General features: G+C 50.3%; 3 protein-coding genes across 5 annotated transcripts; 2 read left to right on the top strand and 1 right to left on the bottom strand.

Moving 5' to 3' along the window:
- Nucleotides 1-34,342: 34,342 nt before the first annotated feature.
- CCN5 (cellular communication network factor 5) lies at nt 34,343-47,323 on the top strand. Of its 2 annotated transcripts, none has more exons than XM_055342781.1 (5): nt 34,343-34,648; nt 34,809-34,901; nt 38,904-39,120; nt 44,270-44,524; nt 46,299-47,323. In XM_055342781.1, the coding sequence occupies exons 2-5, from the start codon at nt 34,842-34,844 to the stop codon at nt 46,517-46,519; spliced, it is 753 nt and encodes a 250-aa protein (XP_055198756.1). In that variant the 5' UTR covers nt 34,343-34,648; nt 34,809-34,841; the 3' UTR covers nt 46,520-47,323. The 2 variants fall into 2 exon arrangements, with proteins under 2 accessions (XP_055198756.1, XP_055198765.1); XM_055342790.1 differs by having other exon boundaries at nt 34,787-34,901.
- Nucleotides 47,324-66,233: 18,910 nt separating this feature from the next.
- Nucleotides 66,234-71,161, top strand: KCNK15 (potassium two pore domain channel subfamily K member 15). The gene is made up of 2 exons (XM_055307647.1): nt 66,234-66,516; nt 70,449-71,161. Exons 1-2 carry the CDS (start codon nt 66,234-66,236, stop codon nt 71,159-71,161), a joined length of 996 nt encoding a protein of 331 aa, XP_055163622.1.
- Nucleotides 71,162-72,796: 1,635 nt separating this feature from the next.
- RIMS4 (regulating synaptic membrane exocytosis 4) lies at nt 72,797-135,542 on the bottom strand. Of its 2 annotated transcripts, none has more exons than XM_055306554.1 (6): nt 135,280-135,542; nt 94,860-95,001; nt 80,335-80,447; nt 79,948-80,049; nt 79,207-79,346; nt 72,797-76,562 (listed from the first exon to the last, which is right to left on the bottom strand). In XM_055306554.1, exons 1-6 carry the CDS (start codon nt 135,374-135,376, stop codon nt 76,344-76,346), a joined length of 813 nt encoding a protein of 270 aa, XP_055162529.1. In that variant the 5' UTR covers nt 135,377-135,542; the 3' UTR covers nt 72,797-76,343. The 2 variants fall into 2 exon arrangements, with proteins under 2 accessions (XP_055162529.1, XP_055162539.1); XM_055306564.1 differs by having other exon boundaries at nt 94,860-94,998.
- Nucleotides 135,543-142,721: the final 7,179 nt, after the last annotated feature.

Below are 142,721 nucleotides of genomic sequence, written 5' to 3'. Positions count from 1 at the left end.
CATACATAGATGATGATGATGGATAGCCAACAAGAGTTGAGTGCTTAGCTGTATATAGGCTCTGTGCTGGGTGTCGTCTATGCTTCATCATTAAAGCAATCCTACAAAATAGGTACAATTATGAAGCCCACTTCACATACAAGGAAACCAAGGTTCAAAGAGACTAAATGAGCAGCCGAGATTACAGAGCATATAGGTGGTATAATCAGACTCTGTGATTTTAGAGCTCATGCTTTGAACCACCACATTAAATGAGTGGAATTAGGAGGCTCCAGTCTGTGCAGATGAGAATTCTCCTTCAAGACTGTCACATTGGGGCACCTGGGTGGCTCAGTCGGTTAAGCATCTGCCTTCAGCTCAGGTCATAATCTTGAGGTCCTGGGATCCAGCCCTGCATCGGGCTCCCTGCTCAACCGGGGTCTGCTTCTTCCTCTCCCTCTGCCCCTTCACTGACTCGTGCCCTCTCTCTCTCTCTCTCTCTCTCTCTAACAAATAAACAAAATCTTAAGAAAAAAAGACTGTAACATAGACATCCTAAATTTCTAGTGTGACTGACCTGTCCAGTGGATTGTGGGTAGACTTGCCTTATAATTGTATGAGCCAAGCCTTAAAACCAATCTCCCTCTTCCACCTTCCTCTCTCTATATATACACACCCACATAATCGCACACATAGACACACACCCACATGCACACATACACACACATACCTTCTATTGGTCCTGTCTCCACACCTCCAGGCTGTATGTGTCTTAACAGGCACCTAAGATCATCAGGCCCTATCAGCATACTATTATCAATAAACTGGACCAATGTGATCCTTGTGGGATGGCGAGATGATCATGCAGAGCTGGAGAACTGACCTGTTGAAGGAAGGTGGTGACGGTGAGCTACTGTCCCTGCCAGGAACATCAAACTGATGTAGGAAAAACATTGGGGTTCAGAGCTGATGGCTAAGAAAGATTTCTTGAGCTGTTTTCAGTGCAAACAGGTGGTTTTATTAGAGCACAGGGACGGGACCCATGGGCAGAGAGAGCTGCACCGGTCATGAGGAGTGGCCCATTATGTACTCTCAAGTTGGGAGCAGGTAAGGGATAGAGTAAGTCTCTAAGGAATTTTGGAAGCCAGGTTTCCAGGACTTTGAGGGGCTTAGCTATCGTTAGGGAAATGTCATTTATTACTGTCTAAAAAACATGAGTCCTGAGACCCTTCAGATACATATCAGTGGGTCAAATGCTTGGGGGATGATTGCTAACGGGTATCTTGGGGAGTTTAGAGATAAAGGAAGCAAAGGATTAACTTCGAGGCAGCTGAGTCCCCAGGGGAAGGTTACTCTGCCTGTTTCAAGGACTTGTCAATGGTCTGTACAAAGTAAGGAAATTTAATTTTTTAATTTTTTCTTTGGCCTTTGCTTCTCACATCAAAAGTACTCTGGTGTGGGAGTATTATTCTGCTAACCACGGGACATGGGGCAAGCATGAGACTCACTTCCCTTCTCTGGGTCTCCGTTTTCTCTGTTAGAATGAGAGAGCTGGGTTAGATGACCTTCCAAGACCTTGTGATTCCTTCTAATCCTGAACTGCTGTGAATGACCAGACTGCTCTGTCCTGCCGGCTGTGGGATCTTGACAGCCCGTCAACTTCTCTGAGGTTTTCTTCCATGAGAGATCCAGCCGGTAACCTACCTCTTAGTCTGCTGTGCAGCTAAACTGCAGCAGAGAGGCGGCGTAAGCACTGTGATTAAGGGCACTGGCGGGGGATCCCCGGGTGGCTCAGCGGTTTAGCACCTGCCTTCAGCCCGGGGCGTGATCCTGGAGTCCCGGGATCGAGTCCCACATCAGGCTCCCTGCATGGAGCCTGCTTCTTCTCTATGTCTCTGCCCCTCTCTCTCATGAATAAATAAATAAAATTTTTTTTAAAAAAAATAAGGGCACTGGCGCTAGCAGGTGGCTGGACTTTGAGTCTGAGATCCACCACCACTTGGCTTTGGGGATACCTTGACCAATTCACTTCACCTCCCTCAGTCTGTGTCCTCATCTGCTAAATGAAGACCAATGTCCCTACCTTGAAGGACTTCGCCAAACTAGATCCTGATTATTAAGTGCCTATCCCATCTTAGCTACCTGAGGAGTTTCTAGACCTCCTTTCTCCCTGAATCCATATGGTCACAATCTTTCAAAGCTTCGTGTCTTCACATATCAAGTGGGAATAAGGAACCCTACCCGGTACAGAGCTAGTAACCTCACCATATTGCTTTAATTTCCTGAAAGTTACCCACTAGACAAACAGGAATGAAAGGATTCTGTAGGGCAGCCAGTGAGTCTAGGGGAAGGACACACACTCCATTCTCTTAAGCACTGATCAGGGGGTCATGGTGGTAGGGGCAAAAGAACAGAGGGGAGCCCCCAAAAACTGATTATCTGGGGCCTCTGGCACCCTGTTGTTTCCTGGGGTCCCTTCTGGGAGGAGAGAATTTAAGTTTGTGGCAAAGGGAGACTCACTATAGGAAAGGCGCTGGGGCTGGTAGTGCCCTGCAGCTTGCCCCAGGCCCTCCTGGCTCAGGAAGGGGAGGGAGATCCACTCAGCAGACACCCGACCCCATGGACACCCCTCCCAGCCTCAGCTAGGACCTGTCAGAGGCCAGGCTGCAGCTGGTGGTGATGAGCTCAGAGCAGGGTCTGCGGAACCTACCCAGGTGCAGCCTAGGGCCAAGTGGGACGAGCCTGGTTGTGTTCCTTCCTTCCCTGCCCTACCCCTCCTGATGGTCAGGGAGCTAAGCACCACCCTCAGCCCATTATAACAACAACCATTCGCACCTGCTCTGCCCTGCATGCTGCCCCAAACAGGCACCGCCCTGACCCCATGGGATCCTCTAATGGCCTGCAAGGGAGGAGACTGGCAGATGGCCACCTTCATTTTATAGTCGGGGAGAACAAGGCCCAGAGCAGGGCCAGTTTATATATTTGCCTTGTCCAGCAGACCAATAGCAACTTGAGGAGAAGGACTACATCTCCATCACTGGGTCATTCATCCCAGGCAGATGAAACAGCAGATGCAAAGGTCCTGAGGCAAGAATGCACCTGATATGTTGGAGAACTATCTTGGCCAGTGAGCAGAGTAGTGAGAAGAGCCACAAATGAGTGGAAGAAGTGGGCCTTAGCCAGATCACATGAGGCCTTGCAGACCATGAAAACAAGTTCTGGCTTTTATTCTAGTTGCCGAGGAACTCACTGGAAGGTGCCCACTCTGAGAGTAGATACTGAGAAGACAATAGCCAGGAAGGCAATAAATAGCCTCCTGTTCCGGCCTCCAATGTAGGAGGCAGACAGTCCTCGAGAGGGTGACCGCACTCCGAGGGGGGCTCACAGGGGCTGCGGGAGCACAGAGGGGGTGCTGCCCCAGCCAGGGAGCCGGGGAGTACTTTCTGGGGGCAGTTTCTGCTGAGACTCAGGGCTGAACCAGAGTCAGCCAGCTGGAAAGAGAATTACAGGGAGGGACCAGAAGTGGCACTGCAGGCAGAGGGAGGAGCAAGTGCCAAGGACACCCACCCAACACTCCAAGCCTGAAGAAGAGAGGAAGCAGGGAGGAGGACTAGGGGGTGGGGGTGAGGGTGAGGACCTTAAGGAGTTTAGTGTGGCTAGCCGGTAAGAAGCAGCCAGGGGCTGTCTGGGGGGCCGCAGGGACGGAGCCGGCAGCTGGCAGGGGGCTGCTTCTCTCACTGTACTGTGAACCGTTCTCTATGCCCATCAGCTTTTTCCTGCCGGGGCTCTAAGGGCTGCCTCTGATCCTTCCTCTGCACGTCCTGTTGCATAGTAACCAGTCCTTAAATGCTGGGCATTTGGGTTCTTTCTAGTTTTCTCCTGTTATAAACAATGCTGGGGGAAAAAATAAATAAATAAAAACACCAATGCTGAAATGGGGTGCCTGGGTGGCTCAGTCAGGTGGCCAACTCTTGGTTTCAGCTCAGGGCATGATCTCAGGGTCCTGGGATGGAGCTCAGTGGGGAGTCTGTGTGAGGATTCTCTCTCACTCCCCCTGCTCCCTTGCACACACGCATGCTCTCTCAAATAAATCTTAAAAAAAAATGCTGTGATGAACATCTTGTCCATATATTTTAGGGCACATGTATAATTATCTCCATACAGTAAAGATGGGAAGTCTTGGGGGCTGCCCAGTAGACTGGTTTGAGCTGGATCTGTTTGCCAAACCAGTCTCGGGGTTTCTCGGGCAGCACTTTGATGGGTGTCTGCTTGAAGGGCCCTGGACAGGGAGATGCTTCGAGAAGACTTGAGAGAGTGATAAAGAGCCCTGACCATGACTGACCACTCACTGCCCAGGCCAGATAAAAGGCAGGAAGGAGCCCCCGATCCTGGCCCCACATTTCCTGCTGCTGTACGTTTGTCTGTCCAGCTGGCCTGGTGCACCAGCTCCTGGCCTCTCCCAAGGAGGCAACAAAAGTACTCCAGGTGCAGGTCTTAAAAGTTGGGGTACCAGATGTGGGGTTCACACCCTTCACTCTTCAGGGAAAAGCTTGGAGGTCCTGGGTTCCCTCATTTGTAAGTCTACCCACCAGGAGTAAGGTTTGTGGTGAGACTGTGTCTTAGCCTCTCCTACCTGCTCCGATGCGGGTTCTCCTTCGCCCGATGTGTAGGAGACCTTCAGCGAATTGTTCTGTATGTAGCTGTAGACCCAGCGTCCACGGGAGGAAGAGAGTTCAGAATCTTCTACGTTGCCATCTCGAACCAGAACTACAACAAAAGTACTTCACACTGAGCACGCATCTGGGTTCAAATTACGGTCATACCACTAATGAGCTGAGTGACCCTAGACCAATTACTCAAACTCTCTGAACCTCAGTGTCCTCATCTGTATAATAGAGAAAATAACCTAACAGGGTTGTCCTGGAAGTTAAGTGCCATGAACAAGTACCTGGCTCTCAGTGAATGACAACGTATATTCCCATTGTCATCTTGGATCTCCAGCCTTTTTGAAAAACCTGCAACAGTTCTATAGAGAGAAAATTCACATGCCTTACAATGTACTCATTTAAAGTGTGCTGTTCAATGGTTTTTCACATATTTATTGTAATCACTTTTGGAACTTTTTCATCATCTCCCCGGGAAAAATTTTACCCATTGGTAGTCATCCCTAGGCTCCTGCCCATCTCTCTCCCCGAGCAGCCCTAGGCAATCCTAGTTTACTTTCTGTTTTTATGTATTTGCCTATTCCAGACATTTCAAATAAATGGAACCATACAAAGGGAATCTTAAAAAGTCTATTGTGCCTGGCTTCTTTTACTTAACATGATGTTTCCATGGTTCATCTATGTTGTAGCATGAATCCATACTTCATTCCTTGGTATTGTTGGACAATATTCCGTTGTATGAATAATGCTGCTGTGAACATTTATGCATGGACATGTTTTCATTTCTCTTGGGTATAGGCCTAAGAGTAGGAATTGCTGGGCCATATGATAACTCTATTTTTAACCTTTTGGGGGAACTGCCAGACTATTTTCCAAAGCAGCTGCATCATCTCACATTCCCACCAGCAGTGCATGAAGGCTGAAATTTCTCCGTATCCTTACCAGCACTTGTTATTGTCTTTTTTATTATAGCCATCCTAGCAGGTGTGTAGTGGGATCTCATTGGGGTTTGGGTGTGCATTTCCCTGATGGCTCATGTCTCCATCTTTTTCAATGGAATCTGCTTTGTTTCTAGAGACGGATAAATCCTGGGACACCTCTTTCCCAATATGGAAACACTAACTTTTCCCCAAAAAGGAAAAAGAATCTTATATGGAAAAAGTATCCATTATTACTTCATAACATACTTTAATCTGGCTCTTCCATAAATGGATATTTCCCTGTTTGGGCACAGTGGATAGTTTCCAATTTTCTTCTGTTATCTCCAATAGTAATAAAGACTGGTTGTCACATGGGAAATGTTCATGATAAGTAAACAAAAGCAGAATAATAAAATACTCAATTTAGTCATCTTATCTTAGCTGAAAACAATGTATGTTTGTTAATTCATCCAAATGTGTTTTGACCAACATGCTGAGTTCCAAGCCCTGAGCCAGCTGACTGATGGACAAAGCCCAGAAAGGAGCAGTAAAGATGCGGATACTACTTGTGTGGGGGTGGCGGGGCCCTGAGTAATACATTCCCCACACTTCCCCACCTCTTTTTCCAAACTCTCTTGGCTGTTGTTATGGTCCCCTTGTAATGAGAAAACTGAGGGAAAGAAGAAAAAATTACTGATCTGGGAGTAATATTTCTTGAGCCAGATATCCTGCAAAGCTATTGTTTTACGGACTCTCCATGCAACTTGGGAGGTTGATAATACAGTAGCTATTATTATGACACCATGTGTCTGGTGCTGTTCTACCAATGAGATGACATGTTACACAGGTAATTGTCCCCATGTTATACAGGAGGAAGCCAAGGCAAGGCAAGGAGGTGCCCTTCCGCTTTGGTGGTCTGTCTTTCCACATTACCCACACATGTGCAGAGCGGCACACAAACTCATGCTCACACTCAGATCTGCATCAGCATCCTTGGACACACCCAGGAGCGTATGTGCCACACCCAGACTCACATGCGTGCTCTCCTGCAGGACTGCTCATATCCGCAGGCATGCGCAGGGCACGTGCATCCATGTGAGCTCCATGCACATATATATCCATGTGCATAGAGGCTGTATACATTTGGACTCACATCTAAGAGTGGGAAAATGGATACAGATAAAGCAGCCAAAGTCCAACTCCTGCCTCCTCCCTGCACCCTCAAAGCACCTTCTGGTGCTGGTGGGTGTGTACAGCACAGCACTGGGTGAGGTGTAGACAGATGTCTATAGGCTCAAAGAGCAGAGATGACTTTGCACTAGAAACCAAGGGTCACCCACTAACTTCTAGATGAGACTACAGCAACTAGAAGGCCTTATCTGCTGGGGGGCTGCAGGGCCTGACCTGAGAGCCCGCATACAGTGTGCCCAGCCCTGTACCAGGAGCTCCAAGGACTGCACAAAAGAAGGCATGATCCAGTTCCTCTGGGGGTGCCCAAGGGATCGAGAAGACAAGATTCACACCCAGGGGTGGCTTCACATAGTGGTCAATGGCAAGCATTCTAGTGACAGACTGCCTGGCTTAGAAATCTTGATTCTATCATTTACTCGCTGTGTGACCTGGGCAACTTAGTTAACTGATGGGTGCCTCAGTCTTCCCATCTATAAAATGGGGGAAATTCTAATGCTTACCCCTTAGGATTGTTGCCTAACAAGTACTACATAAGTACATATTTGCAAAATAAGCCGTTTGGGGCAAAGGGGGTTTAGGGATGAAGGACAGGCACTGAGTAGAATTCCTCAGGATCCTGGCCCTGGGTCCTACTGGCTGGGTAACCATGGACAAGTCACACAACCTCTCTGAACTTTAGTTTCTCATTTGTAAACGTTGCACAAATCGTTTTTGATCACTAAACAAATATTTATTGAGGCCCTACTATGTGCCACACCCAGGGCTAGGCACAGAGAATATAGAAGTGAGCAAGCCAGACTGTCCCTGCCTGCAGGGAGCCTTCGGAGTTGGAGGGAGGATAAAGTAAAAACATCCAGTGCATAGTAGGTGCCCACTATCCCTTCTTTTCTCCCTTGTCTACCATCGTGAAGACAATGCATCAACAGTGTAGAGAGTTTGGAGAATACAGAGGGCGGGGGGACCTATCACCCAGAATCTATTCACCCCCAACAAAACTACTAATTTCATTTTTTGCTAATCAAGCCAGTACACGGCTTGCCTCATACTGAGACACTTTAAAAACCATTTGGATTAATCAATCCATTGCATTTGTGATCAGCAGAAAACAGTTAATTCCTCTGCAGCATATTTGATGGAAAGAAACTCAAGCAATCATGGCCAGCCCTCGGCACACAGACGCCTTTCCCTTCTTGGGACCTGTAACATTTCCATCTCATGGAAAATGAAATTGAGGTTTAGGTCAAGTCACTTGCCAAGTGTCACACAGTCAGAAATGTGAAGAGCCAGCTTCAGAAGCTAGAGATCTTTGGCCTACATTGTCTCGGGCTGTGGGATGCAGCCAGGGATGGACAGTAGGGCTTTGGTCGTGGTGAGCGGGCTGCCTTTCCACTTGCTGAAGTTCGGGGTTTGGAGAGTCTTTGTGGGCCAGACCTAAGAACACAGGATAATTGTCAGGGTCTTAAATGGTCTTGGGGGTCTCTTCTGAGCTCAGAAACCTCTCCCTCTTACCTGTTTGGGAGCTTAGGGGCCTGCTTAGCCAGGGTCCAGGACTGGACACGTTTGTGATATCTGGTTCCCTCTAGTGGGCAAAGAGCACAAACCTCTGGATCCCCCGGGGACCTGGGATCTGCTTCCACCTTCACCCTCCAGCCCCAGCCTTGCCGGGTGGAAGTCAGCTACCCTTGCTTCTGCTAATGGTGGTTGGCACACAAGTGCTTACCGTGCGCAGGCACTCTGACACCTAATCTCATGTAATTCCTGCAATAACTCTCTCAAAGTAGGAATCATTACTACCAATCATAAATATTCTGAGACTTGGGAAAATGACTTACAAGGGCACATAGCTGGTAGGCGGCAGAGTCAGGAGGTGAGCCCTTGGCACTCATAGGAGAGAGCATCATCAAGGAAGTCCTTCTTCTTCTTCTTCTTCTTCTTCTTCTTCTTCTTCTTCTTCTTTTCTTCTTCTTTTTAGATCATTTATTTATTTGAGAGAGAGAGAGCACAGGAGCAAGGGGGAGGAGCAGAAGGAGAGGAAGAAGCAGATACCCTGCTGAGCAGAGAGCCCCACAAGGGGCTCTATCCAGGACCCCGAGATCATGACCTGAGCTGAAGGCAGATGCTCAACAGACTGAGCCACCTAGGTGCCCCCAAGGAAGTCTTCCTGCACCGGGCAACAGCCCTGTGTGGTTGCACACGAAGTGTGTGTGTGTGTGTGTGTGTGTGTGTGTGGTGGGGGGAATTCACACTCCCCCACAAGGCCTTTGTGGGGAAAGGTGGGAGCCCAGGTGAGGCATGGGGTCATAGAAGTGTGAAGGTCCCAGGCATGGTGGCTTGTCACCCCTGCCGTGAAGTGAGGTGGCCATTCCTCAGGACAGGAAATAGAAGTGGTTGGCTGGGCAGTGGTGCACCTGTGGACAGCCAGCTGCTCCTCTGTCTCCTTTACTAGCCTCTACGCCACCCTTTTCTCCTTCCTCCAGGAGTAAAAATCAACAGTCCCCCAACACCCCACAGCTACCTTTAACTTAGCACATGCTGTGCACCACACCCCCCCCCCCCCCCCCCCCGTGAAGCTCCTTCATGCCCCATCACTTGATTATTCCTCCAGGAAACCCGGGATCAGAGGAATGGCTGATCATTTCCATTTTACGCATAGAGGGTAGAGATCCCAGAGAGCTGATTGCTGACCAGGTCACACAGCAGTAAATGGTTAGAAGTGAGATCAAACCAGGCTCCAGGGGCCCGTCCTCCTCTCCTGGCCCAAGCTGCGGCGACGAAACTCAGTGCTGCCAGCAGAGGGAGGCATGCCCTCAAACACAAGCCCCACTTCCCAGAATCCTGGCCAACAGAATTCTCCAGGCAGCAGCAGCCCCACTGCAGCCACTCCTGATTCTGGAACACCTGGTTCAGGTGGGGCCCAGGGAGCACAGGGATGTGTTGGAGGAATAGCAAACAGCCCTCAAACGAGGCCGGCCCAAGGTTCACAGAAAAGGAAACACAATGGCTTTTAACGTATAAAAAGATTGAGCTCACTTCTTATCACTGAAACCTGAGTTAAGTCTGAGTTAAATCCACAGCAAGCAGGCCCTTCTGATCTATCAAGTTGGCAGTTGTGCAACTTGGCGCATGGCCAAACACGTCCTCACACTTTGCCGATGGGATTTATTTATTTATTTATATTTTTATTTTTTTATTTTTATTTATTTATTTATTTTTTGCCGATGGGATTTAAACTTGGTTTTACACGTTACAGTAGGTGACTTGATAGATCTATCAAAACTGCAAATTTGCGTGCATCCGAACAGGAATGCATGATACATGGCTACGCGGACTTGTACTCGACCTGTGTTATTCAGTATGTGGCCACCGGCCACACTGAGGTCTCAGTGTGTTGAGTCTGGATTGAGATGTGCTGTAAGTATAAAAATACCCACCAGATGTTGTTAGTGTGAAAAGGCAAAATAACTCTTTCATAGCTTTTTTTATATTGATGCTGTATTGAAATGATATTTTTGATAGGTTGGGTTAAATGATTTTTCAAGTTAATTATACTTGGTTCTTTTTTTTTCTTATGCTTTTTACTTTTAAAATGTGTCCGCTAGAAAATTTTAAGTTACACAGGTGGTCTACATTTGTGGCTCGATTTTTTTTGTAGTGAAATACACATAACATCAAAGTTCTCATTGAAACCATTTCTAACAGTACAGCTTAGTGGCATCAAGCACATTCACACTTTTGTGCAACCGTTACCACCATCCACGTCCAGAACTTTTTCATCATCCTGGGCAGAAACTCTGTCCTGTCCCATTAAACAACAACTCCCCATTCCCTCCTCCTCCCAGGCCCCAGAAGCCACCTTTCTGGTCTCTGCCTCTGTAAATCTGACTGCTCTCGGTGAGTGAAACATGCAGTATTTGTCTTTTTTTTTTTTTTTTTTTGTATTTGTCCTTTTGAGTCATTTCACCCAGCATAATGTCTTCATGGTTCATGGTGCAGCAGGTGTCAGAATTTCCTTCTAAGGCAGAGCGATATTCCATTGTATTTATGTACCACATTTTTTAAAAAGAGATTTTGTTTATTCATGAAAGACACAAAGAGAGAGGCAGAGACATAGGCAGAGGGAGAAGCAGGCTCCCTGCAGAGAGCCCGATGTGGGACTCGATCCCAGGACCCTGGGATCACAACCTGAGCCAAAGGCTGACACTCAACCACTGAGCCACCCAGGTGCCCTACATACCACATTTTATCTATTCATCAGCTGATGGACCTTTGGGTTGCTTCCACCTTTTGGCTGTTGTCAATAATGCTGTGATGAAAGTTTATGTACAAATATCTAGTTGAGCCCCTGTTTTCAATTCCTTTTTTCTAAAGACTATTTATTTATTTATTTATCTTTCCAACAAAGAGAGAGTGAGCACAAGCAGGTAGAGTGGAGGGAGAGGGAGAAGCAGGCTCCCTGCTGAGCAGAGAGCCCGACTCGGGGCTCAATCCCAGGACCCTGGGATCATGACCTGAGCCAAAGGCAGGGGGCCAACCGACTGAGCCACCCAGGCGTCCCACCTGTTTTCAATTCTTGAGTGTATATTGTAGGATATGTTACTGAACAGCACTAGACTAATAATTTCCATAGCAGCACTGTTTGAAATGTCCCCAAACTGGGAACAGCCCAAATGCCCATCAATGGCAGGATGGATAAATAAATTTTGGTATATTCACACGGAGCAGTGCAGTAAGAACGAATGACTAAGTGCCTGCCACAGCATGGACGAAGCGGACACACAATGCAGTACGTGTGGTGTGAGTCCACTTACATAAAGTTTAAGTGAGGCAGAGCTAACCCTGTGATGTTAGAGGTCAGGGTGACAGCTCCTCTTTGTGGGCCACGAGGGGGCTTCTGAGGGGCTGGTGGGGTTCTGCTAATCAGGCACAGGCGGCAGGAGTGCAACTGCTTTGTGAAAATTCACCAAGCTAAACAGTTAGGATTGGTGCTCAGTTTTGTGTATACGTTAGGCTTCCATAAGAAGTTCCAAAAAGGGGCCCCTGGGTGGCTCAGTGGTTGAGTGTCTGCCTTTGGCTCAGGTCATGATCCCGGGGTCCTGGGATGGAGTCCCACGTCGGGCTCCCTGCATGGAGTCTGCTTCTTCCTCTGCCTGTGTCTCTGCCTCTCTCTGTGCCTGTCGTGAGTAAATAAATAAAATCTTAAAAAAAAAAAAAAAAGCTCCAAAAAAATGCACAAGCCCTTTGATCCAGCGATTCTAGTTTTAGGACTTAAACTACAGATATATTTTCACATGTGTGAAATAAAGCATGTACGAGGTTTTCCACCGCAGTTTCTTATCATAGCAAACAATTAGAGACATACCAACTCACACCGCTAGGATGGCTACTGTCAACGAAAATACCAAGTACTGGCGAGGATGTGGAGAAATGGGAACGTTTGTAGCTGCTGTGGAAAACAGAATGGCAGTTCCTCAAAAAATTAAAAATAGAATCACCATGTATCATTCAGCAATTCCACTTCTGGTGACTCCCCAAAAGAATTGGAAGCAGAGTCTTAAGCAGATATCTGTACATCCATGTGCTTTCTTTTCCTACTTTCTTTTCCTCCTTTCTTTCTTATTTTTAAAGATTTTATTTATTTATTCATGACAGACACACACACACACAGAGAGGCAGAGACACAGGCAGAGGGAGAAGCAGGCTCCATGCAGGGAGCCCGACATGGGACTCGATCCCAGGTCTCCAGGATCACACCCTGGGCTGAAAGCGGCGCTAAACCTCTGGGCCACCCGGGCTGCCCAACATCCATGTTCTTAACAGCATTACTCCTAGGTGCCACATAGACACAGCCAGGTGTTCGTTCATGGATAGATGAACAACATGTTTATATAATAACAGAATACTATTCAGCCGTACAAAAGAAGAAAATTCTGACACAGGCTGCAACGTGGATGGAGCTTGAGTTCACATTGTGCTCAATGAAATGAGCCAGTCACAGGAGGACAGATGATCCCACTAGAAGAGTCCCCCCCGAGTGATGAAAGTCATGGGGACAGCAAGCAGAAGAGTGGGTGCCAGGGCCTGGGGGAGGCAGGGGAGCAAGTTGTTTAAATGCTACAGCTTCAGTTTTACCAGATGAGAAGAGTTCTGGGGATGGTGGTGGGGATGGTGGCACAGCAACGTGAATATACTCAGTACCACGGAACTGTACACTTAAAATGGTTGAAACGGCAAATTTTATATTATGCATGCATATTTTACCACAATTAAAATTTCTAAAAAGGGAGGTGTCTATAAGAAAAGGTGAGAAAATTATTTAAGATACAGCGGATCATAAAAGTCAAGGGGGAACAGAGTGTAAGGAATGTTTGCATTTGTTTAAATATATCAAAATGTTAAACAGAAGACACAGTGACAGGATAGAAGTGACCTTCCAGACTAGGTTACCATGTACAAAGGAGTCACAAAGGAAGAGGCCAGGGATACATCACCCCAGTCTTCACCCCTCATCGCTTAGAGAAAGAGGGAGGAGACTGTACAGGAGGAGGGGCAGCTCCAGCCTGAGGGACCCCCCCCCAAACCCTGAGATGGCCAAACAGAGATGGCACGGGGTGGCCCAGGTGGCTCAGTGGTTTAGCGCTGCCTTCAACCCAGGGTGTGATCCTGGAGACCCGGGATCAAGTCCCATGTCAGGCTTCCTGCATGGAGCCTGCTTCTCCCTCTGCCTGTGTCTCTGTCTCTTTCTCTCTCTGTATCTCTCATGAATAAATAAATGAAATCTTAAAAAAAAAAAAAAAAAAAAAAACATAGATGGCACATCCAGACGTTGGCCCCAGGGACCTGGGAGGGTTTCTGGAACAGATGGGGCTGGGGTAGGGGTTGCCGGCAGGAGTCATCTTGGGTCCTGTTCCAAGAAGTCGGAGATGGATGTGGGATTCCTAGCGCTGAGCATGGAGTGGCAAGTGACCCCAGGGGAAAGATGCATCCACCAAGGTCAAGGATGAGAGGAGCCTTCAGCAATGGCCAAATTCATGGAGCCCACACCACCTCCTATGATGGGAAAGGCAGCTTGAAATGTCTGCTGGTTAGAGCGTTTGGAAGTCAGCCAGGCCAGCGGAGGCTCTGGTAAGACCTTCCCTCTCCCGGTTCCACCTCTGCGCAGCCCCCTCGGCCCCACCCACAGGGGAGGAGATGAGGAATGGAGAAGGAGCTCCCCACCCTGCCCTCTGCCTGCCCCCCTGCAGGGAAGAAGCAGGGGAGAAGCTCTAATCCTAAATCGAATTGGAAGTTCCCCTGAGTATCTTGACTTGACATTGAAAATTTGAGTGCAGACCATGTTTGCATCTGAAAATGATAGTAGAACTGTTACCTAAGAGCTGTCGAGATAACATGGCTCCATTCCATGTGCTCTCGGATTCTCCAGGGGGCTGGCAGAGGAAGGAGAGGAAGCAGAGAGAGGAGAGAGAGAGAGAGAGAGAGAGAGGAGCTGGAAGGTCTCTTAAGGCCACGCCCAGGACTAGCACAGAGTTTCTTCTGCTATGTTCTATTGACCAAAGAGAGACTCAAGGCCAACCCATATATGAGGGGATAAAGAATCCACCTTTTAAACAGAGGAACTAGGTCAAAGTCACATTGTAAAGGGGTGTGGGAACAGTGAGGAATGAAGAATTGGGTCCACTTTCATGACCAGTCTACCAAAAAGGCCTTGTGTCCCTTGCAAGGGAGGCTGGGAAATGTAGGCCAGCTGCATGTCCAGAAAGAAGAGGACGAGGGTTACCTGTCTCTGCCACACCTGCCCCCTCTCTTGCTGGTGCACATTTAGGCACAAGCCTCCTGTGCTCTCAGCCCAGCCAGGTGGCTTAGCAGGAGTCTCTCTTCTCAGGGATTGAGGTCCAGACTCCCCATCTGTGCCACCACTCACTTCTGCTCCCAGGAACTCCATTTTCTCATCTGTAAAACAGGAATATAACAATAATAATTGCCTCCCCTTGACGTGGTGGTGATGAAAGCACTCTTCAGTTCAGGAAAGCCTCAGATTTTGCAAAGAACTAGATGACACTGTGCCGTCAAAAACATTAGGTAACTAGAGGACACAAGAAATCAAGACATATGTGCAGACCTGGGGAGATGTGTTAACAGGGGCCAGGGAAGCAATCAGAAGGGCTGTTGCAGGAGAGGTTGAGATTCCTGCAGCCAAACCTTGACAGGTGATGAGCAGAATCGGAATACAGCCAGGAGACAGGGAAAGGCATGGCCGGGAGCAGGAACAGCACATGTGAAGGTTTGGAGGCCAGAACACGCGTGGTGTGTTAAAAGGTCCCATGCCCTACTATTTAAAACAGAAATTCCCAAAGGGTGGGATGGATGCTGGCTGCCCTAGGGGCTGACGCATGCTTATGTGCTTGTTCCTTGGCAAGATGGGTTTGAAAAAGGGGGGGAAGAAGAATGAGAGATTGAAAACAGATTATTGGGGAGAAAAGTACTTCAGGCTCGAGACAACTGTCTCTGCAGTCTCTGGCTCCTGTCCCACCCATTCTCCAGCCCTGACGCAAGGCTGGCTGGAAGAAGGTGTTTCTCCTGGGATTGTTCAAGCTGAGGGCCTAGCTGGCAGGAGACTAAAGCCTACCCCATTCCTGCCTGGATGCCAAACTCTGCTTAATATACCCACGGCCTGACAGCATGCGTTAAGCCATGTGAAATGCTCCTCAAGATACATTCTGTTATTGCCCCCATTTCCCAGATGAACAAACTGAGGCTTAGAGAGGTTAACTGGCTTAGCCACAACCACATAGCCAGCCAAGGGTGAGTCTGACCAATTCCATTGCCTATCCTGGGCCTGGAGTCCAGACAGAGCAGGGAATGTTTAGAACAGCAAGGAAGAGTGTTCCAGGGGGCACAAGGTTTAGTGTGTGAGGTGGTGTGGTGCAGTGAGTAAGTGTTTGAGTAAGTGTTTGACTCAAAAGTCAGACTTGGGGGCTGTTTGTTACAGCAGCGTGACCTAGCCTATCCTGACTGGTACAAGTCATGATAAACTAAGTTACATGTCCTTAGAAAGGTTAGGACTTCCCATCTTCCTCTCAGAAGCAGCATATTTTCAAAAACTGTAATTTTAAAATATTTTCAAAGAGATTTGTTTATTCATTAGAGAGAGGGGGGAGGGGCAGAGGGAGAAGGAGACCAGCAGACTCCCCACAGAGCAGAGAGCCTATTCTGGGGCTCAATCCCACAACCCCAAAATCATGACTTGAGCTGAAATCAAGAGTCAGACACTCAACTGACGGAGTCAACCAGATGCCCTAAAAACTGTAACTTCTAAATTTCGACAAACGACAGGTAACATAAGGTCTTCCATCTTAATATTGGAACAGTTCCGAGGCGTTAGGTGCATTCCCACGGTTAGGCTCCCATCGCCACCATCCGTCCCCAGAGCTCCTTTCACGCCGTGACGCTCAGACTCTGTTCCCATCTAACGCGGCCTTCTCCTGCCCCTGCCCCGGGCCACCACCCGTGTACTTTCTGCCTCTGAATCTGACGGCTCTAGGTGCCTCGGGTACGTGGACTCACGCGCTACCGGGCCTTACGTGGCTGGCTTCCTTCACTCAGCATAACGTCCTCGAGGCCCATCCACGTCGTAGCCTGGGTCAGAATGTCCTTCCTTTTTAAGGCTGAACACTATCCCATTGCATGTGTAGACCCCATCCTGCTTGTTCATTCATCCGTCCATGGGCACCTGGGCTGCTACCACCTTTTGGCCGATGGGAATAACGCTACAAATGTGGGTGCACAGGTATTTGGAGCAGCATTTTTAAGCAAGGTTGTTGGGGTTGTACCTGCACTGACCAAGAAGCCAGGAGACTCCAGGACTCTGGACTCCACCACGAACTTGCTGTGTCGCTTTGGACACATTACTTCGTGCATCTGATTCAAACTTTCCTCACTTCGCTGCCTACCTCCCGGTAGCGTGCTGAGACCCACGAGACTGTGGAGTGTGGACGCTTTCTGTGAAGAGAAGCCACGAGGGACTGTTATTGCTATTACTCAGTGGGGGTGAGGGCAATGATTTCCCAAAGGCATGAGTCACTAATGGTGGAATTCCAGGCATCAGGAGATGCAGTTCTGGGCAGCAGAGCCCAGATTCCGCACAGAGCAGGGATCCTGACCCTGCGAGGGAGCCACACCCTCTCTCCTTGGCCACTGGCTGTTGTGAGGAAGGAGTCGGTGAATGGCGTAACATATGGTCTCTAGGGTAGAGCCTGCAGTCTCATCGCCTCACAATTGTTAAGGAGGCTCAGAAAGGGTGATACACTTGCCCAGGGCCACACAGCCAGTGAGTAGCAGAAGCCAAACTAGAACTCGAAGCTCCAGACTCCCAGCCCTGCACCACACTGCCTCCCATGTGGTTCTGGTTCTAGGAAGAGCAGTTGGGGCAGGGGGCAGGGAGTAACCAAAAGGCCTCAAGGGGGAAGTAGAACTTTGTTCTCTGGTATCTCATGGAGATTGACCTGAGAAACTTCCATCCTACAGCCCTCTCTGTACTTTGCAAAATCCTGAGACCACTAGTGATACAATATTTGCTACTATTAACTGAACCCTTCCTAAGTCCCAGGCTTAGAGCTGAGCATGTCACATGCCCGGTCCCCTTTCATCCCTCCCTTAAGCTAGGAACCAGCGTTTTACCATTTGAAAGCCCCCAAACCTTAATTCAACGGCATCCCCAAGGTCATAAAATGGGAAGAGGCCAGAGCTGGCTTTGAACCCAGGGCAGGGTGCCTGTGGACTCTGTGTACCAAAGTGCCCTGATTGATGGCTTCAGCTGAATTTGGTTACAGCTGTGAGGTAGAGGTGGTGGGGGCAGAGTGGAGGGGCTGACTGTACCCATTGTTTAAGTGGGAAAACTGAGGCTTAGAGCAGATTAGTGGCACGTGGGCAAGAGATGGAATCAGGGCTAGGCCTGGGCAGACTTGAGTCCAGCATGTCTGCTCCGGGCAAGAGAAAGCTCTTCCAGGAGGGCACCGGCCCCTTTCAGACCTCAGCAGGATGGGGAAGGGGTAGTGATGGAACCCACGTGTGGTCCCCTCCACCCAGCTATAACCGCGGCTGCCAGCACTTGAGGAGTGCTAGCTGGCCTCGTGGTCTTGAGCTTGACACATCTTCACCCATGTTGAAGGCATCCACTTTCCTCCTCTGCTTTGCAGATGAAAACATTCAGATTCAGGAGGGGGAGCTCACTTGTCGAGCTGACCAGGCTAGAAAGTTGTGGAATTGAGATGCTAAAGTCTGGCCTCTTCATCCACCATGCAAGTTCCCCTCCCCTTGGGAGGCGACAGCAGCGGCGAGCCCTGCCCAGCCCACCACAACTGAGGCTCATGAGATTCCATTTGCCAAGGGTCCCCAAACACACGGTTCTCAGAAACCCACATTCCTCAAGTGGAGCCACCCCCACCTAGGTTCTCTGCGGTCCACAAGATCATCCACAGGGTGTGGGCCAGAGGGCTGAGCCAACAGAGGGGCTGGTGACCCCACAGACGGCTGCTCAGCCTGGACAGATTTGGCAGCTCGCTACAGAAGCCTTCCCCTTCCTGTATGTGCTCCTGTTAGCAGAGGCCTGGGAGGGAGGCAGCATCTCCTGGGCCTCATCCTTCTGGGGTGCTCAATCCAGCTCCAGCCTAGAACCCATTGCCCACTCTCTCTCCGGCCTCCAAACTTCTCTCTAGAGCTTGCCTTTGTTCTAGTATGGGGTGGGCAGTGTGTTCGAGAAATCTCTTCCCCAGCCCCAGGGGCTGAGCCATTCACAGTTCTCCAGTCCCCTTGGCTGGCTTTCAGGGATGGGCATGTGTATTGGCTGGGTTAAGTCACGTTAGCAGCCGTAACAGATACCTCCAAGATTTCAGTGGCTTTCTGCCACACAAGTCTGATTTTTTTTCTCACGTGCCGGGATAAGGAGTCTTGGCAGGAGGACTGTGCTCTGTGCGGCCATTCAGGGCCTGAGACTCTTCCTGTCTTGTGACTCGGCCTTCCTCATCCTCAGAGTCCTCTCCATTCAACGGGCAGATGGGGAAAGACACCAAGGACCCTAGGCCAGACCTAAAAAGGATGCATTTATTTTTGCTCATATCCCGTTGGTCAGCCTCAGTCACACGGCCACACCTAACTGCAAAAGAGGCTGGGAACTGTAGCCTTTCTGTGCACCCAGAAGGAAGATGGCTATTGGTGAATGCTCGTGGCTTCCAGGGTGGGTGACTCAGCTCTCACCAAGGAGACACAAAGTCTGCTGGGAGGGCTCTGAGGAGGGCTTGCCTTGTGTATGAGAAGCTACAGAGGGAGCAGTTCCTCTGTTCTTTCCCTTCAGGTGGTTGTGTGAGGATATGATGTCTGAAACTTTGGCAGCCACGGTGAGACCATGAGGCGCTGAAGCCAGCACACTGAGGATGCTGGAGCTGCCGTATGCATCCTGGGTGCCATCACTGAGCCTCTGAACTAACCACTCCCGGCACTACCCAACCTGCGGATTTCTTGACCACAAAGGTCCTTACTGTTGAAGTCAGGAGTATCAGGAGATTCTATTACTTGCAGCCTAAAACCCCCTAACTGACCGATACTCGGTAGTGAATGCCGAAAACCCTTAAGCCAATGCACGTGGTATTGTGCTTATTTTGGGGGAAGAGGTGGGGAGGGTATAGCAGTTCAAACACAAAATGAGCATCTACCACATGCCAGGCCCTTGACATACATAGTGTGTATGTGGGGGCAAGCTGCCTGGATTCAAATCTTGGTTCCATCACCTCACCAGCCCATGACCTTGGACAAGTCACTCAATCCAACTTCTCTGTGCCACAGTCTCTCCATTACTAACATTGGGGTGCTTATCAATACTCCACCTATTCAGTGGAAGATTAAATGTCCGATTCAGGTAAAGAGTTTAGCACGTTATCAGTGAATGTGAGCTACAAAATCCTGACCAAACCCTGGGAGGTGTGAGGAATATCAACCCCATTGGAGGGAAGGGGAATCTGAAGTTCACGGAAATGAAGCCCAAGGGCATACAGATACAAAGAGGCAGAACCTGGATTGGAACCCAGGCCTAGTTGAGCACCTACTACGTGCTGGGTGTTGTGGCAGGTGTTTAGTTATGTTCTCCCATTGGATGTGCACGGCAGTCCTGCATGGGAGGTGGCGCTCTGGTTGCTGTGCCTGTTCCTGCTGAACAGAGGGGAAAACTGTGGCTCAGGGAGGTGAGGAAACTGGCCTACAGGTAGGCTCATGATGTCAGCACTTGAACCTAGGCCTGGGTCCAAGGCTTTATGCTTTCTGCTATTTAGAAGCCTTCCTCACAGGGACCCGCAGACTATGACAGCGGAGCCTCAGACATCGGAGGAATAATACAACTGGCCCCCAGGGCTGTTCAGGTTCTCCTGGACTCGTTCCCTAGCGCTGGCTGCCAGTTCAGCCTGTCTCCAAGGTTGTCCTGGTGATGGCTGCGCACTTTTGCTCTGCCAGGAAAATAACCAGGACCTGGAGTGGAAGAGCCTGAGAGAGGGAAAGTTGACTCATTTTATAAAGCAGAGCTTTTTTTTTGTTTGTTTGGGTTTTTTTTAAAGATTTTTATTTATTCATGAGAGAGAGAGAGAGAGAGAGAGAGAGAGAGAGGCAGAGACAGAGGCAGGAGAAGCAGGCTCCATGCAGGGAGCCCAACATGGGACTCGATCCCGTGACTCCAGGATCAGGCCCTGGGCTGAAGGCAGGGGCTAAACCGCTGAGCCACCCAGGGATCCCCTAAAGCAGAGCTTTTTAGGCTGATCCAGAACCGAGCAGGCTGTCTTGAGATGCGATGAGCTCCCCTGTCCTGGGAGAGTACGAGCAAAGCCCGGTGCCCCGTCTTCTTCTTCTGTGAAGAAGGTTACAGAAGTAACTCCCCCTTGGAAAATGATACTGGATTCAAAGAGCTTTTTGGTTTTGAAAATCTGTGATTGTAAGGTTCTCAGCCTCCGGTCTAGGATTGCACAATACTCAACATCTAGGAGTCTGGGATTGTAGGCATTGTTCCCACTCCGTGGTTTTTGCTCCCCTCTTGGTGATTGGACTGTGGAACACCTACTGACTCAGGGAAGGGATATTTCAGTGAAAGCAGAGAGTCACTTTTTAGGTTTCAAAAGCCCCCCTTTCTCCCCAGAAGACCATTCCTGAAGGGACTGGGGGCAGAGTGAAGACATCATGAGTCACAGGAAGGCATGCTTCGCTGCTTTCTCTGTCCCTCCACTCTACAACCTTTGGGACAGTGGCTGTTCCGTCGCTCCGGATCCTGGGGTGAGGGGACATGAAGCCGGGCTGCAGAGGCCTGAGAGGCCACGCAGCATGAGTAACTGAGAAACGAGACTCGGGGGTGGTTGTTACTGCACCATGACCTAGCTGACCCTGACGGATACACACCTCCCCCCCCACCACACCCCCTGCTTCTCCTCCTTCCAAATAAGAAAGCTGGGAAGGGAGCCAGAGAAGCTCTGAGTGAACATTTTTTTTTGAATTGTGTGGGTCAACATGACCCCAGACGGCTCTGAGGAATCCAAAAGTAGAGAGAGGAAGGCATCGAAAGATGAAACGGTCATGTGGTGTGTCTAAGCCTCGGGAGCCCGAGACGCCCTCACACCAAGACACAGCCTCAGGGAAAATGCTCACACACACGTGTGCAAATGCATACCTGTGTGTGTGTGTGTGTGTGTGTGTGTGTGTGTGTGTGTGAGAGAGAGAGAGAGAGAGAGAGAGAGAGAGAGAGAAAGAAATTGATCAGGATTGATTTTCTGCCATGTGTGAAGAGGGAGATCACAACAAAAATGCCAAATAGAGGGACGCCTGGGTGACTCAGCAGTTGAGCGTCTGCCTTCAGCTCAGGGCGTGATCCCAGGGTTCCGGGATCGAGTCCTACTTCGGGCTCCCCTGCAGGGAGCCCGTTTTCCCTCTGCCTGTGTCTCTGCCTCTCTGTGTCTCTCATGAATAAATAAAATCTTTAAAAATAAATGCCAAATAGATTACATATCCTGCTCACCTGAATTTTGAACTGAGATTTGCAGCTGCTACACGTAATTCTAAGATTTCACAATCCCCAGAGTCTTGGGTTCTGGGCTTTTCCCACGACTCTTTCCTTGAGTGGAAAGAAGATTGTACGTGGACGTGGCAGCACCATGGTCTGGGAACCAGAACTGAGCTCTATGCCCAAATGTCACCTGCCCAGGGATGCCCCCCGCCCCCAGGCCACACGAACCAAAATGTGACTCCTACCATCTGGGCATTCTCCATCCCTTTTGTTTTTCTCCAAAGTCCTTAGTATCAACTGATATACTTCATATTTCACTTATTCCTTTATTGTCTGTTTCCCCCACTTGATCATAAGTTTCAGAAGGGCGGAGATTCCTTTCTTCTTCCCTCCTTCCTCCTTTCCTTCCTTCTGTTCTTTTTCTATCTCACTTATTTTTCTTTCTATTAATAAAATATTTCAAACATACAGAAAAGCATAGAAAACATATAATGAACACCCATTTGCTATTTGCCCGTCCCCTAGATTTTATTACTGTTAATATTTTACCATATTTGCTTCATTTTGGGGGGGTACCAGCATTTTCTTTTCTTTTTTATTCTTTTCTTTTAAAAGATTTTTTAAAATTTATTTGACACAGAGAGAGAGAGAGAGAGAGAGAGAGAGAGCACAAGCAGGAGGAGCGGTAGGCAGAGGGAAAGGAAGAAGCAGGCTCCCCACTGAGCAGAGAGCCAGAAGCGGGGCTTGATCCCAGAGCTGGGATCATGACCTGGGCTGAAGGCAGATGCTTCAACAACTGAGCCACCCAGGCACCACCCACTCCGCTTTTTTTAAAGCAGCATTTTCTAAAGTAAATAATATTCATCATGTTATTTCCTTTTTAAAAGCTTAAAGGCAGAGAGTTTTGTCTCTTCTAGTCATTGCTTTATTATTCACTGCCTGGAGGTTGGTAGGCCTTCAATAAAACAGCTGTTGAGTGACTGGATCTCATTTAATTAATCCTCATGCAAGAAGGGATTATTATCATACCCATTTCTGGAAGAGGAAACAGGCACAGAGAGGTAAAGTAAGGTGCCCAAGGCCACACAGCTAGAAGGCAGTGAAAGGGGCCCTTGAGCTCAGGCAGGCTGAGTCCAGAGCCCAGGCATTTCCTGCACTAGAGCTCTCTAGGTGGCTTCTACTGGGATGTTCCTTCATCCTCTCTGTCCACCTGTCCCATCTAACCACCATCCACAGAGGACACCAAGAGGAGGGAGAGGGGTTCACAGGCCAGCCAGAAGCCCCTCATCCCCATCTGGGCACCTGGGTGTTCTCCATAAAAGCGGGGGCCTTCTCTCTTGCCCAGGGGTGGAGACAGAAGGCCCCCTCCCAGATGAGTGACCTTTGGGGTTTGTTATTAGTAGAGATTCTTTCTGGGGAACGTGATGGCTGATGCTGGGAGCCTGGGTCCCCAGACTTAACCCACAGGAATGTGGGGAGGAATCTCCAGGCCTCTGCCCTGCAGGCCAGCTCTCTGAGCCGCCTTGGGCCAGCCAGAGGAGGGCGGTTCTAGGCAGCTCTCCCGGTTGCTGGGCCTTCTGGGGAGGTGGATGGGGACCTTTTATTCCTAGGCTGGGAGGCAGCTCCCCAGAGTAAAAAGAGGTCTAGGCTTCAAAATCTAAGAATCTGGAGATCTGCTTCTTCCTAGTGCCTCTTCCATGTGACACTGCACAGGTGCCCCACCTGGTGAAGGCTCGGCTTTCACATCTATCAAATGGGGATAATTATCATCCCAACTCACAGCAGATCTGGGACTAGGATGAGGCAAGGTGGGTGCCCAGGACACATGTAAGGAGGCGTTGGCTCTCAGGCAAGAGAGTCCTACACCCCTTAAACTAGGCCTGTCATCTGACTGCCAACTCTCGTCCTAGCCCTTCCTCTCAGAGCTGTCTTGGGAAAGAAATGGGATTCTGTGCAGAGCACATTAACACAGGGCCTAGCACACGCCTCAGGCTTGCTCTTTGGGAAATGCTGCTGCTTGTTTGTTATTCTTACTGTTCTTCAGAAGGAGGCTGGGCCCTTTCCCAGGCCCGGCCCTGTTTCCCGGCTCTCTCACTGGCCTGCGTCTCCGTCCACCTGGGCATACTGCACGGTTTGCACAACTTAATGGTCTCTTTCTCTCGGTATTTAATTCCTGCCAGTCTCATGACTTTCCTTGTCCTGTAGCTCCTGCTCCACGATAATTGTTAATATTTCCCAGGTGCTTTGCATATGCTGGGCCCTGTGCTAAGCGTGTATATGCCACCTCTCTCCTAATCTTTACTGTGACCCTGTGACTAGGAACCATGATATGGCCATTTTACAAACAAGGGAGCCAAGGCACTAGAACATGAAGTAACTTGTCCTGTAATGGGCCGTGAGGGAGGGCTAGAGCTCGGGGTAGGCCCAGGTGGTCTAATGGAAAACCCTGTGTGTTGGAGCCCAGACATGGTTCCTTTGGTCTTCTACCAGCCTGGCCCACGAGGTATAGGCACATGACTCAAGCCAGGGGCCCCCATGCCCACTGGGGGAGACTGACCTCCTAGAGCTAAGTCAGGCACCAGGTGCTTAGGGGACAGGGGGATGGCCCAGATGCCCTCGGAGGATTTCCAGGCCACAGCAGGTGGTCTCTGAGTTCTTCCCCAACTAGACAGCAGCTTCTGCCTTCAGGCTGCCATGGTAATGACCCTGAGCTCATATTTATAGAACATTCACCCTGAACCAGTGCAGTGCTCCATTCCCCATATTCAAGACCCCCATCAAGCCTCACAACATTCCTCTCATTCATGACTGTCCATGTTATGAATGAAAGAGACCTCAAGGCAGATGGCTGGGGACAGAGCCCAAGTATATGGCAGGTCCAAGATCTGAACTCCCATTCAGCCACTGAATGCCAAGTGGGCTGGGGGCTGAAGGCTTGGCTGCTGAGGGCCTTGTGGGCACTTGCCCCCAGTCAACTGCTACCTTCTGTGCCTCTTCCTGCTGCTGGCAGCCACTGCGGGCAACGTGGGGTTAACCTTCAAAGTAGGTCATTGCTGGGGCTCTGGCTGAGGCTGGGCTGGGGACAGAGGATGCAGTTTCTGGGCTGCAAGGAGTCCCAGTTCGGCCACTCCCTGCCCCAGGCCCTGGGCCCCAAATGCACGTACACATGGCTCCAGATCAAGTGGAACATAGGGCAGGTAAGCTTTGATCTGGGGGAGACAGCTTATCACCAGGAACAATGCTGAGGTTTGTCACTTGTACAAACCTCAGCCAACTCCTAACTCTTTCATTTGTAATTCATCTTTGATCCTGGTCACCAGAGTGGTCATACGTCAGGCACATGCAAACTCTGCTCGGGACTGTCCAGGGGTTCATACCCCACAGGACAGTTTAGATCTTTCCCTGGCATTCCAGGCTGTTTGCAGACATCCCTCACTCCTGCCCCCTGGTGCTACCATCACTCACACACCTCAGCCCCATACACCACAGTCTTTGCTAGTCCACAAACAGCCCGTGCTGCAGAGACTAGTAGTACAGTGACTTGACCCTGCCTCTTTCTCTCTCCACAGGCGAGTCCCTCTGCCTAGAGTGTCCTCCCTCCCCCTAGATCCTCAGGCCGGGCTAAACACAGCCCTGAACTCCCAGGCCTGAGGGCTGCTGTGCAATTTAATCCCACACTGACGATGGGGATCTTAGTGGTTAGAAACACAGGCTCCGAACTTCGGCGTGGGTTCAGGCCTGGCTTTGCCACTTACCAGCTGTGGGACCTTGGGCTGGCCTCTCTGAACCTCAGTTTGCTTCTCTGAACACAGAAAGAATGACACAAGCAACTCCATCTGGGTGCTGAGGATCTGGAAGGATGTCATGCAGGCGAAGTGCTGGGCTAAGTGCCTGTAGCCTCTCAGGGCTCAGAAAGGATTAGGTGTCCTTCTACTCCTTCTGCAGCCAGGTTTACACACCGAGTGGGTGCTGGTCTCCATGCTGGGTGCTGGGATAGAGCGGTGACTGTACTCATGCGGCCCCTGCTCCCACAGAGACACCGGACAGATGTTCACCAGTTCATTTCCATTGTGACAACGGTAGTTGAATGTATCACCCTAGACCTACTAACCCCCCAAACGCTCACCTTGATCAGATGTATCTCCATAACTGCAGCTCCTCAGTCACAGTGTGGAAGTTGAAAAGATTTCTTTTTTTTAAGATTTTATTTATTTATTCATGAGAGAAAGAGAGAGAGAGAGAGACAGAGACACAGGCAGAGGGAGAAGAAGGCTCCATGCAGGGAGCCCGACGTGGGACTCGATCCCGGGTCTCCAGGATCACGCCCTGGGCCGAAGGCAGCGCTAAACCGCTGAGCCACGTGGGCTGCCGGAAAAGATTTCCATAATAAACATCGCACTCGAGATGCGATAGCAACTGGTGTGGCGCACTCTGCACATATGAGATCATTTAATTGTATCAACATCTCCATGAAGTGTGTACTATTATCATTGCCCACACTTTGTAGATGGGGAAACTGAGGCACAGAAAAGTTGAGGAAGCTGTCCAGAGTGATATAGCCAGTGAGGGGCAAGGTCAAGATTCGAACCCAGGCAGCCTCACTCTAGAGCCCCCTGGGTGCTTACATGCTTCTTTTAAATTGAGGCCATTTTCTAGGGGTGTCCAGAAAGGGCCTGGTCCCCTGACCCAGCTCAGGAAGCTGGACCAGGAGGCCTGAAGACCTCCCCCATCTCTGCCACCCCCTGTTCCCTGGGGGGGGGGGGGCTCTTCAGCACTCCACTTCCCAGGTGGGCCAGGAGGACAAGGCCTCAGCTCAGCCTTTCATGTCCTCTGCCAAGCTGGCACTTTGAGGCCTGGGGGTGCCTCAGGGGATCCCAGCCCAGCAGCTGCGCTGGCCTCAGGGCCAGTGTTTCCGTAAACACTCCAGTGAGCCAGCCCCACGTGGCCATCCGTGGGCTGCCGGCCCTGGGGGCCGAGGTTTGGCTGACCCTGTGAGGTTTCCTCCAGCATGGCCACTTCCACCCCTCCGCCTGGCTGGGCTTCCAGTAATGAAGTGTTTTCTCCAGGGCTGGTTGGGCTGGATGGCTGGGCCACCGGGGGCCCTGCTGCCCCACTTCCTGCACTGGGATCCTGGACGCTGGCCTGGATGCCCCTCGCTGCAGCCCTGGGCAGCCTGCATGTCCACCCCCGTGCCCGAGGGTGAAATTACCTCTGAGGGGGCAGGTCTTGGGATCCTGAGAGATGGGGCTGCACCCAGAGGGAGGTTGTGGCTGGTCCTTTCTGAGGGGTTGCAGGGTTAGAGAAACAGCCTCTCCTGGACACAGAGCCAGGCAGCTTGGAGGTGGAAGGGCAAGTCTCAGCTATGACTCCGGCCTGCTCCCCACCCAAAGCCAAGGGCTACGAGGGGTCATGGGGTGGGCTGAGACTGGGGAGGATGGGCTGGGATGAGTTATCCCCTGAGTGCAGCTAGCCCCCAGCCCTTTAATCCTCATGACAACTCTGCTTGGAAACTAAGGCCCAGAGACATGGAGTGACTTGCCCAAAGTCACACAGCAAATGACAGAGCCAGGTTGTGACTGGGTCTCTCCCTTCCTTCTGAATCACTTCTATCTTATTATCTGAATCCCAAATAGTAGAACCTGGGAGGTGCTTCTGGGTCATCTTTTAGAGGCAGTGTGGCACAGTGGTAGGGCCCTGGGGGCTGCTGGGGGGTAGAGAGGACCCAGAGCCCCAGATGAGGGCCCCCACCCTCTGCTTCATGCCAAACCATTTAAACCACTTTCCTTAGGCCTGTTTTAAATATTAGAGTTTTGTATGGGAGTTTGTTCTGAATAGGGGTCGGCTGTCTTGAGAAGGGGGCTCTGGGGTGACAAGGAGCCAAGAGTGGGGCTCCCCTTCCTCTACCTGGGGACCCTGGGGCCCAAACTGATGACTGGCTTATGACTCACTCCCTTCTTAGCACACCCTTCTGTCCCATGACTGAGAGCCCCAAGGAGGACCTCTAACCAGGGTCCTCCTAACCAATGCCCTCCCCACCCCCAACACACATAGGGACTGGGAACAATTAACTCCGGCCTCAGGCCAGGCCAGATGTTCACATGGGTATTGATTTTGCTAACCACATGTGACTCAAGGGCTCCCTCAGCCCTGGAAGGCTCCCAAGACGCCACAGAGGGTCCCCCTGTCATGTCAGGGTGGGGGATGTGAGGCCCAGAGAGGGCAGTTGACTTCCTTAAGTTTACTCAGGGCTAGAGAGGAGGAAGGAAGCTGGCATTCTGATGCCTGACCCAGAGCCTTCCTACATCTCTGATAGTCCCTGGATGTCCCAAGGCCTCTGTCCCTATTCTTACCCCCAGCCACAAATGTCCTCCCCAGCAGACACAGGGCCCTCCGTGACCAGGCCTTTCTAGCTTTATCTCAATCTGCCACCCACTTGGCTCTGCAGGCTTTATCCAGACTCAGCTCCTCACAGCTCCACAAACAGCTCCTGCTTTCATGGGTCCTCCCAGGCTTTTGTTCTCACACCCTCTGTTATAATGGCCTTTTTGCCCGGACATTCCTACTTCTGCTTCAAGACTTGGCTCAGATGTCACCTCCTCCAGTAAGGCTTCCAAAGCCACCCTTCCCACCTCCCAGACTGGGTTCGATCCTCTCCTCTCAGTGCTTTTCCACCTACTGTGCTCTCATCACCCCCACTTGTCTCTCTCTGCCCTTTTAATCAGTGAGCTCACAGGGCAGAAACCTTATTTTAATTCTTTATATACTAGTAGGGCATTACCCACTGCATTCAGTGTTTGTTGAGTTGAATGCATGGGTGGATGGATATACAAATGGTTGGATGGATGGAAGGATAGATGGATGGAAGGATGGATGGATGGATTTTTTTTTTTTTAGGTTTCTCAATCCCCTTTATTTTCAGAAAATTTGACAATTTAAAATACACTTGGATCAATAGCTGAATGGATGAATGGACAAACGAACCAATGGATCAACAGATGGACTGATGAACAGATGAATGGATTAGGTATGGATATGGAATGTAATGGCACCTGTGGGATTCAGACTGTGAGAGCTAAGTCCCTAGAGACTGGATATCCCCATGGATAACTTAATCCATTATCTGCCTCCTCCAAGACATGTCTAGCCAAGAGCAAGGCTACCTCTGCCCTGGCACCCAGTCCTCGTGAGCAACAACTTGTTCCAGCTCAACGAGGTCTCCTGAACTCTGGTAATTAGTCAGACATTAGTTGAATGAACCACCTTTGCCTCCTGATGTTCTAGAACTCTGTATTCCTGAGGCCCCCCCCCTCCAAACTTCCCTCTGGATCAGAGCTGCCACTCCCTGCTTCCAGGCATAGAAATAGATTCCTAGAGCCAAGAGGCCCTAGAAAATATGGAGCTTACCCCTTTTCCATTTAACAGATGAGGAAACTGAGGCCCAAGCAAGGCCAAGGAACTTACCCAAGAATGTACAGTAATAGAGCTAGGATTAGAGCTTCGGTCCCCCAATTCATGCATGCATGCATGCATGCATGCAACAAATACGTATCTCTAGCACCTCACATGTGCCAGGTTCAGCGCCTTCTCCTTGGCATACTAAGTCTGCAAATAAACCCCGGTGCCAATTTCCAAAGCCCTTTCCATGTCCCATCATGACTTCCTCCCCAGCAGGCTTATCAATGCTTCACCAGCTGCACCCTTGGCACAGCCCCTGTGCCAGCTCCCCCCGCCCCCAAGCAAGTGAGGACCAGTTCATTGCCAGGCCCTCCAGTTCACACTGTGATGTGAAGCCGTGCGCAGCGGCGGTCACATGCGTGTGCTGAGAGCTCCACATTCCAACCCCCCCTTGGGGGAGGACCGCGTCAGCCCCTGCACGCAGACCCTTGCCAGCGCAGACTGAAGCCAAGTGTTAAACGGTTCAAGCCCCAGAGCTGTCCCGGGGCAGGGGGAAGGAGCTCATCGTGGCACCTGAGATCTCACGGTCAGGAGCAGACCTCTGACCCCTGGCCACACTGGGGAATGTGTGGGAGAGGAGGCCGCGGAGAGGCGCCTGGGGGCCGGGCATCTGCGGACCAGCGCTTGGGGGCAGGCGGTACTTGCACCAGCTCCTCCCAACAAGGTCATGGGCGAGGGCGGCGTGGAGGCGGCGGTCTTGGACGGATGAAGCTCGTGTTCCGGGGCAGGAGCCCAGACCTGGGCGAGCCGTGGCCATTCACTGGGCCCCTCCTGATGGAGGTGACCTCGCTGGAGACAGGGAAGGACTCAGGATTTGAGGGCCCAAATGAGGTTCAGCTGCACAGTAACTTCTGGACACAAATCAATGAACTAGAGAACAAAAGAAGAATGTGAAAGAGCAGAACTAAAAGCTGCTCCTAGGATAAAATGAACACAACGCAGGCTCGTTCTGGCCGATGAAACACCAGGAGTGCGGAGCACCCTCTGGTCCAAGGCAGCGAGGCCCCAGGGTGCCTTCTCCGAGGTGACCTGGGGCGATTCCCAAACTGGAACATGCACACGCAGAACACCTGGGGGTCTCATTAAAATGCAGATTCTGATTCTGGGCGGGGCTGGGATTCCACACTTGGGAACAAGCTACCTGGGCGATGCTGACATCCCAGCAGGCAGGTAGGGAGGGGGGAGCCAGAGGATCAGCCCCAAGACTGAGGAGACCTGCCTGACTCCATTGGACCATTCGGGAGCAAAGATAAACCTCCGTTGGGTTACGCCACTGAGATTTGGGGATGTGTGACCTCGGCATAGCCTAATGCACCCTGATTAACGCAGTAGGTTGGGGGATTATCATGTAGTCAGGCAACCACTGAGCTGCTGCCAGGAGCTCACTGTGTGCCCCACGTGCCTCCCTCTTCAGGAGGCACTCACTGTCCGGGTGGTGCAGTGCCAGGGGGCACCTGAGAGGAACAGCCCTTACATTTTGCTCCCTTGGGGCATCGAGGAGCCCCTCTTACCACATCCTAATCCAGGCACTGTGAGTCCTGGGGCGAGCCAGGATTTGAACCCAAGATGTTTTGATTTATGAACCTGTGTTTCCTTCCAGAAATGCAAAGGGCAGCAAGGCTCATTTTGGGGTCTTATTTGTGGGGAAGGCTATAGCAGCAAGCCGAGAGACGCACGGGTCCCCTGGACTGTCACAGCCCTCTAGCACCAAACTTGGCAGTTTGGGGGACCTGACCCACGTGTAACCAGTCAGCAAAGTGGCAGTTCCCACCGCAGGCTTTCAACACTCTGAACTGTGCATGGAAGGCTCATCTCTGACACTTCCATCACCAAACGCCCCGATGCCAGGCCGCGTGCTTCCAGAACTGGCCGGGCCCCAGGGCCTCCCACTGTCCACACGCTGCCATCCTCGGTTATGAGAGAGAACAAGTTCCAAGCAAACAGCCATACTCTGACTCAGAGAGGCCCTGGTGGGTGTGGGGGGGAGGATGGTGGTGGCAGCACTTCCACTCATCCCTTGTCACCTCCCTGGCCCACGCTGGCTCATGCCTTCTTCACTCCCCTGGGAGCCCACTGCAGCCTCACATCCTGGCTGTCGGCGGAGGCCCTCCCTCAGATGCTGCCCTGAGCTGTGCGCCTATCCCGGCTCCTCCCCACACCTAAATTCTCCTGCCTTGCCTTCTTGCCTCAGACAGAGAAGTGGCTCCACACTGTCCCTTCCAGGAAAAATTGATCAGCGGTGATAGAAGTCAGAATAGTGAGTAGCTGGAAAGGGCATGAGGAACCTTCTGGAAATGTATTGTGCCTTGGGTGGTGGTTACAAGGGTGTGCACATATGTAAAGAGTTGTCAAGATGGGGGCATCTGGGTGCTCAGTGGTTAAGTGTCTGGCTTTGGCTCAGGTCGTGATCCTGGGGTCTTGGGATTGAGTCCTGCATCGGGCTCCCCACAGGGAGCCTGCTTCTCCCTCTGCCTGTGTCTCTGCCTCTGTCTCTGTATCTCTCATGAATAAATAAATAAAATCCTTAAAAAAAAAAAAGAGTTGTTGAGATATATACTTCACAGTACACATTACCCCTCAATCTAAAAAATATATACCACTGAGAGCTCTATTAGCAGTAGCCAAAATAAGTAACAAAACCACAAGATAAGGTTTTGGAGTCCAGTGGACCTGCACTGAAAACCTGGCTCTATTTTCTGGCTGTGTAACCTTAGACAAATTACTTAACCTCTCTGAACCTCCCCTTTCTTATTGAGGCAAAGACTGTGAGGATTAGAAACACCACATTTTATAAAAACAAAAACAAAAACAAAAACAAAAAAACCCTTAGCCTAAGGCTGGCTTCCTCTGTGTGCCATTTATGTAATCACTTTAATTGTTCTTAAAACCAGTGGTCCTAGCAAGGACAGGGCACGGGAGTGGTCTTCCCTGGGTGCAGGCAACAAGAGGGGTACATTGTCTGCAGAGAATTTAAAGATAAAATGAAACTTATGAGAAGTCAGTATATAAATAGAAATACAAATCATGTCAGTATTGGGGCGCCTGGGTGGCTCAGTCGGCTGAGCCTCTCACTCTTGGTTTCAGCTCAGGTCATGATCTCAGGGTCTTGAGACTGAGCCCCAAGTCTGGCTCACACTCAGCTCAGAGACGCGGAAGACTCTCTCCCTCTCCGTTGCCCCTCCCCCTGCTCTCTCTTTCTAAGATAAATACATCTTTTAAAAAATAAATAAACCATGTCGTATGTAAATATAAATCATGTCAGTCATAAAATACTTCGTCCTGAAAACATTTTTTTGGTCCAAGTTCTAAACAATTGATGTGGTAACTGTTGAATTTTACTCATATGTATGTAAGCTTCAAATTTAGCACATTTTAATTCCTTATTCTTTTATTTTTTCTTTTAGAGAGAGAAAGAGAGCAAGAGAAAGCTCTCTCTTCCACAGGGGATGGGCAGAGGCAGAGGGAGAGAGAGAATCTCAAGCAGACTCCATGCGGGGCCCAATTTCACAACCCCTGAGATCATGACCTTAGCTGAAATAAAGAGTGGGGCGCTTAACCGACTGAGCCAGCCAGGCACCCCCTAATTTCTTACCCTTTAATAAACCTATCCTACATGGAAGTGAACTTGGAGGTCTCTAGGAAGACAGCTGCAGAGCGCACATGAACTCAGGAACGTGTGACCAGAAGCAGAAGCTCTTGATGGTTCAGAATCCTGCACAGCCCTGTCTCCAACCCTGGGGGTGCGATTCTGTACCCCAACAGTAGATCCAAAGCAAAAACAGTCACAGAGTGATGGTGAAGACGAAGATATAGGTATTTCAATTCTCTCGTTCTATGTGAGTTCTTGGAGTTTGGGCTTGTGCTTAAAATTAAAAATAGTGAAACAGTGTGACTGCGAAGGGGGGCTGTTTTTGTTTGGTGAGTGCAAACTTCAGTTCATACGTGAAAAGTATTTGTCTCATCTCGTGGTTATTACTGAAAATAATCCTGTTGTGCGCAGGAGCGGGGTGCTCAGCAACGATCCGCTCTGGGTGTTTGGCACCCTAGGCACACCTTGGACTAAAACATAAGCATGTAGAGATGAACGCACACTGCATCTCCTTCCCTCCAGGCCTGGGGACACCCCCACCCCGACCCTGCCCTCCTCTTCCTCCAGCCAGAACCACCGAGCCTAGTGTGCATTTCCACCTTCCTCCATCCCATCCCCTCCTCCCCTGGGGACTGCAGTCGGGAGGGAGTCTCCCCCTCAGTCACTCAGTCTGACCCTAAAGCAGGTCGCTCTTCTTCCTCATCCCTGGCCCATTCTAGAACCCAGGGCCCTCACTTGGAGGTCTGGAGTACTGGTGGAGACCATGGGGGTCCAAGCCTTCCCAACCCAACTCTTGACACCACCTGCTTAGTGTCTTTACCAAATTCTGTAGTCCAAGGCCTTGTCTTCACATCCCTCACCCCCAGTGGCTGGACTGTTGGAGGTGCCCCCAGAAATTGATGGTTTGAATTTGGGTGTCCTGCTCCCCCCCCCCCCCCCGCCGTGTACACCACCACTCCCCACCTCCCTCAGCTCCGGCCACACTTTAGCTCCCAGAATAGGCACATTATCATGCTCACCCCCGCCTCTAGACGTTTGTAAGCACTGTTCCCTCTGCCTGCCACATTCTGCCTTCTGTTACCCTCTTTCTGTGGTTCTCTGTAAAGGCACCTCCTCCAGGAAGCCGTCCCTCACCTTCGGTCTGGACAACGACCCCTCCTCAATATGCCAGGAAGTCCACCTGTCTTCGCACTGCCATCTCCCACTCTGGGTTTTGTCCAAAGTCACTGTTGTGTTTCCAGCTCTCACAGACGGGGGCCTCGGAGTTGGTTGAATGAAACGAAATGGTTTTGGTCTTTCCAGATCACCTGGCAGGGCCCAGCAAGTGCCAGCACACAGTAGGTCCAACCTGCACGGGCCCATCACCATGGGCCACCTTCCAGAGCCCAGGGAAGCAGGCCGGAGGGAGGCCCCTTGTTGCCAAAAGCAAACAGGCCGCCCAGGGAAGTTTTGCTCTGGGTCACACCCGCCTCTGGGTGGCTGCCAATCTTCCTGCCAGAAACCACAGGCCCAGCCGAAACTGCCCAGAGTCCGGGCCACGGGGCTTCGGAGGACGTGGGTCAGCGCTGCACACGGGCTATTTGCTGAGCTCTTCCTGGGTCCGCAGCCCCCCAGGGCTCGGGCAGGGGTCTGGGGGCAGAGCCACAGCAGCAGCAGCAGCTCCGAAGGCCCCCTTGGGCTGGGAGGAGCTAGAGAGGCCCCTGCCAGCCTGTCACAGGCTCTTGGCACTGGCTCTGGCTTTCACACACGCAAACACAGACACACGCACACGCACACACTCACACTGGCAGGCACCCGCTTGGTGGCCTCCACGTCTCATCTTCAGGTAAATGGGCTCATCAGTGGGAGCATGAGGATGGAGAGAAGAGAAGGAATGTAGAGACCAGTGTGTGTGTGTGTGTGTGTGTGTGTGTGTGTGTGTGTGCGCTCCTGGGAGTGACCTCACAGCCTCCGGAACATAAAGACTTACAGGTCCTGCCTCCCAGGCTCAAAGCTGGCTCCGTGGGGGACACAGTGACATGAGAGGCACACCACAGACCCTCCTTCTGGCCTTCTCCCTCCTCTGCCTCCTCTCAAAGGTAAGGGCGCCCCGGGCCCCAGGACGTCCTGCTGACTTCCTTGGTGTGGTGGGGGAGGTGTGAAATCCCGGCCAAGGATCCCCTGGGGGAATTCCTGCAGGTCCCTCAAGGTGGGCACAGCCCAGCTTCCCCCCCTGGTACCCAGACACTTGCCTCTGGCCAGCTCTGCTATGTGACCCCAGGCAAGTCCCTCCTCCTCTCTAAGCCTCACCTGCTTCCTCAGCTAAAGGGGCATAATGATCACGAGGCACTTTGGCAATTCAGCGGAAGTACTCGGTGCAGGACCTGGGACATGGCAGGTGTTCAAAGAAGAGGGCCATGGCTATTAGCAGTCCCCAGGGCCCTTCTAAGCTGCCGTGGGCGTCCTCACTATAAATGGGGAGACACAACATACAACCTGCTTTGCCTAACTCAGAGCCAGGACTTGAAGGGATGTTGGTGTCTCACTGATTGTAAAGTTCATACTGCAAGGGCATTAATGCTGTTGGCAGTGAGTGACCTGCAGACCCTGGCTGAAGGGGTACAGGGAGTCACCTCATGGAATAATGATCTCCTCTTATGGAACATTTTCCAAAAGGTTTGTGAAATAGCTACCTTGCCTAACATATCCAATGACCTCCTAAGGAATTATTATTCCCTGTTTTTGGTCAAGCAGGGCTCAGAGAGGGCAAGCAACTTGCCTAAAATCACACAGCAAAGAAACATCAGAGTAACAGAGGAGGTGGAGCCCAGGATCGGCTTGGGGTGGTGTGTGGTGGGGGAAGGGACCCTTCTATTTGCACCTCTCCTGCCCCTGCCTCTTCCCCTACCTGGACCAAGGCCACAACTGCTGAGCCCTGTCATTCCCTCAGCAAATGCTGCGTTCCTGATGCCACGGAGATCGGCCCCACCACAAGCCATGATCTCACTGTAGGTTCACACTCCCTTGAGGAGCACGGCCGGAGCTTTCTCTTGTGAGGTCCTGAGCAGTAGTGGGGGCAAGGCTGAGAACCTTGCTGGCAACCTGACCCCACTGTTTCTTCTCCTGAAGGGGCTGAGCAAAACGTGATGCCTGAGCAGGTGGCTTGGGGAGTTGGAGCAGGGGATTTGGGGTTCCCAGGCCCAGGCTTAAATGAAAGACCAAAATGAAGCCATCCTGGACCCACTGTCCACCCCTCCCTTCTTCCCCGTCCCAGGGAGCCAGGCAGCATCATGCACAGAACTCAGGGACTTAGTCATCGTGAAGGTGGAAAGCCACAACAATCCTCAGAGAGAGGACTCCAAGTCTTCCAGCAGGCTGTGGGCTCCTGGGCTCGGGCCTGTGAACAGACGCAGGTGGCAGAGACCTGGAAACGGACAAAGTCACAGTGACCAAAAGCTAGCCAGGAGCTCATTTAATCCCTGTCACAATTATAAGACAGGTGATCTCCACCCCATTTTACCGAGAAGGAAGTGGCTCCCTCCCCACGAGGCAGTTAAGCCTTATATTGAAGGTCACACAGCTCATCAGTGATACGACTTGGATTTCAACCCTTCCCTAGAATATTCCATGTCCAGGGCTCTTCCCTGTGGTGGCTGCAGCAAAGGTCTGGGGAAACCACATGTATCGGGTGATTAGGAAGGGCCTGGAGATCGAGGGAGTCCAGAGAGGGCCTCTCTCTCCTTGGCTGTGCTCCCTCGACCTGTCTCTGTCCCTCCTGAACAAATCAGTAAACTGAGGCAGAGGCGAAGCTGGCAACAGAGCTGCCCAGGGACAAGAAGTAGGTGTGGTAATAAAAGCCTGGTCCTTGGATTCATATGAATCTGGATTCTGGTTCTGACTCTACCTTATATCGGTGATGTCACTACACTGTTTTGAGCATCTGTTTCCTTGTCTTTACAGTGGGCACAAAGCTGGTACCTCCTCTTACAGGGTTAGACAACATGTTACAGCTCACGGCTTGCCCGCGGTAAATGTTAGCCACAATCATCAATATTATTAGTGGCCCCTCCTGGGTATCAGGACCTGCACACCTGGCCTCAGCCACGCTCGCCCTGTAGAGAGCCCAGAGTGGGAACCTGGGTACAAAGCAGAAAGCCTGTGGCCTGGCACCCCTGCTTTCAGGTGGGAGGGACCCGAGAGCCAATTCTGGTCAGAGTTGCTATTTCTCACTAACCAAGGGAACCCAACCTCTGGTTTGAAAGGGAACCCCAGTGGCTCAGTGGTCGAGCATCTGCCTTTGGCTCAGGTTGTGATCCGGGGTCCTGGGATTGAGTCTCTATCAGGCTACCCATAGGGAGCCTGCTTCTCCCTCTGCCTATATCTCTGCCTCTCTCTCTCTGTGTCTCTCATGAATAAATAAATACAATCTTAAAAAAGAAAAGGAACCCCAAAGTCCAGCCGATTGCTCCTTAGGTTCATTCCATGAGAACCATTTCTGGATTTATTAAAGTACAGAATTAGGTTCCTATAGAGAGGCCCAAGATGCCACTGTAGACTTTCAGGCGACGCTGCTGCTGGTGGTCCAGACCAGGCTTTGAGGGGCAAGGCTAGGCCATCTTCTCTAGAATCTCTTCAGTATCACCCAGTCTCTAGCTTGGAACTCCTGCAGAGATGGCAACTCGTTCTCCTGTGAGGCTCCAGGCACCGAGCACCCACTTGCCTCATTGCCAGTGTTGTCTTAGGCGGGAGCCCCCTTCCCTCCAGGGCTGGTCGGCCAGTTTGGGGCGGCCCCTGGTGGCCAGGGTGCAAGCTGCAGGCCACTTAATGCAGGTTTGCAGGACTGGGGGGTCTTAGGGATGGGACAAAGTGGGGACCAGGGCGAAGGACTCATTGCCTGCTTTGGGGCCAGATACAAGTTAGGAGGTTATGTATTCCATTTTTGTAAACTTTAAGTCTTCCATTCTCCAAATAAAACCCTCTCTGGTCCTCCAAGGATCCTACTGACCTAAAGGTTGGTCTGTCACTGAAGGGGCCACTGGGAGCATCTTGAGTGATGTCTGCCTCTGGGTCCCCACCTTCAAATCAAATGGACATATGGGGAGACCATGGCATCTGGTTTCTGGTTTGGTTGTTTCTCTGTCCTGAGTGGGGAGGAGCGACCAGGATAGTTGGGTCAATGCCTTGACCCTGTCCCTGGGAAGGGTCCCTGGCTCAGGCTTTTCTTTATTCCAGGATCCTTAAGGAGGTTCCCAGCTCTGCAGCTAACACACTGTGACTTTTGGCAAGACCTTTTCTCTCTCTGGAGCTCAGTTTCCCCCACCTCACCCTGGCAGGGGAACGGGGGTTAGTACTGGAGCAGACGTGCTCCAAACCTAGCTGAGCACCAGAAGTCCCTGGACAGCCCGATAAAAATACAGATTCCAGGGCCCTGTCTCTGGAAGTCCTATTTGGCAAATCCCAGGGGAGGCTCGGGGATCGGCATTTTACCAAGTCTCCTGGCTGATTTGATATGTATCCAGAAATATGTTCTGGATTATTCCAAAGTCCAAAAACATCTATGATACTATTTGATTGATTCAGCTGTCAAGATAACTATTCGCAGTCTACATGCCAGAAAATGTACCGTACCTTGTCATTATAATCCTTGCTTTTGTTGCTTTTGCCTTTCTGTAAGCTTCTAGAGGGCAGGGCCTAATCATTCGTCGTAATTTCCAGTGGTGATCATCATAGCTAAATGCACTGAACATCTACGGCATCTAGGCTGTGTGCTCAGGATTTAATACGTACCATTTTATGTACTCCTGGAAACAATCCTGAGTTAAATATTACTTTTGCTCCCTTTTTACAGATGAAGAAACTGAGGCTTGGAGAGCTTAAGCAACTTGCCCAAGGTCACTCAGCTAATAAGGAGCAGAGTTAGGATGGGCTCTCTAGTCCAAAGTCCTTGCTCCTGACCACAATGCCACACTGCCTCTTAGGGAGGAGAGTCACCAGATGGCCAGGGTTCAAGGCCAGGTCTGTGTGACCCTGGGGCCCAAGTGTGGACCGCTCACTGACCACCTTGAATGACCATGGCTGAGTGACATGCTCTGTCTCTGCAGGTGTGTGCTCAGCTGTGCCCAATGCCGTGTGCCTGCCCCTGGCCACCACCCCGATGTCCACCGGGGGTGCCCCTGGTGCTGGATGGCTGTAGCTGCTGCCGGGTGTGTGCGCGGCGGCTGGGGGAGCCCTGTGACCACCTCCACGTCTGCGACCCCAGCCAGGGTCTGGTTTGCCAGCCCAGGGCGGGCCCTGGTGGCCGAGGGGCCGTGTGCCTCTGTAAGCAGGTTTGCGGGACTCACGTGGGTATGTTTGGGAGGGTCAAGGCTGAGGGGTCCCAAGCTGAAGAGGAGCTCTTCTCTCTCTACCTCCTCACTTCAGGTACACCAGCCCAGCTGTTCCAGCCAAACCTGGGGATCCTGGTTTCCCTAGGCCCTCCCTCTGCTCCTCCCCTTTGACCACACCCACCACCTGAATGGATATCCCCCCTCCATTCCTACCTGCCCAAATCACAACCAACCATCAAAGCCAAGCTCAAACACTCCTCCCCTGAGAAGTCCTCCCAGATTCTTCAAACCAGGAATCACTATCCTTTCTCAGGGCCTTCACAACACTTCTGAGAAGATAAAAAATGCCATCATTTATTTAGGACACAGAGTATTATGTGTCAGGCAGTACTGAAACTTACCGCATGATCCTCCCATAAATCACATAATCCTCACAGTGATCCTATGAGGTTTGTCCTTTCAGACTCATTTTGTAGGTGAGTAAACTGAGGCTCAGTAATATTAACTGGCACAGCTTGGGACCAGATCACACAGTTTCTGAAGCAACATTTCATTCTGTCTTCTTCCTGGATCGGGAGCCCCTGGACCATAGTTTGAATCCTGGGTTTGCCATTTACTAATGACCTTGAGCGTGTGACATCTCCCACCATTCCAAGCTTTGGTGCCCTCTGATGCCTTAGATCAGAGTTTTTTAACTTTGCCGTTTGGCTCAGATACTTCTTTGCTATAATTCTTCATGGCGGTGTGTGTGTGGGGAGATGCTGTCCTGTACATGGTAAGACATTCAGCAGCATCCCTGGTCTCTGCTCACTGGATGCCAGTAGCCTGTCCCCCACCTTCAAGTCGTGACAATCTGTTTTAGACATCGCCAAATGTCCCCTGGGGTACAAAATCATCTCCAATAGAGAACCACTTCTTTAGAGAAACAGAAAAACATGAGGGCGTTTTTTTTTTTTTTCAATAAGTCTTGTAGAGCAATCTACCTCTATCATCTATTTGCATGCATCACTTTAAAAAATGAACAAGAGAGAGAAGGGCTCATGAGTCACTGATAATGAGTCCACTTATAGAAAAAAACAAGGTTGGAAAAAACCCAACAAGACTAATAGACATGAAGTTATCAATACTAAATCCTTGTTAAATGCTTTTTTTTTTAAGATCAAGGGAGTATAATCATGAGAAAATAGTGCTTTGTTTTATGAACTCAGATGATTGCTAATAAAAATGTAGCTAAAGGAAAAATGAGATAAGTAACACTCAGCTTACCAGGCTGTTGTTTTAATTAGCCAGGACACATGTAAAGCGTTTGGCAGAGCTTCACTTATTGAACACTTGCATAGCATTTACTGTGTGCCAGGCTCTAAGGGTTTCACAAATACCACCTCATTTAATCTCACAACAACCATATGAGGTTGGTACCAATGTCATCTGCATTTTATAAATGGTAGAGAGAGAGAGAGAGAGAGAGAGGAGAGGGGAGAAGGGAGGAGAGGAGAGGAGAGGAGAGGAGAGGAGAGGAGAGGAGAGTGGCACACAGAGGGGTTAGGCAACTTGCCCAAGGTCACACAGCTTATAAGTAGCTGAGCTGGGATTTGAACTCAGGGAGCTGGCTTCACAATCTTCATTTCCATCATTCTACTGCCTGACACTCAGCATTTGATTAGTACATATTGGCTGCTGTTGCCCCTGAGTCTAATAAGGGGCTTTCCTTATTCCACCTTGATCCAGACTTCAAACAGCGGGAGGTAAAAAATGTACTTTGCTTCTTCCTACAACTCCCAGCCCTGGTCAGGCAGCGTAGTGGGTGCTTATGAACCAAATCTGGAGGCTGATGAACCCCACAGGTGAGCCCGCACAGAGGCAGAGTCTAGGTCTTGGCTCTGGAGGGAATACGCTGTCCCAAACGCTCCTCTCAATTCCTAGTTGGACGGACCTCTGACAGCAGACTCCAAGCTGTGCCTGTCCACTGTCAGCTCCCGATACCCCCACCCCCCGATACTCCACCCCAAGCGTGCAGCCTCCCCAGCTCAGCCCAGGGCATCTCCACCCTTCCTGGCGCTTGACGTCTCACGTTTTGCACACCCCACATACGGCCCACCAGCAAAGTCTTCACGATATTCTAAAACCTGACATTCTGGTCCCTTCTCAATCCATCCGCTGCTACCAGCCTGGTCTGACCCTCATCCTCACGTGCTGGGTGTTGCAGCAGCCCCGTAATGGCCTCCCTGCCTCTGTCCTTGCCCCCTACTCTGTTCCCAACACTGCACCCCAGGGCCCCTTTCAATACACATCAGATCCCATCCCTCCTTGTCCTCAAGGTCTCCAACAGCTTCCCACAACCTCGGAGTAAAAGCCAGTCCTCTCAGTGGCTACAAGGCCGCACGGGGTCCTGCTCCTGTTTTCTCTCTGACCCCATCCAACTCCCTTCCTCCTTCCTACTCAATGCTTCGACCACACTGGCTTATTTCTTTCCTTAAATACCCCAGCGGGGGTGGGGTGGAGTGGGGTGTCCCACCTCAGGGCCTTTGCACTGGCTCTTTGCTCTACCAGCATTCTTTCCCCCAAATATCTACATGGCAAGGTCCTGCATCTTCTTCCCACCAAACTCAAATACCACCTTCCCCCAACCACCATATTCAACACCTCTCTCCTGAACCTTGCCCTCCATTATTCTTCTCGCTGTAATCACCACTGGACATCACAGACTCCTTATTTCCACTAGAGCAGAAGCTCCAAAGAGGGCAGGATTTATGTCTGTTTTAGTCACTGTTGTATCCCAAGTCCCTGGAACAGTGCCTGGTGCCCAGTAGGCACCCAGTAAATAACAGCTGGCTGAATGATTGATAGAAGCAGCTCTGGAGAGGCTAGCAGTAACAGGCACCACTCAGCACATCCTGTGGGCAACCCCTTGACACATGTGATTTCATTTTACCCTTAATGAGGTAGGTCTTACTATTAAACCAATTTTGCAGATAAGGGAACTGGGGTTCAGAGGGGTGAAGTCACCTGCCTAAAGTCACATGGTATGCAAGTGACTAAAGGTAAAAAAAAAAATCCTGTTATTCCTTTTCCTGTTAGGGACTCTCGGAGGGAAAGAGGGATGCAGAAATCACCAGATGAGAGGACTGGGCTCTGAAGTTGAGGGAAGTTGCTGGACAAGGGGGCATTGGAAGGGCCTGGAAGGAGAAGTAGAGTTTTGGCAACTATATGTGTACATGGTGCTGATAGGGAGGTGGACTGAAGAGTATGTTTGAAGGAGCCTCCTGGCATTTGGGACCATGTACAAACATGTGCACAGACCCCAGGATGGGGAGTGGCTGCCCAGGAATCATTAGTCTCACCCCCAGCCAGCTTCGAGCTGGAGGACCAGGAGAGGTGCCAGGAAACCTTGATAAAATTATCACCCCTCCAGCTGCCTTTCCCAAATAATCCCTCTGTTTACCAGGTCATCCCAGAGACCAGGAGGCCCCAGGGCTATGGCACCAGGAGTCTGGTGGGGGACCCCTAGGGATTAAGGTTTCCAGGAAACCAGCAGCACATGATCCAGGCAAAAATGTCAGGGATTTGGAGCCAAAGGGCTGTAGCCTGGAAGAAAGAGGGAGACAGTTGTCACTGGTCCCTGGAACAACCACCACTCACTCCTATTAACTGAGCATCCACTATGTTCCAGGCTTAGGTGAAATGCTTTAAGTACACTAGTTCATTTAATCTTCTGGTGGCCCTGAGAGCAGGGTACAGCAGCTCAGAGAGATGCAGTAACTTGGCCCAGGTCCCACAGTTAGCAATTGGGTACAGAGGCTGGCACCCACATCTGTGCAGTTCCCAAATTCCTGCATGGGCCTACTGGAATTTTTTCTTTGAAGACCTGGGAAAACCTGCCTTCCAGTAAATCCTTCCTCAGACCCCACTGAACTGCCACCCACGTCTCCAGGACCTCCAGATTCCTCCTTGCAGTGCACTTTCCCAGCAGCTCACTTGTGCCTCTCCACAGTATTTCATTCTGTTTTGGAGATGGTGGCTTTCACATCTGTCACCTGCCTGGCCCTCCATCTCTTAGGACAAGGGTTGTGTCTTCGTCCTGTCTAGGAACCCAGTGGTTGGCACACAGGAGGGGCACTGTACATATCTCCAGAGCAATAAGAAATCAGAACTCTTTTATTAGTGTCTCTCATGTGCTGGGCCTGGCACGAGGCATTCATTCGAAGGGCATTTGCTGAGGGTCTGTGGGTCCCCACCATGCTCTGAGCCAGTACAGGGCAGAGTGGGGGGAGGGAGCCAGTATGAACACTCTCAGCCCTCGCCCCCCAAGGAGTGCTTGTCCAGTGGAGGAAGTGGGAATAATGCCCCTATCTTGAAAGGTGCATTTGAAGTGCGTTTCTTGAGCACCTACCATATGCCTCGCACCATGCTAGACGTTCTGTACATATGATCTCATGTACCTGAAGGTGCTGAGCTGTTCTCATCATTGCCATTGTTAAGGTGACTCAGAGAAGGTAAGTGACTTATCCGAAGTCACAAAGCCAGCAAGGTAAGCCCTGGCCAGACAGTGATGACCACAACATAGCAGATGCACACTGTAGGCTTGTTGCATGTACTCTCAGTGTGTATTTAAGTTATATATTATTAATATATAGTAATTAATTATGTTAATAGTAACAACAGAACAGCTGGGATCTATTGGAGGTTTCTTTTATGTTGGATTCATTACATAAATCATTTCATTTAGTCTCTACCACAACCCTGTGAAATAAGTGCAGTTAGAACTCATTTTGCAGACAAGGAAACTGAGGCAAGAAGTGAAGTCGCTTAGCCAAGCTCCATAGCTAATAAAAAGCAGGAAAAAAAATTAAAAAAAAAAAAAAAAAAAAAAAAAAGCAGAGCAGGGACTCCAACCAAGCCAATGGTCCCACAACCCCTGTATTGGGATGCGGTATGTCACTGTCTTCCCTCGAGCGCCAGGGCAGGTTGGCAGTAGGGATGGGGTGTGCATTGCAGGCTGGAGCCCCTCTGCAGTGCTCAGACACCTGTAAGGGCCCTGGTCTCCCGGCAGGTCTGGGCCAGCTCTGCAGAGAGAGGCTAGCACGGTCTTGCTCAGGGAAAAGTTGGGGGTCACAGACGGGGGTCCGGTTTCTCCTCCGCAGGGGGAGATGATGAAGGGAGCTGTGAGGTGAACGGCCGCGTGTACCGGGACGGGGAGACCTTCCAGCCCCACTGCAGGATCCGCTGCCACTGTGAGGACGGCGGCTTCACCTGTGTGCCGCTGTGCAGGGAGGACGTCCGGCTGCCCAGCTGGGACTGCCCGCATCCCCGGAGGGTTGAGGTCCCCGGCAGGTGCTGCCCTGAGTGGGTGTGCGACCGGGGAGGGGAGCTGGGGACCCAGCCCCTCCCAGCCCAAGGTGAGTGCGGGCCGGCCCAGGCCAGGGGCGGGGCCACCTGGGGGCAAGGCCACCTGGGGGCGGGGCCACCTGGGGCGGGGCGGGGGCGGGGCTTCGTGCGACACACCTGGACCTGTCAAAGCGCAGGTTTCCCTGACAGCAGCTGGGAGGGGCTGGTGGCTGAGGAGACAGGGAAAGCCCAGTGGGGAGTCACAAGACCTCTTTCAAACTGACAAAACGAGAAGGATATAATTTTAAATCATAAATAATGGAAAACAAAAATTGGTGGCAGAGCGGGGAAGGGAAAGGAGGACTGGGATACTTGAACGCTCGCATTTCATAACAGAGGTATATTATTATGAAGTATGCTATTAATCTATTTCTAATATATCGACATGTCTTAATAATATATTTACATAAATATTATATAATATTGTTAATATGTCATTCTTTGGGCTTATCCAAAGAGGAATTTAAAACTGAACCAGGTGAGGTGGTTGTCTCTAGGATGTGGGCTTAGAGGTGGGTAGAGGCGGGCAGAGGCGGAAGAAAGACAGCTCATGCTGTAAACTCTTTAGTTTTAGAGATTTTGTTACTGTTACATCACTGGGGTATTGTTATTATACGAATGTGATCTTTTAAAAGAAAGGCATCTGAAAAGAAGGCATTGGTCCGTTAATGATGGTGCCACATGAGAGTAGAGCATCGTGGGTTCAGCATGAAGTCTGCCTGGGTTCTAAGCCCAGCCTCACTATTTCCTAGATGTGTGACTCTGAGAAAGTTGCTCGCCTTCTCTGTGCCTCAGTTCCTCCCACTGTAAGATGAGAGTAAGGGCATCCACCTTGCAGAGCTGCTGTGAGGACCAGATGAGTAAACACAAGAAAAGCAGTCACGGCAGTGGCTTGCACGCAGCACTCCATCCATGGTGGCTGTCATTATCCCTATGATGGAATGGGACATATCCACTTAAATACAGAGGAGAATGCCAGTGAGTTCATCTTATGTATAAAAAAGCAGGATAGGACACTGCAGTTGCAATTTGATTTCCATTATGCGTGTACGTATGTGTGCATGCCCACTGCACACAGGGGCATACCACGCAGCCTTTATCAACCTCAGCATGAGTGACGGTTGAGCTGGGTGATGCTCTGTAGTGTGAGAGCTGTCCTGGGCACTGGAGGATATTTAGCAGCATCCCTGCTGGGTTCCAGTACCCCCACTCCCAGTCATGACCACCAGAATGCCTCTAGACATTGCCAAATGTTCCTGGGGGGAGGGACAAAGTCACCCCCAGTTGAGAACCGTTTGGTTGATAAGGACCAGAAGAGAGGACACCAAAATATTAACAGAGCATACTAAGATGTGAAGAGGAGGGAAAGCTAGATCGTGAACCCCTCCTCTTGTTCCAGGTACAGGCTTAGAAAGTCTAGCATCTTTGCCACTGGGTCACAGCATCACTCTACACTGGCCACGACCTCCTTCCTGGAAGATGCCATGGGGTGCAGAAATGAGAAACCCACCATTACTGGGGTCATCATGATGGTCATCATGGCCAACACCATGAGAGTTGCCTAGTAACCAACACAAATGAGGTGCTTTGGGTAGCAGCACCATTCTAAGTATGTCCCCTCCATTATTTTATTCAGCCCTGACATCAACCATTAGAAAATTTACATAGGAAGAAACTGAGGTCCAGAGAGGATAAGCAACATGACAAAGATGGCACCACCAGCAGCTGGCTTGATTTGGCTGCCAAGTCCTGACCTCACAGTGCTGACCTCCCTTTCTTCCCCAGGACCCCAGTTTTCTGGCCTTGCCGCTCCCCCACCTCCTGGAGTCCCCTGCCCAGAATGGAGCACAGCCTGGGGCCCCTGTTCAACCACCTGCGGGCTGGGCGTGGCCACTCGGGTATCCAACCAGAACCTCCTCTGCAGACTGGAGACCCAGCGCCGCCTGTGCCTGCCCAGGCCCTGTCCACCTGCAAGGGGGCGCAGCCCACGGAACAGTACCTTTTAGAGCAGGGCTGGGAATAGGGAGGCTCAGTGCCCACCCTCCCCAGCAGGCAACCCCGTGCTTGGGCCCTGAGCAGACGGCAGATGGCCCCTCCCCACGCCCTTGGCTGGGGCAACGGTATCCTGGCCCCGGAAGACAAGAATGTTCACAAGCCGTCTGGTCCATCTGGACCCTGACATAGAGTCGGGATGTATGCCCCAGTCCCCCTTCCTCTACCTCACAGCCTAGGGGCTGGCCAAGGTGTCCCGGGTCTTCTGGTTCATTCCTGGCCTCCACACAGCCTTTATCAAACATGCGCATGGGCAAGCTTTCCAGCAGTTAGGGCAACCAGCTGTCCTTTAATCAGTAGGCCAAGGCAGGTGCTGGGCTGGACTGGCTGTCTTTCTGGGGGTGTGGTGAAGAGGGGCACACAGATATTCTGAATCTCCTGCTCCCTTTCCTGGAGTGATGAAAGAACATCCCCGAATATGTGCCTATACCAGAGCCTGTAGGTCTGGCTTATGCTGTAGAAAGCCCTCCCGATCCTGGGCAGAATTCAGAGGCTGCATTCTTTGCGAAAATCACGAGGTGAAATCACAGTTTTGAAGAAAGTCAGAAAACAAGCCTGAGAGTGATTTGTTAAACCCAGCTTGTATTAATAAGAATGAACCTTTCTCAAGCACCTGCCATGTGCCAGGCACTGAGCTAGACACTTTATATATAGGTTGGTGCTTTGCGACATTTAAGACCAGAGGAAAGTAGGGGAGAATTAAGGATAACCCCTGGGGACTGGGGAACGTGGCTCAAAATAAACCAACCCAAGTGTGACATTCTGTCTGAAGTCTCATGTTTTATTATTTTTTTTAAACCCTACACATAAATTTTCCATCCTCCTCTGTGATCTACACGTGTGTGTTTAAAAATAACAACTGTGTTCCCATCAGACTCCAACCAGGAAATTAGAGAACATGCTCCATATTTAAACAGGGATTTCTTCTTACTAAACTAATGTTATTGAGGCATGGTTTACGCGCAGTGAAACACGTGGGCCTTAATATACTGCTTACCCAGTCTTTGCAAACATGCACACCTGTGTAATCAACACCTCAATCAAGGTACAGAACATTTCCAGAATCTCAGGAGGTTTCCTGTGGCCCCTTCCTGGTCATCCCCTCCACCCCTGAAGGCAACCACTGTTCTGAGTTTTACCACCATAGATGACGGGATAGCTGCCAGTTCTCGAACCTCACCTCAGTAGAATCATGCAGTAGGTATTCGCCTATGAATAGCTTCTTTCACTCGGTACCACCTGTCGGGATGGAGGGTTTGAGGGAGAGCCCAGAAGCTGGGGCCCGCCAGGGCAAGATGGCATCAGAGCAGGGCTGTCTGCTGGGAGCAGATTCAGCTTTGTAGACCTAACAAAATGCCGATAGAAATGGGGAGGTAGACCTGGCTTCCCCCAGTTTCTGGTAGTTCCTCCTATTGGTCAAACCCACTGGGAAGGTGAGAGATGAGGGAGCCCAGGAGCTTGGGGCCCTGAGATAGGAAGCAGATCAGGGGAAGGGGTGACCCCAGCTCACAGGATGCACATGACCTGCCCCTCAGAACACCTGCCTCCAGCACTTTGCTCCAGTATCACCTCCTCCAAAAACCCCAGATAGAGAATCACCGGCAGCAGCTGAGCCACCCAATCTTCACAAACAGAAGTAACCTCAGTTCACAGAGGAGGAGACTGCTTGGAAAGGGGACATGTCCAAAAGCTGGTCTGCAGCTGCGGGGAGGTGTTAGCTCATGCCAAGCTTACCTGATTCAAACCTGGGTTGATGGTCTCTCCCAGGTTGAGGGTTTCAGTAAATCAGGCTCCCCAAGGGTAAACTCTGAACACATTGCTGGAAAAAAGTTCAGGTAATGTCTCTAGAGACGGTGACAATGAGGATTGCATTGATGGTGACAATGACTGTTACAACAGACTTGCATTGAATGATTCCTGCATGTGGGGCCTTTGCTGCCAAGGGCTTTACCCACCATTGCATGTTTCTCTTGGGACATCCCTAAAGGAAAGTGTGACTGATGTTCTCATTCTAGGGATGGGTAAACTAAGACTCAGAGCAATGAATGAGTTGTCCTAGGGGTGTGGTGCTGGACCCCTGGGCTGGCTGGCTGCAAGGCCTGTCACCTCACTACCAAGTAGCTAGGAACAGAGCCGCACAGAGTGGGCTCAGCCACCTGCCCCATCTTTGCTCTGGTGTCTCCTAGTGTGATCTTAGGCAGGGTACGTAATTTCATTGTGCTGCAGTGTCCCTTCCTTTAAAAAGGGGATAATGGCAGTACTCTGCACAGAGGGTTGTTATTATATGATTTAAATAACAGTTTTAGCTATCATTCCCATGACCTCTTAGTCCTTTAGTCTTTTCATCTGTAAAATGGGTATAAATAGCAATGCTAACCCTATAGGATCACCATGTTGAGTGAGTTCCCATCACCTAGGGGTGTTGTATTAGGTCAGTAATTCCTCTGTGTTCACTTGAAATACAATCTATTATTATTATCCTAGCCTCCAAGATTCTTTGCAAGTCAGAGAGTGATATGAGGCAAAGGCTGAGAATTTTCTTGTTTGTAAAGAAAAGCAGGTGATGTGAGGGCAAAGGCTATAGGTGAAAATCAGACTAACCCCCATTGAAACTCACAGCTAGAGGTGCTGGGCCCAGGCATCCTAGTTATATATATAATATATATTTTATATTTTACATATATAGTTTAAATATTTTATATTTAAGTAATATATTTATATTATAAATATATATAAAAATAATGTATTTCTTACATCTATCTTACATATATTATTTTATATATATTTATTTTAAAGATTTTATTTTTAAGTAATCTCTACACCCAATATGGGGCTTGAACTCACAACCCCAAAATCAAGTGTCACACGCTCCACCAACTGAGCCAGCCAGGAGCACCCAACCCCTCGTTATATTTATATTTGTAGTATCCACGTTGTTTCAAGTAACAATAGTGCATGCATTCCTTCTCAGCATTGTGTGGTATTCAATTGTATGAATATACTACATTTCATTTATGCATTCTATACTTATGGGTAGTTTCCAGTCTGCAGCTTTTATGAAGAGGGTATTGTGAACATTCTAGGCCATGTCTTCTGGTGGACAATGGTAAACATTTCTGTTGGATAAACATCTAGGAGTGGAATTGTTAGGGTCTGCACTCTTTATCCTGGGTCAGATATCTCCCAGTATGTGAGGTATCTAGACAATAGGTGTAAGGAGGTCGTCTCTATACAATAGGTGCTCAATAAAGACTTATTGCATAAATAATAAAAGAGCTAACATATTGAGCTCTAACCACATACAAGACTCTGTTCCAAGCATCTTCCATGTAATCACTCACTCGACCCCATAATAACCATTTGAAGTATAACTATGCCCATTTCCCAGACAGAGAAACTGAGATATGGCAAATTAAGGAAATAGCCTAAGTTCACAGAGTTCCCAGTTGGCAGAACCAGGATTCAAACCCAGAGAGTCCTGCTTGAGGGCCCATGCCCTTGGCCACCAGGCTCCCCTGCGTGTGGTCGCTGCAGCATTCAGGGGTAGGGCATGACAGCCTGGACAGGTGGCTGTGGGAACGGGAAAGAGGGAACGGATGGGGGAATCAACATAGCCCAATGTTGCCTGTGAGATCTGGTTTGAAGGATGAATGCGAAGAGCAGGAGAACTACCCAACACATCCCTGGGCTTTGTGCTGAAGGATGGCAGGATGGACGGGCCACACGGGCAGAAACCAGGGAGAGTGGGGGAGCCCCTACAGGTGGGAGGGGGTGTCCTCGTTGTTTTGAGTTTGAGGAGGCAGTAGTCACTCAGGACAGTGTGGCTGGAGGCAGCTAGAGATCAAAGATGGGTTGAGTAGACATGAACAGACTGACAAGACTTCAGGTTGGGAATAAGAGTTGCTCGCACAGAGAGGAGTAGATCATCAGATTGCCCTGGCCATTTAGTCATGGAAACACAGACAAGTCCGTGTGTATGCTGGTGTGTATAACCTCTCCTCACCCCTGTCCTCTCCACTGCTCCCCCCGCTGGGGTCCATCACCGTCTCTGCCGTGATGACTTCAGCAGCCTCCTCTTGCTCTCCTGGCTTCCACCCTGGTCCTTACAGTGTGGATCCTGTTAAAACCAAGCCAGACCATGTCACACAACCTACAGGGTCCTGCACTGTGTCCCAGTCACCTCTCTGCCCTCACCCCCTTGCTCATGCTCCTCTGTCCTCCCGGCTGTTTCTTGAACATGTCAGACACACTTCCTCCTCAGGACCTTTGCACTGGCTGTTCCTGCTGCCTGACATCACCTTCCCCCAGGTACCCCCCAATGACTAATCCCCTTTCTCTCTTTCTTGTGTGACTCATAAGTTAACACTCCACTGAGAACCCACTGAGAACCCCTCTTCCATTCCCCGATACATGTAGCACACATCATGGTGTGACATACTACCTGACTTGTTTGTCACGTTTATTATTTGTTGCCTGACTCTACAGTTGCTGGCTGGGACTTCTTATTTTCTGCCTTGCTCCCTGATGGATTCCCAGGACCTAAAAACATACCCAGGACAGAACCTGGCTTGGTCCTTACTGAATGAATGAAATAATATATTTTCCTTTTGAAAAAGGGATTTAATGGGGCTAAGAAAAGTAAATACATCGTTGTCAAATGGGAATGGCTGCCCAGTTGACAGTGATTGCCCAGTGGCCATGTCTGGGTGGATTAGGGCTCCCGCCCATCCCCACCCAATATTCAACCTCAATAGTTCTCAAAGTGGTGTCCCCAGACCAGAAACATCAGCCTCACCTGGGAACTGATTAGAAATGCAAATATCTCGTATTCCATTCCAGACTCACGGAAACTCTTGGGATGGGGCCAGAAGTCTGTTTTAGTAAGTCCTCCACCTCATTAGAATCGTGTAAGATTATTAGAGTGGGTAATAGCTCGCCAGGAGAATGGAAGACGGTAGTGCGCTGCTGCCCCCTTGCGGCACTGGCGTGCACGAACGGCCCGGATTCCTCCCTACTTGAGTCAGTCCTGCGGTTTGGTTTTCTTTACTGCAAAGACTTCACAGATGCCCAGACTGCACAGGTGCCCGTGAGGACACCTGCACTGCCCTGGGGGAGAGCTTTCCATCTGTCCCCAGGACGACTCCTCTGGTCCCTCTGCCCACAGCCCAGTCCCTCCGCCCAGGGCTAGACTCTGCAGCCAGAGGCTCTTTCTGGAGCACAGTTAGGGTTATGCCACAGCTTCAACCCCTCCAAGGCTCAGAGCTGCCCTCTGGGATGGGTCCAGACTCCTTCCATGACTCACGGGCCCTGTTAGGTCTTCCAGCTTCCTCTGTGCCCCACCACACTGGATGGTTGGGGCTCCCCACTCCGGCCCAGGGGCACTCCTTTCCTCAGGTCTAACCTGGGCTGATCCCCAATTGTTCTCCATATAGTCCTGGTTATCATGTCTACCTGAAGTCAACCCTTCCCTTGTGCGCTGGCTCCCACCTCTCTTGCCTCCTCAGGTGATGCGGCCCTGCCAGATGCCCTTTCCACGCCCCTGTCTTCCATTTCTCCCTCTCTTCCAGATGATTCCCATCAACATACACACATGTTGGCTACTCCGCTAACAAGAGGTAGGGATGTTCTCTTCAATGGGCAACTCCAGCAGCCTCATTGGGGGTGCCATGTGCTCTCAGAAAGTCCACCTGCCTCTTGATGGACGAAGTCTGGTCTAGGGTCAGCCAATCCTCAGCAAGAGGCTTGTGATGTAGCCGATTCTCAAGAACTCTTCTGCTATGATTGATTATAACACCAGAGGGAACCAAGGGCAGAAGCCCAGGCCTCTTGGACACCCTCAGGTGAGCCAATGAGCATAGCTGTAAGTGGCCCCATAATACTGATCTGGTTCTTACCCGTGGCCCATTCACTGCCTCCTGGCCCCTCACTACCGGCTTTCACTAAAGTGTTCTGAATCTCACGGCTGGGCTGGGTCTTTTCATCCACTCTCGGTGGGGTGGGCAACATGAACACGAGCTGCTTCTCCGCAGCCCTGAAGCCAGCAGGCAGTTGGCTGACTTTGACTTTCACCATCTTCTCCCCTCAAAGACCAGACCTCCATGTCCAGATAACCCTCCTGCATCCCCAGTCCCAAGACAACTCCTTCATATGCTGTCGCCCTCCTGTCCTCTCATGGCACCTGCTCTGCATCCAGCCCTCATCCCATCAAAGCCCAAGGTTTCGGAACCAGATGCACGGTGTCACCACCTACTCCAGATGGCCAGTTCAGGGTCCTAATGGGAAGGCCTCCCTGGGACCTTTCACTCACCAGATTTCTCAGCTATCTGAATTCCATCTCCAAAAGAAATCTACATTTATTTTACAATTTTAGGTCAACAGTCATATTTGTAACGTTCCCTTAATCACTGTAGTGTACATATGGGTCTTCATCACATTACTACTTCTACCCTGATGTATGTCTTTAAGGAAAACCAGATTCCAATACTAAATAGGCCCCAAATTGGGAGCATTCTTCCTGGGCAAGGAATATTTTAACATTGACAATGTTTAGATTTACTGGCATGTGGTGATGATAAAAAGCAGATCAAATTTAGCCAGTTTAAAAATTTTTTTAAAAGATTTATTTATTTATTTATTTATTTATTTATTTATTTATTTGGGGGGGGGGGGGGGCAGAGACACAGGCAGAAGGAGAAGCAGGCTCCATGCCGGGAGCCCAACGCGGGCCTTGATCCCGGGACTCCAGGATCGTGCCCTAGGCCAAAGGCAGGCACTAAAACGTTGAGCCACCCAGGGATCCCCAGTTTTAAAAATCTTTAAAGACAGGGATGCCAGTGTGGTCGGTTGAGTGCCTTCAGCTCGGGTCATGATACTGGGTCCCGGGATCCAGCCCCACATGGGGCTCTCTGCTCGGCAGGCAGCCTGCTTCTCCCTCTCCCTCTGCTGCTCCCCCTGCTTGTGCACTCTCTCTCTCTGGCAAATAAATAAATGAAAAATCTTTTTTAAAAGTCTTAAAGACAATGTACCCCTTTGTCACCCGCATCTTGGGGGAGCAGACCACTTCACCACTACGACCTCCCCTTGGCCTACCATGGCTTACTAGCTAAACCACAAAGTCTATTCCTCAGTTACATAACATTCCTAACAGGTGGTTCCGGTTGGTGGTCTCCTCCACAAAACGATTAAGAGACTCAGGCTCCTTCTATCTTATGGCTCCACCCCGTCCCCACCTTCTCTGCATCCAGAATGGCACGAACAGGTCAGGTAGGCAGTTCGGCCATTCTATGCAAAACCTCAAGACTGTTTCTGTAACAATTGGGATAGTGTTACCATCATTTTGACTCAAGTAGCCAAACTATTACAGGGTAAGCCTTTGATTGCCAGAGGCTAGGTCTGCCATCGTGAGAAGAGACTGAGAAATAAAATCACACAGAGCCAAGTAATTAAGAGAAACAGATGCCAGACAATAGGTTTTGAACTGCTGGATCCAGCCATGCCTGAAGTTATATATCTCTAAATGTTTCGGTTATGTGAACCACTAAATTCCATTTATATTTAAACAAGCCTGAGTTGGGTTTCTATCACTTGAGCTAAAAGAGTCTTGACAAATATAATCGTATATGGCAGTGTAATTACCGGTCTATTCTTGGCTTTTCTGTTGGGCTTTGCTCCCTAGAAGCCAAGTGGATTTCTGATTCATCCTTGTGTCCCTGAAGCCAGCACAGGACCTGGCACACTGTAGGTATTTACCACATGCTTGCTGAATGGTGACAGAGTTGGGTTCCAGCCTCAATTCTGCCTCTGGTTTGTGACCTTGAGCATCTGATTTTCCTTTCTGAGCCTTGCTTCCAACTGCAGTGGAGATGGTCATCTCTGATCTGCCTCGCTTGAGGGCTGTGGTGAGGACAAGTCCAGGCTTATGAAAGTGCTTGGCAAACGAAAGTTCTACATACATGGGAGCTATAATTATATTTTCAAGGATATACATTTTGTCCTAATTTCACCAGTTCTGTGTTCTTGGGACACAAAGCAGACGGCATGTTGGAAGAACAGAAGGAAGATCCGAGAAGAGCAGCCTCAGCTGCCCTCGGCACCACCTCCCTGCAAAATCAGGTTTCACGCACCTGCAGATGAGACAAAAGATGGGCCCCTGGTGCCCAGCACCCGTCTGCCACAGAAATCCCGAGATGAGGGGTCCCAGTGCCTCCTTACATTTGAGTCCTTGTAAGTGACATGATAATGGGGCAGAGGCTGGCTTCTCGTTCCCCAAACTCTCTTTTCCTCCTGGGCACCCAGAGAGACACAGCATTTTCTGCCCAGGTAACTGAGGTCTGGCCAGGGGGGATATGATTCTAGATCTGAACCATAAACCCCCTGTACAATCCACCACACTTGTCTGCTGGTCCTGTGTAGAGGACCCAGCGGGGGACTTCAAAGCTCTAGAACATGCATCTTAACTGTTCTTTATGAGGCAAGGTCTCATCGGGCAGCTGGTTGTTGGGCGAACGCGATCAAAAAGACTAGACTGCAGATTGACCCCTGAGCTGGCCCCGACACTCAGAGGCTCCCCACCCCCTCCCCTGTCCTTGGAACAGGGGTTCCACTTGCCTTTCCTGCTCCCAGAGACCACTCCAAGGACACAGCCTTGAGATGGTGATGCAGCATTGAAAACACCTGCACAGCATACGTGACTAAGCCCAGGTAGGGCTTCTTTACAAGCTTTTAGAATTTGGCAGGCAGGTGCACGGAGCCACTGGTCTTGCTTGCTGCTGCCCGAGACAAGCCTCGTATGCGAATTCCCTCCACCATTATTAAAACTTCCACCTACCAACCTGGAGCAGCCTGCCCCTCCCTTTGGTCTCTCCCTGCCTGCATATATGGGGGCTAGCTTCAGTCTACACCCGGGAAGCTCCCAAGAGGGTTGTGCGCCTATGCTGGCAAAATCTATGATCTCCTTCTCATGCTAGTAATATTAAATGCATAAAACAAAACATATGGGATTACAAGGGAAACAAATGATCAAAATATCATCACTAAAACAAAAAGGTATGTGAGGCAATTACATATGTGCCTCTTTTTTTAACCCAGTAAACAAGATTGAGTCTGGTTACCATAATTTCAGTGGTGAATAAGGAGGATACGGAGTACTTTGAGATGTCTGCAATAACTGCAGCGTGCTATGAAAATACCCATGATTTCTATGGGCAACAGGTAGGCACAGCTAATACTACTTTAAATTCCATGCACAGACCCCTCGTCTCTGGGATAAGAGTCTCTGTGTTAGGACACGATAGGACAAGAAGAAGCCTGGGTCCTTGGGTGACCTCATAGAACAGAGGCCCCTGCCAATATATTCAACCCAGAAGAAAAGACTATTTTCCCCCAGGAACATTGAGACTCTGGGGCCAGGCTTGATTTACTGCACCAGCTGGGTGAACCGCAACAAGTCATCCAACCTCTCTGAACTCAACATCCCCATAAAGAAACTGTAGGCCCCAACCCCAGTCTTACAGGGTGCCCATGAGGACAGGGGACAATGGCTCTAGATGCTTGCAAGCTCTATGTAAAGTGTATCTGAGGTCTTCAGGCATCAGCTCTTGAACTGGGACTAAAAATAAGGACAACACAGTGGAATCTCCTTGAGTGAAATGGACACCATCTGTAGGAACGTCTTTTTAACCTGAACTGATGACCTTCCTAATTGGGGGGGGGGGCATGAAATTCATTCTAAGAGGATGATGATTATAAACAATCCTTGTGAATGTGCCCCATTGTTCTTACTCTGCAAATGGAGTTGGGAGTCTTACTGGGACTCCCACATATTTTATGAAATTTGGTAGTTTATGAAGAGCAAAAGGCAGGAGACCACAAAAATAGCCATTCATAGTATCACCCCAAACTAATAAAGCTGAGAGAGGATCTGATCCCTGGCCTGGCAGAGGTTTGAATGACGTTAATACTTAACATGTCCCGAGGGTTCCAATGTGTCTCAAACTGATCTAACTACTTGGCCTGTATCATTGGTTTATCGAGTGATCTGAATTTATGAAAGACACGCAGAAATGGGTTTAGTTTCCCTTCAACCATGGTCTTTCAACACATTCAGTCAAACTTCTTGCCTGTGCCTCTCGGTCCAGCATGAACGCTTCTGCTGAATCAGCACTGACCCTACACCTCAAGAATGCATATTCTTTAACCTAACAAATTGTTAAGTAGCCTAACAAGGTGCACCTTGTCACACTATGCGGTATGTACTCTTGTTGCTGGCATCTTACAGCTACTGAGGCCCAGAGAGGTGAGGTAACTTGCCCCAGGTCACACAGCTAGTAAGTCATAGACACAGGATTCAAACCCAGGCTATCTGGCTCTGGAATCTTGCCCTTAAGCTCTGCATTATAGTTCTCTGCAGCACTGAGAGCAGTGGGAGAGTTCCTTTCACACCTTTCTCACCCCCCCCCACTCCTTCTGAGTTCTAGCTTCTCCTGTTTATGAGGCCTGAAGGGAGCACAGTGGAGGGAAGGGGATGAAAATATAGCTAGTTTTGCCTCAGGTCCTCTCACGGGGATGGATTCCTTCTGTGCGGCAAGTGTCCAAAGGGTGGTATCCCTGGGCCACATGAGGAGCTTATTCTGGGGCCTCGTAGTGGTCTCCTATCTGTTGAGGGAGATCTGAGACCCCTTGACCTCTCTCAAACTCTGCCCCCAGAAGTACACTTCCCAGCCTCTTTCTGCCAGAGTCCTCTTTCCTGGAAAGCAAAAACAATCATCCCTTTTGGGCAGGATACTGAGCAGATGGCCCAGCACCTACTCAGCTCATGGGAAGCTCGCCCATCTTTGCGATGGCCAAATGGTTGGGTATGCAGGATGCCCCCCCCCACTCCCCACCACCCTGCCATCTCTCTTGAACCACTTTCTCCAGGCTCACACAGATACTGTGAGCAGATGTGCAAGCCTGCCTGATAAATGGTCAGAAAATCAGGTACCATTCACCACTTCTGGCAAGAACCCAAAATCTACCAGCAGAATCTGTCAGGACAAGGGGAACACCCCTTTCTCCTTTCCCCCAAGAAAATGGAAAAAGAAAAGGTATGTCGTTTCTCCCTGCTCTAGAAAATCATTCTCAAATTTGAATCTTCTACTTATGGAGGCCGAGGGGGCAGGGATGCAGGAGGAGAAAAGCTCGTAGGACATCCCTAAAAAGGACCTACAGACATGTGTCTTGTGGCTTTCTGGAATATGGGGGCATTTAGCACCTTGTGGTTTTAACTGGAAAGATGAGGCAACAGGAAAAGTTTCCTTTAAGATTCTGTTACATGTATGTCATCAAATTTCATCCTCACAACAGCCCTATATGGCAAGTTTATTGATTAGGGTAACGGTAGTTGCTATAACAAGCAAACCCCAAAATTCAGCTTCTTAACACAACAGAAGTTTCTTTCTTACTCACATAATATTCCAAGGCAGGTGTTCCTGTTGGAGTTCCCTCGTGTGGTGAGCCAAGTGGCTCACAGGTTATGGCTCCGGGCTGGGGGGCCTTCTGCTGCTAGATGGCAGGCAGGGATGGAGAAGCTCACCTGCTTCCTGAAGGCCCCGCCTGGAGATGACACTCACCACTCCCATTCATGTTCCATTGACTAGTTATGGGGTCAGGCTAGGCTGCAAAGGAGGCTGGGAAGTGTAGTCTCTGTCTGGGTAGGTGTCTTCCAGAGACAACATCGCACTAGCCTTTATAGTGTGACACGGAAGCTTGCTCTTTCTTTTTCTTTCTTTCTTTCTTTCTTTCTTTCTTTCTTTCTTTCTTTCTTTCTTTCTTTCTTTCTTTCTTTCTTTCTTTCTTTCTTTCTTTCTTTCTTTTTCTTTCTTTTTTAATTTTTATTTATTTATGATAGTCACAGAGAGAGAGAGAGAGAGAGAGAGAGAGAGGCAGAGACACAGGCAGAGGGAGAAGCAGGCTCCATGCACCGGGAGCCTGACGTGGGATTTGATCCCAGGTCTCCAGGATCACACCCTGGGCCAAAGGCGGGTGCCAAACCGCTGCGCCACCCAGGGATCCATCTTTCTTTCTTTTCTTTCTTTCTTTTCTTTCTTAAAGATTTTATTTATTCATTCACTTAAGATTTTATTTATTTTTCAAGATTTTTTATTGAGAGAGAGCATGAGCACAAGAGAGGAGAGGGAGAGGGAGAAGTAGACTCCCTGCTGGCAGGGAGCCACCTTGGGGCTCAGTCCCAGGACCTGGAGATCACAACCTGAGCTGAAAGCAGATGCTTAACTATCTGAGCCCCCCAGGTCCCCATAAAGAAGCTTTCTTTACCAAGGTCTGTTTAATCAGGCTAACAAGTGCTCTGCATTCTTTCCAAACACAACACTCCTGCCCCAGCATAATAATGAATGCTTACGGCTGGTGGGCCACACCAGGCACTCTGGCACTCTTGCCTCTCTCTGTTCCCTCCCGCAGAATAATGTTATAGATCGAAAGTTTGTGTACTCCTCACCCCCAAATTCATGTGTTGAAGTCCTAACCCTCAATGATGGTATCAGGAGGTAAGGTCAAGAGAGGGTGGAGCCCTTATGAATGGGATTAGTGCCCTTATAGGAAGACATATGAGAGGGCTTGCTTTCTCTGTCACCCAGGAAGAGGGCTTTCACCAAGAACCCGGCCATGCTGGCACCCTGATCTCAGACTTCCAGCCTCCATCACTGTGAGAAACAAGCCACTTAATCTATGGTATTCTGTTATAGCAGCCTGAGCGAAGACAAGTGGCACATTTGCCAAGAATCTGTTGGGTTTGCTCCCAAACCAATTTGCACCGGCCACACTTGTTATTGTAACGATATTCCACAGGCTGGTGAAATATGAGTGCAAAAAGGAAGAGATTTGTTTTTATGAAATTCGCTAGAGATGAGTTGCTAAAAAATACTGTTGATTTAGGCATGGAAGAAACAATGACAAGACAGCCAGAAAAAAAACTGCCACAAGAATCTAGAGAGATTCTGCACTCAAGCTGCTGCACAAGGTCTTCAAATCCTGTTCCGCTTGAAAGAAACCCAAATCGGAAACCAGAAGGCAGATTCTGTAGCTTATGTGAGGAGGACAGGGTGAAAAGCCAATTAATAGCTCCACACTCAAAGATAAGAATGGCAAATGTTCAAGGTGTATGTCATTTAGAATAATTCCACGCTTTCATTCACTAACCCTGGGCCCCACTGAGCTGGGTGTGTAGGCTTCCACAGGATTATGAGCCTCATCTTATAGGTGAATAAACTGAGGCCCAGCGTGATGGCAGCTAAATGATGGAGCCAAGATTCGAAAGCAGCCAGTCCGGTTGCAAAGTCTGTGCTGACTCCCTGTACCAGTGATGTCCAATGGAAGTTTCCATGACGATGGAGATGTTCTAACCTGTGCCTGACCCTGGCATGTGTGGCTAATGAGCAGGTGAAATAGGCTGGTGTGACTGAAGAACTGAATTTTAAAACTGAATTGAATTTTAATTAATTTTTTAAAAGATTTCATTTATTCATGAAAGACACAGAGAGGCAGAGACACAGGCAGAGGGAGAAGCGAGCTTCCTGTGGGAAGCCCGATGCAGAACTTGATCCTAGGACCCCAGGATCATGACCTGATCCGAAGGCAGATGCTCAACCACTGAGCCACTCAGGTGCCCCAAATTTTAATTAATTTAAAGACAAATGGCCACCCACACAGGGCTAGTGGTTACAGAGCACAGAGCAGCTCTGTGCTACACTAACTTTAAGACCAGGCTTAAAGACCTGAGCATCGCAGGCTTTTTTAGGGTCTTTGCTTTGACCCTTTCCAGACAATGATATCTTCTCAAATCAAACCCTGCCCTCTTTGATTCAGATGTCTCTTGATCCCAATCCATTATGGTGACTGGGGGATGGGGGGACACTAGCAGGAAGAGAAGGGACAAGTCTATCAGCCATGGCTGAACCCCAAATGCCACGTGGCTATGACCACTATCCTGTGCTGACACTCCACCACGCTCCTCAGGGCAGGGAAGCATTGCCTTTAGGAGCAAGAGCTTGCCTGCAGGACAGGAGCGCTCCTTCCCTCCTTGGCTGTGTGATTTCCTCGTCACTGCAGCCCTTGGAGCCTTGGCTTCCTCCCCTGGGAGGTGGGATGAAAAGTGCCCAGCGTAAGGGTGACATGAAGCGACATCTGTTGAGCCCCTATATCCCCACTTGGATTACTGGTCACTGACCAGTAAATGTCCTTCCAATTCACTCCAACCTTCAGGGTAACCCTCCTGCTCAGAGCAAAGATAGAGTGGAACCAACCAAAGGAGGTAGGGATGGAGAGAGAGAAATGGTTCTTTAAAAAAAAAACAATTTTATTGTGAAAATTCTTAATCATACATGAAAGGACACAGAATGGTTTAACAACTCCCCATACTCCTATCAGTTCATTTTAAAAATTATTAACCAGAGTAAAGGTTTCAGTTTTTATTTTTTAAAAAGATTTGTATTTATTTATTCATGAGAGAGAGGAAGAGGGAGAGGCAGGCTCCCTGCAGGGAGCCCAACGTGGGACTCGATCCCAGGACCCTAGTATCACGACCCTAGCCGAAGGCAAACACTCAACCGCTGAGCCACCTGGATGTCCCCAGAGTAAAGGTTTTAGTATCTCCATTAACCCAAAGATAACCATCCTTCGGAAAGTGAAGAACTCCCAGAGGCTCCAACTGAATGGCCACAAACTCATGTTGGGAATCCTTTGGGCGGCTCTGGTGGGTCCCAATAGTCAGAGACAGGTTCATGCTCAGACAGCTATGGCTTATCCCCCAAATAGTATCTGCATCAGCCTGGGAACAATGGTGCCCCCCCACACTGGGAAGGGCTATGGTGTTTCCCTGCTCCTAGCTTCCATTTTTCTGGGTCCCTCAAACCATACAGTTTGTCTTCCAGTGCCTGGAAGATTCTGCAAGAACCTCACATCCTACCTATAATGTTCTTTAAATTAGCAAGAGGCAGCTTTTTATTTCTTGCAGCCCAGATTCCTTAAATGATACTCAGGCTGCAGAAAGGTTACAGCTGTCATCTTCAAGGAGCTGGTACCTGAAGCCAAAATAATCCATTCTTTTAGGACAGAGACGGGAGAGAGATCTTATCAGGAAAAACACCTGGGCTCTCTGGGCTTCTGGAAAATTACTGAACTATATTTTAACTCTAAAAAAATCAATCCTTTCAGATCCCAGGAGGCCTGAGGAATAAGCAGTGCGGAAAAGGAAAAGAAAAAATTAATTTGGCATAAGGGGTACTAGCATTTGCTAGGCACCTACTCTGTGCTGAGTGCTCCTTCACACTTTCATCTAATCTTCACAGAAGTACTGGGAGTCCGATACCTTCATGCCCATGTCACAGATGAGGAAACTGAGGCTCGATGGCGAAGTCGCTTGTCCAAGAGTGCAAGGCTCACTGAGTGAGGTCTGGCTCACTCAAAATTCATGTTCTTTCTTACCTTCTGCCCCACCCTGCACCACCTTACGTGACAGCCACTTGTCACCCTCCCAGCCTGCATTTTCTCTTGGACACGGGAATGGCAAGGCCTGCCTGGCTCACAAAGCGCTCAGAAGGTTCTAGACTCATAAGGGATGTGGAATGCTTTGAAAGGCACCCAGGATCCAGCTGGGGGCTGGGACACCTTCCTCGTTGTCCTCAAAGAGGATCCTGGAAGAGGATCCAAGGCCTTGTGGAGGGGCTACGCATATGGCTCTGGCATGAAGGGACAGAGGAAAATCACTGGGTCCCCTGAGGTCCCCAAAGGAGGGAAGAGGGGGGAGGCCGAGGGAGAGGCAGCTGAAGGGGGTGCCTCGGAGTGCTGCTGTTTTGGGTGACTGCTCAGCTGACGGTTTTGCAAGCTGAGAAATACACATACACAAACTCTGACCTCCTCTGGCTTAAAATAGAGCTGCTGAACCCAAAACGCCAAGCACAGGGCAGAGTCACCTGCCTGGCAGGGCCAGACAGCTCCCCCAGGGCCCCAGCTCCCCCAGCCCCAGCAGGCACACCTGACAAAGCACCGCTCAGCTGTGTGTCACAGGGGCCTCACAATGGTGGGGGTGGCCAGCGAGCCAGGGCTTCTCAGCTCCATCCTAGAGATGAGGAAGCTGGAGCCTGGAGGGGCTGTGGGAGGGTGATGGAGACGGGGGCATGATGCCTGACGAAGCCGTGGGGTATAGTGGAAGGATCATGACCTTAGGGACCACACAGCCCCGAGTTCAAGTCCTGGCTCAGCCACTGCCTGGCTGTGAGGACCTGGCAGGCGGGGTGTCTTCTCTTCTGTGCCTTGGTTCTCCGCACTGGAAAGCGAGCGCTCCGTTAGTCATGTCTGTGAATATGCCTAGCACAGACATGTGCTTCCAGAAAAAGAATTCTTGACATCTGCAGGCAGGCAGGCAGGCAGTTGTACAGAGGGAGCAAACGAGGCTACTGCTAGCGGGCACCTGGGAAGTGACACACATTATCTTTCATGATCCTCCCCGTGGTCTTGTGAGGTGGGCATTATTATCACCTGGGTTTCTCCGAGGGGGAAACCAAGTCCAGAGAGATGTCCTCCCCACATTCACCCACCTAGACAGGAGAGGAGCTAGAATATGAGCCCAGGCCTCGTTGACTCCAGCTTGTCAGTGGCCAAGACTCGTTAACTGTCCCCGGAAAGCTCTTTTCAGAAAATCATGGTACTCCCCCCGCCCCCGACCCTGCCGAAGCTGTGGCCCAGGCTCCTCCTGGGCAGGAACCAGAAAAGAAAATTTGCTGATGCCACTATTGCAAATGAGGCTTTCTGAGCCACTGAGATGCAGTCTGGCTTCCCACGGGAAAAAGGGGTGCGAGGCCCCCGATTCAGCCCCAGAACTGAGTTCCAGAGCCCACGCTATAATGTCTCTGCGGGCCCGGGGCGTTCACTCGCTTGTGATATTTGAAACGGTGGCTAACACTTCTAGATGAGTCCTCAGGGCCAGATGCTACTTTTAGCGCTTCCTGCCTATGGGCTCCTCCGTCCTCACAACCACTGAAGTCATTCCCGGCTGCTGCTCAAAGAAACGATGGCAAATGTAGCGGCTTGAACAACACAAGTGTGCATCTCCCACTCCCGTAGGATGGAGGGCTACACAGGTGGCACTGGCCTGAAACTGAGGTGTCGGTGGGACTGCATTCCCTTCTGGAGGCTCTAGGGAGGCATCGCCTTGCCTTTTCCAGATTCTAGAAGTCACCTGCTCTCCTTGGCTTGTGGCCCCTTTGTCTCCATCTTCAAAGCCAGCAACGTCGGGCCAAATCCTTCTCATTATCTCTTTGGTTGTCCCTCTTCTGCCTCGGTGTCCACGTATAAGGACCCTTGTGATGCCCCCTGGCCCACCCAGATAGTCCAGGATAACTTCCTGTCACCAGGTCAGCTGATTAGCAACCTCCACTCCACCTGCAACCCTCATCTCTGCTGTGCATCCTAACCTATTTATAGGTTCCAGGGAAAGAACGTGGGCATCTTTGCAGGGGTGGTGCACAGCACCTTATGAAACAAGAACTTTGCTAACCCTGTTTTACCAGGGGATGAGGGGGAACTGAGACATCCCAAGTTTGTACGGCGGTAAGCAGCAGAGGTGGGATATGAACCCAGGCAGTCATGGTGCAGAGTCCCTGCTCTCAACTTCTCCAGGCTGCTGCTGGTCATCTGTCCACAGTCACCGGGTGTGTGCTGTGCCAGATCTGGGTGCTGGGGACAGAGAGGTGACCAGGGGAGGCTCCCTGTCCTCAGGAGGAACACAGGTATGGGATGTGAGGATCACAATGCAGTGGGATGAAGGCAAGATGGCAGGAGCTCAGAGGCCTCTGGCAGCACAGAGGACGGCCACCTGCGGAGGGGCCAGGGAAGGACGCATCCAATAAACTGGGAGCTAAAGGATGTAGCCATGCCTACAGCGTAAGGAGACTGTCATGATAAAATGCAGTGATACTTGCAAAGTGCTTCATCCTGGCAGGCATTCAATAAATGTGGGCTGGTGAGTGTGATGGGAAGGGGACTGTTCTAAGCAAAGCAATTTTGTGCAAGGAGCTGATAGTTCAGTGTGGCTGAAGCAAAGCAAAACAAAACAAAACAAAATCACAAAGGGACTGTAGGGAGAGAGGCTGGAGTAGGGATCCGGGGAGAGGGGACGCGTGCCAAGGCTGCAGCAGAGTCCAGGCCACGTAGATGCTCTGGACACCTGCAGGAGAGGCTGCCCAGGGCTTGCCCAGAATCCCCACAAAGACCCACCCTGGACTCCGAAATGAGTCTCACCTCAGTGCAGGGCAGCAGGAGTGGATTTCTTGGGGAGTGAGGTCGATGGAAGGCTTCCCAAGCACCCAGCTGTTCAGGCCAAAGACCCGGGCATCATCTCGAGTCCCCCTTTGCCCTCCAGATCAGGCCCATCAGCAGGGGCTCCTGCTCCATGCATGCATCAGGGTAACACCAGCTCGGGTAACGGACTGCCCCCATAGCCTCGGGGCTCCACACAACAGGAGCTCAGAATCGGTGCTCCTGGTCATTCGGGCACCCGGGCTCCTTCCACCTGTGGCTGTGCCCTCTCCTAAAGACTCCTCCTCTCTGCATTCAGTCTGCAGGTGGGGGAGAAAGAGGTAGAGCATGGCAAGGGGAGGGCCAGGCCTGGAAGTTGACATAGGTCACTTGCGCCCACATGCTGTTGGCAACAATAACAAGTGTAAGGGAGGCTGAGACATGTGGCTGGGCGTGTGTGCCCAGCTCCAGCTCCCTACCCCATCTCAGATCCATGGGCTTCTCCGCACCTCCGTCCCTGCCACCCACCACCACCACCATGCACGTGGACGACGAGAGTCTCCTAAATAGCCTCACTCTTAGCCACCACCCCTTTCCCACAGGACAGCCAGGATGCTCTCAAAAAAAAAAAAAAAAAAGTCAATCTGATCACTGGCATGTGTTTTCTGGATACAGCCTTTCTGGTCTAAGGGACTATAAGACCCTGTGTGAAGTTGCCACCCTACTGTCCTTCTGCTCCCTGCTGCTCCAGCCCCAGCAGGCCAATTCCCCAGCCACGCTGGTTCTCTGCTTATGGGACTTGCACCTGCTGCCTGGACCCTCCCTCCCCAGTCACTCCTCAGGGACACCTTTCCCACCACCTCCGCCAGCGTGCCCCCCCCCCCCAGGAACGGTTTCCCTTCTGTCTCCCACCTGTCTCCTACTGTGTGTCTGTTAGACAACCCTCCTTTCTAGGATACCAGCTCTGCGGACCCCAAGAAGCTTGTTTGCCCCAGTCGGTGCTCAGTAAAGTTTTGTCGGATGATTGAACAAATGAATGACTGGCCCAAGGTCCCAGGACCATAGTGGTGGGGACCGGACACCTGCAGACCCGGGCTTTGGGCGCTCGCCCCAACTGTGGCTGCGGGCAGACACCTGCGCCCCCGAGCAGGTGTTGGGAGGGGCCTGGGGGGGGCAGGAGGAGCCCGCTCGGCCCTCCTCGCCACCCCGCTCCCCGAGGCCCCGCCTCCACCCCCCACCCCCGCGTCCGGCCGCCCGCAGCCCGCTCCGGCCGCGCGCGCGGGGCGGGGGCGGGGGCGGGGGCGGGGGGCGAGGGGCGGAGCGCGGGGCGGCCGTCGGGGCGCATGGCCCGGCCCGGGGCGCGGGGCCCGCGGCGCCGCCATGAGGAAGCAGAGCGTGCGCTCGGCCGCGCTGGTCCTGTGCATCCTGTCCTACCTGCTGGTGGGCGCCGCGGTCTTCGACGCGCTCGAGTCCGAGGCGGAGCGCGGCCGGCAGCGGCTGCTGGCCCAGAAGCGCGGCGAGCTGCGGAGGAAGTACGGCTTCTCGGCCGAGGACGACCGCGAGCTGGAGCGCCTGGCGCGGCAGGCCGAGCCGCACCGCGCCGGCCGCCAGTGGAAGTTCGCCGGCTCCTTCTACTTCGCCATCACCGTCATCACCACCATCGGTGAGCGGCCCCGCGCGGCCCCGCGACGCCCCGGGCGCGAAGCCCCCTGCCCTGCCCTGCCCCGGCCCGGCCCGGCCCGGCTGGGGGCTTTGGGCCGGTCCTCCGCCCGCCCTCCGCCGAGGGGGCCGGCGGCGCACGCGGGCGGGCCGGGAGGAGTCGGGGGCCCAGGCTGGCGCGGAGGTGGCACGCGGGGGTGCTGCGGCCCCCTCCGGGGGGGACCGTGGAGCGGGCGGCGCGCAGGGGCCGCAGGTGGAGGCTTCCCGGCCCGGCCGCCCCGCCCTCGCCGCGTGACCTCAGGCGACTTGCTTAACCTCCTGAGCCTCACTTTTCCCCTCTGTAAAATGGAGCTTGCGGATAGGCCTGATTGCCAAGGGGCTAACGGCTGCAGAAAGTTTTAGCGCAGGGTCTGACACATAGAAAGCACTGAAAAGGAGAGACTGATTTTTGTATTGTAATTATGCTGCTACTCCATGAGAACGGGATCCAGTCTGTCTTAGTCACTGCAGTGTACCCAGCCTAGCGCATAGTAGACACTCAATAAATATTTGTGGAAGGGATGACTGATTATCACAAGCTTTGGACCTCACCCTCGGGGATCCAGAGCAGTTTCTCTGCAGCATCTGGACCGCCAGCCGTTGCCATGACTACCGTCTGGCTGGTACCTGCTGAGCTGAAGCCTGGGGAAGCAGGAATGGAGAGGAGCAGGCTCTGCAGGGCTCCAGGCCGGGTGTCAGCTGCTTCCCGGGTCCCAGCTGTGGATGTCTAGGCACACACACCACCACCACCCCGGCCGGCCCTGCCCCAGGGCTTGGATCACCACTCTGAGCATTGGAGAAAGTTTTTTTCATAATGCCCCAGCAAGTGAGCATGAGCTGTGGGTTAAGAACCTGGCAATTACATAGCCCAGACTTCTGTTCTCATCTCTGTCACCTCCTGTCTTCTCTGGCAATTGGATGTACCTCTCTGAGTCCTAGTTTTCTCGACTGCAAATGCAGTTCTTGCTACCTCCCTGGGTGGTTGCCAGGTTTAAATGAGGTCAAGTGTGTAAAATGCTTGGCACGGTGCCTGAGGCTAATTGGGCACTATTAATTAGTAATAATAACAATTCATTGTTTGCCAGCTATGGGCCCAGCTCCCATTTAGCCCTTTATGCCTCCTGTCAACATGGGCACCTCTGCTTCCCTACCTGGGCTCAGCCCTAGACACTCCCTGTTGCCATGCCAGCGGGTGGGACCCCATCCACCTCTTTTCTGCCCACCCCCACACTATCCGGAGGCCTTTGGTCTTCTCTGCTGGCAGCTCCTCTCTGGCATTTGGGAGCCTGGGGAAAGGGACCCAGTGGAAACAACCGGAGTATTGCCTTTTCTGGCCACCTGGGGGCGCCAGCTCGTGCCGTGTGATAGGGCTGCATAAGCCAGCCTTGCAGAGAGCTGGTCGCCAGAACTCAGGAGCTAGAGTTCTGTGTGGATGAGAGAGGCGCTGAGCAGCTGTGGAGGAGAGTGGTTAATGGCTCAGGCCTTGGGATCTTGGGGCAGCTCCTCGCTCTGAGCCTTGGTTCCTCCTCTGCAAAATGGGGATCATAATATCATCTCCTACAGTTATTGGGGGGGGGGTTACAATAATCTCTGTAGAGTACCTAGCATGCTTAGTTATTACCATCATTCGCTTCACTCTGTCAAAGCCTGACATAGCCCCAAACAGCTGGAAACAGCACTGCCCGGCACCTGACTGCCAAAGAGGCTCCTCTGTCTCACACTCAGCACTCCCTTCGGTTAGATTTGATTACTGATGAGGAGGAGGAGGATTAATTATTAAACTTTCATTGAACCCTTAGTCTGTGTCCAGCTCTGTTCAGGACGCTGGTGACTAGGGACACAGGGAAGTGATTGGCATGGTCTCTGGCCTCAAGGACCTCACAGTCTAGTGGTGGATGGAGCTCCCCCAATAACAGATGGAGACAAACTGACATGAGGAGGCATGGGTCTTTAAAACATGTACTGTGTTGATATTTTGAATAAATTATACATGCACACAGCACACACTCCACGGGCTACAGAAGAGGGGAGAATGAAAAGGGAGTCTCCCTCTCACCCGGTCCCTCAACCCATAAATTCCTTTCCCTGGATTAAATGTAGTCATCAGTTTTTTGTGCATCCTTCCGGATATATTCTCTGCCCATGTATTCCTTTAAAACACTTCCATTATATAGACATTAGGTTGTACCCACTGTTTTTTGTCTCTCGCTTTTTTTCACTTGATATTTTTTGGTGATTTAAAAAAAAAATCCCTAAAAAGCTGTGTCACCTTGGGGTGCCTGGATGGCTCAGTCAATTAAGTGTTGGACTCTTGATCTCAGCTCAGATCTTGATCTCAGGGTCATGAGTTTGAACCCTGTGTTCCAGCCTACTTAAAAAAAGAAAAAAAAAAAAGCTGTGTCATCTTTTCCGTGGCTGTAGAATGGGGGTTCTCGACCTTGGCACTATTGACGTATTGGACTGGGTAACTCTGTTGCAGGGCTGGCCTGTGCATCATGGGATGTTTAGCAGCATCCTTGGTCTCTCTGCCCACTAGAAGGCAATAGCACACAGCCACCACCTCCCAGTTGTGACAACCAGAAGTGTCTCTAGCCACTGGCAAATGTCCCCCTGGAGGACAAAATTACCTCTGGTTGGAGCCACTGCTATGGAGGGCTCTGTCATTCAGTGGGCACCATGATTTATTGCACCAGACCCTTCTTGATGGACTCTTGGGTTGTTTTCACCATAAGCAGCGATGCTTCAGTGACGACCCACATGCCTACCACACTTTGCACACGTGTGTCTTGGAGGACTCACTTGCTAACTGTGGAACTGCACGACCCAAGGGTTTGTACATTTACACTTTCGCAGATGGTGCCCATTTGCTAGAGGAGGCGTATTCTCTTGGGCAAAGGCTCACCTGAGTTTCCTGGGTTATGGACTCCTTTGAGAAAGCCACGAAAGTTTTCACTGCTCTTGCCAGGAATGCTCATTCCCTGCTGATGGCACAGTGGTCCAGGATTCAAGGAAGCCCACTCCTGTGTAGGTCTCCTGTGACAGTGAAGAATTGCTATACCAGACTGAAGAAATGCTTAGTGAGGGATGTGGGAAGAAGTGGGCTAGGGGGAGTGGGGAAAAGGGATCCAGGAGAGGGAAGAATCATGAGAAGAGGCATGTGGAGGTGGGGTGTGCTGGTTGGGGAAGCAACACGGGGTGAGGCTGGACAGGTTGGGGGGTGGGAGTCAGACTTCTCATGAGAACTGGTGGGTGCTTTACCCTGTGGGTACTGGGGCATCATGGAAGATTTTGCTTTTTAAATCAGGGCATCATTTACACACAGTGAAACGCACCATTTTCCAGTGTAGCAGCCTCCTGCAGAGTCTTGACAAATGAGGGCCTGTCAGGCAACTGCAGCCACCACCAAGACCTAGTAGGCTTCCATCACCCCCGAATTTGCCTTGCCTCTTTCTGGTTAACCCCTCCTCCATCCACAAGGACTGGCAACCACAGATCTGCCCTCTGTCCCCACAGTTTTGCCAGAATGTTTCCAGAATGTCATTTCCACGGAACGGTGCAGTATGTAGTCTTTTGAGCTTGGCTGACGCAGCTGAGATCCACCCTTTGCTGGGCAGGTAACCCTCTTGGTGCCTTTCTGTGCCTGAACAGATGCACTGGGTGGACGTTCCGCAGGTTCTTTGCCCGTTCCCCGCCGCACACCCCCCCCCCCCGACCGAGGGAGGGACGGTGGGTTGTTGACAGGTTGGGGCGATTAGGGGTAGCGCGCGAGGTCTCAGAGGCGGGGAGTGACCTAGTTCGAAGCAGCAGCTTCGGGGAGGCCGCGCCGGGGAGGGGCGGGGCGGGGGCGGGGCAGGGCGGCCGCGGCGGGCGCTCACCGCTCCCCTCCTCTCCCTCCAGGGTACGGCCACGCCGCGCCGGGCACGGACTCGGGCAAGGTCTTCTGCATGTTCTATGCGCTCCTGGGCATCCCCCTGACGCTGGTCACCTTCCAGAGCCTGGGCGAGCGCCTGAACGCGCTGGTGCGGCGCCTCCTGCTGGCGGCCAAGCGCTGCCTGGGCCTGCGGCGGCCGCGCGTGTCCCCCGAGAACATGGTGGTGGCGGGGCTGCTGGGGTGCGCCGCCACCCTGGCCCTCGGGGCCGCCGCCTTCGCGCACTTCGAGGGCTGGACCTTCTTCCACGCCTACTACTACTGCTTCATCACGCTCACCACCATCGGCTTCGGCGACTTCGTGGCGCTGCAGAGCGACGAGGCGCTGCAGAGGAAGCCGCCCTACGTGGCCTTCAGCTTCCTCTACATCCTCCTGGGGCTCACGGTCATCGGCGCCTTCCTCAACCTCGTGGTCCTGCGCTTCCTGGCGGCCAGCGCCGAGGCGCCCGAGCGCGCCGCCCGCCGCCCCGGCCCGCTCCGCGCGGGGGCGCCCGAGAGCCGCGGCCGCTCCCCGCCCCGCCGCCCCCGGGCCCGCGCCCGCGGCTCCGCCTCGGTCTCCTCCCGCGCGCAGCGGCCGCAGCCGGGGGCCCGCGACAACCTGGGCTTCTCGCCTCCCTCGAGCCCCGGGGCCGTGGGCGGCGGCGCGGCGGGCAGGCCCCCGGCCCGGCGGAAGTCCATCTGACGGGCGGCGCGGCCCCGGGGCCACCGGGCAGCACCGCGCCCCCCGGGACTTGGGCGGGGTGAGCGGCGCGGCCAGCCCCCCCTCCCCCAAATTAGAGTAAAGCCGCAGCGCAAGCGGTGCGAATCCCCGGGGGTCCCCGCGGTTTGGGGAAGGCGGGGCCGCATCGCCTCCCAGGACAGGCTGCCTGCCCGCGCAGCTGGCCGCTCTCCTGTGGTGAGAAGAGGCAGGTTCTCCGTGGTGCGGGGAGACGGGCGGCTTCGACGCGGGCCCCGCCCGAGCAGGTGAGGCCACGCTCACCCCAGGAGGAGCCTGAGAGGTGCCGGACCTCGGACCTCGGGAAGCGTGTCCTGCCCAGTGCGGAGGGGTGGGCAGATCTGCACTGCTTAAAGCCTCTCTCGTCGGCCCCCGGCCCCCGAGCGAATGGAGCACGCACCCCCCTCCTCGGGGCCCCCTCCCCCACAGCCTGATACTCTGTCCTTGGCCAGTGCCGCCTCGCCTCACGGTGAGAGCGGGCCTTGCTGACACCCGCATCCCTGGGGCATCCCTGGGGCATCCCTGGGGCACCGGACGCAGCAGCATCCCCTGGGAGGAGCCCTCGTCTGGCGGCAACTGCGAGGTCTGGGTCCTGCCAACTGCCCACCGTGTGACCTTGGGGACTGTCATCCCCGACCTGGGCCGCGGGTCACCTGGAATCCGGCTCCCCACCCCGCTGCATCTCTGGAAGGGTCACGTGCCCTGCCCCTACGACGCCCAGGGTGGCCATGCTGGCTTCCTGTAGCGCTCTGCTCCTCCAAACACCAACTCCCCTTGGCTTCCCGGACAGAACTCTCCATACAAAGCAGAGCCAGCCAGGTTAGAAAAGCCAAAAACTTTTAATTTTCAACATGAGCTACATGGTCATGAACACAATGCAACATGGCCCACTCCAACCCAGGCCTCCCCCCGCCCCAGGGAAACCCTCCCTCCCTCCCTCCCTCCCCAAAGTCCCGAGCAGCTCCTGCTCCCGGAGAGGGAGTGAGGGAAAAAAATGGGTGGATGGAAAGGCCCCCAGCCCATGGACCCGGGGTCTGGCCTCCCTGCTGCTCATTCAGGAGGCAGCCAGGGAGTGAAGGGGTTCCAGATGTCAAGCCCGAGGCCCCGGGTTCGAGTCTCCACTTCGCCCTCACAGAATCTAGGAGTACAGTGGACACGGCCCGCCTCCCCCCACAGGGTTGGTGAGTCACATGAGCTCATGGACATGGCGGCTTTCCATCCACTCTTAGGTGCTGCTGTACAGACAAGGGGCCCTCCCAGAGAGCCAAGGGAATCATTACAGGGGAATGTGGGGGGGCTTGCTCCCCTGGGCCTGGCACAGTGCTGCTGCTCAATAAATAAATGCAGGTGGCCTTGCCTGACGCAACAGCTGTGCTCCAAGGTGGGGGTGGGGGGGCTCGGCGCCGCCTCTGGACACAGGTGCCCAGGAGCTCCTGGTTTAAGGAACTGGATGGTGAATCAGCTTGTAAAGTGCGTAACCACCCCTTAGACTACCTGCCTCACCTCCTCACATCACTCTGAACTGCTGCAGAACTGAGTTCTAGTCCCGGCTCCACCATGAACCCACAGTGGGACCTTTGAAGGTACCTTCCCCCCCAGGGCCTCAGCTCCCTCCTCTTTACAGTGGAGCTCCTAATACTGATCCCCTCTACTGCCAGGGGCTCTACTGAGGCTGTACGTGACAGTGACGTAAAAGCACTACGTCTGGAAGGCCAGATCTTGTTACAGCTAAAGGTCTTGTGAGGCTTTCCCTAAGAGGAGCTGTGCCACGGCCACCTCATTCCCACACAGCCCTAGACGGGAAGGGGGTGCTTCTCATCTCCCTCACGTTGGTCCTATGGGGTTATGACCCCCTCAGTGGGAGCCCCTACCTGGACACTGAGACCTGAACCAAACCCTGTGCACCCTCAGTCAGCTGGGCCAGGCCTCAAGAGAGCAAAGTCTCTCTGGCAATTCTCTCCCCCAGACCTGGGCCCACAGAGATGGAATCACACAGGCTGGGGGCCCCACAGCTTAAAGACCACAAGTACCTATCATGGCAGGTGTGCCCGGGCAGTGGCTTCCTGTCCCAGGAAGGAGGGAAGCAGGACAGAGCCCCTGTCTTGTCTGTGGCTCCTCTGCTGAAGGGTCTTGGGCAAGTCACTTCCTGACTCTGGGCTTTAACTGCCTCACCTCTCAGATGGGCTACAATTTGCCCTGCCCATCTTTTCTGGGCCACTGGAAATCTCTAGAGAGAGAAGGGAGGAGGAAGTATCGTGGGAAATGCAGCCCCACTGGTCCTGCTCTGGCTCAGCCTCAGCCTCAGGTGGGGGGAGGCCCAGGCTGGGGGTGCCACTGAACTCACAGGCGACCCCAGAGGCAGGCCTCGGTCCTCATCTATAAAATGGACTTCGTGAATGGTCCCCGAGGCCCTTCCCCACGTGTACAGAAAGCAGATTGTGGCAAAGGGAAATGGAGGCTTCCTCCCACAGTAGCCTGTGACCTTTGGCCCAGCGATTGAAAAAAAAGAATCAGCCCCTAGTGACCCCAACTCCTGGCTCCCAGCTCTCCACAATTCCACTTCTCAGCTACTCTCCAGATGGAGTACGAGCTGGCAAAAGATCAGACAGCAGTAGAGACAGGCTGGGTTTGAAGGTTCCCCAAAGCTAATGCTGAGAACTGCCACCCCCTCCCCCAAACCCCCATCTCTTGGTGAGGACAGACAGTGGTTCCCACACCAAATGGTCAGAGCCCCTTGGAAGCAGGGCATGTGCTCACAATGATGATACAAAGAAACAGGGCTCTAGCCCCCACCCCACCCCACCAGGAGGTGAACTGAGATTTCACAGAACAAACAAGAAAGTCATTGAGGGGGGCCCTCGGTGACCACCCCCAGGATGTTATTGCTTTGGAGCGCGCTCTCTCTCTTTATAAAGGCTGTGCAGACCCTAGAGGGTAGGCTTGGGCGGGAGTGGGGGGCGCGGGGGCACCGAGGCCTCTCTCCCTCTGTGTGGGACAGCCAGGGTCTGCCCCCCGTCTTTGAAAAGCTACCCCTGAACCACCAGAGCAGGGACGGCTGGAGAGAGAAGGCGCTCTCCTGGCTCAAAATATTCCGAATGATGAGTAATAAACGAACAGCAGAGAAATCACACTGGTTAAAAAAAAAAAAACAAACAGGGGAGGGGCTGATTCTGGGCCTCAGATCTGAGGCCATCCAGAGCCCTGCTGCCTCCTGCCCCAGCCTCGGGATTCCACCCAGCACAATCCCAGGAAGCTTGAGCATCTCCGTCTCCCCTTCCCAGTGCAGCATGGGAAGCTCCATGGAGGCGGTATAACATCCAGAACTTTAAAGGCTCCCCAGGGCTTAGACAGGCGGAGGGAGGAGAAGGGAGAGAAAGGGAGGGAGGTGGAGAGGGAGGAAGGGGTCCCAGGTGGAAGAAATTGCCTGGTCGATAGCCCGCAGTGAGACCAAGGACCAGGCGGGGCTGAACACTGCTGGGCATCCCCAGTGGAAGATGACGTCATCCCGTGGAGCCCAGGCCTCTCCACCAAGGCCCACAACCCTCCGGGGTCCTTCACAAATAAAACCAGTACCAAAGATAATGCATCAGAACATCTGAGTATAAGGGGCAGCTCCAGCTACAACCCTGGGGTAGGGGGTGTTGGGGAGGGAAGAGGAAGGGCTGGCCTCCCATGAACCAGGCTCCAGGCCCAGACCCAGACTAGTGAGGAGACAGCCGTCTCCTGGAATGTTCTGGTGCCTCCTCTCCACCCCTGTCCTGGAACTCTGCAAGGACTATATGCAAGCTAAGAGCAGGCCCCAGGGCCTGGAACACTAACTCTACCCAGCTAAACTGGACTACGCCCTACACAGCAGGGACTGGGTAACGAGGGGTGGTGGGCTGCTGGGTGCCTCCCAGGGGAGGTGGCAGAAATGTGCTTCTATAAAGAGGGGCCAACCTGTGTCCTCCCAGCATGCAAAAGGGCTTCCAGAGGCCTCGGGGAGGGCCGGACCAGGAAGGCAGCTACCCGGGCCCACTTGAGAAGGAATCTCCTGATTCTTACACTCATGAGCCAAGGTAGTTGAGGCCGGGGCAGCGGGTTCTGCCCTTAGTACAGGATGGTTTGTTTAAAAAGACTAAAATAGGGAAGCTCTGTTGCCTCCCCAAACCCCTAGCCTGGAGGCAGAGGGGTAGACAAGAAGACCTTTGACCTCATCCAACGAGGAGGGCTTCTCCTATTTGGGAAACCCTTGCCTTGGCACCACCAGTCAGTCCCAATCCCAACTTTACTCAGGCTCCCTCTCCAGTCCGGCGTCCCCAAAATTCAGAGACGGTGAGTGCTCCAGACTTGGGGTTCTCGAAAGTCAGGGTCCCGCAGTTCTTCCACCAAAACACAGACGACCCAGTTCTTCCCAGTCCACTGTTTCCAAACTAGCTTGTTGCAGTCCCATGGAGCATGGCACCCTGGGGGGGCTCTGTGCCAGGCCCAGGGCACTGCCTCCTTTCCTTTGGTCCCTGCTGGACCCCCAAATTCCTAGAGCCACCGGAAGAGGGGCAGGCAGGAAGGGACAGACACGGACTCAGACACGCTGCGGCAAAGCTCCTTCCACAGGCAGGCGGAGGGAGGCCGAGCTCCTCTTCAAGCGGGAGGCTCTAGACCTCCCCGGAGCTGGCTCCGGATCCTTGCAGAGCTGCCCCATCGGCTCTGGGGCAGGAGTAGCTGCCTGAACCCGGTACCGCAGGAAAGACACTTGCTGGTAATTGGCACCATGGAGATGGCCGCTGGGTTCTGGACTTGGCTCCGGGCAGCGAGCTTCCGAGGAGGCAAAAAGGGGGAGCAGTCGGACAGTGTCTGGGACGGGAAGATGGTCTGCGCTGCCGCCTCAAATCTTTTCCTTTCTCCGGATTGCAGCCACGTCCACCAGGTCGAGAACTGGCCAAGTCAAAAGTGCAGCCAATCCCGTTGGGAGAGGGAAGGTCTCAGGGGGTAGGAGGCAGAGAGGGGGTGAGGAGGGGCCCTGGGGGGGCAGGTTTCCCCATTCTGCTTCCCCGCTATGGGGGAGAACCCCATCCTCCTCTGTTCAATGTGCCCCTGGGCCTGGGGTCCCAGGTTGGGGCTGGGCATTCTCCAGGTCTTGTTGGGGAGCCCCCCCCGCCCCACCCCGGCCCTAAGATCGCTCGCCACAGGGCCCCACGGTGCTCTCGAGGGACAACTGGGACGCCTGCCTGAGCAGGGGGCCCGCGGCGGGGTCCACCATGGAGGAGGTGGGGAAGAGCTTGTACCAGCCCACGGCTAGGGTGGTCAAGTCCAGCTCCTCCAGCAGCACTCGAGCCACACCCATGAACTGCTTCCGCTCCATCCGCCCGTAGTTTCCCCATACGATCACCTGGGGGGCAAGAGACGCTGCGCTTCAAATCCTGCCAGTGTTGCTCACAGGTCACCCCCGCACCTACTCCATCTCTGAGTCCCATGGATGCTACTGCCTTAGAATGCCCCAGGCCTAACTGCACTTCCCTGGCTCTGGTGCCACCATTATCGCTCGCCTGGACCACTGGCTTCCTGCCTCCCAGCTAGCCCTCTCCATTCCACCCTCCACATCCTCCGTCTCTGAAGCCAAGCCTGGATGGCTGACCCTACATTGTGAGTCCCCTGCCTGGTCTGCCCCCCTCCAACCCCCACCTGGCCCCCTGCTTCCAGATCCTGGGAAACCCTCCACGTGAAACAAGTTTTAAAAGTGGCTGGTAGAGGTGCAGGTGCTAACTCCCTTCCTTTTCCCAACTGACTCCTCTACAGTGCCTTCCCTGCACTGTGGTCAGTACTCTCTCAGCATAGCCAGTTGGGTGATTCCAGTGGCTGCAGGACCCTCACGTGCTTGCTCTTCTGTATCTCCAGTTCTAACTCTTTCCCCTCCATGAAGGTGGGCTGGCTCGATCATTCCGTAGACCTTGGCGGTTTTCATGCACAGCTTCTGGGGTCAGACACATGTAGTAGGTTCAAATCCCAGTCCTGGCTGGGTGGTTTGGGCAAGTCATCTAACCTCATGGGGTCTCAGAGTTCTTGTTTCTAAAGGAAATTATCCCCAGTTTACCTCGTGCAGAAGGATCAGAGGGATGGATATAAAAGCTCACTGTAAACTCTCGGCTGCTCCTCAAGCATAGAGTAAGATGAAAACGGTCTGAGCCTATGCTACTGTGACGTGCTTTGTGGCGGCAACTAATCCAAAGCTACACTGGTTTCAAAGTCAATCTTCCCAACAACCCTACAAAATGCTCCCATTTTAGTTGTTCAGACCGAGTCTCGGAGAAGTTAAATCATTTACCAAAGGGGGCTCACCTGACCAATCTTCAGTGCTCCTTGGGTAGCTGTTCAGAGGTCTACCTCTAATGCACGGATGGATTCATTTTAAACTGGGGTTATGAGCTGAACTGTATTTTCCCCCAACTTGATGTTGAAGCCCTAGCCCCCAGAATGTACCTGTATTTGGAGTCAGAGCCTAAGATTCAAATGAGACCATTAGGGTGACCCTAATCCAATCCAGCTGGAGTTCTAAGAGAAGGTTAGGACACATGGAGAGACACCAAGGATGCATGTGTGCACAGCAGAAAGACCATACGAGGACACACAGTGGGAAGGTGGCCGTTTGCAAGCCAAGGAGCAAAGTCTCAGAAGAAACTGAATACCCTGATCTTGGGCTTCCAGCCTCCACAATCGTGACAGATAAATATCTGTTGTGCAAGCCACCCAATCTGTGGTACTTTGTTACGGCAGCCCTAGCAAACTAATACAACTGGTGATCAGATCTCGTGTCTGGTGCTGGTGAGTCTGTCCTGCTCTGACATTCAGAGAGCTCAGTTAGCAACGACCCCTTCCCTATTTCTGCTTCCCCACCCTCTCCACATCCTGGACAGACCATTCTCTGGAGCTTCCCCAAAGATGCTCATGCCAGAGGCCAGAATGCATGACCTTCATCTAGTAGACGAGACCTGCCCCCTAGATGGTCGTCTGGTGGGTTACACTGTGTCTGCATGCCTCCAGGCTAGAAGACTTTTCCCAAACTTTTTTTGACAGGGATATACAGTAAGACACTTAGAGCGAGGCGCATACGTGGGATTCCCGATTAAGGCAAGTGCCTCTCACCAAATACGGCTTGCCTTACTAAGAATGATAAATGTTTTCTTTCCTATTCCATTTCATTAAACAAGCTAACAAACAAATTTGCTAAGAGGTGCTAACCTTATTTCACAGCTCACTAATGGGTCTTAACCCTCAGGTTGAAAAATCCTGCCCTGGACAGGCTCTGGGCTTCCAGGTTTGGCAAAAAGTCCCACTGTCTTGGCAACTTGTAACACTTTGGGCCTGTCCTCATTTGCTTTTCCTGTCCTGGTTAGAAGCAAGAAATTGAGGCACCAGCTAGAGGTGCCCGAGTAGCAGCTCTGCGATGACGGGCATGCGGTTCCCGCAGGCATCTGACCTGGGCCCTGCCGACGCCCACGATGGGCAGCTATTTCCAGCTCCATGTCTGAGTCACCCTTAGGACCCTCCTAATGGCCAGGGGGACAAATGCTTCTCTAGCTCCTCCACACCTCCCAGTCGATTATCTCTGTGCTCCAGGCTCAGCCCCGGGCTTCCAGAGGCTGTTAATAATAACAAGAACAATGGGACAGCCATTTGAAGAATGTTTCCAATGGGCCAAACATATTTTTCTTGCATAATGCATACATTTCGTTGTCACAATAATGTTCTCTGGAGGGTCTCCATCTTACAGATGAAGCATCCCCATCTTATATAGATGAAGCAGCCAAGGCTCAAAAAAGAACTGGTGCCAAGCAGTACCCTTGGAGCTCAGATCAACCACAGAGCTCTACTTCCTCCAGGGGAAGCTCTCCAGAGACTTTCTCTCTTCCCAGGAGTGCCCTCCTCTCCCTCTGGAACTAGACACACAGACACATAGACACACAGACACACACAGACACACACAGACACACACACACACACACACACACACACACACACACACCAGCGCCCCTCACCTGCAGGACTTTGCCCTGGGGACTCTCAGGAAACAGCAGCACCTGGTTATACAGCGGGTCCAGCGACTTGCGAGCAACTTTGGTCTTCTTCTTGGCAATGCAGACGCCGTTCTCCAGCAGGTAGGCCTTGATATAGGCCGCTGAGGACAGGCCAGCGGGGAGAATTCCAATAGGGCCCTCAGACGGTGGGTAAATGGCTGCCCACCCACTGCTGGGGGCCAGCTGTCCCCCTGGGGTTTGAGGAGACAGCCACAGAGGTGGGTGTGGTGGTAGATGTGGATGATGGGGTGCAGCCAGGGTTGCGCAAGGCCTCCTTTACCCCCTTGGGGGGGTGGTCCTGCCTGCTTCCTCCCTGCCTTTGCTCACTGTGTACTTCCTGTTTCCTCTCTGCCCCTGATTTGTTCACCCCTTCCCCTGCTTACACATTCATCACTGACACATTCACTAGGCCTGGGTGTGAATGTGTAAGCACCTAGGTAAAGGGGTATAGCTATAAACAGGAAAGATGGTCCCTGTCCTCCAGAAGCTCAAACCAGTGGAAGACCAACAAGGTTAACTGAGAATCTCAAATGCGTCCCCAGAACAAACCCTAAACCACTAGCTCATGTGAGTCACTAGAGTTGGGACAAAGGGATCCCCCGTAGGCGGGCCTCATTTTCTCTTTTCTAGACCCAGATACCCATCAGGACCTCCTCCCTGACCTCCACCCCTGCCCTGCGGAAGCAAGGGTAGTCCCCACACCTGGCAGTGTCTTGGAGCCTGGCTTGGCCGTAAGCCCCCGAGCCTGGATGATGTCCACTTCAAGCTGGCCATTCCGCTCCTGCAAGCCGATCTCCACGTCTCCTGCAAGACACCCAAGCAAAGGGACGGGGAAGTGGCTTAGAAGCTTGCCCAAGGGCTCAGCTCCTCCTCTCTACTTACAGATGAAACCCCCTTCCCCTGCTTCAGCTCCAAACAAGACCAGAAACAACTCCAACACAAGTCCCTGGGCTCTGCTGAGGGGTTGGCAGGTATGGACAAGGCTCTAAGCTGGGTGCTCAGTGGACTGCCAAGATTGAGAGGGCAAGGCGAAAGCTGCAAGGCTTGTGCCGCCCCCCCCCCACCTCGAACAGCCCTTGGGGCACTTACCCATTGGCGTGGTGGCCAGGGTCTGGCGGCCCACAAACTGCGCTGGCCCCATGCTGCCCAGGAAGTCACTGAACTGCGCGTCTGATGCCAGGCAAACTCCCCCATAGTTAAGGCTGCAAGAAGAAAGGATGAGACCAAACCAAATGTTCCAAGGCATGGACTGAGGACTCTGAGGACTCAGAGCACCTCTCGGTCCCTGGGAATTCTGTCCACATCCATCACCCGGCCTCAGGCAGACTGGTGTGCTGTCTCTCCCTCCTCCCTTCTATGTTCATGGCCTTAAAAATCTCCACTTCAGCTCCAAAATTCCAGGGCTTATTAGCTTTTGTGTCCTGTACCATCCCCTCGCCTCTCCTCACCAAGCCTCAGCTTCCACCTCCATGAAATGGGTAGGATACCTGCTGTTCTAGGCGATTGTAAGAAACATGGGAGGTGATGCTTGTCAGTGCCTGGCTCCTGTGATTCTAGGGCCACGACACTGTGTGGTCCAGAGACCAGCAGCATCGCCCAGGAGCAAATTAGGAATAAAACTGTACCCCCACTCTACCCCTACTGCTGAATCAGTCAGCCTTTAATTTTTTATTTATTTTTAATTTTTTAAAGATTTTATTTGAGCGAGGGAGAGAGCACAAGCAGGGGAAGTGACAGAGGGAGAGGGAGAAGCAGGCTTCCCACAGAGCAGGGAACCAGATGTGGGGCTTGATCCCAGGACCTCAGGATCATGACCTGAGCTGAAGGCAGATGCCCACCAACCGAGCCACCCAGGTGCCCCTCATGTAGAGTCTGCCTTTTAACAAGAGCCCCAACAGACTTGCTTACATCTGACAATTTGAGAGGCAAAAGACCAGTGGCTCAGCCTCAGAGGTCTCCTTTTGTTGCTGCTACAGGGCTGCCCAAAGTCTACTGCCCACCCCACCCCCCCAAAAAAAAAAAACAAAGTCCTCTGCCCCTTCTGTTGGGAAGGAGACCTCGAATCTCCCCCTCTCCAAGACACTGATTCCCATGGAGCAGAGCAGACCAGGTTCCTTAGTCTGTGTATGAAGTCAGCCTGGCCAATCAGCCCAATCCTTCTCTTGGCTGAACTGGCTCAGAGACCTGCAGGTGGCCCAGTTCAGCCCACAGGAATCTAGTTAGGAAGCTTTGTTTTAACTGCGGGGAGTAAGAAGCTCTCTTTTTCCAGCAGACATGAACCTCAGAGAGAAGACTGGAGCCAACTTGCTGCCATCTGGGAATCCATGAAGGAAGCCATCAGACAGGTGGCACTGCATGAGCTCCTGGATCAAGTTCTGCCTGAAGCAAGATACTTCATATCTCTCTCTCTCTCTCTCTCTCTCTCTTTTTTGGTTACATAAGTCAATAACAACTATTATTATTATAAACTATTATTTTCCTTAAGCTGATTTTAGTTTTCTCTCTCATCTCTGAAATGGGAATGTTCCCATTTCCTGGGTCTGTAGTATTAAATGAGATGAGGCACTGAATACCATGCTTGAGGTGCCCTGCTATCTTTAGGAACAAAACATTGGCAGCCGACTTCCTCATCTGACCCTCATTCCAAACCCAGGAGGTTGGGTCTTCATATTTATCACCACTATTGAGATGAGGAAGCCCGGGTCCTGCTCCACCTAAAGCCACAGAGTTCACAGGGCAGTTAGCACTTGAATACGACACTTCCAATGCCAATCTCTTTCCACCTGGGCAGGTCCCAAGAACAAAAGTGAACTTTTAAAAGAAATTATTTTATTTATATATTTGAGAAAGAGAGAGAGATTGAGGGAGAACATGAGCTGGGGGGGGGGAGGGAGAAGCAGACACCTCACTGAGCAGAGAGCCCGACTCAATGATCGACCTCACGACTCCAGGATCATGACCCTAGCCAAAGGCAGACAACTAACCGACTGAACCACCCAGGTGCCTCCAATAGCGGACTATTAACAAGTGTCTACTGTGTGCAAGGTTTCTTAGCAGCAACCAGGGAGGTCTCTGAGCAGGAGGAGGAAACCGCCTTGGGGCCTTGAGGGCACAGCATGCTTGGTTCACTGCCTGAGGGCACCCCACTACCACCACCACCACCACAACCACCAAAGCTCCCCTCTTGGGAAACCTGCTGGGATCTCAGCCTTGAAGGGGCAGGAAGAGCTTCCAAGGAAGGTGCCCCGTCCTGCTTCTAAGTCACTCCACTAGCCTGCCTTTCCAGAGTGACAAGACCCTGCACGCCGAGAACCTATCATTTTGTCAGGGAAATGTGTGGCTCTGGGAGAAATGAGTGAAAAGGACAATATAACAAGACACACCCAGTCCCCTCCCCACCTCCCACTTTGGGTTGGGTACTGCAGTACCAAGGGCTTACTATGTGCTAGCACCCTTCCAGGCTCTGGGGCTTATTTAAGTCCTGTCCTCATGGGCCGTATCTTCTTTTTTTTTTTTTTTTTTTTTAGATTTTATTTATTTATTCATGAGAGACACAGAGAGAGAGACAAAGAGAGGCAGAGAGAGAAGCAGGTGCCATGCAGGGAGCCTGACGTGGGACTCGATCCCAGGTCTCCAGGAACCCTGGGCTGAAGGCGGTGCTAAACCGCTGAGCCACCAGGACTGCCCCTAGGCCGTATCTTCTGGTGTGACTCCTGATGTTGGGTTCTAGTGAAGCAGGCATGATTTTATTTACCTAACATCAAGGACACTCGGGTTCAGCAAAGGAAAGCCACTTGCCTAAGATCACACAGGGAGACAGCGGGAGAGGTAAGATTTGAACCTAGGTCTGCCTGAAAGAGGCACTTTTTAGGTGGCTGCCACAGCCTACAATAATTGCCCCTTGTCCAGGACTGGTCCCAGTATGTGAAGTGGGCTTCTGGAGGCCTGGTACACTTTTCTGGTGAATACTGTGCTCATCTCTTCCTCCTGGAGAGACAGCTCAACCTGTCTCCCAGCCTTGTAACCAAGTGTGGCCAATGTGAGCTGAAGGCATACAGGCCCCTTCCAGGTCTAACCTATACAAATCTCCATACTGTCTGTTTTATGTCAATCTCAGCCTATGGACAGTAATGCCAAAGGCTAGAAATGCCTGGGGCTTTCACCTGGGCCTCAGTGCTTGCCATAGACATCTCCCCTCTCCAAACCAATGTTACCACAGGACCAACCCTTGTGGTTCTTATGATGATTGCAAGATACCTTTCAGCAACAATCATCAGGAAACTGAAAAAATAAAGGCTTATTACCTACAAGACCTGAAAATCGCACAGCACACATGTGGCTACATAACGAGGTTGTGGGCAGTGGGGCTCGAGACCACACAAACCAGGAGTTCAGCTTTTATTGGGGTCAAGGGTTAGGCCTAGAAGTTCAGGCTCACTCTTTATTGGTGAATTTAAAACATAGGAGTGGGAATTTAAAACACAGGAAGAGAAAAGACCAGTGGCCCAAATGGCCAGTTATCGAAATCAACCAAGATTTCTAAATCAAAAGAGCCTCAATTGTGGGGGAGGTGGCCTGGCTCTGTGTGGCTGACAAATTTGTTTGCCTCTTTGAAATGAATGCTTCAGCAATCAAAGCTTAAGTCAGGCACTGCATTACAGAAAAAAAACAAAACAAAAAAACCCCTGCAAAACCTCAACTCTCAGGGCTCACAGGACACCATCTCACACCCAATAAAATGGCTACTATCAAAAACAAAATAAAATTAAGAAAACAAAAAAAACAAGTGTTGGCAAGGATGTGGAGAAATTGGAATCCTTTGCACTGTTGGTGGGAATGTAAAATGGTACAGCCGCTATGTAAAACAGTACGGCAGTTCCTCAAAAAATTAAAAATAGAATTACCATATGATCCAGCAATTCCACTTCTGGGTGCATGCCAAAAAAATTGAAAGCAGGGTTTCTGAGACACAGTTGTACACCCATGTTCATAGAAGCATCATTTGCGATAGCCAGAAGGTGGAGACAACCCAAGTGTCCATCAGTGAAGGGATGGTTTATACATACAATGGAATATTATTCAGCCTGAACAAGGAAAAAAGTTGTGATATATTTTACAACAGGGATGAACCCTGAAGATGTTATGCTAAGCAAAATAAGCCAGTCACAAAAGGATAAATACAATGTGATTCCACTTATATGAGGTATTCGAGTAGTCAAATTCAGAGACAGAAGGATGGTTGCCAGTGTCTTGCTGGGGGAGAATGAAGAATTAATGTTTTATGGGGACAGAGTTCACTTTAACAAGATGAAGAATTCTGGAGGTGGATGGTGGTGAGGGTTGCACAATGTGACTGTACTTAATGCCACCAAACCAACACACTTAAGAATTGTTATGATGGGGCGTCTGAGTGGCTCAGCCGGTTAAGTGTCTAACTCTTGATTTCGGCTCAGGTCATGATCTCAGAGTTCAAGCCCCACAATGGGCATGAGCCTGCTTAAGATCCTCTGTCTCTCCCTGTGCCCCTCCCTAAATCCCCCTCCTCTCCAAAAAGAAAAAAAATTGTTACAATGATGGGTGAAGGGCAGGGGGTGGCCCAGGTTTTCAGTTATGGAATGAATAAGTCACAGGGATGAAAGGCACAGCAGCAGGAATACAGTCATCGATATTGTAATAGCACTGTGTGTGGGGACAGATGGTATTGACGCTTGCAGTGAGCAAGGCACAATGGACAGAGCTGTCCCATCACTATGTTGTACACCCGAAACTAATACAATCCTGTGTCAACTCTACTCCAATTAAAAAAGAATTGTTATGATGGTAAGTTGGTATCCTCAGTATTTTGCCACAATTAGGAAAAAAAAAAAGCCCTCACATACAATCTTCTCTCTTCGCCCCATACAACACTCTAATGATGGCAAAGCCACAGGAAAAAAAAAAAAAAAAAAAGGAGCTGACCCCAAAGACCAGAAACATCTGCATTGAAATTGGCATGAACAAGAAATGAATGTTTTCATTCAGTCATTGATTAAAGAGGCTAGTTATGGCAACTGGCTTTACTTAAATATGGTGCCCCTGGCCCCTGGCCTGAGCTCACAGATCCCCAGATTAGACACCTGACTCAAGCTCGGTCAAACAAAAAATCTCTCTGGCAAACAATAAAAGAGAATCCCAGAGACCAAAAGTCATGAGGACTGAGCCCCTTGCATGGTCCTCACCAAGAGCCCCAAACTAGCTCCCTGGTCTTGGCTGCGCAAGCTCCTCTCTCAACCCTGTGAGGTACCTGTGCGGTGTGCCAGTAGATCCTGTTTCTACTTAAGTTATTAGCAGGCTTGATGGTGGAATAATAATTTGACATTGTATGTAGCCTGAATATTTTTCCTTTTCATGATTTCCTACCAGCCCTGCCACCCTCTTCCATTCAGGCAGTAGTCTCGACAAGAGATAGCCCAGTAGAAGGCAGTGAGCAAGCCGGTCAGATGCCTGGATTTTGAATTTCAAATCCAAGAAGAAACAGACTTAGAAGAATATGTGCAAAAACCAGGCTTCCCTGTCCCCAGATAACCAAATGAAGACTCCTCAGCCCAAGAGAGCAGTGGAAGTCAGGAAGGAGGGAAGGGGGGACAGTAGGGATGCTGGAGAGTCCTCAGGGAAGGTCCAGGTCCCTGCACTGGGCTGGTGGTGCTGACAAGAATCCCCGTGCAGGCCTGGAGAATCTGAAAGCAGAGGGGACATGTGCCCATCCTTCCTACTGGGTGGAGCTCAGAAAGCATGATGCTTTGCAGAAATGACTGCCTGGTGTCTTGTCAAGTGAACCTGTGTCTCTGAGGCTCTGTGTGTCCTTCTAAGCCCAAGAGAAGCATATGTTCCTGCCATACCCGAGAGAGGGCCAAACCAAGACAGAGGCAGAGGAGTACTGAATCCCAGCAGTCCGGCTTCTGAATCTATTATCTTAGCAATTATGCAACAGTCTCATAGAGAAAGTATGGGGAAAAGAACTTAAATATCTAGGGACAGAAATTCTTCTTGCAAAGACTCTTAGTTAATAGCACCAAAGCTAAGACCTAGACTCTCCCACGACTGGTAACACGGGCCTTCCTCCATGGCCCTGTCTCTTTTACATACTACATTTGGGGTCATCTGTGGGGTCCAGGCTCCATTTTGCAAGGAGAGTCTGGGCTCTGAAAGCCCCAAACTGGTGGTACCTCTTGGGTTCCAAGTCACCAAAGGGCTTGGCCTCCCAGGCAAAGTGAGGCTTTCTGCAGCTTGAAATTGAAAGTTCCCTCCAACATCATCATTCTCTGCTCCTCAGTTCCTGGTGGGATTGTGAGCAGACAATGGGGAACTGGCAGGCCTGGTAATTAGCGGTAATTGTTTATAATATCTGGGCGGCTGCCTGATTTCCCATCCCAGGGTGCCTTGCTGGCTGCCAAGGATCCAGGCAGACGCCCCAGAAACCCTGAACGGGGTTATCACATCCTCCATGGGGCTGGAGGAAGGAAGAAGAAAGTGGTAGTTCCTGCTGGCCTGAGGACTGACTGTATCAGAGATCCCACTCCACCTTGGGGATCCTCCCTGGAGTAGAACAAAAGGCAGGGGACACAAAGTCGAGCTGGTTCTAGTCCTGGTCACCTGCTTGCTGTATGATCTCTGACATGCTGCTGCTGTCTCTGCACTTAAATTTTCTCATTTGCACACAAGAGCACACTTACCTACCTCTTGGACAATGTGCAGCCATGCCATTGACAGGTACCTGTGCTGTACCAGTTTTAAAATTTTCAAAAATCTCTGCTTATAGGGTCCATTTGCAAAGGGGTGGGAAAGAGCCTGCTGAATTAAATACCATACACATGCTACTACTTAGACCATGCCTTGTATGCAGCAGAAACTCAATAAATGTTCACTGCTAAACCCTTCAGGTGGTCCCAAACTGGGAAAATACAGTGGCTGAGTCTGGACTTTGGCCTAAGACAGACTTTGGATTCCAGTGCTGTGCAACCTGGGGTAAGTTTTGTAACTTCTCTGAGCTGCTGTTTTCTGGTGTATGAAATGGGGATAAAGCGTAGTAAGATAATGCAGGCAGGGTGCTCAGCACTGCACCCAGCACACATTATATGCTGGATGAATCAGTGCTGGCCCCTGCTGTCTGGCCTGGAAGAGCCTCTTCTCCCTCTTCATGGCACTTCTGACTCCAGACCTATTGGAAGTACAGCATCTGGATCCCTGAACCAAGCCCACGCCATGGGGGAGAGGGCTGGGGAGGAGGCTGGGGAGCAGATGGGGGGCAGGCTGCAGCAGCTGGTTCCTCCTGGGGACACATGCCAGCCATGCAGGTAGAGCCAAGGCTGAAATGGGATTACAACCTGTGTGCCGCTGGCCTTTTATTTTGTGTTAATGGTGAAATAAGATTTCCTGCATTTCAAATCTTGTTAGTTTTGTTTGTGGAGCTGAAACCCATTTGTCTTTTATCATTAACCTTTGAGCTCGGTTTGGCCTGTGGCTTTTCTGCGCTTTTGACCATTAAAGAAGTAACTGGGTTACTTAGGGATGGCCTCTTCTCTTTTTTTCAGATGGATCACCTGTCTCAACCGCATCTGAAATTAAAAGGCTGCACAGCCCTCATGGTGATTATGGGTTATGTGGCTCTGAAAGGTTTTGGTATTTTATGGGTTCTCTGTTCTCCCATTCACTGTCGCCCCCATGTTTCCACCCATCCATCTGCCGTCCCACAGACCTGCGGAGCCTCCACTACAGTCACTTCTGCTATGATGCAAAATAGAGATTCCTAAAAATCACTCTGTGGTGCAAAATCCTTCCATAATAAATCACAGAGCTTCTGGGTTAGGGGCACGACGTTCAAACACTATGTCAGTATCTATCTCTCTCTCTTTCTCTCTTTCTCTCTCTCTCTCTCTCTCTCTCACACACACACACACACACACACACACACAAGACAGGAATATAGTAAAAATGGTAGCACAGTCTTTATACACATTAAATGGTTAAGAAATGCATACATACTACAATAAATACGGTACTTTACCTAGGAGACAACTAAAAGTTTGCTTGTGGAAATAAGTGTCGGGAGGGTTGCAGCTCATGAGCTGCTGCAGAGTGGTGGAGGAGGGCTGTCTGAGAAGGGATAGAGAGCTGACCAGACCCAGTGCTGATGGTGCTGAAGGGACACGGTACAGGAACTGCGGGAGTAGGAAGCGGCTGGAGGGGTGAGTTGTGTTTGGCATATTCCCATGTGGGTGCAGTTTTCTGCGTTCCCCTAGTGTTTCTCATGAATGAAACAAACCCAAGCAAAGGCAAAATCTGTATTGTGCTCAAATTCTTCCCTAATACTTTAACTGTGTTGGGATAAATTCACATTTTCAAAACAAGTGGTGTTGCAGAATTGACTATACGCCAGGAGATGCAGAATCCACCATCCCAACTCGGGCTTCTCAAGCGCCAAGACATTTCCAAACCTGCCCCCAAGCACACAGAGTGTGGCTCACAGGCATGAAGCCAGAGAGTTGATTTACTTTTTCATTTATCAAATAAATAACAGAAGGGGAAACCAAGGCATAGAAATGGTACATAACCCAAGCAGGATCCCTCTGCTAGAATGTGGCAGTCTGGCTCCAGGGTGTATCTGCTTAACCACCCTGGTCTGCTGAGTCTCCATGCCCTGGGGAAACCTTCCCCTCATCCACAGCAGAGCACTGGGGTTTGCAGTCAGTGCTCTGGGTGGACTTGAATTTGAATTTGAATTGTGGATTTGAATCCTGACCAACCCCCCAACACCCCCAACTTGCTAGCTGCAGAGACACATGCCTCACCTCTCAGAGTCTGGGTTTCCGTTTTGGTGAGGCAGGAATAAACGACTGTATACCCCTCAGTGCTGTTGTAAGTACTAAATGAGATGAACTTCTTAGAACTGAATCTGGCACAGTCAAATGTTCCATAAATACTAGTGCTTATAAAACGGAACAAAACAAATCCCCCTGTCTCCTAGCCCACAGCCACATCCAGTCCTGGTTTGTCCTTCAGGCAAGGACCATAATATAGCAGGGGTGGGCAAGAGAAAAGGGCTTCCAACCACCCACCAGGCGTCTGGGGCCTTTGGTGACTAGGGAAACAGCCTTGGCAAAGATGTGAGCCCAGGTGCCATGGCCACACACCAGCTTTCCAGGGCTTGTGGGCACAGTGACCTAGATGCCCAGGGAGCTCATGTTGGTGATCCAGACACATCAGGACAATGAGAGCCCAGGGAGCTGATGCTGGTGATCCAGACACATCAGGGACAATGAGGGAAGGAGCAGGAGGGGCTCTGAGAGCCAGCTTCAAGAGCTCCTGGGACTTTGAGAGGGTGCTGGGGACCCGATTCTATGTGATGGAGGTGGAGGAAGTTCGAGAAGGAATGGAATGTGGGTGTGCTTCTGCTCATTGCACCAACCCACGATCCATCAAAATTCGCAAAACATCACCTGTAGGCCAGGTCTTATGCTGGACAGGCACTGAACTCAGGGTCTAGGGGGACAGACGGACATACACATGACAATTACAAGACAGCAGAGGGCGCTGCAGTGGGAAGCAGCTGTGGAAGCCTCCAATACCGCCAGAGGAAGGGCAGACCTTGCCATTCTATCTCCTCTGCCCACACCCAGGGCAGACATTGCTAATCAACCTCGACACTCCTGCCAAGGCTGGACTAAACTCCAGAATCCTTCTCAACATGGCATTCCAGGGAGCCACTATCAATTAACTGGAGTTGGCACAGGAGATGAAGCGTATGTGCCAGTTCTGAGCTGAGATCTGGAGGAGGAATGAGTCAGAGGCTGGAGAGGGAGTAGAGGTGGGAAAGGCAGTGCCAGGTAGAGGAAGCGAAGACCCGGAGACAGAGGGAAGCATAAGAGGTTCGGGACGCTGGAGCAGGGGACACATGGCCGGGGCTTGGGAGAGGATGGCAGGGATCAGCGGAAGTAAATGCCAAGTGACGGACTATGGAGTTTAGACCAAAAGGAAGACTTGCAGACTTGCATGCAACCCAGCAAGAGTGATGAGTGGCTTCACCAGGGGGGTGGGAGGGAAAGAAATGGATGAGTCAAAGATAGGAATAAAATGGAAGAGCCCAATGAGGGGCTGGATATGGAAATGGAGAGGGGAAGCCGCCTGGGAGAACCCCAGGTTCTGGTTTGGGCAGCCAGGAGACAGTGAGCTGTGTGCTCAGCAGGCTTTGCTTGTCCCCACACCCCTCTACTCCCCAACCCTCACACCAGCGCTCCTAGACCTCTCACTGCCAGTTCCTGTGTTCCTCTGGCCTCACTCACTCACTGTGCTTGCTGCAGGGAGGAGAAGAAAGTTAATGCAAAGCAGCCACCAACCAGTAAGAGACAGAGAGTCAAGTATGAATAATCCAGCTCCCCCTACTTCAGGGGGGACAGCTCCCAGAGTCCTCATCAGGATCAGTCAAGCTCCTGCCTACAGTGGCAGCTAGCTTCTTAAAGCACATGTTCCTGGATGCCTGCTCTGGTCTGCTTCTCTCCCATCCTCCTTCACCACGGTTTTCTGGAATCATCTCCCAAGTGAATGACTTGTACTCAAATCCACTTCTCAGGTCTTGTTCTGAGGAACCCAGACTAAAGCAGTCACCAGCGAGTATCTCAGGATCCAAGGGGTGTCTGGGGAGGCACTATTCTCATGGTCTTTCTCAGGGAGCTTGACCCTCTGCCCCTTTCCATAGGAGAGATGGGCCTGCTGGAGGGGAGGTGGGGAGTTTGGCTCTGCCAAACCCACAGCTGTTCCCTTCCATCCTTAACACAGAGAACTCCAATTTTCAACCAGGCAGAAAGGGGCTCAGGGGAGGAGAGCCCTTTCCTGGCCACAGGAGATATACCAGGATCAGTCTGAGATGCTGAGATCTAGGGAAGGAAAAGATGAAGGGGCTCACTGAGCCACCAAACAACCCTGGAAGCATCCACCTCCAGATCTCTTGATGGATCCAACCATTAAATGAGGGAAAGAGTCAAGTGTAAAAAGGTTAAGGGTGGACTCCAAGGCCCAGATCTGAAGCCTGGCATTTGAAGCCACTAACTGGCTGAATGACCTTGGGCAAGTTAATTAACTTTTTTTTTTTTTAATTAACCTCTTTTAGCTTCTGTTTCCTGGTCCGTAAAATGGGGACATGAACAGCCTCAGCGTCATCAGGTTGTTGTGAGGATTAAATAGGCTAATATATGTAAAAGTACTTCACAGAGTGCCCACACGTGCTCTGTAAGGATTAGCTCTAGAATGTTATTACCACTAAGCCAGAGCTTCTCAACCTTAACATGCACATGAACCACCTGGAGATCTTGTAAATCTTCAGCTTCAGATTCAGTGGGTCTGAGGTAGAGCCTGAGATGATGCATTTCTAACAGGCTCCCAGGGGATGCTGCTGCTGCTGCACTGTGGGCCACACTCTAAACAGCGAGGGCTGACATCACTGTTGGCTGATATCACGAACCCTAGAACCCAAGGATCTTCAGTGACAGAATGGCCCCACCCCTACGTACCCCTTCCCCAGCCCAGAGACCTGGTTAGGATGCAGCGTTTTCAAAGTCCTCTATGCCTGTCCTGTGCAGCTCTCACCTCACTGATAGTTGCTTGGTCAGTGCAAGGCAGGGTCTCCCAGGTGCCCAGCCCAATTGTCTAGCACACTGTGGGTACTCGATCATGTCTGCTGAAATAAAAAAGCCCTGTGCCCACTCGCAGGAAGACACATGCTTAATGATCCAGGGCACGGACAGGCAGATCCAGCAGTGCCAGGGGCTGCAGGCTCGCGGGGGCTGCTCGAGCACACTGGCTCCTCGTAAGCCTCAGCTGGGCTGGCAGGATCCCAAGGGGAGGACAGTCACACCCCCTCCTATTTCAGAGCCTGGCATCTGGGTCCCACCAGTACCCAAAATACCTCCAGAACAAGGAGGAGGCCGACCACAACTCCATGTCCCCTCTGTCCTTTCTATGCCCCTTCCTTGCCCAGGTGTTAGGTGGGGTGATAGAACCTGGCTGGGCTTCACCAAGACTCAGAACCTCTCCAGAGGGCAAGACTCTCCCCTCTGCTGGAACCAGCACCCTCCAACCCACCTGATCCTTCCTCGATTGGGCTCAAGAGATCTCCATACCAAACCTTTTGATAATCATAAATGTCACAGCCAACATCAATCCCATGCTTGCTCTGTGCTAAGTACTCTACAGACACGACTGCAGCTGGGGTGGCTCCTTGTATCCATTAAGATGCAAGTGGCTACGAGAAGCGAAATACCCAACTAACAGGGGCTGAATCAACAACAAATAACAATAAATACGGCCAATAATAATAGAATAATAGTGCATGCTATGTGCCAGTCACTATTCTAAGCGCTTGTACATATTTTAATTCATGTAACTTTAAGAGTAGTCTGTAAGTACTATTCTTGTCCCCTTTCCAGAGATGAAGAAACTGGGTTCACAGAGGTAAAGTAACTTCCCCAAAGTCATACAGCTACTAAGAAGCAGAAATGAGCCACAAACCACGCTTGTCTGACTCCAGAGTCCTTGTTTGGAATCTCTCTAACATAATCAGATTCTCTGGTCTCTCAAAGCACATCATAGCAAACGACAAGAGCCACCTCCCAAGCACCTGTCATGTGCAGGCATCAGCTCATTTCTCCTTCATCACACCCTCCTATGCTGCTCTCTCTCCTTGGACAAGTCACGTGGCTTCTCTGAGCCTTCTGTAAACTGGGACTCTGGGTTTGACTCCCTGCTCTTGCTCACTGCACCACACTGCCCTCCCCCTGAGCTGCCTGCGAGACCAAGAGACAAGATGTTTACCAGCCTCCCAAAGCTTGAGAGGCCAAGAGATGTGCCCAAGGCCACCTGGGGGTCAGTGCTCAAGCCTCCAGGCCCTCTGGAACTCGGCAGAGACCCACTGCTACCCTGATGCCTAGAATATCTTCCTCCAAGTGTTGCTGCCTTGCCAAGTTTCTCAGGTTAAAGAAAACACTTGTTCCCTTCCTCCTCCTCCTCTTCCTCTCCCTTCTGCCTATCCTCCTCCTCTTCTCGCCCTCCGGAAAGCCTCCCTAGGAGGTGGGTGGAATGGCAGCCTCTGCCAAGGCAAGGCCATTCACAGAGGCCGGAGATGCCCAGTTTAGGAGGGGCTGGGGGTGGGAAGGCTTCCAGCCAGCAGGAACCCCCAGCCAGGAGGTAGCGCCAGAAACGGGCGAAGAGAAGGTGGTAGCCAAGCCCCAGCCCTGCCCCACAGTGGCCTGGCTGGTGTCTGCCCTTGGACAAGCCACTGAGCCAGCGCTGTCCAATGGAACTGTCTGCGAGGGCAGAGATGGTCTGTCTCTGCACTCTCCCAAACAGTTGCCACTGGACACATGTTGCTGAGCACTTGAAATATGGCCAGCATGATAGAAAAACAGAGTATTTCATTTTATTCCATTTAAATTAACCTACATTTAAATAGCCACATGCCTAGTGTCCACTGTACTGGATAGCACAGCTTTAACCTCCCCAAGCTCCAGTGTCCTCATGAGGGTGATGAGAATCCCCTGGCTGAGGATGGCTAAGACAAGGGAACAAAATGTTGCCATGGAATGAGCCCCCACCGAGAGTCAGGATTTCTGAGTTCCAGACCTGTTAATGTGCTGTGTGATCCAGGACCAGCTCCTCAACCTCTCTGAGCTCCCTGGGTCATCTGTACAATAAGAAAATCACTTGGGAGCAAAGTTTCTTTGCTAGGGATCCATGGATGGGCTCTAGGGGAATCCAGGAACCCTCTACAATTATGAAAAGAGTATGTACAACTATGTGTGTGTGTGAGAATGAGTGACTGTGTGTGTGTGTGTGTGTGTGTGTGTGTGTGTGTTAGGGATGTATGCACATGTATTTTTTAGGGGAAGGCAGGCCCAAAACTTGCCCAAAGTTCTCAAAGAGGTCTATAATTCAGCAAAGACGAGAACCCCCAGCCTAGAGTAGTCTATCCTCAGGGAGCCTTTAGAAAATGGAGTTCCTGAGCTCCACTCCCCGAGACTCTGATTCAGGGCACAGAGCCCTGCAATCTGTATTGGGATCAAGTGCCCGGTGATTCTGATGTACTGTCAGGGGAGAGAGTACACTGGTGAGGAGGCCATCATACCTAATAGTTTATGGCTTGACATACATAAGACTCTTTATCAAGCAGTAATATATATTTTTAAAAACCAATCATGATTTAAGAAATTAAGAAAGTAAACAGTAACACCGTGATAAAGCCTCTTTCAACCCCCTTCTTTATTTTGCAGCACTGACATACGACACTCATGTGCCAACACTGTCCTATGCTCTAAATATTAACCCATCCAACTCCTCTGAGGTTGCTATTATCACTCAGTTTTACAGAAGGCACGTGCCCGGGATCACTGAGCCACCCTCTCCACCACACCCTTGGAGCTTCCTTGCTTTATCACCTCCCTTCTGAACTACCAGGAGCGCAGAGCCAATGCCCCACCAACCCCAGGCTGAGCCAGGGCTCCTGGAGGGTGTTGCCCTGCCCCTCCTGCCCTACACCACAGGGCCTGCAAAGCCAGGAGGGCTGGCAGTGGGCGGGGCCCCACACTCACTTGCCCTCGGAGCCGTAGCTATTCATGCTGTCCTCAATGGACTCGTGGCTGGCCTGGCGCAGCGTCCGGCTGGGCATCTCCACCGCCAGGCCGGTCTCCGTGCTCCTCTGGATGGCCCCCTTCAGCCTCCGGCTGTCCCCTTCTGGGCAGAGAGGCCAAGAGAGATGGGGAGAAAGAGATACAGGGTGGGAAGGGACAAAGAGACAAGTCATCTGGTTAGTGTTATGGTGGCTGGTGATTGCCCAGTGTCAGCCCCCAACTCCAGGCCTCCAAACTCATCCTTCCACCTGCCTCACCAATACCCCACTCCCTGGGGCAGCCCTGCCTTTCATACCCACCCAACAGGCAGTACCCCATGAGTCCTGCTAACTGTTGGATTCATTTCCAAGTACTTTCTCTCCCCCTTGAACTCATCTTTCCCTTGAAACTTTCTACAGATCATTTCTCCTCCTCTCCAGCTACTATTCATTGAGCACTTACTATGTGTCATTCTCTGTTGTGTGCTCTGCATGAATTTGGACCAGATTTTCTCAGCAGCACTGTCAATTTAGATGGGATCTTGCTGAGTTGTCAGGGGTGTCCTGTGCATTGCAGGAGGTATATCAGTATCCCTGGTCTCTACCTACTAGATGCTGGTAGCACCTTCCAGTCCAGTGTGGCAACCAAAAACATCTCCAGACATTGCCAAATATCCCCTAGTGGGGAACAAAAGTCACCCCTAATTGGGGACTGCCGATTTAGACTACTGGCTCTGAAACCAGACTGTTTGGTTTGAACCAGGTTCAAATCTGGATTTCTCTCTCCGTGGCTATGAGACTTTGGGCAAATTGCTCAGCCTCTTTGTGCCTCCATTTCCTCAATGGTAAAATGGGAGAACAACAGGCTTGTAATGTATGGTCCTCTGCCCTTGCTAGGGCACTCTGAAACACCCTCTCCTCCACCAGTAGCTCACTCCTTTGCTTTCACTCCGTGACCAAACATCATCTTATTCAAGACCTTCCTTGACCACTCCCTGCCCCTACCACACCCCACCCCTCTCTGTCCCATCACCCTGCTTTGGCTTTCTTCCCAGCACCATCCCAGACATGTTGTTCATTGTTGGTTTCTTGGCCAGCTTCCTCCCCATGGAAGACGAACTCTATCAGTGCATGGTACTTTTGCTTTGCTGCCAGCTGAATCCCCAGGGCTGAGAGGAGGGTCCAGCCACAGTAGTTGCTCAATTAATAACTGATGGATGAACGGATGTCTGCCTTGAGAGTCATCTTAACCCTCAACCACCCATGGTAGATAGGTCTGCTCTTCCACTTTAGCATCAAGGACATAGAGACACAGAGATTAAGTCAGTTGTCCACACCACTAAAGCCAAGAAGCGAGGGGGAATGACGGCACCAGGAATTGATCACAGCTCGGTGATCAGGGTAAGCTTTTCATTGCCTGCCACCCTGTAGGGACTGTGGGTTTGCTAGAGGTGGGGGGTAAATCTTCAGGGAAATCTTCTCCATGTCTCTAGACAGGCTGAGATGAGCTCATATACCTCAGGGGCTTCCTCAGTGCTTGCTGACCAACTCCCTGGAGCAAAGCAGTGCCACCCAAATCCTACCATCCTTCTTTGGCAAAAGGTAGGGGAACCTGGGTCTGTGTGCCGGGAGACAGAGTAAGACCAGGATGCCTCCACTGGCCTCCTCCTGGCTTCCCTCCTCCTTCCCTCTCTGACTTTAAAAGGCATGCACACACACACACACACACACACACACACACAAAGAGACACTGTGTGTTTCTCAGTATGCCTACGTTTGTCTCCCACATGTATCTGCATTATTCAGGCACACTGATGTCCACCATAAAAAAACACACAGTAACATATAAACACAGGATTATACATGCAATGACACAGAATGCCTTAATGCATGTCTGAGTGTTTATATTTATGCATTTCTATGAGTCTCCAAATACCTATCATTCTGTGTTTCTGAGGCTAAATGGGTATGTGCCGGTCATACACACAGACCATATTCATAAGAAGTATACGCCAACCCACTCAAGAAATCACACAGAGAAACTGACACTGTGCATTTCTCCATGTGTGTGTCACCTGGGTGTTTCTGAACACACAGGGGAACACATGTGTCCCTGTCTGTGCTTCCTTTCATTCCACAATTTGTTCTTTCCCTAGGCTGTATGTGCAACACACCCAACCATTTCTATGTTTTTCTGTGTATGGCAGGTGCTCAGACAGAGTAAGATTCAGAAATACACACATGCTCACTCAGAAGCACAGACTCACAAGCACAGTGAGATATCCCCCAACTCACACATACACACACACACTGTGCACATATATGCCCAAGATATAAACCCACAGCCTGGCGCCCTTCAGGCAGGCTGCAGACACCTGCCTGGGCTTTCTACCTCCCCACCGAGCCCTGTTCTAGAGGCTCACACTTGTTTGTCCCCACCCACCAAGGTCTGACACATTTCTCCTGAAAGAGAGAGAATCAAAGTATGACACAACTCAGTCCCCACAGGGGCTAAGGAAGAGGTTTGGAAAAGTGTGCTTCACATCTGTCTGGCATTCTGCAGCACCAAAGCAGTTCACATCCAAGTGCCCTATATGGGCTTCAGATCAGGCTGGCTCTGCAATCAGCTGGGACAGGCACAGAGTTTAATCTCTGCAACAACTAGCTGCCTTGGGCAAGGCAGGTAGCACCTACCCCATGGAGTTGCTGGACATTGGCCACAGAGCCTGGCACATAGCAGGTGCCAAACAGAAGTAGCCACAATGACTGCAGAGTAAGACCTCTCAACACTTCCCAAATTTCCTCACACCAACTATCTTGCATTTCCCCCAGCATGCCACCTTCCCCACCATGGGAGTCCCCAATCTGGTACCCAACCACATCAACAAGGTCCACCACCTAAACTCAGCCAACCGATCCCCCACTGGCCATCTCTTACCGACTCAGTCAAGGTCCCCAAAGTGACTGTGCCAATGCTTTCACATTCCTCACTCCATCACCCCAACCAATGACCTTTCTCCCACTTGGCTGAAAGATGTGTTTCTTTGACTTGCTCTTTCTTCCAAATTACACCTTCCTCAGATCTTTCAACATGCCCCTCAACCCTCCCCTCCTCTCTGGAAGGAAGGGGTAACCCTTCTCCTGGCCAAGGCTGATCCACCACCTGTTCTCCTCATCCCACCTCCTCCTACCCTCACCAGGAACTCCTCCTATCATTTGTCCTCTCTGGGTCTTGAATCTGCCACCTCTCCATTTTCTGGTTCTTTCTACTCCTCCTGCAAGTCCGCTCACGGCTTTGCTTCTTCTACCACCCCCTTCAACCAACAAACTTCTTCAGGGAACAGAGACAACCACACACTCATTTCTTGCACTGTGCCTTCCATTCCATTCACACAGCTTACCAAACCAGTCTCCCAGGACTGCTCGTGACCAAGCACAAGGGTCTTGTCTCAGTCCCCAGCTCCTGAAATATGGCGCTTCCACTCACTCAATGAACATTTGCTGAGTTCCTTATTGTTCAGTGGGAAGCCTTCGTGGAGCTGTGGAATGTGGTTTCCACTGATAAAGCACAGGTGGACGGAAGACAGAGAGGAACTTCAGCCTCTGCTTTGGGTCCATTGGGTCCCAGACACAGACCCCCTTGACCCGCTGTAGCAGACAATGCAGACACTCCACCCATCTCTCACAGATCTCCCCTCTTCCTGCTCCCGTGAGGCCCCTCCACACTGGCTTCTGACAGGCACCACCTGCCAACTTTTCATTTGTTTCTCAGGCTTCCTTTGGGCTATTAAGCCTATGATGCCCCCACATGGGCAGAGGCATAAGTGCCTGTGAGTTTATGACCCGTGGTCCCCTTAATCAAAGCCTAAATGGAACCCGAGAAGGAACCTTCAATCAGGTCCTTTGCCTCAGGACAGAACAACTCTGAGGCATGACACCGGTCCAGAGGAACCCCGTGGAACTGGCTGAAGCTGTGCTCTGTGGGATGTGCCTGACCCCAGATTCCTGCGTGCTTCCTGCTTCCCCCTCTCTCCTGTGGGGGTGCTTCCATCACCTGCACGTGAATCTCATCTTGGGGTACTTGTTGGAGAAATCTAACTTAAGACACCTGTCTTGACTGGCACTTTAAGGAAGTCAAAGTTCAAAATATTTGCAAGGAGGGCTCCAGCATCACAAAGGGAACACCATTCCCTTCATGAATGTGGTGCTAGAAAGAGCTGCTGCATAATGAATTCAGACATGGGGAAGGGCATGCTTTCCAAAGGGATGGTTAAGGGGAGCAAAGGAGAAGCTACGCTGTCCACCATTATCACAATGCCCCACTGGACAGGCTTGGAGTTTAAGTCCTACAAGCTTTGGGCACCAAATGCAGCTGGCTACTGTAATGTACAAATAAGTGGGAGTTTGGATGACCCACTTTTGGCCACCCACTCTCACTTGCTGCACCCAAAACTTGACCTGAGCAGCTTGAATTTTCTCCCGCAGGGTCCTAAGTCCCTCTTCTCCCACACAGAGAGTGCACAGAGTAGAGGAGGTGGCATGGAATATGCAGCTGGAGTCCTGCCAGGAGACAGCAACAATAATTTTGGTACCGACACCACTGTGTGCCAAACACTGCGCCTGATGCTGGAGATAGAAGAGTATGGGAGTGGCATGGTCCCTGCCTCCACGGAGCACACAGTTCAGAGGGGGAGGTTGACACTGAACAGATGATCACATTGATTAATCACAAGTGTATTAAGTGCTTTGATGACCAAGTACAAGATGTAATGACAGTACCCATTGCGGGGCCAGTGGGAGGGAGACTAACGTAGGCTGCTGATTACTTCATCCTTTGAACAACAGTCACTTCAGATCTCTCTTTTGGCTTCCGTGACAGTAAATTTTATGAATTTCCTCCAGTCCCTCTGACCATTGCCTCCATCCCTATACATAAGGCCCTTACCATTCAGTCCACCCATCAACATGGAGCAAATGAATCCCACCCACAACCTGGAGCCCTTAACTCTGGCCAGAGCAATACCTCCAACTGCATTCTGAGCATCACTACCTAGGTGATGAGCAGAATCCTTGAATGCAATCTGGCCAAAACTAAACCCATCCCTGGTCCTACTCCCCCCAGTCAACTTAGCCATGCAGACTCAGAACCCCCTCAGGACCTCTCTGACTTTCCCCTGTCTCATCAAATGGCGGGTTTTTTAAAAATAATTTACTTATTTATTTTAGAGAGAAGGGGAACATGAGTGGGGGAGGAAGGGGCAGGGGGAGAGGGAGAAGCAGATTCCCCACTGAGCAGGGTGCCAGAAGTGGGGATCAATCCCAGGACCTCAGGATCACGACCTGAACCAAAGGCAGATGCTTAACCAACTGAGTCACCTAGGTGCCCCCAAATTGCAGGTCTTATAAGGTCTTCGCCTGTCATAGCTTTTATCACTCCCCTTTCTTGTCCACTTACATAGCCAACTGCCCTGATTACCTCAAGTCTAAACTATACCAACAGCCTCCTAACTGGTCTCCCTGCCTCCAACCCACCCACCCAACAAGTCATTAACAGATTAACTATCTTAAATTACCACTTCAGACAAAAATATTCCACTCCTACTAATTTATTCTACACAAATAGTCACAAAAGTACACAAAGACATGCATGAAGAGGTTTCCCATGTATCATTTACATCAATGAAATGCTGGAATTAACTATCCATCAAAGGGGACCAGTTTACTAAATGACACAACCCCACAATAAAATACTGTGCAACAGTTAAAAAGAATCATCTAGGGGAGCTTGGCTGGTTCAGTCAGTAAAGCATGCAGCTCTTGATCTCAGGGTTGTGAGTTCAAGCCCTACACTGGGTGTAGAGCTTAAAAATAAAACTTTTTTTAAAAAAAAGAATCATCTAGATCTACATATACAATGACACAGAAAGATTGCCTCGACATATTGTTAAAAGTACGTTGCAGGACACTATGTAAATCATAATACCATTTTTGTAAAGCTATAGATAGCTTATATATATTTGGGAGGAAATCTGGGAGGATATGAACCAAACTTAATGGGTAAGGACTGTAGGGAGAAGGACTGTCAGAAGAGGGGTATGAAGGATGTGTTTCTGTGACTTTAAAATCTAAATACTGTAAGATCTAGACAGAAAAGTGCATGAACCCAAAGTGTACAGCTTGATGAATTTTCAGAAAGCAAACATACCTATATAACCAGCACCCAGATGAAGAAACAGAGCATTGTCAGGACCCCCAGAGCTCACTGTGCTGTCTTCCGGTCTCTCACTCCCCAAGGGTAGCCACTACCCTGATCTCTAATACCAGATATTAGTTTTGCCTGTTTCTGAACTTTATAAACAGAATGGCCTTTCTGGGGTGGGTGGGGGGCAGCTGGTTTCTTCTGCTCACTGTTATGTTGATTCTCTTGGATCCACTCTTGTTGTGTATAGTTGTAGACTGCTTATCATTACTGCTACATAGTATTCCACTGTATGAATATACTACGATCTATTTGTCCATTGCACTGCTTAGTTTTGTTTTGTTTTTCCAGTATGGGGCTATTAGGAATAATGTTGCTGTGATTACTTTGGTGCTTGGCCTTTACGGAAGATTCCCACACGTGTCTCAGAAATACACCTAGGAACAACTTCTGGGTTATAGAGCAAGTATTTGTTCAACTGCCAAATGACCTGCCAAAGTAGTTGTAGCAATTTACACTCCAACCAGCACATTGGGAATGTTTTATTTCTCTTTTGTATGCTTCTATGACTTTTGAATTTTTAATACTTAAGTGTATGAATTTTATAATGTAAATGAAGGTGAAATATAAATTTATAAATAAATCACTCCAATCATGCCATGATCTTATTTAAAGCTTTAGAATGGCAGAATGGCTCCCTGTTGTCTGCCAAATTAGGTTCAATCTTTGCATCCAGGCAGGCAAGACTCCATTATGTTATTCTCAACCCGACTGCTACGGGTCTCCCCCACAGTCTCCACACTCCAGCCCAGCTGGGCACCTCACTCTAGGTACATCCTCAGTAACTACTCACCTTGGTTTTCTCTCCTTTACTTCCTTTCCTTTTTCACCTTCTATATCAAAATTCTAACCATCCTCCAGAGCTAAGCTTTAAATAACACCTATAATTTATTCAGCTCTCACCAAACTCTTAGGGCTGTTCTGAAGATTAACTATAACAATAAGGTAATATAATGATACAAACACTTAATCTCCAGGATGTCCTAGGTAGGTGGTGGCATACAGCAAGTACTTGATAAAGATGGCTTTCATTAATATTATTACCACTGGGTCAGATGTCATGCCTAGTGTTCTAAGTTGGCATCATATCATTTAATTGCCACAATAAACTGCGAGCTACAGAGTTACTGCCCCATTTTACAGAAGGAAATAAGAATTAGGAAGGTTAAAGAACTTTCCCAAGGACACACACCTACTAATGGCAGAGCCAGAATTCAAATCCAGGTCTTTCTGACTCCAATAACCATGTTTTTAATAAACCACTAAACTGAACTCATGAAGCTCTACCACAGAACTCAAATGCCATCTCTTCCACAAAGACTTCCCCGATCAGGCTCCCTGAGTCCCAGGGCCACTTCATCTTCACCTCTCCTGGGTATCTACTCCACTGCACCTCAAAACACAGTCCTCAGTCAACCTAGTTGGTACCTGTGTCTACAATGTAAGCTTGTTCTTCCCCTACACCCCTTCAGCACCTAGGACAGCACCAAACACTGCCCATCTCCATGAGGAGTAATTAATTGACTTGGCTTTATATTTAGGACGTGCCCCCAAGAAAAAGGCAAATTCTCCAATAAAAAAAAAAACAGGTAAGTTTCAGTCAGTTGTTTATACCTGAATGTGAGTGTGTTTAATGTACCTTCTCCCAAAAGCAAGTATTCCTAAGGAACAGCATAAAAAAATGATCATAATGATCAATTATTAGGGTAGATAGCATTATTCTTAGCCCTTACCCTGTGCCAGGCACTAGAGATATAATTTAACCATAACTCTGAGAGTCAAGTGTCATTATCCTAATTTTACAAAAAGGAACCAGGCTCAGAATAGTTCAGCAACTCATCCAAGGTTATACCACACAAGACAGAGCTAGGTTTTAAATCTGTGTGAAACAGATCCTATACTCTTTAACCATTAGCAATTCCAAGAATGTGGTGATGGGAAGCAGAGGAAGGAGAAAATACAACTATTCTCCACTTTGACATTTTATTGAAGATGGGTCTTTACAGCTTTGTTTTCCAGATGAGGAGCCCAAAGCTGAGAGAGGTTTATGTGACCTACTCCAGGTCCCCAGGCTCTAAAACCCCTCACTGCATTGCTAACCAGAGTAATCTTGTCTCTGTGAATGGCCCACTACAGGTCCATATCACAGTTTGTGAAGTCCCCTGGACATAAGAGCTCTGGGTCAGTCTGTTATTTTAAATCAGGATCAGAGAAATATCATGGCTGCTGGGACGCACTGCTTCCCCTGCCCACTAGCACTGTCCTTCTTATTCCCCTGAGATAAATACCCTGGAAGCAGCTGCTCTTCTTCCTCCACAGTCAACCTCTTCCTGGCCTAGCTATTCCAAGTGACTTCAGCCTCATACATCTCCCTTGCCCACGCCTTAAAACTCATCTGAAAATCAAGGCTGAGATGACATGCAGGCATTCAGACCTCCTTAGCCCTGATGCTGCCTCTGGCTGTGTCTCCAAAAACAGGCCAAGGAAGCATATACCCTAATTGAGGGCCCTTTACCTTCCACTCTTCTCTCTAGAGCTGTCAAAATCTGCCTTCCATTCAAATCAGAGAAGATTCCATTTGGAGGGAACTTAGAGGTCATCCAGACTAATGCCTTCCTATGTAGAGGGGCAACTGAAGTATACAGAGGGTCGTGAGTTGATGACTATGTTAAAATTAGAATTCAGGTCTCTTCATTGCCAACTTCTCAGGCCCTTTCCACCATAAACAGACAGCCATTTGCCATGGTTTCTGGAAGCAGCACAGCCTAGTTACTAAAACCATGGACAATGTCACCTGATAGCCGGAGTTGTAGAGCTGCCCCCAGTCATTTTATTAGTAATGTTATCTTGGGCAAGTCATTTAACCTCTGTATCTTGGTTTCCTCCTCTTCAGGGAAATGGACAAAGTAACAGAAAATAATGGAGAAAATAAGTACCTCATAACATTTTTATGAGAATTAAATGAGTTAATATTTGGTAATAAAAAAACACTTATAACAGGGTCTGGCACATAACTTCTTTTTATTAAATGACATATAAGTATTTGTTAATTAAGCAAACTGTGTCTCCATACCTCCTTCTAGGGACTCAAATTAGAGGCTTCTGAACACCCACCCAGAGGCCAGTGCTGGTTTGACAGTTTGGAATATATCGAGAACTTAGTTAAAACCCAGATTTGTCTGTCCCCTCTCCTGGGAATTCTGGTTCAGCAGGACTAGGGTGGGGTCTGTGAATCTGTCATTTTAGAAGATCCCCAGGTGCCTCGAATGCTTGGTCAGGTGGTCAGCCTCTACTCCAATTTGTGTCCCAGCGCCAGAGCATTCTGTCTGCCCATTCCCCACGTTGCGGCCTGCATGAACTTTCTAAAACACAATCCTGAATATGTCATCTCTTTGATTAAAAACCTCCAATCATATACCTCAGTGCTTGCAGAATAAATTCCAAAGACCTTAACACACATTGCCTTTCAGATCTAGTCCCAATCTACATTCTCAGCCTATTTTTTCCCTCTCTCCAATATGCTCTCCATTCCATTCACACTGAATAATTCAGGTAATTCCAAACATCCCATGTGACCAACTACCCTAAAATGCCTTGCCAATCATCCTGCATATAAAATTCTTACCCTCCCCTTTTCTTCTGGAGAAAGATGCTTCTAAAAAACAACTGTTTGGGGCACCTGGGTGGTGCAGTCACTTAAGCGTCTGACTCTTGGTTTCAACTCAGGTTATGATCTTGGGGTCGTGAGGTCAAGTCCCCCATTGAGCTCTGTGCTCAGCACAGAGTCTGCTTAAGACTCTCTCTCCCTCTCCTTCTGCCCCTCTTCTAAAATAAATATTTTTTTAAGAAACCTCTTTGTTGAAGTATTTTATACACACACAGAGAGAAAAGTATACAATTACATGATGTAAGTGTATAACTTGATAAATATCACAAAGTGCATTCATCTATGGAACCAGCAACCGGGTCAAGAAACAGAACATTACCAATGCCCCAGAAGTTATTTCTCCAAGAGTAGCATCATCCTGACTTCTAACACCACAGGTTGGTTTTACCTCTTTTGTATTTTTATATACACAGAATCATCTACTATATGTTCTCCAGTGTCACTTTTTTTAATTCAACATTATGTTTGCAAGTTTCACTCACATTGATTGTTTTAATGCACTTCATTCTTTCTCATAACTTTATTGTCTTACATATCAACACTCTATTGCTGATGAACATTTGGGTAGTTTCTAGCTTGCAGATATTACAAAAAGCTCTCCGAAAGCCATTCTCATATGTGCCTTTTGTTGACAATTTGTGTAGTTTTTTTCTAGGCACAAACCTGGGAGTGAAATTGCTGGGTCATTACAGACATACATTTTAAATGCTTTTTAAATGGATTAAGTATGATGTGGACTACAAAGGTTAAAACATTATCCTTCAGCAGGAAGCAACGTTCTGAAGAAATGAGGCTCAGAACTAAAATATTTTGGGAAGAAGGATGGTGGGAAAACTGCTGATGAACTGTCTATCTGGCTCACATTTATATTCCCCAAATGTAATATTTGTTAAGTAAATGTATAAAGGGCAGACAGCACCCAAGACAGAAGAGGAAGGGGTGAAAAAGGCCTGGAACTCAGTAAGCATTCAATAAATGCTGGCTATTAAAATTAACCTCTTCAAGGGTCATTGGCCAATGGCTCACTGATACCATCTTTCATATACTGTCATCATTTCACTGATTCTAGGACACACATTTTTTTAAAGGTTTTATTTAGGGATGCCTGGGTGGCTCAGTGGTTGATCGTCTGCCTTTGGCTCAGGACATGATCCTGGAGTTCCAGGATCGAGTCCCACATCAGGCTCCCTGCATTGAGCCTGTTTCTCCTCCCTCTGCCTGTGTCTCTGCCTCTCTCTCATGATATTTATTCATGATATTTATTCATGAGAGAAAGGCAGAGACACAGGCAGAGGGAGAAGCAGTCTCCCCATTGAGAGCTTGATGTGAGACTCGATCCCAGGACCTGAGTCCAAGGCAGATGCCCAACCACTGAGCTACCCAGGTGCCCCTAAGACACACTTTTCAACACCTTTGAAATTAAGGTGTGAATGACAACCAATGGCAAGTCAGTCGAAGTCTGATGGTATATAAAATAAAATTGTGGTTAGGAATTGAAGACTTCTTAGACCTATTACTGAACAGGACCCGAAGAACGGTGCTGGGAACTGTCCGTGGTGCTGACCCAAGTGCAGAGGCTTTGGCTTGCCTGGGGCAGAGGTGGCAGCTCACAGGGAGGGGAGACCTCAGAACAACCCCATCCCTGTCTGTTTTTAAGCCACAATTTCTTTCCACTAGCTTAATGGTATCTCAAATCCCCCCCTTCCACATAAAGACTTCCCACTTACTGAGTTCCCAGAGCTCAACCTACGTTACCTTATTTAATCCTTAACTGCTACTGTCTCGATTTTCAGAAATGAAAGTTGACTCCAGAAGTTAATGAACCTGACCAAGACGGCAAAGCTGTTAAGTGGGAGAATGATCTTGGTTCAGTGCAGACGAGAGTGTAATCTGTTCTTTAGGCTGCTTTACACTGGGGGGATGAGAGGACAGAGCTGTGTGTGAATTCCTCAGAACTTTTTCCAAGAGGATTTGAAGGGGGGAGAGGGAGAGGTCATAAAGATGCAGAATGAAATTGGTGGGAGCAAGGAAAGCAAAGGGCATGTAGTAAGAATCTGAGAACACTAGACAGGGAGAGTCTAAAGATTTTGAGAGAATTAACTGGGTAAAATATACGAATGTGCTTCATAACTCTAAAGAGTTCTGCCCCTGGAAGGAAATACTATTCTCATTTGTCCAGTGAAATATGCATTTACTGAGCTCATTTCCTATCCCATGCTTTTCCTGGCCTTGGAGATTAGAAGACGACTTGTCCTTAAGGAGCTTACAGTTGGTGGAGGCTGAGGGGAGAGATAACAGATAAGTAACTGCCATTCACTCAACAAACTCTTACCAAGTGCCTATTCAGTGCCAGGGTCTGTGCTGGAGATTCATAACACAGCTGAATTAAACACAGACATTGTTGAAACTCCCAGTCTATGGGGAGACAGACAACTAAATGGGCAATTATAACACAAGCTGTTATAATTACAACATACAATAGTTCAAGGACTGAGATATACACATAGTACTATGGGAACTGAGGAGTAATTAATTCAGCAGTGGAAGTAGAGGCAGTGCTTGAGTTGTAAGAAGAACTATTTCAATACTGAATTACATGTGGTTGCAAATAAAATCACAGCAAGATTTTATTGTAGATGCAAGTACTACCTTCTAGGAGTTTATAACCGACTATATGCAAACCAAAATAACCAAAATGCAAACTGAGGATGAGAAACTCTGAATGCAGAGTAAATGTCTTTGGGGCAGGAAGGGATCCTATACTTATCAGGGATAGTCAGGGGAAAGTCATTCACTCTACTCCTGCCACAGTTGGAGAACTTTCTAGAGAAGAGGCATTTCAGCAATCATTGGAGGGAAGACAATTTACAGTCTTCACAAGTGGCTGCCTTTCCCCAGGAAGCCATTCTCAATAGCCCTGGGGACAAGCTGAGCAAGCTCTGGAAGAAGCTGGGTTGTGGGCAAAAAGATAGAGTCTACAGTCCCATCTGGCACTAGGAACTCTCAAATTCACAGCATTCATGGCTTCCAGAATCTGCCCAAACCTATACTACAAGTCTGACATCATGAACATACCAGGTGTTCTGTCCACACTGGATTACTCATTGTTAATCAAATATAGCCCACATACTTCCATCTTCTTAAGAGCACAGGCTTGGGAACCAGAATAACTGGTTTTAGGACTTACAGCATCCTTCTGCCACTTTCTGAATAAACTAAAGAAAGTTACTAAACCTCTCTGAGCATCAGTCCCCTCATAAAATGGAAATAATAGAACCCATTTCTCATTCTTGTAATATTGATCTGCTCTCACTCGATTATGCTACAGTAACAAATGATCCCCAAATCTCAGTGGCTCATAGATTAAAGGTTTAGTGTTTGCTCACATGAAACATCCCTTCTGAGTTAGCTGTGGCTCTATCCCATGAATGCTTCTACAATCCGGATGAAGGAACAAGCCCTATCCGAGACATGATAATCTCATGGCAGAGGAAAATAGAAGTGATGAAACTACAAGACAGCTCTTCCAGCCACTGAGCTTTTTTCTATGTATATTTAAACATTTTGAAGAATATACAAAAGGATAGATAAGAAGTATGTCCCCTAATAATGTGAAAAGGCCAAAGCTCTCTCCCCTGCACACACATTGCAAAGAGAACCCATCAAGCCAACAAATGATCTGTTAGAACAAGGCAGTGTGTTAGTCTATTTTAGTGCAGATTCACATTAATTGTGAAATAAATCCTCTTGTGCCCCTTGCGGGGCTGACCTCAATGACATAACATATGTACAGTGACTGCCACAGTAAGATAAAGGCACTTGGTAAATTATAGGCACTATTCTCAACAATATTCTGAAATGGATACCAGCGTCCCCAATTCCCAGAAACTCTCAGAAAACCAAGGCTCTGAGAACTGAAGTGGTTTGCCCAAGGTCCCACAGCAAGTTAGCTGAGGGGCAGAATGCAAAACAAACCTGCCCTGACCACACAAAGAGTCAAATGTTCACAGCAGCATTATTCATAATAGTTTAAAAGTGGAAACAACCCAGGGCACCAGGGTGGCTCAGTGTTTGAGCGTCTGCCTTTGGCTCAGGCATGATCCCAGGGTCCTTGGATCAAGTCCCACATCAGGCTCCCCACAGGTATCCTGCTTCTCCCTCTGCCTATGTCTCTGCCCCTGTGTGTCTCTCATGAATAAATAAATAAAATCTTAAAAAAACAAAGTGGAAACAACCCAAATGTCCATTAACTGATAAAGAGCTAAATAAAATGTATTATATCCATTTTGTGGAATATTATTCAGCTACAATAAGGAATGGAGAACTGATAAATGCTGCAAAACAGATGAACCTTGAAAACATGCAAAATGAAACAAGTCACATGAAACATGAAACATCACATATTCTATGACTATTTATATGAAATGTCCAAAACAGGCAAATCTGTAGAGATAGAAAGATTAGTCGTTTCTAGGGGTGAGGGTGAGGAGAGACAGGAGAATGAGTACTACTGGGCACAGGATTTCTTTCCGGGCAATGAAAACGTTCTATAATCGGTTGTGATGATAACTGTATAACTAGATGTGCTAACAATCACTGAGCTGTACACTTTAAAGAGTGAATTGTAGGGTCTGTAGTTATAGCTTTCACTCTCTATATGTACCCATTTCCTTTCCCTGGCCCTGCTCTTATCCCCTCTTCTACACTCACCCTCCCCCACCCCACAGAGCCAGTAGCATGGAAATGGGTCAGCCGTCTTCAGGTCAGCGTTGGCCTCTGACAGGGGCAGCAAAGGGCTCCAGCTGAGCAAGGGGCCAGCATAGGAAGCCTGTGGCAAAGGCCAGGTGAAGCCTGGGCTGTGCACTCTGGACCTTAGACATGCCATCTTCAAAATACACACGTGTTTTGTGAGGACACTCATATCCTCACAAAGGCACGCAGATGAATACATGCAGTGAGCACATGGGAGAGAGGGGAATCTTACTCCTAACCATACCAGAGTAAGCCTTCGGTTTGTGCCTCCAGCTCCCCACTGGCAACTTCCTCAGGATACACGTGGTCAGCTTCCTTCAGAGCCTACTAGACTCCAAAGAATTAACCAGGACCAGCTCAGACCAATTAGAACCAGCTGGAACCACCAGCACCAGCACACATCAGAACAAATTCACCTTAGATGAGCTGTTCTCAGCACCAGAGGCTGCTGGTAAACCTGGCTTCAAGCTTTCACTCAGCTCATCTAAATATCCAAATATCACAGTTGCTTAACATCCAGGCCCCCTTTGTACTACTCTGCAGGAGGGAAGCTAACTAAGGTTTTCTAGGCAAGAACCTCCCCCCACACCTGCTTAATGCATGCTGGAGTCACATACTCCTTGGATAAAAGAGCCACCTCTTATCTTCAAACAGTTTCAACAAATGTCTCCCTTGATGTGGCCCAGTAGAGCTGCTGAGCACAGCTGGGCCCATCCTGGCCAAGGAGCCTCAGTTTCTCTCCCCTCCCTCAAATGAAGGCAGAGACCATGTCTACCTTATAGACTTGCAAACCTGGCACTCAGCAGGCACTCCAAACACTTCAGGAAACCAAAGGCAGAGCTTCCAAATTCCAGCCCTGAGCTTCAAACTTTAATGGGCAAATGGATCATCCAGAGATCTGGTTAAAATGCAGACTGGATTCCGTAGCTCCTGGGTGGGGCCTGGAATTCTGCATTTCTAACTCCCAGGTGAGGTCCAGGCTGCTGGTCTGTGGTCCACACTTTGAGTAGCACTTTACCCCATTCCATTCACTTTTTGGATTTCTTCACCTTTTTTCTTTTTTCTTTTTTTACAATTTTATTTATTTATTAATAAATGACACGGAGAGAGAGGCAGAGATATAGGGAGAGGGAGAAGCAGGCTCCCTGCAAGGAGCCCGATGTTGGACTCAGTTCCAGAACCCCAGGATCAGGACCTGAGCCAAGGGCAGACGCTCAACCACTGAACCACCCAGGCGGCCCTCTTCACCTTTCTTGATTGTGCAAGGAGCCTCTTGAGAAGCTGACAATAATTATTTTCTTTCCTTATAAAAGTACCTGTTAACACATATATACACAGTAAGTAAGCTCCATAAAAATTTTGAGGTTTGCAGTCCAGTGAAAAACCTTTCTTTTGGGATAGACACACTTTAGTTCTCGTAAAAAAAAAAAAAAAAAAAAAAAAAAAAAAAAAAAAAGATACAGTAGAGGACAGAGAACAAAAAAGCCCCAGCAGAGTTAGGACTCCTGGGTCTGGTCCTAGCTCTACTACAGACTTTCTGTGTGACATCAGACAGGTTTCTACCCTCTCTGAGCAATCACTTTTCCCACCAAGAGGGGACTGGATTAGATGACAATGATAAATTGGTTTTCTCTTTTTTTGCTAACTCTGATAGCTGTTGTCTAAAATACTCTGTGTTAAGAACTCTTAGACTGTGTCTGGACTTGGCAGAAAAGGGTGCTGTGATTGATTGGTGATGCCTGCCATGTGCCCAAGAAAGAGGGGCCTTAACTGATTGGTGATGTGTGCCAAGGTCCCAGGCCTGGAGGTGATGGGCTTCCTGCCAGGTTATCAGTCTACTCCCTAGAGTCCCCCCAGCTGCAACACTCCATGGCTCATTTAGAGTCATCCCAGACTGGGGAAAGAGAAGTCTGTGCTTGTCCTCGAGGGGGCAGGAAGGGATCATTCTTTAAGTCGCTGGCTTCTCAAACCTGCGGGCCCACAGCCCCCTTTGAGAGGCAGTAGCAGAATCCCTGCTCCGTGGCAGAGAAGGACAGCATGTCCTTGCACTCCCATCCTTGGCTATTTTTAACTCCAAGGACAGAGGCCCAGGCAGAAGCTGAAATATAGAAGGGCTGCAGCGAGCTACCCAGCCTCCTGAGGAAGGGGAAGTCACCAACCTCCCATGGTTCCCAAGTTGCTGCATCATTGGCCAAGTGAGACTCAAAGCAGGCTGCCAAGAGATAGGAGAACGTTCCTCGGGATCCCTGGGTGGTGCAGCGGTTTGGCGCCTGCCTTTGGCCCAGGGCGCGATCCTGGAGACCCAGGATCAAATCCCACATCGGGCTCCCGGTGCATGGAGCCTGCTTCTCCCTCTGCCTATGTCTCTGCGCCTCTCTCTCTCTCTCCCTCTGTGACTATCATAAATAAATAAAAATTTAAAAAAAAAGGAGACCGTTCCTCTCCTTCCATGTGAGGAGGAGGCTCTGCTCCTCCTTTCTGCAACCACAGACCCTTGCTGGTCCCCATCCCACTACACCCTATATGTGCTCATTCATGCATCCAGTCCACATATGTGTGCCAAGTCTCGTACTGGTGCTGAGGACACAGCATGGAGCAAGGTGTATGGGGGTCCTTGTCCACTGAGCCCTTCCAGGATAGGGTGGAAGACAGACCCCAGTGGTATAGCACGATTCCATAGTTACAACTGAGCTGACTGCTCAGAAGGGGACTACACTATGGTCACCTCCACACCTGTGAGCTCCTCAAGAGCTGGGATGTTCTTCATCTTTCTATCCCTGGAACCTAGACCTAACCTGGCACAGAGGAGGATTCAGAGGATATTTGTTGATTGAAAATATTACATGAAACATTTTCTGGAGCTTGAGGATCCTACAGGAACCTATCTCAGACCAAATGAGATCCAATCATTCATTCGCTCACTCACCAAGTATTTTTCTGAGCACTTTCTACATGTCAGGCACTGAAGCTAGATAGAGCAGGGAACAAAATAAAGGAAACAAACTGCCCTCCTGAAGCTGTCCTAGGCACTGGAGTTAGACAGAGCAAGGAACAAAATAAAGAAAAACTGCCCTCCAATCTGGGAGAGGGAAGGAAACATGAAACCACCCAAATACATGAAGATATAGAGGGTGCTAGAAGATCATGAGTGGAAGGATGGGTGGTCAGAGAGGCCTCATTATCATATTCAGGTAAAGGCCTGAAGGAGGGAAAGGAACAAGCCAGGTGGATACCAGGAAGAACAGTGCTCCAACCACACAGATCCTGAAGCAGACTTAGTGTCAGGCCTGTCTGATGAACAAGGAGGCCAGAGGGCCGGAGAGCCAGCAAGGGAGAACAGTACAGATGAAGTTTGAGATGATGTGGCAGGTGAGGAAGGATAGATCTGGACAGACAGACACATCAAGCCTGGCATATAGTGGATGAAAACAATGGGAGGGCAGTCGTAGTGGTGGGGGTGGTAGTGATGATGGTGATGGTGTTAGAAGCAGCCAGCATTCACTGGACAATGATGACATGCCAGGTGCTATGCTACACAATGAACATGGATTCATTTATTTAATCCCTATAGCAGACCATGAAGGAGACCCTATCTTAACCCCATTTCACAGATGGGGAAGCTTGGAGGTGGCAGGGTTGGGACAAAATGCTGGCAGTCTGGGGCCAGAATCCTCTGGTCTTCCTGAACACACTAGCCCTACTGTACACGTAGGTGCCAGTTTCTTTGCCTCCCAGAGTTCTTAAACTTCTTGGACTCCTTTGAAATTCATTTGAAAGCTGTTTATCTCTATTAAAAAATTCTGGTTTTCTCTAGAAAAAAATACAGATGCACAACGACACAAGCTACATGTATTTTCAAGAGGTTCAAGGTGATAAACCTCTGGCCCTGAAACTAAGCATGTTTTAAACATTTGCAGCAAAAGCAAGAATTGTCAGAGTTGTCCAAAGAGGCAGGAGAAGAACATGGGCTCCTATAAGATCAGCTGAAACAACTGCTACTATTTAATGTCAAGAGCCTCCTGGGACTGAGTCACCTGTAGATTTATCTCGCTTAAACCTCGTCTGAACCCTGTGAGATGATTGTCATTATGCCCCTTTTACAAATGAGGAAACTGAAGCACAAAAAGGTTAAGTGACTTGCCCAAGACCACGCAGCTGGTTTTTTGACAAAGCTGGAATCTACCCTCAGATATGGCTGACCTGAGACCTCAGTCTCTATTCCACACAGTCTTCTTCTGGTTTCTCCAACTGCACCCCTTCATAATCCCAGAGAAGGCAAGAAACTTGCTCGAGGTCTCACAGCTCAGCACATGCAGAGCTGGGACTGTGCTGTCCAATATGGCAGCCACTGTCTACATGGGACCAGTTAAATTAATTAAAGTTTTTAACAATGAAGACTTTGGTTCCTCAGCTGTACTAACCACACAACAAGTGCTGAAACAGCCACATGTGGCCAGTGCCAACCGCTTTGGGTAATACAGACAGAGAACATTTCCATCATCACATTTCTATTGGACAGCATGAGTCTACAGCTCAGCCTCCTGACTCCTGACCCAGCGTCTTCCCATGGTCAGAGGCTACTAGAAATGAGATCTGCCTGATGAATGAAGTGGATGGACAGGGAGGCAGGAGCAGGGCAGCTGAAGCCATACAAGAAAGCAAGTGAGCTCAGAGAAAGGCTCATAGGAGGGAAACTTAGATCGGCACCTAATATGGGATAAAAGACACGTGAGCCACTGGTTTGAGATCCACCTCACCAGGCAGCAAACACGCCTGTATGTCTATCATGGGGACCCTCTTCTAACTACAATGCTTCTCATTCCTGCCTTGATGTCTGTGATTCCTCACCACGAGATGGGGCCTTTCGTCCAGTGGAGAGAGGTCAGGCTGAATGGCAGCCCCCTGGGAATGAGAACTCAGTGCTCGAAAATCCTGCTCACCTTTCCAGGACAGTGAGGAGGCCGAGAGCAGGGGGCATTCTGCAGCCAGCCAGGGCCAGCCTTGGACCCAACAAATGCGGTCAGCCCTGGACTCAGGGAAGCCATGCTGTGGGCACCAGTGACTCAGGGTTGGGTGGGGGCTGCGGACAGTGGACAAGGTGTCGGCTGCACCCGCAGCTGCCAGAACAGATCTGAAGACCCTAACCACGCTCAGGCTGCAAACCCAACTCAGCAGAGCCAGTCGAGCAGCCAAATCCTACACTTCTCCCCAAGGACTCCTTTATGCCTACAAGATGCTTGAAGGCACCATAACTATATTTTCCCAGTGGAATATTATGGAGGAAGAGAATAAAGGACCATACAGCTATCCCTAAACTGCCCAGGACCAAGGAAATCATGGGGGCTAAAGTAGGGGGTGGGGGTGGGGCTTAACCTTGTGCATAATGGTCCTTCCTTCCCTCCTTCCCTCCCAGAGGGACTGAAGCAAAAGCCTGCTGATGGTAGGAGAAAAGAAAAGAATTAGTAGAAGACACCAATTAAATTCCCCTCCCAACTCTTATCAACGGAGGAACTCCTCCAACCCTCAGAGCTTCGTCTTCCCATCCATAAAAGGTGCGTGATTTTACCACCTGCTCCAGCAACTTTAAGGTTCAAATGATACTGACAATACCGATGACCACTGCCAGTGAGAGAGAACTTTTTCACGGTGTACCACGTCACCTGTGGTAGTGCTGGGCACACATCAAGCACTCAATAAAAACCTCTAAATATCCGCTGAATGTAAATGTCTCATATAACAGTGTAACAGTGGTAGTAACAATAACTGTTATAATTATGAAATCGGTGCCTGACTCCTACCCTGAGCCCAAATCACACACTACTCAATCCTTCCAATGACCTGATACTATTATCATGCCCATTTAAGGGATGAGGACACTGAGACACAGAGAGACTCATTTGTTTAAGGGCACAACCAGGAGGGCAGGACAAAAAAAGGGGGAGGAGGTTTAAATGCAGTCCTCTCTGAATTTAAAATCTATATGGTTTCTGCTTCTCAAATTAAATAAGTGATTTTGTAGACAACAAAGGGCTGTGCAAATTTGATTTTCAGCATCATTATTATATTAGGATTAATGGTGAAGGTGACTCTGAGCACAAAGGAAAGACTTTCTGCAGTTGAGCTGTCAGCAGAAGGAACTGCCCTGAGAGATACAGCTTGTCTCTCACCGTCATCCAAGGGAGACTGGACAGGGGACCAAAGCAGGTCCCCAGATGGACACTGGATCAGTACAGCAAATCCCAAGTGTGCTCCACCATCAGAATCATGTGGGGAGCTCGTGAAGAAATAGATTTCTGGGTCCCACATGAGTAATCTGGGTTGGAGCTCCAGATCCTGGTATCAGATAGAAAAGCATGTGCTCAGCAGGCTAGGAATCACTGGACTAGTGAAATGCTGAGCACCCTCCTTATCCAAGACGTGAGATTCTAGAAGCCATAGAAGCCACCAAAGGAAGCTAGAGCGTGCCCTCAAGAGGCACACAATCACTGAAAAACAAAAAAGCCGCACACCGTGGCCCCGGAGACCCCTCCTCCCAGGCCACCTCCTCTCTGGGGTTCCTGTCTCCTCCTGCCTTCTTTCACCTCCAGCATCCCATCCTCCAGGATGCCTCTCACCCCTCCCAGAGCTGGGAACCCCTCTTTGGGCTTCCACAATGACAAGGTCTCATTTGTGGAAATCTATGTCTAGGTCTACCCCGCCACTCCAGGCTGTGACACAGCTGGGGGCTCACTTTAATCCATACGCTCAGCACCCAGGGCCTGGCCCAGCCTCGATGCTCACTCAACACCTGCCAAGAGGTACTTGCGCTGCTCCATGAAGGATGGGCAGAGGAGGCTGCTCCATGAAGGATGGGCAGGAAAGCCACCGCTGCAGGAAGGAAGTAATCCAGGTCACCAGGTTGGGAGGAAACAGAACCTACAAATTCTCCCTGCCACTGTTCAGAATCGGCCTGCGCTATTTATAGCTCACAAGCCTTCTGCTTCTCGCATTTAAATGCGGGGCCAGGCATGGAATAAAATCCTGGCTAAGTCTGTCAGTTTCCAATTTATTTATTTATTTATCTTTTACAAGAACAAGAGCAAAAAGCAGGAACAGAAATGAGCTGTGGCCCTTCGAGTGAGCCACCTTGTGCCGTCCCTGGGCCTGCCTTGGCCAGGCTGTGGTCTCTATGGACAAATCAAACACAATTCGAGACCTGATCCTAGAAATCAGAGCATCCCTGTGGAGACCAGCCTGTGAAGGTCCTTTTAAGGTGATTTTTAAATAGTGGCTTCAGTTTACAAAACAGTATCACAGCATGACCCGGCCTTGGTTTAAACACTGCACACCCATGCACACATATATACACACATACACACAACTGGAGGGAAACAGCCCCAGTGGTTAAACATTCTGCTTTTGGATGATAGAATCAGAGTCGTTTTTATTTTCTTTTTGGGTGTTTTCTCTGCATTTTCTCAAAATCTCCACCATGGGCACCCACAGCAGAGACTCCGAGAAAAACTGGCTTTGCTGTTTGCTAGGTTGTGACCTTGGAGGAGTTCAGGAATGGCAATAGGACTGGACAGGATTGAGGACTGTACAAGGGAATGTGCGTGAAATCTTAGCACAGCATCTGGAACATGGTACGTGCTCAGGAAATGTCAGCTAGTACAACTGTACAAGTGTTTGTGACTAGTGAAAGCATAATGTTGTTTTAAAAAATTAAAGTGATAAGCGGTGACTTTACCACTCCCAGCATACCAGGAGCCCAGTAAAGGGACTGGGCCACCGCCTGGGAGGGCTCAGAGGCCTGGGTCCCAGATCCATCCTGGCCAAAAACACAGCATATCATTCTCTAAAACTCACTTTCCCACCTTTGCAAAGGATGGCGGTAGGGGTGGGCAGGACATCTCTCTTGTCCCTCGCAGCAAGGCCCCAGTAAGTCTGAATAGGACGAGAGTTCTAGTCTCTGAGATGGGCCCCAGGCACTAGATAGAGCCTTTCCCAACCATCCACCTGTTTCCTGCCCCACCTCCTCTTGAAGCACTTACCTCACCCCCACAGGACATCAATAAACCACAGGGAGCTCCTCCCTGACCACACAGCCTGATAAACAGCTTCTCATACTTCAGGGCCACACTCAGCACCCCCTGCTCAATGGGGTCACCCAGTTATCTGCTCTGCTCATCTTTTCTCTTCTACTGGGGGAGGCCCCCGTCCTACCTTCAAGTACCTAGCACACTGGAGCAGGGGTCAGAAGATACGTTGACTGCATCAACAATGCTTTTTTTTTTTTTTTAGGATTTTATTTATTCATTCATGAGAGAGAGAGAGAGAGAGAGAGAGAGAGAGAGGCCGAGACAAAGGCAGAGGGAGAAGCAGCCTCCATGCAGGGAGCCCTACGTGGGACTTGATCCCGGGTCTCCAGGATCACACCCTGGGCCGAAGGCAGGGACTAAGCCACTGAGCCACCCAGGGATCCCTCAACAATGTTTTTTTTTAAAAAGAAAATGATAAAGGGCTGTGCACAGCAGTGATTAAGCTCACAGCCTCACATGCCAGGCAAGCCTGCTTGATCTTCCTGCTGAATGACCTTGGGACAAAGACAAGCATTGCTTCTCTGAGCCTCAGTTTCCTCATCAGTACAATGGGCATGACAATTCTACCACCTTTATATGTGGAGGTTTCAACAGGAGAGTCCAGGTGAAGTGCTCAGAGAATCTCTCATGTGTGAAACAAAAATAAACATTTGTTATCATGAGGGGGGATGATGATTAAAAATGTAAAATGACATCATGATTATCTTGGGATCCCAGAGCATCAGCCCTTTCCCTCTGGTCTTGCCCACGGCTCCTCTCTGGTTCAGGTTCATGGGGCCCTGTGGAATACTGGACAAGCTGCTACTTGCACAAAGGTGACAACTTTGGGGCACTGGGGTAGAAATACAGCCTGTGTTCCTGAGCTGGCACTGGAGAAGAGGGGCCTTTTTCTAATCCATCCCTCTACATCAGGTACCAGTCATTTCTTTACTCAATCACCCAGGGTGGGTGTCTGCATAAAGGTGCCACACAAGCCACGTGTACCAAATGGGACCTTGAGAAGGGCCATCCGTGGGCTGTTCTTGTTCTCAGTTCAGAGGATGGCACAAAGGCAGCCCACCTGCCGCCCCCCATATTGTGGGACCTTGGACAAGAGTAGAGGCCCTCATACTTACTCTAAATATTTAAAAGTTACAAAATTAGGCTATTGAATAAAATATGTTCTATCCTTTTATCCTGACAAATATACCTACATAAGAGTATGAAGGCCAGCACAGGTTCCAATTTAGAATCCACAGTGTTCCGTGGCTGAATATGGAGTGAGGAGGGAGCAGGTCCTCAGCTACAGCCTGCCTCCCCTTCATTCCCACCCTCCTCGTATAACAGGCCCACTTTGCATATCTGTGTTCTGTTCTCACCTCCACAAACAGCCACTCTGGACCACTTACGGGGACACCAGCAACGGGCAGTCTATACTCAGAAGGATGGACCTGAGGAAGGGTCGGGGCACCGGGGTGGCTCAGTGGTTGACTGTCTGCCTTTGGCTCAGAGCATGATCTGAGGTTCTGGGATCAAGTCCCACATCAGGCTCCCTGCAGGGAGTCTGCTTCTCCCTCTTCCTATGTCTCTGCCTCTCTCTCTGTGTCTCTCATGAATAAATGAAAGAAAGAGAGAAGGAGAGGAGATAAAGAAAGAAAGAAAGAAAGAAAGAAAGAAAGAAAGAAAGAAAGAAAGAAAGAAAGAAAGAAAGAAAATAAATTCTAGGATCCCACATACCTAGAACATGGCCTAGAGAGAGGGGTCCAGGTGAGTATATCCCTTCATCCACATCCTCACCTAGTGAGAAGGGCCAGAGAACTGCCCAGTAATGCTGCAGACCCCCAGTCAGGGCCCTTCTGGCCAGGTGTAAGCAGGCCACAGGCCCACAGCTCTACCAGCAGCCAGGTCTGCCACTCACCACACAGGTATAAGAACCTTGTCATAGATTGATGTTCCATTCTTTCAGGGACTGTGGCCTGATTTTTACCAAACCCTTTCAAAAGTCAACAAATTTGCAGACTACTTGGGGGTGAGGTGAACCTGAGGCTTCTCTCACCTTTTTTCCCTGGCAAGGCCCAGATTTAGGGGTTTAAATTTCTGGGGCAGCCCTGGGTATCTGTAGGCCCAGTCCCACTTTGACCCCTTTCTGGGTCTGGAGACATACAGATCCTAATTCCCAATTCCTGGTTGGGGGCTGGGGTTTTTTAAGTCCAACCTTTACCTGAAACAGTGGTTTTCCTTTATTTTTTTCATTTTCTTTCTTTCTTTCTTTTTTTTTTAAAGACACAGACATTCACCTCTGGAGAGAAATTATAGGTTTCAAAGAGCTTCATTCCAGAAATGTAAAGCCCGCATTTTAAATTTGGTTCTTATTCACTGCTGGGAAGTATCAGAATGAAGATTACAAATTTAATAATGTAACACGGCAGGAATTGGCCCAGCCTCGTCTCCAGGAGAGTAATTTGTTTCTTCCTTCAAACCAGCACTTCCCAGCCACCCAGCATCACCAGACCAGCCTGGTGACACACTCCTGACTTTTTCGTGTCTTGCGCACTAGCCCACGCAGCCAGCCCAGACACCAGAAGATCATCATTGCCAGTCTGAGGATTCAACGCTGGAATGGTCAGATCCATTTGGGGAGAGTTGTTATAACCAAAAGGAGCCATCCTTGTGCCTCTTGGCTCTATTCTTCCCACTTGGAGCCAGAGAAGTCTTTGCAAACTGCAATTTGAGTCTGTGGCTTCCCTGTTAAAAACCCAGCAGGATCTCAACTGTCCATAAGCTCAAGTCCAGGATTCTTGACCTAAAAGATCTAGTACAATCCAGTCCTGATACTTTGCCAACATGCTCCCTTCCTGAGCTTTCAAAACACCATGTGCCTTTCCTACCACAGGGCCTTTGCACAGCTGTCAATAATAACAAGAGTTAATATTTACAGAGCACTAACTATGTGTCAAGCATTATGCTAACAGCTTGACAAGCATCCTCTCATTAATTTTCATTCCTGTCCTGTGAAGTAGGTGGCATAGTCAAGTGGTTAAACTCAGACTTTGGCACACAGCTAGGTTTGAATCCTGCCTCTGACTACCAGCAGTGTGATCTTGGGCAATACACTCCATCTCTCTGTGCCTGTTTCCTCATCTATAAAACAGGCATAGTGATAGTATCTACCTCACAGAGTGGTTGTGAGGCTCAAATAAATTAATGCAGGTGAAATGTCCAAACGTGATGGGCACCATGTGTTAATCATCACTATACTGTCCCCATTTTACAGAGAGGAGGAGAAGCAGCACGTGATTAAATTACACTGTTAAGTTCACACAACTACCAGTGAGAGTGTGGTCTTCAGACTCTGAAGCCCTCAATTTTCACTATGACACATCCATCATAGAAAATTCAGGAAATACAAAAAAAAAAAAAAAAGAAGAAGCACTAACTAGAAAGCAAACACTACCCATAAATCTGCCACGTAGAAGCAATTACAGTTAATATCTCCCTTTATGTGCATGTGTTAACAGGGACACAAGAGAAAAGAGGAGACAGCCATACAGATTTAACCCCCCACTCCCACAACTGACTCCCAAGTCTGTCCTCTCAGCATATGGCATCCTATCTCACTCCCACCTCCCCTACTTGGCCAACTCATCTACTCATCCCTTAGGTCTCAGCTTAGCCATCTCCACCCCTTCTCCTCCCAACCAGGACAGGTCAGTTCTCCCAGCTACAGTCTTTCCTGGCACCCTTCTTCTCTTGCATGGCACTTATCACAGTAGTGATCAAATTACTAACTGTTCCTTTTGGTAATCTAAAGCCTAACCCGTCCCAGCATCAGACTGTAAACTCCACGAGACCAGCAAAAACCAGGGATTTCTTAGGTCATCACCACCTAGGACAGGGCCTGGCCCTATGCAACTACTGGTGGAAGAAAAGAAGTGGAGTGGGTAGGAGCATAGGAGGGAAGGAGGGGTTTGGGATTCAGCTCCACCTTTCCCAAATCAATGCTTCCCAGGTGGGATGCAGACAGGGAATCACACAGTCCTTAATCTGGAGGGGTTCTCAGTGTGGCAGTGGGAACATGAAAGAAGCCACACTTTCAAATACTGGTGAGAGGGAAGAGTGAAGTGCCAGTGATTGCCGAGGAGGAGTGATCAACTCCGTGTGAGAGAAAAGAGGTATGCTTCCTGGAGGCAGTGGCATTAGAGCCTTAGAGGAGGGGGAGGGCATCCCAGAAAAGGGAACTGCTGAAGCAGAGGCAGGAAGGTAGACAATGCAAACAAAACTGCCAAGACTAGAGGAGCCAATTTTTGCCTAAAAGTAACAAATGGCTGGAAAATCTAGAAATATGAAATTAAATAATGTAGCCCTACCTGAAAATGTGATTTCCTGTTCATCCTGCCACCTTCTTTCTAGTACACTCTCCAAAAGCCATGCCCCTGAGTTGCCATGAGTGATGCTGGTGGTCCCCTGTCCTGTATCCCTCCATCTTTACTACTGTCAGTGACCACTGGTCTGACCTTCTGATGCCAGCAACTATAATTCCTGGCCTGAGAGCTACTTCCTGGTAGCAGGCTAGAAATACTGCGACAAATACTCCCTAGCCCAGCCCTGATGGCCCTCGACCAACAACCAACAGGAACTGGAGTATATATACCCCAGCTCCCTCACTCCTGGGTGGGATAATCAAGGTGCATGTTCTACTCTAGGGTTCTGCTAACTACCGCCCAAGAGTTAAAGTGGCTCACAGCTTATTGTTGTAAATAAAGTTTTATTAGAACACAGCCTCACCCATCCATTTACATATCCTCTGTGGCTGCTTTCAAGCTCCAACTGCATAACTGAGTAGTGGTGAGACCCTAAGGTCCACAAAGATTAAAATATCCACTGTCTGGCCCTTTACTCAGAAGCCCCCAGCAAGACTCAACTCCACTTGCCCTCAGTCAGGGGTAACTTGGCTGACAACATACTGTTCCCTCACTCCATTCTCTCAACTCACTTTCTCTCATGCCTCTCCTGCAGTTTAATCCATCCACTTCATGAACCACACAAACCATGTACAATTGCTTATGTGACTGTTCTGACTCCTAAAAATGGCAATTTCATGTGGCCCACTCAAATACTTTACTCAAAGCCTTGTTTTAGGACCTGCTTCTGGGGGAACCCAAACCTGGTCAGCAGGGTAAGTGTCACTGTGTCCATTTGACAGGCCCTACTTTATTTTTTTTTAATTTATGATAGTCACAGAGAGAGAGAGAGAGGCAGAGACACAGGCAGAGGGAGAAGCAGGCTCCATGCACCGGGAGCCCGATGTGGGATTCGATCCCGGGTCTCCAGGATCGTGCCCTAGGCCAAAGGCAGGTGCCAAACCGCTGTGCCACCCAGGGATCCCAACAGGCCCTACTTTAGATGATTCCCCATACACACACTGCAGAGGTCATCTCTGGTTCTGAACTCCCCACCCCACCCAGTTAAAGCCATCCCAAGTCTTTACAGTATTATTAGAATACCTGCAGGGTTACCTGTGGCTTACAGCCATGGACTTGTTTGTCCAAAGAGAAAAGCAAGGCTCAAAGGGAATGACTTGCCCATGGCCACTCAACTGGCAAACTGGGAGATATGGGGTCTCAAATCCAGTTTTCTTATGACAAATCCAGGGTTCATTCCACAACAAATCAGCTACCCCTTCACCTGTTCCCTCTGGCAGCCTGTTAGGGCCCTTGCCCACCTGTCTGGAAACAGCCAATTTTCCATGAGGATTGGGTGAGATCAAACAGTCAAAAATGTTCTGTCAAACACAAAGGGCTTGAACATCAAGACAGACACCCTTCAAAAGCATACTTAGAAGCCCACTAAGCAGCATAAACTATACAAACATATTCACACAAAAAATGAAATACAGTAGAGAATAGAGAATGTTGGGAAAGACCACAAGTGTTGGAGTCAGAACTGGATTTGAAGCCCTGTGCTACAGTTAGTTCCCTAGCTGTGTGACTGTGGCCAAGTCAAGGATCCATCCAGATACTTGATTCCTCCAGCCCACCTACTGCAATGATCACATACACCTTGTGGGACTGTGGAGAGGGTGACCACAATTAGGGGTAGACACTGCTCAGCGAGAAGTTCCCAGGCCAGCCAGATTCCCTTTACCAAGCAGGATACCCATTCCATAGCTGCTGTGAGTAGCTGCAGGTCCTGGCTCACAGCTGCCCCTTCTTTGAAGAATTTCTCTTAGCTGATGGCAGCTCCCTTGCCCCCAAAGTTTTGTTCTGACCTTTGGGACTACCCATAGCCAATGACTTACACAGGAGTACAGGAGGCTAGTCAACTCTGCAATGCCATCCACTCCCAAGAGCTTTCCCCGAATCAGGCTGAGGCTAGGCTGTGGCTGACTACCCACCTTTACCTGCTTGTTTTCCTGCATCCCTCTCATAGGCTTCCCCTGAGAGTACTGCACAGCACATCACCTGCACCAGAGCCCACGTCTCAGGCTGAGACAGCATCGACAAGAGGAAAGAGTTCTTCCCTCTCCTGTATTCTTTTCTGCTTGAAGACTCCTGAGAGGAGCTTGAGAATACTCCTTATGCTCATTCCTACCGAGTTAGCGGCACCCACCTGATTCCCAAAAGGGCCAGGGGTCCCTTTCCCAGAACTCCGCACACCCAAGAGACGCTGGGCAAAAGTGGCAGATTCCTGGGGCCAGATGGCTTGGTGATGGGTTGGCTTGGGCCTGGGCGGGCCCCAGAGGCACCTTGTCCAGTCTTGGTGTTGGGCCCAGGCAGATGAAAAGATGTTTCTTGGGACATTTGCTGAGGAACTAATTAATTTCCATTACAGGCCCCAATTAGGGACACAGCCTCCCACCCACTCCCCAGGTGGTTCCAGGCAGCATTTCCCAGGGACACCAAGTACTGGAGATTCAGGGTGAAGACTTAAAGCTTCAGGTGCCGATATGGTCCAGGATGGTCACCTGGGGTCCCTCATGGGAGAGGTAAAGGCTCTGGCTGGGAATCCAGAAACATCAGTTCTATTCCTGGCTTTGTCACAGATCTGCTGTGAGCCTTTGGGCAAACCATGCAATCCCTCTCTGGGTCTTGAATGAAGATGAGCAGATGACCTCAGATGGACTCCCAGCTTGGAGGCTCTGAGACAGCAATACCTAACACTCTTGATACACTTTTACTGTGTGTGGGCGCTCTACAAAGCACTTTACAAATATTTACTCACTTAATCCTCATGATACCTTCAGGGCAGGGAGGGGTTTTATTCACCCACTTTAGAGTCATGAAAACTGAGGATCAGAGAAGTTACTAACTAGCTCAAGGACACACAGCCAATAAGCAGCAAAGCCAGTATTCAAACCCAGGCCATCTGACTGCAGAGTCTGTATCATAACCATCACCAAGCTATACTGCCTAATCTAATCTGACTACTCTCAAACCTGCACAGTGGCTGGCACAGAGCTAACCACCACCAGAAGTGCCTAATAAGAATTTGGTGACTGGAAAATAAAGAAAAAGCCGCGGGCCTAAAAGACAATAAAATTGGTGGTGTTGGGAATAGGCCTTGGTGGCTGAGGTAGGAAGGAGGTTGGTGCTTCCTTGAGTGTCCGCTGGTGCAGTCTGGCCTGTTTACTATAACATATCATCAGTAACAGCAGAAAGAACTGGAAACAGTGTTTGTCCCAGGGAGGGCATGGGAGTCAGAAGACAGAGGTGCCTGGGATGCTTTTCACTAGATTCTTTTCATGCTTTTAAAATGTTATACAACTGCATTTATTACCTACTCCAAATAGCACTTAATCTTTTCAAAAGTATTCAATGACCAATCAGCCAATAGCCAGAGAGAAACCATGGCAGGAGGGGGACACCCTGGAGACAAAAATGACCACAGAGGGGCTATAGCCAAGTGGGGGAGGAATCCAAAGGAGGAGATGGGGGGCCTGGATAAGTGTCCTGTTTTCTGGGAGACTCTTGTTGTATGTAATAAACAAGCCCACCAGACCCTCTCTCTGCACATGGGAATTCTGAGGCCCAAAAGACAAAGGGAAGTGGCCAGAGAAGACACTGAAATTCAACAGCTGAAAGGAGACCCCTTCTGGCCCCTCATACAGCTACTTGGGCTCCACTAGGCACACAGTGAACACCAGCCATCCAGACCAGAGGCATGAGTCCCAAACCCAGGTGTGTGCTCCCACCATCTGCCCATCCTGCCCCTGGGATGCAGGAACGGCAGCAGCTTTCATTTCCTGGATGCCCCACAGGTAGTAAACACATTATCTCTAATTCTCACAAGGTGGCAGTTATTCACTCCATCTTGCAAAGGATGAGGATGAGCAGAACAATTACATATTATAGTCAAAAGACTCAGCTGGGAGGCACCTGGGTGGCTCAGTGGGTTAAGCATCTGCCTTCACCTCAGGTCATGATCTCAGGGTCCTGGGATCAAGTCTGGTGGGATCAGGCTCCCTGCTCAGGGGGAAGCCTGCTTCTCCTCCTCCCCCTGCTTGTGCTCCCTGTCAAATAAATAAATAAATAAAATCTTAAAAAGAGAGAGAGAGAGAGACTCAGCAGGTACAGGGCAAAGACTTAAACCCAAAGCCCGTGCTCTTTTATGACGCTGAGCCACCCTCTTAGAAAGTGTTTCCCATGAGTTTAGGACAAGTCCCACCTAGAAACTATTTGTAAATGCCTTTATCGTCAGATTTAGAGTTTCATGAGACTGGGGTGGGGGAAAATCTTAACACAATGTTGCCCCCCACACACACACACCTCCAACCTGAGTTAAATCTCAACCTTCTCTAGAAAATTATCAGTGACCCTTTTCTTAGAAACATCTAAATTAACTGACTCAGTAAATTCCCTTGGTAGCATTTCCCAGCATTTTGCCCCTTTACATCGATGATTCTTTTGATTTACTTCTTCCCAGAAGAGGCTTGTCCTCAAATGAACCTCCTGGTTTTAAGACATAGCCCTGCCTGCCTTTCTCCAATTCAGGAAAGGGACTGTGTCCTGTTCCCTCTGGTAAAGGTGCTAGACTTGAACCTCTCAGAATCCCCAGAACTGAGTCTGATACCCCACAAAAGGATATTAAGGCCTGATGTGTTATTCATGTCGACTAATTTATCATTTATATAGATGACTTCCAAAAGGATTTTATGGGTCCCAGACATTAAACCCGGTACAAAGCAGGGCAGCATCTGAAGCTCATTTGATATAACACCATGTCCTGGTGACAAGAATCTCTGATGACTATTCCCAGCTCCTGATTTTGGTACCCAATGTCCCAGCAGCTAAGACGCAGGTAGCCAGGAGACATCCTAGATTCAGAAAAACACTTCAGTTCTCTCTAGCTTTCTTCTCTAACCCAATGGTTCTCAAGGTAGGGTCCCTGGACCAGCAGCACTGGGATCAGCATCACCTGGGAACTTATTAGAAAGAAGATGCTCAGCGTCTACTCCAAACTGAATGAGACACACCAGGGTGGCAACCCAGCAATCTGTGTTTTAACAAGACCCTTAGGTGATTCTGACCCACTGAAGCTGATGGGACAACCACAATTGCAGCAACTACCCCCTAACTGAGCATCTACTATATGCTCAGCATGGAACACACGATCTCATTCATCACTGTAACCAAGGAAACCATGCCACGTGCCCTGCTCTGGAATAGGTGCGTTCTGTGCATCACGTCATGTATTCTTCATAATAACCCTTTGAAGAATGCTTCCCCGGTTATACAGATGCAGAAATCGAGCCAGCCCCAGAGGGTTGAAGCCACTAGCCCAAAGTCACACAACATAGAAGTGGCAGAAGTAGGATGAGAATTCAGGTCTGTTGGATTCCAAAGCCATGTTCTTTCTGTCCCACAACAGAAGCTCCCTGAGGTCTTTTACAGCTACGTCAGCCTGAGGAGCTATAAAGCTGGGTCAGGCAAGATTCAAGAAGTAGAGGTGGGGGGGGGGTGCAGAAAGAGCCCTGCCCAGACTACAATATGACAGGAAGCCACAAGATGCATTTAAAGTCACAGCCAAAAATAAAAAATAAAAAAAAAAATAAAATAAAATAAAATAAAATAAAATAAAATAAAGGCACAGGGATCCCTGGGTGGCGCAGCGGTTTGGCGCCTGCCTTTGGCCCAGGGCGCGATCCTGGAGACCCGGGATCGAGTCCCACGTCGGGCTCCCGGTGCATGGAGCCTGCTTCTCCCTCTGCCTATGTCTCTGCCTTGTCTCTGCCTCTCTCTCTCTCTCTGTATGACTATCATGAATAAATAATTTAAAAAAAAAAATAAAGGCACAGCCACCTATGTCTAAGGAACAAAAAAGACAAGGATTCAGGAGGTATAAGTTCTTGGCCTCTCTCTGACTTTACACAGCTGGGGAGGCCTTTACTTTTCCCACTTTAGAACTTGCCTTCCCCCACCTGATACTCCTCATTGTCTGCAAGGTTGAGTGATCTGTCCCCAACTTACGTCTCTGAGCTTATCTCCCTTCACCCATTCTCTCTAACCACTCTGGTCTGCTTTCTGTTCCATAAACACCAAAACTCACACCGACCTCAGGGCCTTTGCACCAGCAGTTGCCTCTGCCTGGATCACACTACCTTCTCATATTCCCTCGGCTGGCTCTTGGTCATTTAGGCCTCAACCTCAATGTCACCTCCTCAGTGAGCCTTCCCTGAGTACCTTACTTGTTGTTATCTGCTATCCCATCAGTTTTATTTTCATTTCACTTGACACAATCTGAAATTACTTATTTTTTAAATTGCTTCCCTGTTTATTATCTGCCTCCCCCATCACAGAACATAATCCCATGAGACAGAGACTATGTCTGCCTTGTTCCCCAGTATATCCTCAGCACCTAGAATACTGTGTGGCACTGAGCAGCTAATTAAATATTAGTTGAATAAGTAAATACCAAAGAAGAAAACCTGGACTCAGAGGCCAGAGCCCTAGATCCTTAACACGTGACCTTGGCAAACCACTGCCTTTCTGAGCCTCAGTTCCCCTCCCTGCCTAACAAGGGGAATGGACAAGATGCTCTCCACGGGTCCTTCACAGACTGGCAGTCTTGGGAAGCCAGGCCTGGAACTCGTCCAGTGGGTCTGTCCAGAAGAGGCAGCCGGCCAGGGTCCCCGCAGCAGCTGCCCCCTCCTCACCCCCACCGGCGTCCCTGCCCAGGCACGCAGTCATCTCACTCCCCCATCACAAAAACTGTTAATGAAGTGCGCACTGCTAAATGCAGTTACAATTACGGGGGCTAAGAATAAGGCGCTGACATCAGCCACGTCAGTTTCCGAGTGAATCAGAAAGGGAGGAGGGAGGAAGGAGAAAAGGGGAGGGGGGATGGCGCTCTGGAGCTGTCAAGTGGAAATAGCACAGCGTTAAATATAATCCAGCACTGGCCTACATCGGTCTGGAGAGGCAGGTGATGGCTCGGCCCCCAGGGCCAGGGCAGACAACTGGATTCTTCAAGGAGGCCAGGCAGCCCCATGATGGGGATCATCCAGGAAATGATGGCCAGAAAGGCAATCTAGCAGGCTGGGGTCAACTGGAGTGGACTGGCGGACCCTGGAGGGCCACAAGTGAATCTGGATGGGACCCCACATCCCATCCTCTGGCACTTGCTGTTTTGTTAGCACAAGAACAGTCCCCAGGGCACATAGGTCCCTCTCCCACCTGGAATCTCATGTCATGCAAAGAGGCAGAGGGTGGCCTCTGGAGTCAAACACACTTCATTCTGAATCACCACTGTGCAACCCAAGAAAGTCATTAAACTATTCCAAGCTGCCCAGCTTTTCCTCATCGGCAAAATGGGTATGTCTGCAACAGGAGCTACCCCTTCTGGTTGCTATAGGATTCAGTAAGATCATGGAAAGCGCAGAACACAGCCAAGCAAGACTTTCAATCATTTTATTTTTACCATCTTGAGAGATGCTCAGACAAGGATAATTAACCCTTTTTTCCAGAAAAGGAGACTGAGGCCCTGGAAGGTTAAAGGACTCGTCTGAGGCCCCAGAGCCACAGTGGCGTCCAATTCTCACCACATAGGATAAACAGGGGGGGAGAGAGGGGATTGCAATGTGGTTGCTCCAAGGGACTGGAGGTGAGGGGAACTGAGAGTAAGATAGTGGGATTGTGAGTAGCCCTGGAGAGGGTGGGGGCCATAGATTACAGTGCAGGACGTGTGTGTGCACCCTTGTGAACATATTCTCCAAAACTGGCACCTTTCCAACAATTCTTAAAAGAAATGTTGAAACGATGGTTGTTAATGGTTGTTAAGGCCGAAATGAAAAGACGTTAGAGGAGGCAAAGTAAAAGCCCAGAGCCCCGGAGGGCAGGTCAGCTGACACGGAGGCGCGCTCACACTTCAGCTTCCCGCACACCTCCGCCCCGCCCTCACTCAGCCTGCCAGGAGAACCGGCTCCGCTGGGGCCCAGGTGGGTGGGGAGGGAGGCAGAGCACCGCGCTCAAAGGAAGCCGATGTGCCTGGAGCCCTCCTTCCCACTTCCCACCAAACAGAACCAGACAGGCCTGCAACTGCAAACCCAAGGAAGCCAGAGCCAGGAGTCTGGCTGCTTGGGGACAGGGAAGGGAGGTGGGGGGTGGGGGCTGAGGGAGAGTGATTTAAGGAGAGAGCTCTAGAGGCATCGAAGCAGAGCTGTAGGGCAGTGATCTGGGTAGTGGAGGAAGGGGTGCATTGCCATGTACTCGATTTTTCTGAGATGCTTCTTTCAGGATAATTTGATTAAAATAAAGTAGTTTCGGTTCATACTTTCATCCAGCCCCACAACACGAACCATGGGAACACTGGCTCAATCCTTTACCATGCCTCGGTTATCCCAATTTAGAAGAATTCTGCCCAATTTCCAAAGCTAAAGGAGATGACAGGACTTGGCAGTAAGTTGCGGGGGGGGGGGGGGGCCAGGAAGTGGCCCGCCCTAGAAAAGAGGGTGGGAATGGAGGAATGGAGGCTTCAAAACCTCTGCCTCACACTTCAAGCGGACCTGATCCCAAAGGATATTCGAAGGCATCTTCCTCACCATTCCCCCTTATGCACTCAGCCCCAGCCCCGCTCTGGGGCTGAAGTACTCATTCCCACCCACCCTCTTAGTGCTGGAAGGACTAAAACAGCAGGACATTTTGTGTCTCTGAAAAAGCTCAGGTCAAATTTCAAGGACAAAAGTTAGCACTTGGTCTGGAAAAGAAAACTCTTGCCAAATGGAGTAAATTGGGGGTGGGGAGGGAGGGCCAGGGCTGGCATTCCAGGTGCCTTGGCTGCGGGCAAGAATTAGAGCTCTAATTCCCCCTGCTGGGATCTGTCTGCCAAGATATAGGCATCTCCACCCCACGATCCAGGAGAAGAAACTCAGACAACCCCCTCCATTTCCCTCTGTCCAAAAACAGAGGGAGTGGGCTTTGGTACTAGCTGGAGAGGGGGGATCCATCCGCCGCACCGCCCCATCCACCAGATTTGGCCTGAGCGGAAGAGGGTGGTGCAGTGGAGAGCTCTGCAGCCCAGAGACGTGGCCCTAACCGCTAAGAGAGGGACCGGTAGCCGGCCCGGTGTTGCCATGGCAACTTCCTCCTGTGCTGGATCGAAGCATCCTATGGGCAAATCAGAGCTGGCTGCTCCAGCTTCTCCGCCCTTCTCCCAGGCCAGGGAGAATTGGATGCTGAAACCTCTAGATCAGACTCAGGGACACCATCCTCAATTCCAGACCCTGATGGCAGCGACCCGCTTTTGGCATTAATTGGAAAGTGACGACACCCTTGCTCCCCAGCCATGCCCCAGTGTGTCGCGGCAGAGCTAGGACTACAGATGTGATGAAAAATAACTGTTAAGGAAGAACGGGGAAACAAGGAGTTGGACTGCTCCCACCCTCTTGTTCCACACACAAGTCCCCCAAATCCCCATCTTTAAACCACTGCCAAGAAAGAGGGCCCAACTCGGCCTTAATAGCCACAACAATGTAATAAAATTAGCTTATAGAAAGTATAAAAGCTAACATTTTGAGAATCCCACAGATTCTTTTTTTATAGTCATGCTCAGAAACAAGTCGTATTTGATAATTAGATAAACAGCTAACAGGTATGTGAGAGACTACCTGGTGCCAGATACTGTACTAAGTCCTTTGCAGGGCGCAAACAACATAATAAACAAAAGCATGGATGTTTCAGTCAGATTGCTCAAGTTCAAATCCTAACTCCCTCAGTTCCTGGCTGAGTGACCTTGAAAGAATACTCTCTGTGCCTCAGAGTTCTTATCTGGAAATGGGGATGTTAAGATGTTCATTTTTTATAGAGTTGCTATGAGGAAAGAATTAAAATAATATATTTAAAGCACATAGGAGGATGCCTACTGGAAGGTAAGGTAATCATTTTTAAAATGTGGACCCTATGTGGTCCATGCTATTATTTTCTTCCTCATCCGGATGAAAAAGCTGAGGTCATGTATCTAACTCCCCAAATACAAACTCAGTGCCACCAAGGCTGAGCAATGAAGATACCTACACAATAATGCCCCCAAGTCCGGGTCTCTCTAAAGCCCCAGCATCTTTGGAAAAGGGACAAAAGCAGCATAAGACATGAGTTCAGTGTGTACACAGAGGAAGATGCTCCTTGGGAGGCATACTAGGAATTTACAATGACCAGTACCCTGAGCCTCAGGGTGGCTAGAACAGGGTGGGGGAAAGGAGCAGCTTCCTATGCCCACAAAATGCCCAAGGCTCCCAAGCCCAATGCAGAAAAGTATTCTGGCCCAGTTAAGATTAATGAAATAGACCTCTCTCTGCACACAGTTTTTCAGGAAACCAGCTGAAGGGGCAGGTAAATCCTGCAGATGGATCTGGCTCTACCTGGGCGATGGACAAGATGCATTGCACAAAATTTGGAAGCAGCATCAAAGAGGGGGCACCTAGTTGAGCCAGAAGCCATCAGGGACACATCTCTGAGCCATAAGACTGCATGGCATCAATGGGCCAGGGGAGGGATCAGGGAAGTGTAAAGTGGAGCAAAGCCAGTTCTAGTAGCCCTCCTACTGAAGCAGTCTCTGTCCAGTATGTGACAGATTAGACCAACTGCTTTTAGAAATTAGTTCAGCACGGTGCTGTTCTAAAAGAATAAATCCAAAAGGCTTTTTTTAGGAGAAAATTAATGACTTTGAGAAGAACGAGAGAAATTAAGCGCCAAGACAACGTTTCCTACTTCCGATTCTTACCAGACACTCATTAGTCTCCCGGAAATGAAATTTCACTGTCTCCCTCCCCCTCCCAACCTCAAAGCATCCCTTAAGATGAGCAGACCATGAAAACGAGATGCCCAAACCAAACTCCTGGCTGTCAGCCATTCCCTAGGGACCCCTCACCTGGGAACCATTTTCTATACAGTGAGATTTGGCTTTTTAAAAAATTCTTTCGGACAGAAGGCTAGTAGTTTACTGGAAAGAGAACTGGAAACCTGATTGTAGTCTCAGCTCTGTGCCTGCCTCATTGGGTGACCTTGGGTTACACACACACACACACACACACACACTCACTCACTCACTCACCCACTTGAGGGCAAAAAAGGGTCAGACAGGATGATTTCTGGGTCTCTTCCAAGTACAAAACAAGAATTTGAAGAAACTTGCTGGAAAAAAAAACATCAGGTGGATCATTAAAAAAAAAAAATCTCTAATATTACATGAAGTTCCCTATTCTGACTTAAGTGAAATCAGAACAAGTTGCTTGCAACCAGCAATGATAACCAAGGCATCTGACCCACGACATGGAGCACCACTTGGGAGAAAAAACCTAACTGTCCCTGCCACTGTTCCTGCTCCTACAAACCCATGCTCCTGCTTCACCTGCCTCTTGAGACCTAAGTGGCCTGTTGAACTTCAGGAGAATCCCTGACCATTAGGCAAAGGGTGGAAGAGTTAGCTCACCTATGCTCATGGGGCTAGCTCTCCTAGTCCTCATGCTAACCTGATTTCCTCCAGTGGAGGCCACTGTGTTAGACAGCTTCTCTATTATTCTCACCTTGCTTTGTCCAGAGTAATGACCTCTCTCAGCTACATCGAGGGGGAAGCTCCTGATGCTCCGAGCCTCAGTTACTTTTTTCATAAAATGGTGATTCTGTAAAATGGCTCTGCAATATCTTTACCATCTTTACCCCACCCCTAGCTCTAGGTCTGCCAGGAGTCTGCCTCACATACCCCCATACATTCACTTGGCCAACAAATTCTTCCGGAGAACCTTTCCCCCACCTGCCTCCTGCTCCAGCAGGAAGACGTGAGCACCTATTACCCACTGCTCCATCCCATGTCTCACCAGATAACTTGGACACCAGATGAGGGTCAGGGAGTCTTCAGCAGGACCCATAAACCCCCTAAAACTACAGACAAAATTTTGAGGACGATTCATATGTGTATTTTTTGCAGAGAGAGTCCAGGTTTTCATCAGGCTCTCAAAAGTGTCCATGAACCCATTTTGCCCCTCCCCATCACATACACCCCTCTCCTTTTTTGTCCTCCCACTGAACTCCAATACTCTCAGATGTTCAGCTTCTGTTAGATCAGATTTTCAGAAAACGCTTTTAACTGCATCCTCTGAGACACTATCATCCCATTTTACAGATGAGGATTCGAGGCTAGGGGTGACGTGACTTGCCCAAGGTCACGGCTAATAAGTAGAGGAGCAAGACTGGAACCTGATTCTGACTCCCAATGTGGCACTCTTTGGAGAACTCTCACCCAAGCCCTCTAGCTACCCCACCTGTTGGTGATTCGCTTGCTCCCCGAAAAAACATATCTGGAGCCCTCATGTGCCCTCTGCCTGGTCCCAGGGCCCCAAAGAGCCGGTTTCCCCACATTTCCCCGCCCCTTGGGCTCCGGCGGAGGGAGGCTGCGCGCAGGCCCGGGAGCGCGAGGTTCGGGCCGCTGGCCGCTGGCCGGTGGCCGGGTTCAGCCCACCAGGAAGGGCTGCTCCAGGGACAGGAGCACCCAGGATCCGGGCACATTCCGGGGTCGGGGGGGGGGGGGTGCGCGCAGGTGAGGAGTTGGCGCCGCCCAACGCCTCCCTCCGGGACCAGCTGGGAGGGGAAGGGAGGAAAGGCCGCAGCCGGCCAGGGCCCCCGCGGGCCGCCCCAGTCTGACAGGAACGAGGCGTCCGGACCCCCAGCCTCTGGGGGAAGGGGAGGGAAGCCAAATGGGGACGCTCCAGGCCTTGGGCGCAGGGCGGGGGTCTTGGGCTGGGAGCCTCCGGATGCAGGCAAGACAAAGATGGGGAGGCAGGGGGCGCGTCGGAGCCCCAGGGGTGAGGCGGCCAAAGCCCCGGGGCTCCAGGTGTGGGCGCGACGAAGACTCGGAGAGGGTGGCGGGTCGGACCTAGGGACAAGACAGGGGGCACCCAGAGGCTCAGGTGAGTGAAGAGAGCTGGGCCGGACGACCCCAGGGGCCCACCTGCGGGCACGGGGAGCGTGCGGAGGAGCTGGGGTCCCCGCAGGCGGCCGGAGGCGCAGGCACCGCAAGCCCCAGACCCTGGGGCCCCCGGGTGGGGGCGTCCCGGGCGGCGCTGGCGACAGGCAGGAGAGGGCGGCCCCTCTCGGGGCGCACCGGGTCGGGGGGCCTCTTGCCCTGGCTCCCGGGACCCCCGCCCCACCCCGGGGTCGGGCACGGGCCGCGCGCTCACCCGCGTCCTCGTCGTCGAAGGAGTTCATGCACGGGAAGTAGATGGCGAGCGCCTCGAAGGAGGCGGACAGGCTGAGGCGGCTCTGCGAGCGCTCCATGCCCGCGCCGGCGCCCGGAGCCTCGGCCGCGGCGGCGGCGGCGGCGGCGGCGGCGGGCGGCTTGGGCAGCTTGGCCGCCCCATTCTTGACGCGGAGTACGGCGCGCGGCGTGGTGGCGGCGGCCCGGGCTAGGCCGGGGCTCCGCGGCGGGGCTGCGGGCGCGGCGGGGCCGGCGGGCGGCGGGCGGGCCGGGGCGGGCGGCGCGCGGAGCCCGAGGCGCGCTGTGCTCCCGGCGGCGGCGGCGGCGGCGGCGGCGGCGGCGGCGGCGGCGGCGGCGGCGGAGGTGGCGGCGCAGCGCTCTGGCCCGCGGCGCCCCCAGCCGGCCGCGCGGGGCGGGCTCGGAGCAGCCGCCGCAGCCAATCGGCGCCGCCCGGAGGAGGGGGCGCCGCGCGCGGGGGCGTGGGAGCCGCGAGGGCGCGGGTGGGGCCCCTCCTCGCCGCCCCCAGTCCAGCAGGTGTGTGCGCCCCGCGGGAGGAGCGGGCCGAGCGGGCTTGGGACCCGGGCCCCGGGCCTCCACCCCCGCCCCGCTCTGCCCCAACCCCGCACCCAGCCCCCAGGCTCGCCCCGGATGCGGGCGTCCAGCCACCGACCGAGACAGGCCTCACCCGGCGACAGGGTCAGGCTCAGAAGAGACCCGCTCTCAGAGCGACCTGCGCGCAGCACTCAGCCTCCCACACGGAGACCCTCAGATTCACGCATGAAGCCGCAGAGGAGCTCAAACAGGCTCCCACGCGAGTGCATTCACTCTGCGAGGGGCACACAGACGTCCTCAGACTCACACACACACCCGCAGAGATGCACCCACCAACTCGCTCACTCCTAGAGACATTTGCTGTATCAATCCACAGACACCCTCTGACAGTCTCCAAAGACCCACACAGGTAGATACACCTGTGGACACCCTCGGACTCACACAGGCCACCCAGAGGTAGATACACCCACGGACACACACTGAGTCACATAGAGACCTGCAGACACACTGAGAGTGAAAAGCAGGGACCCCCCCCCAACCTTGGCCACACAGGGAGCCCCTCAGATCCCACACAAACCCACTGAGAAGTTCAGACAGGCACACACACTCCCATGCACCCACACTACTCACAGTCATCTTAAAATTCACACACAGAGACACTCATGCCCTCTGATGACGCACTGTCTCAGACCTGCACAGAGACACTCAGTTGCCCCCCACCATTGACTCCCAGAGCACTGATTCACACATACACACAAATGCTAGCAAACCCTGGCCGATTCATGCACAGTTACCTTCAGACACAGACACAGAGAGTCATTCAAACACACTTCAGTGGACACACACATGCTCACACCCAGACACATAGAGCCTCATCACTCCCTGGGCATTGGGAGTGATGGATACACTGCCCAGACACCCTCACACACACACACACACACACACACACACACACACAGAGACAATTAACACACTCCAGGATCACACACTTGCACTGACAAAGCCCCAGATATGCCTCCAGGGACCCATAGTCTTCAGACTCACACGTGCATGGGTTCAGACACTCAGAGTCCCCAGGATGAACACAATCATGGTCAGAAACCCAAACTCCATTCCCTAACCCAGGACCTGAGGTTCCCATCCAGCCAAGCCCAGATGTCTAACCTCTGCCAGCTGCTCTCACACACTCTTTGCAAAGCGGCCTGGGGAGATGGCAAGAGCCCAGAGTTTCATTCCCAGCTGTGGCACTGTCCTTCTGTGTGGCCTAGGGTAAAACCCTTCACCTCCCTGACTTGTTCCCTCCTCTGTACAATAGAGAGACCCTCTATTTTGGATAGCTGTGAGGATTAAGTAAGATAATGTGTGCATTAGTTTTCTGTTGCTGCATAACAAACTAAGAGGCTTGCCAACATCCATGGATTAACGTACAGTCATATAGGTGAGAAATCTAAGCAGCTTTGACAGGGTTCTTCGCTTGAGGCCTCACAGCATATCAGCCAGATGAGGCTTTTGTCTGGAGCCTCTGGAAAAGAATCTGCTTCTAAGCTCATTTGGGTTGTTAGTAGTATACGGTTTCTTGTGGCTGTGGGACGAGGGCCCTATTTCCTTGCTGGCCTTTAGCTGGAGAGTTGCTCTTAGCTCCTAGAAACGGCTCTCGAGTTCTTGTTCATAGCCTCCTCTGTCTTCAAGGGCAGTATCAGGATGTCAAAAACAGAAGTCAGAGGCTACTGCTCCTCTGCCAAAAACCGCCCCATAGTCTCATTTCACTCGAAGGTAAAAGTCCAGGTCGGATGCAGTCTTAACTCCTTTGGCCCTGCTCCCTCTCTGCTGCCTCTTACCACATCCCTGGCTCACTCAGCTCCAGGCCCACTGTGCTGAGCTTGCTGTTTCCTCTGGATGAAACACTTTTCCTTCCAGAGAGCTGTGTGGCTCACTCTCACAGACCCATGCTCAAACATCACTTTCTTGGTAAAGTCTTCCCTCACCACCCTTTGTAAAGTGGCAACTTTATGACTACTTCCCCACCAAACTGACAGATGAAGAACGGAGGCTTTCAGAGGGAAAGTGATGCACTCAGGGGCACAGCGAATGGGGAATGCCAGTGCTCTGTCCCCTGCTCTACTGGCCTCCTAAGACCATGCAGAAGGAAGACAGGCCAGAGGGAGAGCAGCACTCAGAGGTCTAGACAAGAGACAGGACACCAAGGAGGCCAAGGAAAGACTGTCCTGGAGCTGGGGAAGGAGTCTCAGGGACCCATGAGGAATGTCTGATTGACCAGCAGTGAGACTCCCAGGAACCAGGCCTAAATGTTGAAAGTAGACATGTGTGCCGGTTAAGCATGCAAACCCTGCTTGGAGGTTCAGATTCTAGCTTTTCCACTAATTATCTGAGTTACTATGGTGGTTTTAAAGCATGTGTGTACATTCTTTGTTCTCCCATTGAAAAGTAGGGTCTATGTTACCTTCCCTTAAGTCTGGGTCAGCCTTAGTGCCTGGCTTTTCACCAAAATAATGCAGAAAAAGTGACATGCATAACTTCAGGAAGTTCCTGTGACTTCTTCCTGGTTCACTTAGCTTACGCACTCTGGGGGGATGCCAGCCTCCACACAAGGACCCGGACTACCCTGAACCTCACTTGCTGGAAAGGCCACAGTAGGCCTACCAGAGTCCCCAGACAACAGCCAGCATCAACTACCAGACATGCAACTGAGTGATCTTAGGTGTCTAACTTGGATACAGCCCCAACTGACATCTGATGGCAGGTGCATGAGAGACACACAAGCAGGGACTGCTCAGCTGAGCTCTTCCCAAATTCCGGCCCACAGAATAAACAGTGGCTGTTTTATACCACTAAGTTTGGGAATAATATTTTATGCCACAATGGAAGAGTGACCTTGAGCAAGCAAATTAACTTCTTCTGGGGCTGTTTCTTCAGTTGTAAAATGGGGACAATGCCTCCCAGTGTGAGTGTCATCATGGAGTGAGTTATAAATGTGGAGTTCTTAGAACAGTGCCCGAACACAGTACGTGCTCTGCAAGTGTGAGCTCCTACTACTCAGAACCGGACAGCCCCATCTGTCAGAGGCAGACGTCCAGAGCTGGGAGGAATCTGAAAGGTCATCCAACACCCCCCTCCTCTGGGACAGAGGGAAACTGAGGCCCCAAAAGTGCAAGGGACTGCCTAAAGCTGCATAGCACATTAGAGCAGAGCTGTTGCCATGACAGAAGCCTCCTGACCTGGGCCAGTACTCTTCCTGCTGTGCTCCAGGTTGCCTGCTCACCTGGCAAGAGAGGCAGGGGGTCCCTGGGGTGAATGCAGACAAAGCTGGCAGTGTAGAAGAGGAAAGGCAGCCAACGGAAACAGACTTGGCCTCTGGCCAGCAATATAGGCAGTGGACTCCTGGTGTGATTTCTCCTTTCTTGGTTAGCTCATGCCTAAAATTCCCCCAGTAGGGTTTGGGCCTGTAAGCTTAAATCTTTGATCCCTTGTAACTATATAATTTTCCCATGGGAAATCTGAGTCGTCCACTACTTGTACCTGCATGTGAATAATATGTTCTAAGAACAGGTTTGATGGTGGGGGATGCTCGAGATGGTGGGTGGGGGAAGTGATGAGTCCGGAATAGGGAACAGTGGGGGGTCAGGAACAAACTCAGAGGTGTGGGCTTCAGAGCCCAGGGAGATGGAGGATGCCAAGGGCCAGACAGCTCAGTAGAGTAGAGTCGAAGAAGAACTGCCTGCCTTGAGTTTGAGTGCCTATTCTTAGTTTAGCTGTGTGACCTTGGGCAAATGCCCTCAGGGTTCCCAACAAAAAAATGAGTATAATTCATATTCACTTTGCCAAGCCATGGTGAAGATGGGATGTAAATACAGTGCCTGGAAGATAGTGGGTACTTAATAGACACATTCATTGAGTAATTTGGAGTGCTCATCCAGTCTAGTCGCTGTACTCAGCCCTAAGCGCACAGAGATGAATAAAACAGACATGGTCCCCGAATTCATGGAGTTCACAGTCTGGCAACATACACAGATGATTATGCCAATGTAATTATTTAATTATAATATCATATGATAGTTTTATTGTAATAATTTTAATTACAAGTGTGATGAGTGTCATACAGGATATATATTTATGTGCTTTTTAGTGCATATATGTGCTTGTCTACACCTGCAGTGTATGAGAGGGTAGGGAGGATCTAATCCAGGCTGAGAGAATCTAGGAAGACTTCCCTGGGGAGGAGGCATTTAAGCTGAAAATGGCCCCTATATGTGTCCAGCACTGTTCTTGGCCCTGGGGATATGGAGATAGATAGATAGATAGATAGATAGATAGATAGATAGATAGATAGATAGAGTAAATAAAGTCACTGCCCTCACATTTGCATGTTAAAATGATCCTTGGGACTTCTCTGGAAGAAACAGATTAGAGTGAATTCAGAGTTGCCTTCCTCCTTCTCTTCACATAAGTCCTAATTTGAACCAAGAGACCACTGATGGTTTTTAAAATGGGAAGGGGGGATCCCTGGGTGGCGCAGCGGTTTGGTGCCTGCCTTTGGCCCAGGGCGCGATCTTGGAGACCCGGGATCGAATCCCACATCAGGCTCCCGGTGCATGGAGCCTGCTTCTCCCTCTGCCTGTGTCTCTGCCTGTGTCTCTGCCTGTGTCTCTGCCTCTCTCTCTCTCTCTCTCTCTCTCTCTCTCTCTCTCTCTGTGACTATCCTAAATAAAAAAAATAAAAAATTAAAAAAAAATTAAAAAAAAAATAAAAAATAAAATGGATTCTTTAAAAAAAAAAAATGGGAAGGGGCGGGGAGGCTGAGAAGGAATGCCCTGTGGAAAGGTAACAGGGCCCTATTTGAGGCTTTGTCGAGAGAGACTGATCCTGTCTGTGATGTATTCTACCTACAGGATGTGTGTGTGTGTGTGTGTGTGTGTGTGTACACACACACATGTAGAACATCTCTGTTTATATATGCATGTCTCTGAATAGATGGGCATTTCTGTATATCTGTGCCCTTGTCTGTAAATGACCTTGTCTCTAAATATGTCCTTGCAAAGTGTGTGTTCCTATGGGAAGTGAGTCCAGTCTGGCTTTTTTTTTTCCAGTCTGGCTTTAAATGCAACATGCATCCTGGTCTTTGCAGGTCCTGGTGTATGTGTATAACTGGGTTATGTTAGCTATATTTGCATATCAATGTAAGACTGTTCTTGTGCACGTGTGTATCTGCCTCTCTGCATCCTGCTTGGTATGAATTTATCCTTGACTGAGCATGGATGCAGCTGTTTATGAACTTGTCCATGTAGACTGGTAGCTTGAGAGAGGACGCTTGGATTTCCTTGGCTTACTCCCTGCCTTTAGGTGGCTAATATTTGGCTGAGCTGATGAGGACAGAGATATTAAAATCCTTTATTAACTCCAAGTCCCTATCCAACTGCCTAACCATTAATTTATTCTTCCAGCCAGCCAGCCCTCCATCCGACCACTCACCTATTCATCTCAATAGCACTGACATTTATTTACTAGTTATGTGGTTTTCTCTCTTAGGCAGATTACTAAATTTCTGTGTATCTCAGTTTTCTTACCTATGAAATGGGGATGATATAAGTATCTACCTGAAAGGACTAGAAGTAAGCGAGGTGAATTAAGTGAGATACTGCATATAAAACACTTAGCCCATTGCATAGCACAGAGTAGGTGCTTACTATATTAACTATCATCATCATCATCATAGTGGTGGCTGGTATATTTCAGCAAATTCTCAGCAGCACTTTAACTAAGGGCCGCCCCTGAGCTAGAAGCTGGTGAGGCCTTCCTTATAGCAGAAGCCATTAGGTGCCTCTACCACCACCTTCTTGAGTGACCTTGGATACAGGCTATACTCTCCTTGGGCCAGTAGAATGGACAGAGCTCCCTTGCCATAGCATCCCCCTTGTGGTGATTCTGAGTGCACCTGTACTTTAAAAAACTGCAAAGAGCTCTGCATCGTTAGGTAGCAGGCCAAGGGACACCCAAAAGCCTTAGGATGGCAGTCCTGGGTCATCTGGAGGGCTAGCCAGAGCTGGGACAAAGCCAGGACTGGTTGCCACTGCATGGCTCAGTCTGTTGCTTTCTGCTGCTTCCTTCCTGACTTCTGGTCTCTGTTCTTCCTCTGGGGAAGCGCTCTAGTGGCAGGGAGCAAAGGGGACAGGAACACACCTGTTTTGCTTCTTCAGGAAGAGCATCTTCAGATACTATTTGGTCAGGGACATTATGGTTTAGAAAAAAAGAGAGAACTGGGTGTGGTTTCTGCTCCAATAAACCACCACTTTGGGCAAGAGACAGAGAAAAGAAGAAACAAAGGGTCGAAGGGGACCTCCGAGCCCAGAAAAGAGAGAGAAACACAGTAACAGACATGAGAACACGAGGCAGAAGCAGAAGCAAGAGAAAGGGAAGGAGATCATTGGCAGCAGGAAGACAGAGGGAGCAAAGTCGGGCTCTATTGCAGATCCGGTTTGGCCTGCCCTGAAGCAAGGCTTCACCTGTAGCAGCCCTGGAATCAAGAGGCTGCTGTTCATCTTGGGTCACCTTCGACTGGCACACATGTGCGGGCACACACGCACATGTGCACGCACATTGGCCTAAATTGGGCTGTGATGTAAGCAAGAGATAAAATTTGTTGTCTGAGGTCACTGAGATTTCAAGTATGTTTGTTACAGCAGTTCACCTTCCCAAGCTGATGCATTCACTACTGGGTGTTTGCATTTTAACTGGGAGGAGAGATGACGTTGAGGCTAATGGAGACTTGTCTGGGCTGTGGACCATGTGAGTGAAGAGAGCCAGATGTCCAGAGAAGCAGGAGAGTGAAAAAGAAGTCTTTGGAAATGAACAGAGCAA

The sequence above is a fragment of the Nyctereutes procyonoides genome, unplaced genomic scaffold (assembly GCF_905146905.1).
Source record: "Nyctereutes procyonoides isolate TBG_1078 unplaced genomic scaffold, NYPRO_anot_genome, whole genome shotgun sequence".
Taxonomy (NCBI): Eukaryota; Metazoa; Chordata; class Mammalia; order Carnivora; family Canidae; genus Nyctereutes; species Nyctereutes procyonoides.
Note: the sequence above shows the minus strand (reverse complement) of the source record. Positions and strands in the feature narration are given on the sequence as shown.

Bases quoted from the DNA above. Each gene is read 5' to 3' on its own strand.
- RIMS4 (XM_055306554.1), bottom strand. From the start codon at position 135,376: ATGGAGCGCTCGCAGAGCCGCCTCAGCCTGTCCGCCTCCTTCGAGGCG. The intron at 80,448-94,859 runs GTGAGTGTGGGG...TTCTTCTTGCAG, and splicing joins AGCTACGGCTCCGAGGGCAA to CCTTAACTATGGGGGAGTTT. The intron at 79,347-79,947 runs GTGTGGGGACTA...GCCTGTCCTCAG, and splicing joins AGGCTCCAAGACACTGCCAG to CGGCCTATATCAAGGCCTAC.
- CCN5 (XM_055342781.1), top strand. From the start codon at position 34,842: ATGAGAGGCACACCACAGACCCTCCTTCTGGCCTTCTCCCTCCTCTGC. The intron at 34,902-38,903 runs GTAAGGGCGCCC...CTGTCTCTGCAG, and splicing joins TCCTCTGCCTCCTCTCAAAG to GTGTGTGCTCAGCTGTGCCC. The intron at 44,525-46,298 runs GTGAGTGCGGGC...TTTCTTCCCCAG, and splicing joins CCAGCCCCTCCCAGCCCAAG to GACCCCAGTTTTCTGGCCTT.
- KCNK15 (XM_055307647.1), top strand. From the start codon at position 66,234: ATGAGGAAGCAGAGCGTGCGCTCGGCCGCGCTGGTCCTGTGCATCCTG. The intron at 66,517-70,448 runs GTGAGCGGCCCC...CTCTCCCTCCAG, and splicing joins CACCGTCATCACCACCATCG to GGTACGGCCACGCCGCGCCG.